Here is a 124,068-nt window from a genome sequence, read left to right on the forward strand (position 1 = left end):
TGCAACCTACACAACAGCAAAAAACACAAATTTTATTGCAGCAGCAGCAGCAGCAGCAGCAGCAGCAACAACAACAACAACAGCAGCAGCAGCAACAACAACAACAAAGGTTACAGCAGCCTTTACAAACAGGTCCCCAATGGAGGACACAGACAACATTACAACAGTCTCAAATGATACATCAACAACTTCAAGGCCATCAACAACAACAGCAACAGACCTTAGTTCAACAACACTCAGGTATTGGACAACAGTCTGTTCTAGTACAGCAGCAATCAATTTCACAGCCGACGATTGTTCAGCAACAGACTGTTTTAAGCCAGCAACAAGTTTTGACACAACAGACACTTGGGCAAGGACAGCCTGTTTTGACTCAGCAGACGACAATGCTGTTGTCACCACAAAATCAACATGAAACACAGCAGTTTATAACAAACCAAGGACAGTTGATCCAAGGTCGTCCTCAACAGATAGTACACCAACAGGCCAAGCCTGTAATTCAGCAACAGTTTATAGTTAGAGAGGGACCCCCGCCACAACTGGGTCAACAGCAATATACAGAAAATAAGCCTACCACACAATTTACCTGGCCACAACAGTACAGCCAAAACAGGCAAATCATTACCGGCCCTCAGGTTCAGCAAAGGATCACTTGGACCCAACAGCCTCAGGGCCAAGCTGGGGTGCGTCAATTCATTCACATGGATGCTCAAACTCATGCGCAACTTCAGCAAATGGAACCTCAACAAAGAGGCTTGTTTTTGCAAAGATTGCAGAAACACCGTCAATTGACACTACAAAGGCAAATGCAAGCGCAACAGCAGCAGCAACAACAACAGCGAGGTATTTTAGAGCAGGGGCAGGTTCAATTTGGAGTTGTTAGAACAAATGCACCACAACCTCAGCAGACTACTGTAATCAGGGGTCAGCTCCCACCAGGTATCAATCCGCAGCACCAGTTACAATGGCTGCAACAGCAAAGGCAGAGTCAAATCAGGCAACAGGTTTTAGTTCATCAACCAAATCAACAAGGGACTGTTGTTGGTGCCACTGCAGGGGCGATAAGAACTCAAGTGCCACAACAAGCAATACAACATCCGCGACTGCCGGTTAACGTTGTGTCACAGCCTGCCCCACAACAACAGCAGCAAGGATGGCAAGGAGAAACTGCAAATATTGCAGGAGTGCAACAGCCCGCAGTAGCTCCTACTCAGCAGCAACAGCAATTGATAAATATGCGACATCAACAGCTTCAGTTGCAAAGACTTCAGCATTTACAGTTACAAAAACAGCAACAGCAAGCTCAACAGCAGCAAGTTCAACAGCAGCAAGTTCAACAGCAACAAGTCCAACAACAGCAAGTTCAGCAACAACAACAACCACAGCAACAAGTTCAACAACAGCCCCAGCAGCCTCAAGTTCAACAAGTGCAGGTACAAGGCCCAACACCACAGAGAATGCCACATTATGTAAATGCAGCACAAGTAAATCTGGCAGCTGCTGGAAATCAACAGGTAATTTTGCAGCAACATCAGGTCGAACAAAATGATCCCGCTCATGATATTTTCGGTGTCGCTAATGGTGCACAAGGTCAACAACAGGGTTTAGTAGTGAACTCAAAAACCAAAACAGCACTAGCTAATATGTTAAGTATAAGATTGCAAAGTGGTGTCACAGCTAGTGGTGTAACTCCTGGCGATGGGAGTGCCGCTGGTCAGTTGAGAATGATGACCGCTCAGCACCAAGCTTTGCCTCCCCCTCCTCCACCACAACCATCTACACTACATTTTCAAAGGACAACTTTAGGAAATGTAAATAACAATTCTAGCATCGTTAGAAGTACAGAAAATGCAACCCCAGTAGTAGCAGGTGGTGTAAGCATGGCTAAGCCTGCTGCTTATGCACAAACTGCAGCTCGGGTGGCAGCTGTGTTACAAAAGAGTGCTTCAGGCGCTCCTGCCACCCAACCACACCGCCAGTTTTATGGCCATAATCCAAATTTAAAGCTTCCACCAGATATGTTTTTATTAGGGTGTGTTTTTCTGATAATGGAATATGATAGAAGCGGCCATGACGTTACTATGTGGAGAAGGATAATATTGGAAAACGGTGGCGAGACTGAATTGACTTATTCTCCTAGAGTTACTCATATTCTTTGTCAAACCCAGAAGCACCCGTTGGTTCAGCAAGGAGTGAGAGATGGTAAAAGATGTGTGACTGCTGAGTGGCTAAGTGACATTATGTTAAAACAACAAGTACTCCCGCCATGGTTGGCTTTACATTTCCCTACGCCTTTCAGTGATGAAAAACCATGTAGAAATTTAATTATAAGCCACTCAGGTTTTGAAGGGGAAGAACGAATTAAAATAAAAAAGATGATCGAAGCTGTCGGGGCAAAAATGACAAGCTATTACACGTCGCATAACAACATACTTGTTTGTAGAAGACCTGAGGGCGATAAATATAGGAAAGCCAGGGAATGTGGAAGGTCAGTTGTAAATGTCCAGTGGTTAAATGAAGTACTTTTTGGTCATTATTCTTGCCTTCAGCATCCAGAAAATCATAAATATCAACAATTTAACCTAGGGAATCCATTTCGAATTGATTACACTCTTGTACCTCATTTGATGGGAGCATGGAAAATTCCGATTCAAGTAACCCAGGAATGCTATGAAAGAGCCAAGGCGAGTGGTATTGTCGGACCAAAAAGAAAACGTCCTCGTCTTTCAAGTCCTACCAACAGCAATAATTTCGAACAAGAAAATATGTATCCAATCGATAATGCCTTCCCTCCAATTACACAACCGAAAGCAGTAATTATGTTTTCTGGCCTGGAAGGAAAAAATATGGAGCACGAGAACAAAGTGTACCATCTTGGTGGATCTGTGGCCAAAAATTGCCGTGAAGCTACCCACTTGGTTATGGGTAAAGTTCAAAGAACGCTAAAATTTATGTGCGCTTTATCAACATGTCGTTACATTGTAGATTTAAAATGGTTAACAGACAGTTTTGCAAGCAGTAAATTTTTAGATGAAAGCAATTATGTGGTTGACAATACCGAATTTGAGCAGAAATACAATTTTACTATTCAGAAAGTTCTATCTAACACAGATCGCTCCCGACTTTTTGTCGGTAGGATGTTCTACATAACACCAGGAGTTGTACCGTCGAGAGCCTCGCTCACGGAAATGGTGCAGTGTGCAGGTGGAGTCGTAGAAAAACAAAGAAAATCTCTGAAGCACATTCAGGAATTGGATATAAACAATTATTTTGTAATTACAATCGCAAACGATTTTCACCTCGTTAGCGATATAATTCGAGCTAATATACCGGTCTATGGGGCCGAGTTTGTTATGACTGCCATTTTAACACAAAAATTGCCATATGATATGGCATTTAGGAGAAATAATCAGAAAAATAAAGTTTAAAACTATTTTTGCGAAACTTATATTATTTAGATTTTTTTTTATTCATTGTGCATATTTGTCCAAAAGTGGCTGGAAAAGTTTTGCAATATTTCATTTTTCTCTCCTCCGCAATGTAACTTTGTGAATATCTATGTTAAATTTTCTGACTGAGGAATTCTGTTGAGAATTATCCTTGTTAGTATGTAAAAAGCATTTCTTTTTCTAATAGCCAATTTAAAATTTTTAGTTATAAACTTAAAAGAGTACAAAATCCTTATTTGTGGATTGGAAAAAAAAAGGAAACTATTTTTAAAAAATAATAATATTTTAATATTGTATTTGTGATATAGAAAATAAAATAAATAAAAATTATTATAATTTGTAAATATTTAAATGTAAAAAGTGTTTAATACAAGATTAAATGTTAATTGACTTTTATTTCTTTTTTTTCTTCCATTTTGATCTTTGGATGAATGAAGCTTTTTTGACAATGGCCTAATCTGCCTGTCAAGTTAATATTAGTTTGCTGATTGCTGATTTATATAAGGTCAAATTTGCTTCATGCCAGCGAGGTTGTGCTATCAACGGTTAGACCAATTCAGCGCCCAACGCATCCCTAATCCATTCACATACCCATTCACTCAATTAGGGCGGTGGAGTACTCTTTATTCCTCCAGCCCTTTTCACCTATTATATAACTAACCTAATAGAGGGTCGATGCGGTACTCAATATTACTGCGCATTCACACTAATAAATACATTCACTCTCAATACACGCTAGGGACACAAAACTATTGGAAGTCGCTACCGTGGTCAAGCACGATTCTCATATTGCGTGGTATTCCTCCCGTAGTTCTCTATATGTAGCCAAGAAATTGCACACTTCACTAATATTAGTTGTTTTAATATAAATTTAGTTATAAAATAAAATTAATAGCCATAAATTTGTGTTAAAAACTAGATAAGTGTCTGCGCAAGTATTAAAAAGTTAAAATATAATTAAATTGAATCATATTCTGTGATTTTATTTTTCATCTTGATTCAATCTGATAAGTTATTCAAACTCATCATTAGCGATTTCTCAACATCAGAATGAAACCGTGGATAACGAGAGTCTGCTGTGAAATTAATTCTTTAAAAGATGAGGTTAACTCAGATACAGTATGCCACTAATGAGTGGACTTAAGCATATTTTTTAATATTATTATATTTATTAACTAATGTAAAATTAACAAATGATCTCGTTTGACCAGTTTTAATAACTAATGTATTTAAAAAAATTACTCTGAATCTCAAGTGTCGATACTCTTGAAAAATTTTTGCTTGTAAATGTGTAAGGGTGAAAAAATCTCTTACCTTGTGTGTCCTCAAGTCCCAAATAATAATTTTAAAATAAATAATTAAAATAATAAAATAAAACTATAGAAAATAAGATGCGGAAAAACGAGCCTCGACAAGATGGAGTACTCTACCTTACTACTCCATTTACCCGCCAAAATACTTCTATACAAAAATTCTACAATAAATTATTTATAAATTATTTCAATGAAATTAGTAATTAATAAATTAATTAAAAATTTAAAAATGATTTTAGAAAAATGATTTTTCTAAATGAAAATCGGCAAACTTTCATACATCGATGAATAAAAACCAACTGCATTATTAAGAAAATATGTAAATATTATATGATACAAAGTTAAAATTAAAATAATAATAAAATAAATCATAAATTGCAATTAAGATTTAAAATAAACAATAAATTTTACTATTTTGCCGTTGCACACCAAATTTTTGAAGAAGGTTACACTTACTGTTATAATATTGTGTTCAAACAAATCATTCCAAATTGTTATTCAATCATGTTAAATAGTATTAAGTATTTAATTTAACTCCAGTCGGATTGCGATTGTATTTTTAAGGATGGAACCTTCAGAGGAACATTTGGCCGTTTTAAAAAACTATTTCGGCCATAAAGAATTCAGGCCGTTGCAGTGGAACATTATAAGGTCCATAATTAACGTAAGTTACTAAGCTGACAAGTATCTAGTATTCTTTATAATAGTTATGTAGTAGTACAGTTATAGTAAACTGGAGAAGTCATTGCTTGTAGATGCAGCAAAAGTCATGTCGTAACGACAAAGTGTATTGTATTCTTGTTTGCCTGTTAAATCTCTTCTGATGCAAACTAATATTTGAGAAATACCATGAACTGGAGAGTCTTGGCAAATTGGTGGTTGCTGTGTACCCGGACACACAGGTCTGTACGGGGATGAAAAGATGAGGCAACGAAGAGGGACAACTTGACATCCACTGCGATCTGGCAGGCTGATGCGCAATAAAAGCATGACCAAAAGTGTGGCAGCGTAATGAACTTGATCGGCAGAGAAGCTCACATATCAAGAGCACTGTTGATAGTGGCCCTCGGAGGATTTGACTCATAGAAGATGGGTCATTCTCACCCGATATGCTATGCGAGGTTGTCACACGGACATTTTTAAATCAAAGCCCATGTATTTGTCCACCATGTAGAGAAAAATTGCTCTTAGTCCCATTTACTTGAAGGGTGCAATTCCTTGGCTCCATTTAAAGAACGTGTAAGAATGCTGTGTGATACTGGGATCGTTTCTGGACAACATTAAGTATCTGGGTCCACTAATGCAAATTGATATTTGAGAAATACCATGAACTGAAGCATCTTGGTAAAACGGTGGTTGCTGGGTACCCGGATACATGTCTGTAGGGTGATGAAAAGGCGGAGGCAAAGAGGGATGTCACAACTCACAACCACGGTGATGCTCAATAAAAACATGACCAAAAGAACGTGGTAGTGTAATGGGCTTGATTGGTAAAGAAGCTCACATGTCGACAGGTGGCCCTTGGAGGATCTGACTCATAGACGGTGGTTCACCTGATAAGCCATGCGTGGATGACACACAGACATTTTGAGTCAAAGCTCAAGTATTTGTTCCCTATGTAGAGAAAAGTGTCCCACCTACTTGAAGGGTGCAATTCCTTGGCATCATTTTAAGAGTGTGTAGAAATGCCATGTGATAGAACCGTCTGTGCCTTTTGTGTTTTGCCGCTCCTAAGCCATATCTGGCTCTTTGCAGCTTCTTGGCTTGCGCTGCTATATAGCTTTTTCGATTATAGACGGAAGGTATTATTATGTCTTGTCTATTAGACGGTCGCATCTCTACTCCACCTGGCGAGCACTTTGTCACAGTTCTCATGTGATAGAACCATACTTGAGCACAGCAGTAAGTATCTGGATTACTGTACCGATATATCATACAGCATATCATACTGATATTGTTGCTCGATGTGCCCCACATATTGGAAGATGCAATTCCTTGGCTTCATTTAAAGAATGTGTAGGAATGCGATATTCCGAGGACAACAGTAAGTATCTGGGTCCACTAATGCAAACTAATATTTGAGAAATACCATGAATTTGAGCATCTTGGTAAAACAGGGGTTGCTAGGTGCCGAGACCCATAGGTCTGTAGGATAATGAAAAGGTAGATGAGGGGGCAAAGAGGGACGTTACAACTTCCTGACTTAATCACTGTGATCCGGCCCTCTGATGCGCAATAAAAACATGATTAGAAGAAAGTGGTTCAAGTTAATGAGTTGGATCAGCAGAGAAGCTCTCACATAGAAAAAGCACTGTCGATAAGTGGCTTTCAGAGGATATGACTCATAGAAGGTGGGTCACCTGATGAGCCATGCGAGGTTGGCACACAGACATTTTGAGTCAAAGCCCATGTATTTGTCCGCTATGTAGAGAAAGGTTGCTCTGTGTCCCCCCTACTTGAAGGGTGCCATTCCTTGGCTCCATTTAAAGAATGTGTAGGAAGGCCGTGTGATAGAATCATACTTGAGCACAGCAGTAAGTATCTGGGTTACTGTTCCAATTTTTGGAGGGTCGTTTTATTGTATATTATAATACTGTTATTGTTGCTTGAAGTGTCCATTTATTGAAAGAGTGCAATTCCTTGGCTCCATTTAAAGAATGTGTAGGAATGCGATATAGAGAACCTTTTTGAGGACAGCAGTAAGTATCTCGGTCCACTAATGCAAACTAATATTTGAGAAATACCATGAATTGGAGCATCTTGGTAAAATGGTCTTGCTGGATACTCAGACACATAGGTCTGTAGAGCAGTGAAAAGGCAGATGAGGTGGTGAAGTGGGACGTCACAACTTCCAGACTTAACCACTGCGATCCGGCCCTCCGATGCGCAATAAAAACATGATTAGAAGAAAGTGGCAGTGTTAATGGGCTCTCACATATAAAGAGCTCTGTTGATAGGTGGCCCTTGGAGAATCTGATTCATAGGTCATCCTCACCCAATAAAGACTAGGCCATGCCAGGTTGACACGGACACTTACTTTTGGGTCAAAGCTTGTGTAATTGTCCACCGTATAGAGAAAGGTACTGATTTTTGAAGAGTGGTTTTATTGTATGTACTGACAGCTGATATCCCACTTACTTGAAGGGTGCAATTCCCTAGCTCCAATGCCAATAAAACCACTGACAAGAGTGAAATGAAATGACCATTATTATAATTATAATAATAATTATTATTATTAATTTTTAACGGCGTTTTAACGGCTAAGGTCATTTCACGCCCTAACACCCAAACCTTCTCTCTTAGGTTAGCTATATCTCTTCTGAGTGCTATAAAGCTCTGACTCCAAACATTCACTTGTAATCTAATTTATCCTATTGCCATCCAAGCTTTAATTTTTCTTTTTAAAATTCTTTATTCGGAAGGCCAAATGTATACAAAATTCCCATTTTAAATTGCATAAAATTTAATAAAATTATAAAAATTATTTGTTTCTTTTTTTAATTAGAATTGTGAATTTTTGTTCCATAATTTAAAAATTCCCCGTTGGCTTGTATGGCTAATAATAATAATAATAATGGAGTCAGACTAGCAACAGTCTCGGCATGAGTATTGGCTCATCCTTATCCTTTTATTCTTCCATTCAAATATGATACATAAACTAATTCTACATAACAATAATAAGAAACAAAACACAATAANTATTATTATTATTATTGGTATTATTATTATTATATAATTGTTACATATTATTATTATTGACCAAATCCCTGGTGCACACTTAAAATATCAGTTGTCTATTCTAAAATAGCCTGGTTTTTATTTAAAAAATGAATTTTAGGTTGAACTCAATAGACAGGAATTGGAATTCTTTATTTTATTTTTTGTTGTAATTTTTAAACGTGCCACTTACAGATAACTAGGCGTTGGAGAGTTCAGATGTGTTCTGCACTAAAATATTTGGCAAAGAAAACCTGAGTTTAATGCTAATGTATTGCATTACCATTTTGAAGCATGCAAATTTTTTTTGTTTTATTAGCAGCAAAAATTGGTTTAAATTATAATTAATTATTGTTACAACAAAATCTTGCAGATATATGTATGCCAATATGACGGACTAAAGTAATTTGTGGAAGTCGTGAGGAGCAAGAATGAGGTAGTTTTTCATTTTTTTGCTGAAGTTTCAACCTTTATTTGGGTCATCTTCAGGGCGTAAATAATTTTTGACCGCTCCTCAGGACTTCAACAATGTATGAAAAAAAAAGCAGGTCACTAAGAAACAAAACCTGTTTTGTAACGAAAGTAAATAATTTATTTAGAATTATGTATAATTTTCAGGACCGGCGTGATAATTGCGTTGTGATGGCAACAGGTTCTGGTAAAAGCTTGTGCTTCCAGTATCCTCCAGTGTTTTGCAATGGGTTGGGTGTCGTTGTATCACCGTTAATTTCATTGATGGAAGACCAAGTTTTGGCTCTGAATGTAAAATTATCTCATTTAATATTTTCTTGTTCAAATCGAAGTTTTGTATATAAATATATTTCTTCGTATAGATGTGCAATATACCGGCGACGCTATTGGGCACTGCACAAATTTCAAAAAACATATATGCAAGAATAAACGATAACGAATTTAGAATTGTGTACGTTTCGCCCGAATGGCTTACTGGAGAATTTGGCTCAGAATTTTTCAGGAAATTGAAGAAAAAGGTTAAAATCACTCTTGTGGCAATTGACGAAGCACATTGTGTAAGCCAGTGGGGCATGGATTTTAGGTTTTCTTACAGGTATTATTATTATTTTTTATCCCTTTAATATTGTTTTCTTAATTATTGTGTTTTATTCAAGGAAGTTACGAGTAGTGAGAGAGATTGTAGGTGGCGATGTTCCAATACTCGCTGTGACAGCCACAGCAACTGAGCCTGTACAAAAAGATATTATTTCATCTCTAGGTTTGAAGTAAAAAAAGTTATATATTTTCTAAAGCTAAAATTTACACATTCTTATTTATTTTTTTATATTTAAGGAATCCTCTGATTACTCGAACAAGCTGTGACCGACCGAACCTTTACCTTTCAGCCTCCATTAAAGGAAGTGACCCGTTTATAGACATAAGAGATTTTCTATATAAAGAAAAGCTAAACTGTAGTTCCAACAGTTCGTGTATTATTTATTGTCCAACAAAGAAAAAAGCCAATAAAATTTCAGATCTTTTAAACTGTAATTTTTTTAATTATTAATTTTTTTTTCAATTGGTGTTTGATTATTTAATTTTATTTAGCTGGAGGAATCAAATGTTCCCTTTATCATGCTGATTTGAGTTTAAGCGTGAGGAAGAGGGTTCATAAAAGCTTTGCTTCAGACGAAATTCAAGTGATCGTTGCTACAATTGCTTTTGGAATGGGAATCGATAAACCAGGTACATTTCTGCTGTTTGTATTTATTTTTTATTTTTATTTTTATTTTTTTAATTTTAAATTTTTAGACGTAAGGCATATTATTCATTACGGAGCGCCCCTTGACATAGAATCTTATTATCAAGAGATTGGCAGGGCAGGAAGGGATGGGCTTCCAGCAGTCTGCCACGTCTTCTACAAGAATGCAGATTTCAGCAAAAAACAGTAAGATATTGTTACGAATATTAAAAAATAAGATGAAATTTTATTTATATTATTATATTATTTTTTAAAGATTAAAATTTTACTACAATTAATTAAGGTTTTTAGTTGAGATAAAAAAGTCAATGGCATGAGCGGGATTCGAACTCATGATCTTCGGCTGGATACGCCGCTGCTCTACCACTTGAGCTATCGTGACCTCGATCCACTCAGACACTAACTTCCCATCTCAACCCACTTTTCGAATTTTTCCTCCTTTTTGCCATTTTTCAAATGTCGTGTAATCAGATTGGATTCTTGATGACAAATGAAATGGCCACGGAGAGCTTTAGTGAAGTATACTTCATTTTAAATTATTAAATTCACTTATTTCGTGGTCCGCTTGACCAATTAATATGTTACAATTAATTAAGGTTTTTAGTTGAGATAAAAAAGTCAATGGCACTAGCAGGTTTCGACCCCATGATCTTCAGCCGTGGCCATTTCATTTGTCATCGAGAATCCAATCCGATTACACGACATTTGATAAATGGCAAAAAGGAGGGAAAATTCAAAAGGTGGGGTTGGATGGGAAGTTAGTGTCTGAGTGGATCGAGGTCACGATAGCTTAAGTGGTAGAGCAGAGGCGTATCTAGCCGAAGATCGTGGGTTCGAATCCCGCTCGTGCCATTGACTTTTTTATCTCAACTGAAAACCTTAATTAATTGTAATATATTAATTGGTCAAGCGGACCACAAAATTAGTGAATTTAAAATTTCACGTTTAATTTTTTTTTTTTTTTTTTTTTTTTTTTTTTTTTTTTTTTTTGTAGGTTTTTCTTTTCAAACCTCCAAGGGAAGTATAGAGAGCACAAGGAAAAAATGGCATTGTTAATAGAAGAATATCTTGTATCGACAGACTGTCGTAGGAAAATGTTGGTCAGCCACTTTGACGATGAGGCAAAACTGGAAAAACAAGAGAGATGCTGTGACAACTGTAGCAAGGAGTAATCATTTTATATAATTTTCATTAATTTGTTATAAAATTATTCTTTTACTAGAGGATTCTTCTTAGACTTTTTCAATTTAACTTTTAGAAAATTGAGATCTAATTTATACGAGTTACAATATGATCTAACTGAAGACGCTCTTTTGCTTTTAAACGCTGTTGAAACACTCGGAGGGAATTACGGCTTGCAGATGGCCGTGTTCTTATTAAGAGGCTCATCCTCAAAAAGATTTCCGGTCAAATATCAATCTTCGAAATTGTTCGGCACGGGCAACAATAAAAGTGACGAGTACTGGAAATTGTTAGGTGAGTTTTAATCGTCATCCGGCGATTTCTTCGGTTATAAATTGCTTTTTGAAACTTTTAGGAAATTTATTGATCAGGGTAGACCTTTTGGAAGAAATACACAAAACGAGCTGCGGATGGAATAAGAACAATTTCCCTTACAAAACACTTGCAGTTTCTGAAAATGGAAAAGCTTATCTCATAAAGTAAGAAAGACAATATTTACCAGCTTGTCTGTTAAGAAATCGTTTTAAAACAAAACTTATTTTTTAGCGAGAGGCATAGGAAAAAAGTTAAGCTTAAACCTACACTAGAAATGATTCCTTTTATTAAAAAATTTATTCCAAGGTATGCTATATCACAACTATTCAAAAGGAAAAAAAAATAGTTTCTTTATAGTTATAGGACAAAAGGAGAATGGCTCTATTCTTCAGCTGATGAGCCATCATCGTCTTTGGTGGATGACAAAAGTTTGCGGCAACCGTTACTCGAAGTTAGTAATTTTATAAATATTAACAATAAACTTAAGAAGTAAAATAAAAGTATTAATTAATCTGTGCTATTAAAAACTTGTGACAGTTTGATAAGCCATGTTGGGTTATTCTCGCTGTATTATAATTGGATTGGTCTAATCTAAATTTTATTTATTAGGATTTAGTTTATAAAGAAATAGAGAAGTTCCGTTGTAGAATGGCTACGAGCTTGGACTGCATACCTTACATGGTATTGAGCAGCAGGACAATGCAATTACTCGCTCAGAAGAGGCCGTGTACCATCGAAGAAATGTCCAAAGGTAGTTTTTCATTATTAATAAATAAAGACCAGATTTCCATCTTTTTATTGCTAACTCTGAATGCAATGAAACCAAGAAAGAAATTCAAATCATGAAAAGAACTTTTTTTTACACTACTTTTATTTTCCATGTTTTGGTACTATTGCATGAAATTGCATGTTTTTACAGATTTGGAAGATTACTTTTATTTTTTTAAATTAATTTAATTTAATTTTTTTTTAAAATATAAGTATTTGCTTCTTCTTAGCTTTATCCTTCAAGATCTTTAATAAGAAGCAACCTTTAAAAGAGAAACAACTAAAAACAAAGTTATTTTTTTGCAATTTTTTTAAATGTTCATTTTAATTTTATGCATGAAAACAATGTAAAAATGCAAAATTTTTATGGGTTAGAAGTATTGGGGGTGTTGGTGGCCAAAATAGTTAAGGCGTTGACATGGCGCTGGCTCTGGTTTTGAATCCAGCAGCCCTAAATACTTACAAATTTAAAAAAAAAATTATTTATTTTATTTTTTATTTTAAACACTAGCATGATGTTACAAACCCCCAAAGTTTTTAACTTCTGATTCCTAGAATTTTTTAAGATATTGTTTTATGTACGACTTCCCCTATTCTGCTCTGTTCATTTGCGTGTGTCTCACGTTTCATTTCTCATTCTTTTTTTTTGGCTTAGAAGCAAAGCAGAACCACTTAAAAAAAAAGTTCCAAGTACCTAAAGTTCAAAATTTTGTAGCTACAGGGTATCCAATATTATTTCAAAAGAAAAGAGCAGGTATTTTCTATTTTGAAACACATTCTTGATTAGAGGTTGGAGGTGTTGAATTAAAAAATTAATAAAATAAAATAATAATAATAATAATAATTTTTTTGGGGAACATTTTGAGATATTTATTGCTCATGTTGAAGTTTTTTGTTCATGAAAATTTGAAACGATGAATTATTTTTTCAGTTGAAGGCATAACGAAAAAGAATGTAGAAACATTTGGAAAAGAGCTGTTAGAATGTATAACAAAATGCCAAGAATCCTATAAACCAGATAGTTCAAAGTATGAAATAATAATAGTTGAATTTTAATTATCAATAATTTATTTAATTTAATAATTAATTTGCAGAGTACAAGATGTTCAAAAAAATTTGAAACGATTTGTTCCTAAAACCAAAAACATTCTTAGGTATTTAATTTTTGTTTGTTGAAAATATACTTTTATTTGTTCATTTTATGAATATTTTGAATTTAAATTTTAGTTACAAAAATGATAGTGATGACAGGATGTCTAGTACATTAGTAGATCCATCATCTCAATCGGCTGATGATATGTCTATAGGTTCAACTAGGCCTAATGAATTACCTGAAGAAGGTACAATTTTAGAGGAAGAAACCTTAAAAGAATCTCAGTCTCGTTCGAGCAGTCCATCAACAGTCGTCTCGTTTAAATCGGCAGCCGAATCGTTCCAGAGCGCGTCAAAAGAGTCGGTCAAATCTCCGGAAGGGAATTACCTTAGCGACGACGATGATTTTTTCTCGCTTGTCAGCGAGGATATGCTTTCTCAAAAAAATACCATACAACCTTCTCAAGGCGTTCAGAACAAAGTGTCGATACCGACAAAACGAAAAAGAATCTCTTATGAAGAAGAAACTCCTGTTCAACCCAAATGCCCAACGAATGATCCACGCACTTTAAACACCCGACCGACAAATCCCTTAATGGGGAAAAGTGAAAAAGAATTGATTGTACAAATAAACAAGGAAAAGAAAAATATTTTGAAAAAGAAAATTAAGTTGTAAAACAATTTGAATTATTTTAAGATTCATGAAAATAAAGGTGTAGATAATTTATAAATTTAATACTTACATTTGCATATAAATAAAATTAATGTATGAATCTGTTCTTACAAGGTATGGACTTTTTTTGTTTTATTTTTCCATACAATCTCATTTAATTTTTTTTTTTTTTTCAGATCTAACGGACATAAGCGTTTTTATTAGGTATTCATAAATCGAAAAGCCAATTAACATAATATTTTTATTATAAATTATTCAGTAGTAACAAAAGATCTTCATGGCACTTAAAACTAAAGAAAATTTGTCAACAATTTATACAAAAATAACAATGACGAAAGGGGATAATCGGTCATTATTTTGTGAAAAAATATACAAAGTATCCATTAAAATACCTAAATATCCATAATTTGAGCAATGTTGACTAAGGGAAAAATATTTTTCACCGACCTATTATATACCTATATATACATGGTAACAGAAAATATATAATTTTTTAAAAATTTATCACCATTATATACAATAATTGACAATATTGAAATAGGAACACATTGTTTACACTAAAATTACAAAATAAAATTATATATACAGTTATTTACGAATCACAATTATCTGAAACCCGCCCAAAATTTAATTTGAAAAAAAAAAGTCTTTCGTCTATATCACACTTTATTGTTTAAATTTGTCGTCAGTATGACCGTTTCGTTAACAGGTAACACCTCGACATCTCTTTTCGTTTCTCTTTGTACTTTTTTTATGTAATAAAAAAGGAATACAGCTGAAATAAGGGTAGCGAATAAGGTCCCCCACATCAGAGCGTACTGCATACGCTTCACTGTGAATGTCGCATGATAAATAATATTGAACAACTCTGGTGGCATTTTTTCCGCTGACTGAAATGTTTAAATTATAAAATTATTAAAAAAAATAATAAAAATAAAACTATGTATGTACAATTTATAAACTTACGACTTGAAGCCAGACGACTGGCAAGATAATTTCATTGGGAAAACCTTTAATCTCAGGCATCCAAGTTGATTGGTGTATTTGTATGTTTAGCTGCAACCTTGATACTGTACCAAGTGTGAAACCCAATAGCTAAAAATTATTATGATTAGTGTCGTCTTCCGAAGACTGGGTTTCAAATCCCACCCAATATTGTTTTTTTTTAAAATCTCAAATCTCTTGTTCAAAAATTAGTAAAAAAAAAAATGCTGAACTCACTCTTTGTATATCAATGTAGAATTCGTGTTTCTCAGGGTCAGGATGAAGTCCTTCAAACGGTTCGCTAAGAGAAGGATCACCGTATAGAAAATGGGGAAACGACATCATTATAGGTGCTCCTAGAATTTTTTTTTTCATTGTATAATTTTATCACAGACATTTGATCTCAATGATGGAGCTAAATTACCCATAGCACATGGCGAAAGATCAAATACACCGTCCGGTGCACATCCAGACTCCGGACAATAGCAAGTTCCATTTGTATTGTAAACATCAGGTGCCGCATGGAATCTCATTGCTACCACCCCATCTTGAAACTTAAAAAAACAATATTAAAATGATCTATCAGCTATAATGTAATGAAAAACTTACCTCTACTTCTTTTTCATAAACGAATGGCATCTTGCGACACATGTCTTTGTGGAATAAATAAATAGTTGCTGATTCGTTGAGAGTCCTCCTTGGGAAAAATGCTCCGTCGCTTCCATCGATCTTGTTACACTCTTCCTCCGGCCAAGCGTCCAAAGAGGTTTGACCGTTTATTTCTGTAACTACGCCGATTCTGTCTACATCGTTCGTTCCTGTCCTGACAGTTGTCGTTTCTTCAGTGATCGCAGCTCTCTTTGCATAAAATAATAAATAAAAATCAAACACTTTTTATCTAATTAGAAACTAAATTTTTTAAATTCAAATATACCTGTGCGAGAATCCCAAATTTGTCAAAAGGTACATCTTGCTGTAGAAGCCTCGCTATTTCAGAGCCGTATTTGACTATCCTATCATTATAGCCAAACAAAAAATCGTGAGCTGTCACACTGATGGTTGAATTTGTAAACCTGATGATATTTCTTAAAGTGAACGAAATCCCAACCTGCAGATAGGGGGATAAGTGCCTGCTCATTGCAACAGTACTCTGTAAATAAATAATACAATAATCACCATTTTAAATATTATAAAAAATTAATTAATTAAGACATTATTCAGAATATACTCACAATAAATGACAAATTTGGAACGATTACGGTATCGTTCTGAAAACCTTTTGAATAAGATGGTTCAAACTCGTGCTTCCTTGTGTCACCATAAGTTACAGTGCCGTCATTATTGAAAGTGATGTTCTTTTTCTCCAGAGTTTCCCTAATAGGAAAAATATTAGTATTTTTTGTGTGTGTATTGCTGGTGATATTGAAAAGTTTATTTTTTATTTTTTTTATTCCCACCCAGCAAATATTCCACTCTGTATAACTTTATTATTAATAATATTTATGAATAAAAAACTAATCTTGAGCTTGCTCTGGCCTCAATTCACTCTCAACTCTATAAAGATCTTGATCATACAGATCTCTATTTTATTTATTTATTTTTTAAATAGATTTATTTTAGTTTTAGGGCTAGTTAAACACTGGTCATATGACAATGACATCTGTATTTTTCACATATTCATCCTACTAATTAATTTTCCTGTTTTTCAAGCCAATCAGACCAATTAGGATGTTAACCGACACTTTTCATTATCCTATTGTTAGCCTCATTATCTATCTGTACCTAAGGTATCATAAATTGTGGATAATATAACCCAAATAAATAAAAATACACATAAAAATAGAAACAAGGCAAAGTACAAGATAATCTGGTTCATCACACAACTTCTGAGTATGCTACAGTTCACAATACACCGGGAACTTAGTATTCCTCGAGATAATTAAGGATAAACCATTCCATTCACAGTAATTACATTTGCACACCACAATTCATTTACACTATCAGAGTTCTGGACGTTCCCTGGGGTAATTGGGAATAAGTCCATTCATGCTAATAAATTAATTCATACACCAGACATTGTTCACACCATCCAGAATACTTGATATTCCTCAAGGTAGATGGGAATTAGCCTCTCCATTCACACTAATAAATTATATTCAAAGCAGACTTTGTCCACACTTCCCTAGAGTACTCGTTATTCCTTGGGGTAAATGAGGAGAAACCCTCAATTTTTACTAACAAATTACATTCGCACATCGCAATTCAGTCATACTATCTCAGAGTTCTGGACATTTCACAGGGTAATTGAAAATAAGTCCATTCGCGCTAATAAATTACATTCACACCACAATTCATTTTCATTAACCGAGATTATTAGACATTCCTAAAGGTAACTGGGAATAAGCCCCTCCATTCACGCTAATAAATTACTAACCCACACCACACTTTGTTCACACAACACCAGAGTATTCAATATTCTCAAGGTAATTGGGGGTAAGACCCTCCATTCACGCTAATAAATTACATCCACATTAACTCGAAGTACTGGATATTCCGCTGGGTAACTGGGGGATATTCCCTCCATTCACGCTAATAAATTACATCCACATCACAATTCATCCACATTAACTCGAAGTACTGGATATTCCTCGGGGTAATTAGGGGATAAACCCTCCATTCACGCTAATAAATTACATCCACATCACAATTCATCCACATTAACTCGAAGTACTGGTTATTCCTCGGGGTAATTGGGGGATAAACCCTCCATTCACGCTAATAAATTACATCCATACCACAATTTATTCATACCTACCCAGCAGAGTATTTTTTTTTTTTGAAATTCAATAAAATTATTTTTTCTTCAGTTTTCAATTAAAACCCACCGTCTATTATCATACTAACTTAAAAATGAAGTTTAGTTTATCAAATCATTCTGTTTGAGGACAAAATTCAGAAAAGCCTCAATCTTGTTAACACATAAGTTCATCTATCATCACACGAATACGGCGCAAATATGTATTGCTAGAAATACATAATAATTTAATAATTAAAAACCTATTAAGAATGTACCATACCTGGTTTACATTACAGTAAATAATTTAAAGTTTATACTTCTTATTTGGTTGCTTGTGTTTGTATTTGTGTTACATTAAAAAGTAAGAATCTCATTTGATGATCAATTTTCTGGATTTTAGTTGATCTATTATTAAAAATAAATATAAACAATATCAAACTATTTCAGGTTTGGGGGTTAAATATTTAAATTGAATTTATATCTGGGAATTGTACTATTTCTGCTATATTAATGCTTTTTTATTGTTCGTTATTTTAGCTTATTAAAACGATAATTTTGGTAGAAATCATTGTTTATTGTTTTAACAATTTTATTTGAGTAATAAACATTAAAGTGAGCAGGGATTTAAAGAAGAGCTTAAAAAAAGCTTCCTTCCCACAGTGATTTCTTAAAATACCTGGTAGGGTACTGTCCGACCTTTATAAATATAAACTTTCTCCCCTATTCTTTGCTCCAAATGAAGAGCGGAAACAGTAAAACTAAAAGATACTTAAGAATTATTTGGCTACCTGCTGAAAGGGGTCATCGACTGTTAAAAACCAGGCGTCTTCTGGGCGCGCCTCGACGTCTTCGTCGGTCAAGAATTACTCAAAAGCCTTTTAATGGACGAAGTTGTACGAATAAGGCAAAAGATGTAAAAGGCAGACCACCCTCTTGACTTGTCAAGTAGATTTTGATATGTCAGACCTATGGACCTTCGATTCTAAAAATGTCATCGGCAAATTCAGTCTAATTTCATATTCTTCTTCTTACAAAGGTTGGCGATTATGTCTAAAAAATTTTAAAACAATTGTTTGGCCGTTTATCTGGTTTTTATCAAGACCGATTTGATATGATCACCTTTTGACCTTTTCTCATCCCGCAGCACGTTCGTTCAGCTTTAATGATATTCCCCGGGTGTTGACTGATTCCGACCTATTATCTTTATTTTACAGGAGTCTTATAAATTAAAATAAAAGAAAGAAACCGAAACGTTAAAGAAAACAACGAGATTAGACTGCCACAAAGATAATAAGTCGAGTAGAAATCTTTGAAAGACCGTCTGAACAATCTCTAAGATGGCGAAATTCCGATAAAACCTCTGATCAAAACAAACAGCAATAACAGCCAACAATGATCAATAACGAAAAGACTGCGGACAAATATGATTATTTCCATCATCAGGTAATCCTGGATCATCGCGCCGTCTGCCTTTCAGAAAAACAAACTCTTGTCTGAAAAAGGGAAAAATCAGAGGATTAAGCTGGCATATAGATCAAACTACCGAAACTTAGTAACAAAGAACTAAAAAAAAGCTGCATGGTACGCACTATCTCGCTGTTTTACCAAAACCAAACGCAAGTTGTTAAAGTTTCTTTAAAGTCATGTATCTAAACTTAAGTTTCGACATATGTATTTTATGAGACAATAATTTCAAACATAAAAGTAGGAAAAAAAGCAAAATTCGTGCGAAGAAAGCAAAATAAAGAAATTAAACAACATACAGGAAAAGAAACCAAAATAACCAAATGTAACATCCATTTTAATTAACACCCACTTTTTCATGTTTTATGTAAATATTATTATGCTGTAGCCTTCCTTCGACTGCAGTATTTAGATTGAAGTTTCTTCAGGGTAAGAAATTTCTTCAAAATCAAGATTTCTTTTTTTAATCTATTTTTTTTCTCTCCAGAAGTATGCAATTTGCCCAGTACGAAATCCGAAACTTGCCTGAAGAAGGGCCAAATAAGAATATCCTTCAGGACAATAAACTATCCACTAGCAGACAAGCCAGGTTGGTTCGCCTAATCTCGCTGATTATCCTTTGACCAGTTTGAAAATTTTTGAAATATTACTTCAGTAATAAAACCAATTTTACTACTATCTACATTTTACGGGAGTAGGACAAAATAAGGAGATTAAACTGCGTTGTCTGGAATTTGTTTAGCCTGACACCAAAATGATCAGCGATCCATTTTGCTGGAGATGAACCTGTAGTTTCCGATCATTTTGGTCTGACTATCCTCGCTGTTTTTGGTTTCGCAAAAGTGTAATGTTTGACAGACCCAAAATTACTATAACAAACCAAAATGATCAACAACCAAACTAATATGTATTGAATGAACCAACGTAGTCCTCATAGTTGTCCGCATTATCGCAGTATGGGCATTTTCTCTGGACCTTCGTATCTAACGTCAAATGAATTTAGAATACTATCATTTATTTGTATTTTAAGAAATGACATGCAAAAACAAGGATAAGAAAAACGATGCTTAAAGGCAAAATAACCAATAACAAAATAATAAATAATAACCAAGGATTATAAAGTATAAGCCTTGGGTGATATGTCACTGTCTTTCTGGCTGAGACTTTGTCTATTGAATTGACATTACCAACAAAAGAATAGCCATCTATTTCATCGGTTGACAAAGATTTTAACGCCCTACAACAAAACTACCCTTGTTTGGGTTCAAGAACAACATGGAGACCAATAAATAGGCCAAGGAAAGTTCAATCCAAAAACACCTATAGGACATGAATCCTTTTGCGGCATACCAAATAGCTAAGAAGTCAGATCCATCAGACCATGAATTAATTAAGTCATTGTTTCAGTGGGGTTGTATTCCAGGACAGAGGCAAAAATTCATCAAAGGATACAGACAGCAGAACTACTAAGGGCGTACTATGACTAGCATGATTCTAAGACTACTGACAGAACACAGCTGACTGTAGAGGCATATAGACTCGGAACATCAGAAACAATGAAGGCATGAAAAAAGCAATCATCTTCTGTTAGTGCGCAGGTCTATGCATGCTGATATAGGAATATCAGAGAATATGGGAGAAAAAAAGCCAAGGCCTGAATGATACAAATGGGACCTCTTAAGCAATGGGGTAAAAAACTTTCAGTTGAAAGTTAAGCGTTCAAAGCTCCAGAAAATAATAGAGATTTGAACAATAGGCGGTCCGCAAGGTCGTGAAGAGGCCACCTCCTGTTAACCTTAACCTTAACATTAAGGCAAAATAGTAAAATTACGCTTTTACTTTTACAATGTAGCCAGAAGATATCGCTGTTTTCTATGGAACCGAAATCGTATGAAAGGAGTAAAGTAAGTAGATTAATTTCAACCAACTTCTTTTTTTATTAACTTTCAAACAAAAAATGGATCGTGTTTGGTTTTTTAAAATTATCGTTGTAACATCTGGGTCCGTTTGTTCTCGATGTTAAATAACAGAAATACTGAANTTTTTTTTTTTTTGGAGAAACGACATAGACACATTGAACATGGCGAAATGACAAAACGAGTCTGATTAACCAACCAATTAGCTAGAAATAAGCTATTATGATTATTTTTGGAGAGACGACGTAGACACATTGAACATGGCGAAATGCCAAAAGCGTCTGACCGATTAATTAGCTAGAAATAAGCTATTATGATTTTTTTTGAGAAACGACATAGACCCACTGAAGATGGCGAAATGCCAAAACGAGTCTGATTAACCAACCAATTAGCTAGAAATAAGCTATCATGATTTTTTTTTTTTTTTTTGGAGAAACGACATAGACACATTGAACATGGCGAAATGACAAAACGAGTCTGATTAACCAACCAATTAGCTAGAAATAAGCTATTTTTTTTTGAGAAACGACATAGACACATTGAACTTGGCGAAATGCCAAAACGCGTCTGATTGACCAATCAATTAGCTAGAAATAAGCTATCATGATTTTTTTTGGAGAAACGACAGACACATTGAACATGGAGAAATGACAAAACGAGTCTGATTAACCAACCAATTAGCTAGAAATAAGCTATCATGATTTTTTTTTTTTTTTTTGGAGAAACGACATAGACACATTGAACATGGCGAAATGACAAAACGAGTCTGATTAACCAACCAATTAGCTAGAAATAAGCTATCATGATTTTTTTGGAGAAACGACATAGACACATTGAAGATGGCGAAATGCCAAAACGAGTCTGATTAACCAACCAATTAGCTAGAAATAAGCTATCATGATTTTTTTGGAGAAACGACGTAGACACATTGAACATGGCGAAATGCCAAAAGCGTCTCATTTACCAATCAATTAGCTAGAAATAAGCTATCATGATTTTTTTTTTTTTTTTTTTTTTTTTGAGAAACGACAGGCACATTGAACATTGCGAAATGCCAAAACGCGTCTGATTGACCAACCAATTAGCTAGAAATAACCTATGCTGATTATTTAATTAATTACCCTTTTAAAAAGAAAAAAACAAGTTGATTGCACTTTTGACAATTTTCATTAAGTAAGTGTCAAATAGACAAAGCGATCGATCTCACTTGCATTTTCATTTACATAACGATAATAATTTATCTCTACAGAGGAAATTGCTCACCAATACAAAAACTTAAGTATAATTAATTATCGAAAGCCCACCTGTAGCAGTAAGGGCCGACTTCTTCCAATTTAATTTTCTCGTCAAGCCCTTGAGAGAACCTCGGGAGGTTCGTATAATTGAAAATGTGGACGCAAATCAGCGGCTTGACCGGCGGTTTCCTCCACGCCTCGTACACATCCGAACCTTCTCTTATGGTCATTTGCTGAAAAGATAAATTTATCATGAGACAAAAAGTTGTGAAATAATCTTAATTAATTGTTTATACTTAATGGGGTGAACAAAAACCACTATAAACCAAAAGGAAGTTTTATATATCTAATTGATTTTTTTTTCAGCAGAAGTCATGCCCGAGTGCTGCGAGTGTTAAAAAAAAAATTATGCAAAGTATGTCGGGTTCGAACGCAGGGGAACTGGATTCGAACCCGGGACCTTCACCTTACAGTGATGAACCTATTGGCTAAACAATTGCGGCCCCCTATTTATAGAAAATATTGCCCTTCAGACGGTTTGCCTTGTAATAAAGCCGATTTTTACTGTAAAAAAATTAATTAATTATTTTTTATGCAAAGTATAATGGAGTTAAAAAAATTAGTGTCTCGAGGAAAGAAGTCACGACAGCTCAAGAGACATCCGGAGTCGAGGGTTCGAGTCTTGTTCGTGACACTAATTTTTCAACTCAACCATACTTTGCATAAAAAATGATAAATCAATTATAATAATTACTTCGTTTAATAGGACCAAATAAAACATATATATGTTAAAATATATTTTGACTCATTTATTTTTACGTTCTTGGTTGATACAATCTTTAAATTTAACACAAACATCCTCTGTAATCTTATCAAATGCCGTGCAGTCTAAAGTTTCTTCCCCCTCTATTTTTTTTTTAAAGATACAACCTCAATTCCGCCTGTAATAAAAGGCTGGGCCGGCTTAAATTGATTTCTTTCATGTCTGGTCCACCTTTTCTCGCTTTTTGGCTGGACTTTTTGAGTATAACCTTCGTTGGTTTTGCGCGATTGACTAGAAAAATATGACAGTTATTAAATTTTTATTTTATTTTAAGAAAGGTCTTGGTTGAGATGAAAAAGTTGACACGAGCGGGATTGGAATCCACGACCTTCAAGTGGTTAGAGCAGCGGCGTATTAAGCCGAAGGTCGTGGGTTCGAATCCCGCCTGTGGCACTAACTTTTTCATCCCAACCAAGACCTTTCTTAAAATAAAATAAAAATTTAATAACTGTCATATTTTTCTAGTCAATCAGTAATCTTCGTGCAAAACCAACGAAGGTTATACTCAAAAAGTCCAGCCAAAAAGCGAGAAAAGGCGGACCAGACATGAAACAAATCAATTTAAGCCGGCCTAGCCTAATATTTTATTACAGGAGGAATTGAGGTTGTATCTTTTTATGTCTCGGTTGAGATGAAAAAGTTAGTGCCACGGGCGGGATTCGAACCCAAGACCTTCAAGTGGTTAGAGCAACGGCGTATTAAGCCGAAGGTCGTGGGTTCGAATCCCGCCCGTGGCACTAACTTTTTCATCTCAATGAAGACCTTATATAAAAAGAATAATTAATTGAAATAATTAATACGGTCAATTAGACTACTAAACATAAATGAGGTTATTTTAAGATTTTATCCCAGTGCTCAGTATTTTTTTTTTCCAACTAATTTAATGCTCAGTACAACGCATAATTCTTTAGTTCTTATAAAAATTCAATTTTTATTTAATGATATTTAAATGAATAAGGGTAATTAACAAAACATCTGTTTGTTCCGCATCCCTGAGGATTGTAAATACGTCGTTTCGTCCAAGGGCAAAAAAAGCGAAAACTTATGGACCCATATTGCGATTTAAAATCCGAATGTCGCCGTCGGGTTTAATCAGTTGAATGACGTGATTGCGTGTCAGGGATTTATATTAAATGAAAAATTGTTAAACCTGTTCACATTTCAAATTTGTCAGCTTAGGAGGAAAAATCTATGACTGATAGAGTAATATTTGACATTTTATTTGGTCTCATTAGATTAGAGATGATTATCGTGAAATTAAACGACCAATTGATACTGTCTGACACAATTTAAAAGCCAGTAGTGTATCGTAGGAAAAGGAAAAACAATCTCATAATTTAAATAATTATCATAACTTGTCAATAATTAGAAACACGTCGATGAAAAGTTCACGCGAGTTAAAAATGTACTTTGACTAATTTTAATTACAAATTTTCAACTCTGCCACGACCCTGATTGGTAGTTTTATTTTAAATTATTAAGTAACAATTTGTTTTGTTTGTTTTCCAGGCTGTGATAAACTCGTTACATATACATTTCCTGGATGGAAGGAACGGCTGTTTAATCTATAGACAGCAGTTTTCCGGTCGAAATTTTTGCTTGTAAACAGGCAAGATGAAAAATTTATAAAAAAAAGTTTTAAACAATTACTGTTTGATCTTTCCTTATCATCCGGCCCGCCTATTCTCTCTTATGTTTAGTTAGCTTAATATTCAAGTCTATCTTTACATTATAACCTGAAAAAATGACGAAAGAGATGAAAATAATTTGTAAAGGAAAGAATGTAAACGAGAAGTTTAACATTTATTCTTTGTGTTGCGATTAGAACAGGTTTTTTCGAGCGTTGGCACGAGAGAAACATGCGGACGTCCAATGGAAGGCCGGAACGCGTCATAACCGTAACAGTCAGGGACGATCAAATTGTAAAAAAAAAAAATTCACTGAAACAACACATGCATTTGTTTTTTGAGTACCGGACGTTTTTGAATTGTTTTTTTTTTTTTTTTTATCAAGGCGAACTGTATCCGTGGCATTGACAGTGGTTCGAAGGCCGAGGATAAAGCATATCTTTAAAAAGTGCCATAGCGTACAGTTTTATGCCGACGGTTACTTTCCTACGTAATAAACTTTTTCGACAAATAATAATTTTCGACCAGGCTTTCCCTAATTATATAATAGGCGGAGTACAACGACCGGCAGAAACTGATTTCCGTCGAAAACAACACCGAATCGCGGTTTGACCTTTGCCAAATGGCCAAAATAGGCGGACCGGGTCGTCGATCTATTTACAATTCGTTTACGCCTTAATTTTTTTTTATTATAAGTTTTACCCTAAAATAAAATATCCTATAAAAATCTTTAGCAAAATGTCAATAAAACTTACCATTACAAGTAATTTTAACTGATAATTATATTTGATTAGTTCAATTGACTTACATTTATTATTTCTTCGACGTAAATATCTGTGAACCACATAACACAACATCCAGCCAGACTAGTTAGAAACACACAGATTAATCCAAAGATACCTGCAATACAGATCAATTTTTTTAAAGAATAAAAATAAACGCTAAATATTTAAAATATAATATCAACAGTCCAGGCTTAAAACTGATGTTTGAAACTTAAAAACATTTAAAAACTTAAGAAGATATTTTTTTTCTCGAAATTTTAAAGAAAGATGGCAAAAGGCAGTAAACGTTGGCCATGAGTTATGAAACAGAGTTCAAAATAGTTTTGACTATAAATGACCTTTTGCTAATCGGGGTTATCATTAATGATCATTGATGTGAGGTTTTCCGATAAAGGTTGGCGGATCCTGTTCCTGTGAATGGCGTTTAGACAAACCGGTTATATTAGGAACAAGAAAAGAAAAAATCGAATTACAGTGCGCGTAAAATATGAAAATAAAAAAACCAAATTATCCTTGACCTGTGCCATACATGTAATTGACCGAAATATAATTTCCTATATGAATAGAAATCTAGATTTTGTCCTCATTAAATGAATTCAATTAAATGAAAACGAAAACCGTATTGAAATTCAAAAGCCAAAACATTTAAAAAAAAAAAAATCGGTTCTCTATCTCAGAAATGTGTAACCGTAGGAAGTTTTCATTGGATACACTTATCGAATTGATACTCGATAAACTGAAGACGCATTTAGAAAAGAACTAGAAAAAATTATGGAATTGAGACTACGCAAAAAGAAGACCTAAGAAGAAAAAAGAACTTTTATAGATATTTGAGCTTTTATGTCTCAGAAATGATTAAATGTAGGAAGTTTTCTTTGGATACACTTATAAAATTGACACTTGATAAAAAGAAGACCTGAGAAGGAAAAGTTGGATTTATATTTGAAGGATTGATATATGGTCAAAAGGATTGATATATGAAATTTTATATCTCAGAAATGAGTGAACCTAAGAAATTTTCTTTGGAAACACTTATGGAATCGACAATTGATAAAAGAAGACCTAAGAAGAAAAAAGATCTTTGGCATATTTGAGCATTTATGCCTTAGAAAATGAGTAAAACTAGGAAGTTTTCTTTGGAGACACTTATGGAATTGACACTCGATAAACAGAATACGCATTTAGAAAAAGAACTTTTATAGATATTTTGAGCTTTTTTGTCTCAGAAATATGTAAACGTAAGAAGCTTTCTTTGAAGACACTTATGGAATTGACACTCAATAAAAAGAAGAAACAAAAAGAAAAAGAACCTTCCTAGATATTTGAGCTTTTATGTCTCAGAAATGAGTAAATATAGGAAGTTTTCATTATAAAAAATAAGGAATTGACAATTGATAAAAAGAAGACTTAAGAAGAAAAAGAACTTTTTAAAAAATAGATATTTGAGCTTTTATGCCTTAGAAATTGAGTAAACCAAGTAAGTTTTATTTGGAAACACTTAACGAATTGACACTCGATGCAAAAAAGACCTGAGAAGAAAAAGAAATTTTATAGAAATTAAGCTTTTATGTCTCACAAATGAGTAAATATAGGAAGTTTTCTCTAGAAACAATTATGGAATTGACAATTGATAAAAAAAGACCTAAGAAGAAAAAAGAACTTTTATAGATATTTGAGAGTTTATGTCTCGAAAATGAGTAAACCTAGGAAGTTTGCTTTACAAGACTTATGGAATTGAGACTTGGTAAAAAGAAGATCTAAGAAGAAAAAAGAACTTTTATAGATATTTGAGCTTTTATGTCTCAGAAATGAGTAAATGTTGGAAGTTTTCTTTGGACGCACTTAACGAATTGACACTTGATAAAAAGAAAAAACAAGAAACAAAAGAACCTTTCTAGATATTTGAGCTTTTATGTTTCGGAAATGAGTAAATGTTGGATGTTTTCTTTAGAAACAATTGTGGAATTGACACTTGATAAAAAGAAGACACAAGAAGAAAAGGAATTTTCATAAACGTTTGAGTTTTATACCTCAGAAATGAGTAAACTTGGGAAGTTTTCTTTGGACGCACTTAACGAATTGACACTTGATAAAAAGAAAAAACAAGAAGAAAAAGAACCTTTCTAGATATTTGAGCTTTTATGTCTCAGAAATGAGTACACCTAGGAAATTTTGTTTGAAGGCACTTATCGAATTGTCATTCAATAAAAAAAAAACACACAGGAAGATAAATATCTCTTTTAGATATTTGAGCTTTTATGCGGAAAATAAATAAAAAATCAAACTTTTAACGACTTTTTTAATTTTGAGCATTAGAAATGAACGAAATACGACGTTTTCATTAAAAAATGATCCTAGATCTTAATTATGATTTATAGGATTTTTAAGTAAAGATAAAATAACTGAATTGAAACTGACCATTACGCTACTATTAGAAATGCTATTACCAGAAACACTCGATAAAAAGAAGGAACAATAAAACTCGACTTTGATCTTTTATATCTCAGAAATGAACCTAGATTTTCTTTCTTGAAATGACACTCGGCGGATAGGTACTACGTTAAGTATTAATAAAAATAAAGAACTTTAACAAAAACAATTTTTTTTCTTTCAATCGAAGGAAATATGGTGAATTTGTCTAAAGAAATACTAAGATTTTTGTACTTTTGAGTACCAGAAATGAACGAAATACGACGTTTCCATTAAAAAAACTGATCCTCGATCTTAATTATGATTTATAGGTTTTTTTTAGCAAAGATAAAATAAATGAATTGAAAGTGACCATTACGCTACTATAAAAACCTATGCAGCTCTTTGCCGGACGGTATCACATTCATTAAAATTCCCTCATCCGTTGAACAGATAAATCAAACGGTTTGTTTTACGTAATTCGAAACAATATTTTATGGGGTAACATCGTTTTTCAATTTTCCAGCCATTTAATATATTTTCTCTTCGGTTTGCTCAAAGAATTTATGGATGAATGGACGGAAAAATCGTTTTCTTATTTTCTTATTATTTTTCTATAAATAATTTCGAGAAGGCATTAGTTTATGATATAATCGAATATTTATAATTAATAATTTCTTCATATTATTTTTAGCTAATTCACTAGTTTTCGTGGTCTGCTTGACCAATTAATATCGTTCAATTAATTAAGGTTTTTAGTTGAGATAAAAAAGCTAGTGTCACGAGCGGGATTCGAACCCACGACCTTCGGCTAGATACGCCGCTACTCGAACCACTGGAGCTATCGTGACTTCGATTCACTCGGGCACTAACTTCCCGTCTCAGCCCCCATTATTTTCAGCATTAAATGATTTTTGCAATATATTTAAAAAAAATCTCTTTACCCTATGGTACCTCTTGATTTCTTGATTTATCAGTTGATATAACGAAATTGGGGGGACTGACTATCTTCTAAGCCGATTTAATCAGCATATAACAGTAATATGATATCTCTATTATTTAATGTAAACACCATAAATTAAACAATACACTCCTTGCCATGTCGGTTTTTAAACATTTAATTAAACAAAATTTCCATCTTTTTACAATAATTTCAAATCTTTACCGATCTCCGGATAAGCCATTTAATTATTGACTGAGTAGTTATCAGTCATGTAAAAAGAAAAAATATCAGTGAATGGAATGACGCGATTAAAATAAATTGGTTAAGCACGGATTAACGACCTAACATAACATATTTATGTTTTATGTAACGATAGCGTTTAAAGTGATTTTTTTCTCGATTTTTTAAAAACCAAAATAAATATTCTTTAATTAAATCCAGGAGATATCGAAAAATTTCAATTTTAATTAGAACCCAAAAAATTGTGTTTAATTGAATTTTAAGACGAAAATTCCAAAAAATGAACAGAAAAACATTATTTAAACAAGTTCTTCAAAAATAATCTTTACATTTTGAAACCTTAAGACTGTACAAACAGATTTTTACAGTCATTTGCTTTTATTGATATGAACTATAAATGACAATAGAAAGTCAGAATTTTTTGAAAATTCTGCCACCAATGAAAATTGGGAATGATAATTTTCTTCCTAGTTAAAAAAAAAAATCCATCATGTTGGCGATTTAACTAATGTGAATTTGGCCAAACAAATAACAAGGACTTTTTGAAAACATAATTTTTAGCAGTTGTTCGTCTCTTGTGTGGCCGCCGTTCAAAGGAACAGGATCAACCAAATTTTATTTCATATCAGTAGAATTTTAAAAATTTCTGATCAGGTTTCTTCCTATATTTACTTATTGTTAAAAGCCAAAATAAAAATTCTTTAATTGGAGATGTCGATGTATGTTTTTTAGAAACACTTTTGGAATTGCACTCGAGAGAAGGCACAAGAAGAAAAGGAATTTTCATAAACTTTCCATAAAAAGAAGGTACAAAAAGAAAAAGAATATTTCAGTCTTTATGTTTCAGAAATGAGTAAATCTAGGAAGAAACATGATCAGAAATTTTGAAAATTCTACTGAAATGAAATAAAAGTTGGTCATTCCTAATCCTGCATGAGGTGTCACAAGAAAATAAAAAAAATTCTTCCTAAAATATGAAAAGAAAAAAATCAGAATTATTCTTAACCTTTGGAATTGACCGAAATATACTTCCTGTATGAATAGAAATATTTCGTCCACATTAAATGAATTCAATTAAATGAAAACGGAAACTGTTAAAATTTAAAAGCCATAACTTTTTCCCAAAAAATCGTTTCATGACTCAAAAATGATAAAACCTAGGAAGTTTTCTGTAGAACACTTAAAGAATTGACACTTAAGGAAAAGAAGACCTAAGAAGAAAAAAAAAACTTTCATACATATTAGAGCTTTTATGTCTCAGAAATGAGAAAATGTAGAAAGTTTTCATTAGAAAAAAATATGGAATCGACAATTGATAAAAGAAGACCTAAGAAGAAAAAAGATCTTTTATTGATATTTGAGCTTTTATGCCTTAGAAAATGAGTAAACCTAGGAAGTTTTCTTTGGAAACACTTAACAAATTGACACTCGATAAAAAGAAAAACAAGAAGAAAAAGAAATTTTATAGATATTTGAGCTTTTATGTCTCAGAAATGAGTAAATATAGCAAGTTTTCATTAGAAAAGAATATGGAATTGACAATTGATAAAAAGAAGACCTAAAAAGAATACAGAACTTTTATTAATATTTGAGCTTTTATGCCTTAGAAATTGCGTAAATCTAGGCAGTTTTATTTGGAAACACTTAAAAAATTGATACTCGCAAAAAGAAGACACAAGAAGAAAAGGAAATTTCTTAAACTTTTGAAGAATAAACATTACGAAATGAATAAACCTAAGAAAATTTCTTGGGATTCACTTATGGAATTGTGTGACTTAAGAAGAAAAAAAGAACTTTTTTTTACAGATATTTGAGCTTTTATACCTTAAGAATTGAGTAAATCTAAGAAGTTTTCTTTAGAAACACTTAACGAATTGACACTCGATAAAAAGAAAAAACAAGAAGAAAAAGATTTTTTATTGATATTTGAGCTTTTATGTTTCAGATATGAGTAAATATAGGAAGTTTTCATTAAAAAAAAATATAGAATTGCCATTTGATAAAAAGAAGACCTAAGAAGAAAACAGAACTTTTATTAGAAGAAATGAAATTTTATAGATATTTGAGCTTTTATGTCTCAGAAATGATTAAATGTAGGAAGTTTTCTTTATAAACAATTATGGAATGGACACTTGATAAAAAGAAGACCTAAGAAAAAAAAGAACTTTTATAGATATTTGCGCTTTTAAGTTTTAGAAATGAGTACAGTTAGGAATTTTTTTTGGAAACACTTGTGGAATTGACACTCGATAAAAAGGAAAAACAAGAAGAAAAAGAAATTTTATAGATATTTGAGTTTTTATGCCACGGAAATGAGTAAACCTAGGAAGTGTTCTTTGGAGACACTGATGGAATTGACACTCAATAAAAGGAAGAGACAAGAAGAAAAATAATTTTTATATATATTCGATCTTTGGTGCTTCAGAAATTAGTGAATCTAGGAGGAACCTGATCAGAAATTTGGAAAATTCTACCCCACTGAAAATTGTGGATGATAATTTCTTCCTAGGTTAAATTTAAAAAAACAAAACACGTTTCCACCATGACGCCGATTTCACTAATGGGATCCATTATAAGCCTTATAAATAACAAACAAGCTGTCTTAACTGCAATATAATCAAGGAGAAAATGTCTTCCGTTTGAATTAATACAACCTTTGAATTTCTCAAATGTTAAACTATCTGATTTTAAATTGTTCACCGTTAATATTTTCCAAATTAACGGAACGGTCCGAGACTTTCAAAAATAAATATCGTCCTTGTGCGTACCAGTTCGACAGGTTTTATCTCGATGAAAAATTTTAATATTGAATCGTTTAAAGTTATTTTTTCTAATAATCCATCCACGTGTTTGTTATCTGCTCAATGTGAGTTTCTCTCGAGATAATATCGATATATGTACGATAAATTTTATAATTAATAGCTCTCGGCCCGCACTAGTTTTAATTTTCAAATGGGTCAAGTATAATTTTTAAAATTTTTGAAATTACTAAAAAAAGATCCGACCAAGTTAGATTGGATCATTTGAGTCAAAATTGACAATTATTGGAATAATTTTTTTTTTTAAATTGCCCTATTTCAAAGCGAACATTCTTGTATATAAACACTAACAGACCATGATTCATTGATGTATAATAATTGTATAATAATTTGTGGACAAAGCATGCTGAGTCGATGTTGAGGATGTTGTTTTTGTCTCGGCTTCTGCTTAATGGATCTACCAGAGTGGGTTTTGCCATCTTCAGGAGCAGCTTCGCTTTTTTGCTAACTTTCATTTTAATAAAAGACGATCGCATAAATTTAAACTTGATACGACTTAGATATCAGTTCCTGCTGGTGAAACTAAAAAATCTAAACTCCTAATCCAAATGTATAAAAACAATTATGGAAAAGATACTTTGCTAAAAAGATACAAGAAAAAAAGAAGAGCTTTCATCGAGTTTTATGTCACAGAAATATTAAACTATTGAGGTTTTTTTTTATTTTTATAAAGGTCTTCCAGGTTGATGTAGATAAAAATCCTTGCGAGAAATTTGTAGTACCTTAAGAAAAATATAACAAAAATATATCGGTTGTAATAGTCCAAATAAAATTTTAGAAAATGATACTGAAAAAAAAGGTAACTTTTTGGTTCTTTTTGAGCAATTACTAGTCCCCATATGTAGATTGTTGCCAAAAATGAAAGATTCAATATTTTGAAAAAATCCTAGCAATTTTCGTAGTACAGTAAGAAAAATTAAATGAAAAATATTATCTGTAATAAACCAAAAAATGTTTTTCAAGATTATAGCAAAAAAGGTAAATTCTGCCTCATTTTGAATAATTAAAGTCCTTGAAAAATTGGTGAAATATGTTAAAATTTAAGAGACGTGATACTTAAACAGAATGTTTAGGTTCTCTTGAAAAAAATAAATGCTTATCAAAATTAAGTTCCATAGAGAAGAAATCTCTTCACCATACACAGTAAGAAAAAATTAAATAAAAAATATTATTTGTAATAAACCAATGAGAAAAAAACGAAAAAGATAAGTTTTAAGTATTTGAAAAATTGCTGAAATACGGAAAAATGTAAAAGACTTTATGCTTAAACAGAATGTTTAGACTCTCTTAAAAAAAAAATACTTATCAAAATTAAGTTCCATAAAGAAAAAATCTCTTCACCATACACTATAAGAAAAATTAAATAAAAAATATTATTTATATTAAACCAACTAAATTTTGAGAAAAAAACGAAAAAAGATAAGTTTTCAGTACTTGAAAAATTGTTGAAATACGGAAAAATTTAAAAGACTTTATGCTTAAACAGAATGTTTAGACTTTCTTGAAAAAGAAATGCTTATCAAAATTAAGTTCCATAGAGAAGAAATCTCTTCAGCATGGACAGAAAGAAAAATTAAATAAAAAATATTATTTGTAATAAACCAACTAAATTTCGAGAAAAAAACACGGTAAGTTTTAAGTACTTGAAAAATTGCTGTAATAGGGTAAAATTTAAGAGACTTTATGCTTAAACAGAATGTTTAGACTCTCTTGAAAAAGAAATGCTTGTCAAAATTAAGTTCCATAAAGAAGAAATCTCTTCACCATACACAGTAAGAAAAATTAAATAAAAAATATTATTTGTAATAAACCAACTAAATTTCGAGAAAAAAACACGGTATGTTTTAAGTACTTGAAAAATTGCTAAAATACGGAAAAATTTAAAAGACTTTATGCTTAAACAGAATGTTTAGACTCTCTTGAAAAAGAAATGCTTATCAAAATTAAGTTCCATAGAGAAGAAATCTCTTCACCATGGACAGAAAGAAAACATAAAGAAAAAATATAACGTAAGTTTTAAGTACTTGAAAAATTGCTGTAATAGGGTAAAATTTAAGAGACTTGATGCTTAAATGAACACTACACACTTTTGAAAAAGAAATGCTTATGAAAATTAAGTTCCATAGAGAAAAAACCTATTCATCATATTGAAACAAAGTAAGAAAAACATTATTTTGATTTGACCAAATAAATGTTGATAAAATTATAGCCAAAAAAGTAACTTTTGCCTTTTTTGAAAAACTAAAAATCCTTAAAAAATTGCTATTGATTATTGATTCAATATTTTTAAAAACATCGTAGAAATTTTCTTAGAACAAAGAAATAAAACGAAAAAATGTTACCTGTAAAAACAAAATACATTTTAAGATTATAGCGAAAAAGGTAACATTTGACTTTTTTGGAACAGCTAAAAGCCCTTGAAAAATTGCTGTAATAGGGAAAATTTAAGATGACTTGTTTAAACAGAATGTACAGACACTCTTGACAACGAAATGCTTATCAAAATTAAGACCCATCGAGTGAGAAACCTCTTCATCACATTGAAACGACTTGTTTTTTTTTTTTTTTTCATTTTGTAATACAAGTAAGCAAACAATCCAAGTCAGCAATTTATTAAACAAACACCAGTAACGGAGAATTATTTTTTGTAGAAAAAAACAGTAGTAAGAAAAAAAAATTAAATGTATTAAATCAAATAAATTTTGAAAAAATTATAGCAAAAAGGTAAATTTTGATTCTTTTTGAACAGCTAGAACTCCAGAGACGTCTTCATCATATTCAAACTGTTTATTTTTTCACTTTGTTGAACAAACCAGAGAACAATCCTCTTTCGAAATTTATTAAACAAACACACATGAGAAGAGAAATATTTTATTTTTTAGAAAAAAAAGGCTTAAAATTTTTTCTCGACCCTGGGTTATTGACGAAATTAAAGATTCACTCTTTAGAAACAACCCTAGTAAGAAATTTGTATTATAGTAAGAAAAATATGACAAAAATATATTGGTTGTAATAGATTAAATTTAAAAAAAAAATGATATTGAAAAAAGATAACTTTTTGCTTCTTTTTGAACAACTAAAAGTCCATAGATCTAGGTTACTAAAAATTGAAAAAAACCCTAGCAAGAAATTCGTTGTACAGAAAGAAAAATAAAATAAAAAAAATATCATTTGTAATAAACCAAATAAATTTTGAGAAAATTATAGCGAAAAAGGTAAGAACAATCCTCGTTAGAAATTTATTAAACAAAAACACATGAGAAGAGAAATATTTTTTTTAGAAAAAAAAGGCGTAAAATTTTGTCTCGACCCTGGGTTATTGACGAAATTAAAGATTCACTCTTTAAAAAAAAAACCCTAGTAAGAAATTTGTATTATAGTAAGAAAAATATGACAAAAATATATTGGTTGTAATAGANAGTGGTAGAGCAGCGGCGTATCTAGCCGAAGATCGTGGGTTCGAATCCCGCTCGTGCCATTGACTTTTTTATCTCAACTAAAAACCTTAATTAATTTTTAAATAATGATACTGAAAAAAATCTTTTTGCTTCTTTTTGAGCACCTAAAAGTCCATAGATCTAGGTTATTGTTAAAAATGAAAAATTCACTGTTTTGAAAAAATCCTATCGAAAAATTCGTAGTACAGTAAGAAAAATTAAATTAAAAAATATTATTTGTAATAGACCAAATAAATTTTTTGAAAAGGAGAAAATGGGTAGCTTTTGCCTTTTTTTTGAACAACTAAAAGTCTTAGAAAGTTGTTGAAATACAGTAAAATTTAAAGGCTTGGTGCTGAAACATATAGTCTAGACTCTCTTGCAAAAATAAATGCTTATAATTAAGTTCCATCAAGAAGAAATCACTTCATCATATTGAAACATAGTAAGAAAAACTAAATAAATTTTTTTTTTGTAATACACTGTTTTGAGAAAAAAAGTAAAAAAAGGTAACGCCTTTTTTTCACAACAAAAAGTTTTGGAAAGTTGCTGAAATACAGTAAAATTTAAGACTTGAAGCTTAAACAGAAAGTCTGGACTACAGAACATTTAGACTCTCTTGAGAAAAAAATGTTTATCAAAATTAACTTCCATGGAGAAGAAAATTCTTGATCATATTGAAACAAGTAAGAAAAATTAACTAAAAAAAATGTTTTTAGTAGAACAAATAAATTTTAATAAAATTATAGTGAGAAATGGTAAATTTTTTCCTTTTTCAATAAAAGCCCTTGAAAAATTGCTGTATATTTTGAAAAAAGGCGAAACATTTTGTCATAACTCTAAGTTGTTGCCAAAAATAAAGATTCACTATTTTGAAAAAAAATCTTAACAAGGAATTCGTAGTACAGCCAGAAAAATTAAATAAAAATATATTAGGTGTATTGTAATAAATCAAATATATTTTAAGAAAATCGTATTGAAAAAGGCTTTTTTGAACAACTAAAACTAATTGAACTTGCTGAAATTACCGTAAAATTTAAGAGACTTGTTGACTTTGACTTCCAGGTTTTCCTGATAACGAAAGCCGATCCAGATCCATCGAATAGTGAAGTTTAAACAAACAACATTGGTCCAAAAATTCATTACCACCTTAATAATTCGAAGATGATTATGACTTTCATACGATTCCGTTCTGGCGGCTGGCACGGTAAAAAGGTAAACATCCTTATTGTTTGCCAAATGATTCACGAAGCTGTTCTTGTACACAACCTCTTTTCGAAATAAAAGATAAACAGCGTCTAGAATTGCGCGTTTACCAGGGGGCATAGCTAAAGTTGGCATATCAACGCAATGAAAGTACAGAATCCATCGGAAATGATAAAAAAAATATAAGATGTAATTGATAGAGGATTAATATTTAATTGCTTTATAAGTATAGATACTCTGAATAACAGGATGTATTATTTCACAAATTACATTGAACAGAATCCATTAGAGTTCGTGGTCCGATTGACCAAATAACTAGATAAAAAAGTCAATGTCACGGTCGGGATTCGAACCCACGACCTTCGGCTGAATTCGCCGATGCTCTACGAGTTGAGCTATCCACTCGGACACTAACTTCCCATCTCAACCCACTTTTCGAATTTTCCCTCTTTTTTGTCATTTTTCGTGACACTGGCTTTTTTATCTCAACCAATACCTTACATAAAAGTTTAATTAATCGAAAGAAGTTATTTGGTCAATCTGACCACGAACTCTAACTGATTTAATAAGTAAAAATGAAGTATATCATCACTAAAGCTCTCCGTGGCCATTTCATTTCTCGCCGAGAATCGAATAGATTACAGGACATTTGAAAAAATGGCAAAAAGGAGGGAAAATTCAAAAGGTGGGGTTGAGATGGGAAGTTAGTGTCCGAGTCTTCACGATAGCGCAAGTGGTAGAGCAGTGGCGTATTCACCCGAAGATCGTCGGTTCGAATCCCGCTCGTGACACTGACTTTTTTACCTCAACCAATACCTTACATAAAAATAGAACAGAATATCAACCCTCTATCTCGGTATCATTAAACAACTATTATTCTTAAGACCTTACATAAAAAGAATAATTATTGTTAAGGGTAAGATAGGATTTTTTAAAAAGAAATTATCAATTAGTTTTATCTCAAATATAATAAAAACTGAACACTTAAGATTTATAAATTGCAATAATTTATTTTTATAAAATATTCCTGATATTTATACGAGAGATCGTTGAAACGGAGCAAACAACATTCCGAGATAAGTGAAAATGTTTGGGTGTCGCTTGTATTTTTTTTTTTTTTTAAGTGTATAATTAAGTTCTAAGCATTAAAGTTCATAAATTAAACTACAACCAAATCTCTTTTTCCCCAGCAAGAAGATAGGACGAGCAGAAAACTGGAAATCAACATAAACGAAATTAATGGAATTAATGACGCTATTGACCTGTAGTTTAAAAATAGTGGGCTATCACCCTACTCTGAACTTACCAAGGTCTGGTTTATATAACAGACAAGGTTGAATATGGCAGTATTATTGTTAAATAATAGGTTATAATAGTAGAACGAAAAAATCTAATGTTTTTAATTAATGGGAGGTAAATTTTTTTTCGGTCATGAAGAGAAGGGTTAATGAACCAAATAAAGCCGACCTAATCTAACGTTTTGTCTAGATAACAAAAGCGACGTGTAGTCAAGATTTAAAGCATTTTTTTCTTTTGAAGTTTTCAATTATAGATTAAAAAAACCGATTTATAAATGATCCCTGTGATAAAACCTAATGATTTATTCAATTAAGGCTTTTAGTTGAGATAAAAAGTCAGTGACGAGCGGGATTCGAACCCACGATCTTCGGCTAGATTCGCCGCTGCTCTACCACTTGAGCTACCGTGAGTTCGATCCACTCGGACACTAACTTCCCATCTCAACCCCACCTTTTGAATTGAATGGACTAGTGAATCTAATGGTTTAACTTGGTTTGTACAACCAAAGAAAGGACTTTTATTATCCAGTATATAAAATAATTCAAAAATTAATAGAAGAAACACAGAAGATATTGTTAAAATATAGGTTTTTTTTTAGATGGCCCGGCTGAATTTCTCTTAAACCAATGACGCTATCAAAATAATAATAATAGTAAAATAAATTTAAAAAATACGTTTTTAATATTTTTTAGTTTAGTTTCAAATTTTTAACTTTTTTGTAGAAAAATTATAGTTATATGGTACCTAAGGTCCAGATCAACTTCAAAATTTCAAATACGACCTTGTACATCATGACACATCATTGTAAAGAATTATTCGAGATTGTGAGATGCGATCTGGTGCGAAGTAGGTTTTAGAAAAATATTTTCTTTATCGTGCCAACGTTTCGACCTTTATTGAGATCATCTTCAGGGCTCAAAGTGATTATTTTCCGTATTGATTGAGGATCTCAACACGACGGGCAAGATTCAAAGATCAAAAATTCACTAATTTCGTGGTCCGCGTGACCAATTAATACATTACAATTAATTAAGGTTTTTAACTGAGATAAAAAAGTCAGTGGCACGAGCGGGATTCGAACCCACGATCTTCGGCTTGATACGCCGCTGCTCTACCACTTGAGCGATCGTGACCTCGATCCACTCGGACACCAACTTCCCATTTCAACCGCACCTTTTGAATTTGCCCTCCTTTTTGCCATTTTTCAAAATTCAAAAGGTGGGGTTGAGATGGGAAGTTAGTGTCCGAGTGGATCGAAGTAACGGTAACTCAAGTGGTAGAGCAGCGGCGTATCTAGCCGATGATCGTGGGTTCGAATCCCGCTCGTCACTGACTTTTTCCTTTCAACCAAAATCTTACATAAAAAAAATTAATACAGTAAAATATCCAGCTCCTCGCCGAAATTACGCTGCCGGTTTCTTTTTGCCGTAACTTTGTCATTTTTTGACCAATTTAAAATCCGATTGCACCATTGTTTTCAGCGTTAAAATTCCTTTAGAATTATCTGTCAGGATGTATAGGGCCTTATTTGAAATTTGGAAGTTGAGTTTGGCCTAGGGTACCCTGTATAATTTTTCTCCAAAAAAGGTAAAATTTTAAATTAAGATAAAAAAAAAACACTTTTTTTAATAGCGTCATTCTTTCAAGAGAAATTCAGCCGGGTCATCAAAAAAAACACCCTGTATATAAGGAAATTACGCCACCTTTCAAAATACTTTTTTGTTTAAAGTCGGTTAAATTTGGATAGATAGCTAAAATGAAACACTTTTTGGCGCGTTACCAAAAAAATCAACCTAGTGTTGTGATATGATAAAATTGACTTTTTTGAATATTTTTTTTCCCTAGAAAAACTAGGTACGACAAGAACTTACCAATCCCAAGTTCATTCTTTGGGTAAACTCTGCGCTTATCTCCTTTCTCCCCTTATCTCTCCCGTATACTATCTAATAATCTTTATTTTATGGCATTTCTAAGTAATCTGGGCGATTTGAAAGAAAAAACAAACAGAAATCTCATCTTCATAATGTCCGCTTTTAAAAAATAATTTCTGTTTGCGGTTTGCCTTATTGAGGATGATCTTAGTTTTAAACTTCACGAACCCCATTCAAAAATAATGCTTTTAAAATATGTCACCTTTTGCCCATTTTTCTACAAGAAAATAAAAACAAAACTGCAAGCATAAATGAACTATGAAATGGCAAAAAGGAGGGAAAATTAAAAAAAGTGGGGTTGAGATTGGAAGTTAGTGTTTGAGTGGATCGAGGTCACGAAAGCTCAAGTGGTAGAGCAGCGGCGTATGAAGCCGAAGGTCGTGGGTTCGAATCCCGCTCGTAACACTGACTTTTTTATCTCAGCTAAAACCCTTAGTTAATTTGAAAGATATTAATTGGTCAAGAGGACCAAGAAAACAATGTGTTGCCTGTTTATCGGTGAAAGTGCTGAAGTATTAACAAATGTCGGGTGGCCAAAAGACGGTTTTTTTCTTGTATAAATAATGCTGCTGTTGCCTTCCTGCAGAAGGCGAATCCCTTTCATAAACTTAGGTCTGGTTTGCTTTTATTTTTATGAGTTCCTCAGAGCTGAATGTGGCTAGGTATCTGTTCAATTCTGGTATCCATTGAAGTTGGTTGTGTTTTACCACTTTCCCCCTGAGCACTGCAGCTGTTCAGCTTATTATACTTTATCCCTGGCTCCATTTTTGGGGGCTCGCAACACAAGTGTGCATTTCCAAAGTTAGCCATTTTTTCGTGCATAAACCAGGTGGTCGGTTTTTTTAGGGACAGTGCATTTTTCATTGTTTGTCAGATTGTACATGTAAGTCCAATAAAGTTACGCATATTAAAAAAATTGGCGGATAATTTTAGACCGAATTGTTTGGTGACGTTGGGAATTTGAATCCTTGGTTGAGCCCCACACTTCACAAACCTACGCACACGTCTTATCATTGTTTTGTAAATTAAAAGTTTGTTTTTGATGTCTAATATTGATCGTGAGTCAAGTAGTCTTTTTAATAATTTACAACATCGGTTTGTTTCTTGTGTGGGGATTCCGATACTTTTAACTACGTAACTTTTCGTTAGGTTTATTTTAATTCTCCACTTCGTGGACCATACTATTAATTTTCAGGTTGTAGTTGTAAGTCTTGAGTGTTTTTTTTTATGTGGAGAAGGGTCTGAGTTACATGTAATAATTGCTATATTATCAGCTGAAATGTTAACATGCTTAGGAATTACCTGTAGTGTATATTGAAAATAGAAATGGGCCAATGTTTGCTTCCCTGATTTAAAACGCAAAAATGTCCCTTTGGCACCTGCGTCCTAAGACCAGTGTTGACATATGGGTCGGTGGTGTGGTGGACCGAGAATGTTCAGGCCAAAACAATAAGGCTATTAATTGGCACCCAAGACAAGCCTGTCTCAGTGTCACTGGAGCCATGACGCCAACTGCGGCCCTAGAAGTGTTGTTAAACCACTTCATACTTTAATCCAAGGAAAAGCCAGAACAGCAGCCCACAGGCTCATGATTGGACAACCATCTGCAAGGATAGGCCATCTAAATAAACAATGGAAACTGAGGTAGGAGATCCAAGCAGATGCCATTCTAGGCATGCCAATTGATGCCACTACCCCCAAGTACAATTTTATTAAACAGCACAACGGGATACTAGAACGGGAAGAATTGGGAGAAGGAACAACACTAAAGGCAAACTGGTATACTGACGGCTCCAAAACCGACAAGGGTACTGGAGCTGGAGTCTAAGAGATGAACCCTAAGACCGAACTGACGGTAAACCTAGGTAAATATGCTACAGTTTTCCAGTCTGAAATCATTGGACAAAGCACCAGAGAATTAAAAAGGACCCGGAATATATCCATTTTCTCGGACAGTAAGGCGGCACTAAGGGTGCTCATGCGTGGCGAAGGCAAAGAGTGGAACTGCATGGAGGCCCTGAAGTCAGCGACTCTAATGACCTGACCATGGATCCCTGGGCATTCGGGGCCTAGAGGCAACGAAAAGGTTGACATGTTTTCCGAAAAGTAGGCCTATGGACTCTATGGGCCCAGAACCCTACCGCTCCCAAAGCCAATGCTGCCCAACACCATTTCCAACCTTGGTCAATATGGGCCAAACCCAACCCTGCACACTGTTATGCCAGAGTGAAGAAGAGCCATAATGATGATTCCTCAACTACGCAAACCTACTACCTAATTCCTACAGGCCTTCCCCATCCTTGGAAAAATCCTAGAAAAGCTTCTTTTAATAAGTTTGCAAAAAGAATAACAGCAGGAATCAATAATATTTCTTAACATCAGTCCAGTTTCAAAAGTTCCCATTTAACTTTCACGTAGGGATCGCCGGGAACGTAGAAGCAGACAGGCGGCCAAAGGAGCCGCTGGAAGGCCCCACAACGCTTCCTAACCTATACGCCCAGCGGACCTAAAACTACTAATTTCAAACTCAGTAAAAAAAGAATGGGAAAACCGCTGGGCTCGAAGAAATAGAAATAACCCTGCCAAACTGTGGCAGGTTAAGAAAGAAATCGGTCCCTGATCCACGGAGAACGGTTCGAAAAGGGAAAAGGCCATACTGACAAGACTGCGCATAGGTCATACAAGAATAACGCCCGGGCACCTTTTGGCCGGAAAGCGACCGTGTAGGTGCCCGTTATGTAAGGATAGAATAATAGTCGAGCACCTCTTCAAGTGCAGAAGGCTTGATGTTTATAGACAATATTTTGGCATATCATCGGACTTTGCGTAGTCTTGAGGTACGGAAGCGGGAACAGATCGCTGTTCCGGTACCTTAGGGCTATAGGGATTTTTAAATGTATATAGTTGTGTATATGTGTTTGTGTTGTGTCTGTGTTGACTTTATGTTAATGTATTGTAATGAATGTAATTTATTAGCGTGAAAGGAAGGGGTTGCTTATAACCCCGCCCCGAGGAATATCAAGTACTCTGGGGTGAGTGTATGACGTCTGGAGAGTAAAAGTAATTTATTAGCGTGAAAGGAAGCGGTTGCTTATAACCCCGCCCCAAGGAATATCAAGTACTCTGGGTGAGTGAATGTGACCAGACAGCTATGTATCTGGTGATGTGTATATACGTATTGTATGTTTTGTTTTTATCCTGTATTTGACAACCTGAGGTACAATCGAGAGCATTCTAGAATATCAACGTAGTATATATCTGAAATCAGAGAGTCAGTAACCAGATCGAGACGCCCAAATGGCTGCAGTTTAAAACAAAATATGCGCGAAAGAAAAGAAAAAGAAGGAAAACACGCAGAGGGCCGGCGATGACCTCAGCTGTTTGTCGGTTCATAAACTTCTATATACTTATATATACCAAGCACATCGATTTGTTGGCGCCATGGCTACATCCTTAGAGCTGAAATAGTATTGGTCTGGTGCATTCTTGATTATAGTCAAGCTTTTGGCAGGGTATGGCACTCGGTGCTGCTGTGTAAGTTAAAGGGCTACCTATTATCTCATCCTTAAAGGGAACCAACATGGACTGGGCCCAGAACCCTACTGCCGCAGGCTGCCACAAAAGAGTATACATCTTAAAATGGATCCTTAATGTGTCCAAAACCTGGTGGTACAATACCAAATATATGAGACAAGCGAAGAAATTCATAAAGCAGCTTACAAAAGAATTGCTGGAAGGCAACAGCACCCGAACCAGGATTCTGGCTGGTCTAGGGCACTCCCACTTAAGAAAGAACAGGCACAGGAAGGAGTACAGACAGAAGAAACACTGTGCAGATACTGCCACGAACTGGAGGAGACCGCAGAACACATTTTATGTTTCTGTGAAGGTCTATGTAGGTGCAGGTTCTTCCAACTAGGACAAGAAAAACCACAAGCAAGATCCTTACCTAAGAAGCAAGGCAAAGCTATAGAGGCTGATTAATAACCTAAAGCTGGCCAGTGAGTTATAAAAAACAAGGGAGCACAATGGATCAATTCAAGTCGAGGTGCAGTAGGCCTTGTGGCCGCCTCTTTTATCCCTATCCCTGTTTTAAAAAAATTGATACTCATAAACGTGTGGATTTTTTATATAATTTGCAAATAAATTTTCAGTTTGTTTTCTGTGAACTAAATTGTTACTTGATATCGTTTTTTGACCGATAAAAGAATTCAATTTGTTAGTGTTTACAAATCGGATGTTCCACATTGATCTACTATTTCCGTGTTTGATCTTTTCTTCTTTCCTTGGCATCATTTCGACCCGAGAAGGAAGTATCGGCCGAGTTTTACATAAAATTGCATAATTTATATAAAAATTGGCTAGCAGTTTGTCTAAAAAGTTAAGATTGCAAAAAAAATTTTTATGGGATTTATTCACAGGTCCTTGTTTCAGAACTATTCTGGATCAGGATGGAAAGGAACTTTTAAATTTATATTGCTTTTTTTTTTAAATGTCTTGTTTCATGAAAACACCAACCCCGGACAATTTCGGCCCGGCAGAAACGTTTATCCAATTGTGGCTCATATTCGGCCTGACAAGAGATTTCGATTGCTTTTAATACCGACCACAAATGGTTTCAAACGACCTGTGGATCAACGGCCTCATATCTGAGACTCCAAGATCATTATTGACGTGTAAGACCGAAAAAAAACCCGTCAATTTATTTAGAATTTATGTATTCAGTAAGATATTTAAATTCAATAAAAAACCTAAATTTGATTTTTAATTATACTCATTGGAAAGTGCCAATTGCTCAAGAACAAAATTTAAAGGACAACAGGTCCTTTTTGACTTTTTCTTTTTTTGTTTGTTTCTGAGAAATAAATTTTATCAAGAGATTTTGTTTCTTTTAAATATTTATTTAGCCTTTTCAATTATTTATTACAGTTTAATGCACTTTTGATAATTGTTCAGTTGAGTTCTGGACAAACAGCGAGAACAGGCGGACCTCGGAGTGTTTCAAACTGATAATTAATAAACAAATTAGTTTGACAAGATAAGAACCTGGTTTTGATCATCTTGTTTAAAAGCATTTCTCAAAACAATCAAGAACTTTTGATACGTCACGAGGTAGGATGTTTGGACCTTTGTTTACAAAAATGGCCTCGATACTCAAATATGGCATTCAAGTGCTGGATAAACCTTTGTTTTCAAGTGGTATTCAACAATAATGGATGTTGTTTAAAAAAAACAAAAATCAGTTGGTTATCATAACGCCATCAGTGCACGTGTACACTTCTGAACTTATAATTTTCCGTTATTGATTAGAAAAATTATTCATATCCTGAAAAGGGTGAAATTTTAATGATTTTACCCCCGGGATAAATATTTATGATTGCCTACGTTTTTTTTCTCCGAAAAATAAGTTTATAGGTGTCGAAATATACAGGTCAGAAAAATAAGAAGTTCAGAAAAAATCTGGACTTGATCTGATGCTGTGTCTTTAACAAAACACCAAATATTTTCAAAATTTCAAAATCGCCCGAAGGAACGTCCATTCTTTAAAGAATTATCGCAGTTTCAACGAAACTCAATTCACTTTTATCTTCTGTATCCGATTTTTTATCTGTTGATATTACGTTTAAAAAAATCAGAATTTCAACATTGCTTCCATATGATATAAGTTATCCAATGATTAATCAAATATTCCAATCTGTAACGTGGAACGAAGAATCTTATAAAAAATTATAAATTAATTAATTGAGATAAAACTGATTGATTAAGGATGTGGAAAGCGTGCCAATGGGCTTCAGGAAAAGCGAGAAACAAATATTTAAGTAATTTTCATAACTTTTTTAAATATGGGTTCGTTATGCAAGTATTTGAAGGTTATAAAATACAGGTTATTTTAATAAAGAATCATAATGATCATATTTCCTTGGGAAGGCTACAGATTTAGTCATTTTAGTCTTGGTGTTTTAGGGGTGAAAAAACCTAGTTTCTTGCTAAAAAAATATTTTAACCCACTTCACGTGTGTTGATTGAGAGACGTTTTGCACCCCTGAGGTTTTAGCGGTGTATTAAGAGTGCAAAAAAATCATCTTAGTTTCTTGATTAAAAAAAAATAATTTTAATTCACTTCACTACGTCGGGCATTAACTGTGTTGTTCAATAGCTACGTTACCCATAATTTAATTAGATGTTAAATATAAATTTGTGTGATGACTGAGAGACGTTTTGCACCCGCGAGGCTTCAGGGGTGTATTAAGACTGCAAAAAAATCATCTTAGTTTCTTGATAAAAGAAATATTTTAATTCACTTCACTACGTCGGGCATAAACTGTGTTGTTCAATAGCTACGTTACCCATAATTTAATTAGATGTTAAATATAAATTTGTGTGATGTCGTTTTGCACCCCTGAGGCTTTCGGGGTGTATTAAGGGGTGCAAAAAAATCAACCTAGTTTCTTCCTAAAAAATATTTTAACACACTTCACTACATCGGGCATTAACTGTGTTGTTCAATAGCTACGTTACCCATAATTTAATTAGAGGTTAAATATAAATTTGTGTGATGACGGAGAGAGGTTTTGCACCTCCGAGGCTTTAGGGGTATATTCCGAGTGCAAAAAAATCAACTTGGCTTCTTGCTAAAAAAATATTTTAACCCACTTCACTACATCGGGCATTAACTGTGTAGATCAATAGCTACATTATCCAAACTTTAACAAATGTTAAATAAAAATTTGTTTGATGACCGAGAGACGTTTTGCACCCCCAAAAAACCCTGAACACAACTTGGTAAAAAAAATTATCTTCTTAATTTTTTCGCCTTTCGATTTCAATTTATAAAAATGTTAACTTTGAAACAATCCTACTGCTGTACAACTTTACAAAGGTTGAAAACCTTATAAACTACACCTGATGGCATAAACGTGGCCTCCGTAAATAATTTATATTTGGAGGTATAAAATAAACCGTTTGAGGAGTTTTCGTAGATTTCATTCTTATTTCTTTCACTTATAATGGCACAAAATCTAAACATTGAAACAAGAAATATTCATTTTTCTAACGGTAATGACCTTTGAATCATAAAATCACAAAATAAAAAAAAATAAAATCCAGAGGAGTCATAAGTTTTTAAGTGGAGAAACAAAACGTCGGAGACAAAAATTGCCTAAGGCTATTTGGCCCAAAATGTAATTATTTTATTTTATTATTAAGTGTTAAAGGATAGTTAAAACGAACTGAAATAGTTCTTTAGAAAAAAAAAAAAAATTGGGGTTACTTTACTGGAAACATTTTTTAGTGGAACACCGGATATCAGGGGAAAATAGATATAGGCTATCCAGCACAAAAAAAATTTTATTTCTAAGGAAATTCGTATTTAAGGGTGTGAAAGGGTGGTTAAAAAAAATCGGAATAGTATTTTATACAAAAACCTTTTTTACTTACTTTACTGAAAACGTATTTTGGTTTTTGTAGCTTTTTATTGATGTTGATTTTCCCATTCTCATTCTTGCTTATAATGGACTAAAATCGAAACATTGTCGACCTGACTGAAAGAAGAGAAATTCAGCTGTTCAAATTTTTTAATAACGTTAAATTTTGATAAAATCCTAAGGATTTATGAATTTTTTATTGGAACACCGGACATCAGGGAAAAATATGCCCCAGGCTAATGTATAATTTTTGATTGCAATAAAAACTCGGATTTAAGGGATTTAAAGAGTGGTTAAAACATCCGAATAGTATTTTACGCAAAAAAATTTTTTGACTTACTTTACTGAAAACGTATTTTGGTTTTTGTAGCTTTTTATATACTTAGCCTTATTTACCACACTTTTTCATATTATTTTTTGAGTTTTATTGATTTTCCCATTCTTATTCTTGCTTATAATGGACTAAAATCAAAACATTGTCGACCTGACTGAAAGAAGAGAAATTCAGCTGTCTATATTTTTTAGTAACGTTAAATTTTGATAAAACCCAAATGATTTATGAATTTTTTAGTGGATCTCCGGACTTAAGGGGAAAAAGGCCCAGGCTAATGAATATTTTTGATTACAATAAAAAAACTCGGATTAAAAGGATTTAAAGAGTGGTTAAAAAATCCGAATAGTATTATACACAAAAAAATTTTTTTGACTACTTTACTGAAAGCGTATTTTGGTTATTGTCGCTTTTTATATAGTTAGTGTTATTTAATACAATTTTGCATATTATTTTTTGAGTTTTGTTGATTTTATCTTTCTTGCTGATAATGGACTAAAATCGAAACGTTGTCGACCTGACTGAAAGAAGAGAAATTCAGCTGTTCAAATTTTTTAGTAACGTTAAATTTTGATAAAACCCAAATGATTTATGAATTTTTTAGTGGAACACCGAACTTCAGGGAAAAATTTTGATTCCAGGCTAATATAGCCAAAAAAATTATATTTTTATAGCAATAAAAGTCTAGCATTTAATGACTTTAAAGGATACTTAAATAATTTTTTCAAAATTAAACTTTTGGCCTACTTCACTTAAAGCGCCTTTTGATTTTTGTGACTTTTTATATATCTAATCTCATTTAATACGATCATGTACAGTATTTTATCATCCCACGTAAATAAACAAAACGATTGATATAATAATTTTGAAATAAGCGACAAAGTCAGAAAACAACATTCAATTGTTGAGATACGCTTTTTTTAAATTCCTCACCCCTGTGCATTGGCAGGAACTTTCGGACATAAAGTTTCAGTAAAATCAATGATCTTATGATTTTCCTTTTTTTCAAAAAATCGAAAAAGTCGAAAGAAAATCCAAAACTGGCACTTAGAGAGCAACAAAGTGAAAAAAGGCAGATCAAAATTATCGATAACAACCAAATTCCATGAACATTACCTCAAAGGTAAAACCTAAATATCAAATATTTTTCGGACAGATTCTTGATCATAGATAAAAATTAGTTTATCTCCGATTTTTTTAGCCTTAACAAGGAGAATTTTTCACGATTTAATTTTCTTGTTATTTCTTTTAAAACTAAGGTATTTAAGTTAAATGTACGATATTTATGTCGTCAAAAATATTAATAACTCTAATTCAATAAGAATTTGGAAGAAAAAAACAAAAGTATAATTTATCTAATACGTACTCAATTTACAAAAAAAAAAAAAAATTCATGGTGACAGAATAACTCTATCAGTGGAAACACAGGGTAATTATTTTTCGGATCAGTAAAATCAACGATCCCATGATTTTCTTCTTTTTTTTCAAAAAATCGAAAAAGCCAAGCAAATCGCCAAAACTGGCACATAGAGAGCAACAAAGTGAAAAAAGGCAGATCAAAATTATCGATAACGACCAAATTTCATGGACATTACCTCAAGGTAAAACCTAAATATCAAATATTTTTCGACCAGATTCTTGATCATGGATAAAAATTAGTTCATCTCAATTTTTTTCGGCATAACAAGGAGAGCTTTTCATGATTTAATTTTGTAATAACGTTAAATTTGGATAAAACCCAGAGGAATTGTGACTTCGTATTTTGTTTTTGTTTTTTAAACTTTTTATATAAATAATTTTTTATGTGTGGTGATTATTTACCGTTAATCGATGATTATTGAGCAATCGTGAGATGCTTTCTGGTGTGATGTAGGTTTCAGAAAAACATTTTCTTTATCGTGCTAACGTTTCGATCTTTATTGAGATCATCTTCAGGCTCAAAGTGTTTGTCTTCTGTGTAATGTGCCATTCTTGCGTGTCGTGTCGAGAGTGCCCACGAGAGTGTGAGACACGACACGCAAGAATGGCACAATTACACAGAAGACAAACACTTTGAGCCCTGATGATGATCTCAATAAAGATCGAAACGCACTCCCATTTTTTTAGCCATAACAAGGAGAATTTTTCATGATTTAATTTTCTTGTTATTTCTTTTAAAACTAAGGTATTTAACGTAAATGTACGATATTTATGTCGTCAAAAATATTAATAACTATGATTTAATAAGAATTTGGAAGAAAAAACAAAAAGTCTAATTTATCTAATACGTACTCAATTTACAAAAAAAAAAAAAAAATCATGGTGGCAGAATAACTCCATCAGTGGAAACACAGGGTAATTATTTTTCTTTTCGAAAAAAAAGGAAGGAATAACATATAATTTATAATAATTAGATCTATATTTTCGACAGACCTTGTCATGGAATGCTGTAAATTTTTAAATTATCGGTTACTATTTCAAATCCACATGCAAAATCCTTCTAATCTGATTGTATACACAAAACATTGGCATTTAAGCCAATTATAAAATTTGTCCAATTTTTTCTTAGAAATCATGTAGTTCAAAACTTCTGAGGATGACGACCGGCCTTGAACGAGCATATTCGACGACAATATTTGCCCTATTTCTTTGGGAATTTATTGCGATTGTGTATAACCATTTTCATATAACATGATTTTATCCGCGTTTCTCGCTTACGTATATCTCAAATTCCCATGGTCAAAAAAGAAAACCGGTTCGGCATAAATTAAAAACCGCTCCTACCGCCGAAAATAAAACCGATGAATCTTTACAACGGTGTTAAAATTCTTTTTTCTACGCATTATCGAATAACAATATCGAAATTATTCATTAATTTTCATTAATTCAACAATTATTTTTAGCTTTTCCGAAACGACGCTGTTTTCAAAAATTTCAATATTTCAAGTTTTTAGGATTTTTTATAAAATTAATTCGAAATTGAATTAATCAGCAGAAAACGGAAAGCCATAAGAATAAAACACGTCCGATAAATATAAATCTTTTTCTTCTGACTCCATGTTTACAAATATAACTCAGTCTTAAGTACTTTCTTTTGTGACTAGAACGTGTTTTTAAACTAGTACAGCCTGAATGATCTATTACGTCAAGTCTAAACTTAACACTGTCTTTTAACCATTCTTGTCGCTTTGTAAAAAACCACAGTGATAAAAAAACCCAGCGAGAACAGGCGGACCAGAATACACGTTTATCATCTCACAGACAACATGCTAGAAATCTAAAAACGTACAATTAAATGATAAGGCGACTTTACTAAGTCCCACGAGAATAATCTTTTGCGATTTCTTTCTTTTAGCTCAGCATAAAAGTTTCGAGCAGTTTTTTTTTTCCGAAAATGTATTCTGCCCCGTAGATAAGTAGATAATAACCACATCTTAGAGGGGACAACGGACTGATTGGATTGACAGGGCGAAAAACATTCGGCATTCTGGCTCATGGATCGTATAAGGAAAAAATTAAGTAATTTATTCAATTATTTTAAATGATTAATTTGGTTTTATGCTTTTTTATAGATTTATTTCCAGGCATTAAAGTATCAAGGTATCATCAATCGATTTGTATTTTTGTTACGTATGATAAAATTTAAAAAATGATTTATTTTTAGTAGGTTTCGTGGTCCGCTTGACCAATTAATTCTTTTCAATTAATTAAGGTTTTGGTTGAGATAAAAAAGTCAGTGTCACGAGCGGGATTCGAACCCACGACCTTCGGCTTGATACGCAGCTACTCGACCACGAGCTATCGTGACTTCGATCCACTCCGACACTAATTTCCCATCTCAACCCCATCTTTTGAATTATCCCTCCTTTTCGCCATTTTTCATATGTCGTGTAATCTGTTTGATTCTCGGCGACAAATGGGGTTGAGATGGGAAGTTGAAATGAAAATCTGTTCACCTGTTTAGGAATTTGGACAACTTCGTCAAAGGAAAAATGTTTGAAAATGGTGCTCAAGTTCAAAAAGCGTTTTCAGATTGTTTTCTGAAATAAACAATGATAACTCAAAAACGAAAAAAAATTAGACAAATCCGTATATACCATTGAAAACTACGTTAAATTTCCAATAAGACGTGATTAATACTAAACTGTTAAACGTTGATGAAATAAGCGTTTTAGTAGCCAGAACAGTGAAAAATAATTTTTTGTTCAAAGTTGAAAAACTTACTACGGTGATTTTAAACTACAATTTTCAAACCTAGAGACCAGCAAATTTCAGAAAACGTACTCCATTTAATATCCTTTTTAGTGGTTTAATTGCTTTTTTCGAAGATAAAGAAATTGAAGGAAAGGTAAAAACCGTGATTGACGGATTGGTAAGCCGGAAAAAAAAGAATGTAAAAACTTAAGGAAATTTTGAATGAATGAACAAAAAACGTTTTGAATCTTAAAACTCTTTTTTTCCGAAGAATAATAATGCAATAGTCCTTTAATCAAAGATGCAGTCGTGTAAATACGTAAACAATGACACTATTTCCGTTTCGAACCCAAATTAAAAAACGCTTAATAAATTCATTCGAAATTTCCTTAAGTTTTTACATTCTTTTTTTCCACCTTATCAATCCGTCAACCACGGTTTTTACCTTTCCTTCAATTTCTTCATCTTCGAAAAAAGAAATTATAAAAGCAATTACACCACTAGAAAGGCTATTAAATGGAGTACGTTTTCTGAAATTTGCTGGTCGCTAGGTTTAGAAATAGTAGTTTAGCACGTGTTTCAATTTTGAATAAAAAATTATTTCTCAATTTTCTGGCTACTAAAACGCTTATTTCATCAACGTTTACAATTTTATTATTAATCACAACTTATTGGACATTTAACGTAGTTTTCAGTGGTATATACGGATTTTTTCAATTTTTTTTTTTAGATTTTGAGTTATCATTGTTTATTTGAAGCAAGGTCGTGAAATCTTAAAAAATCAGAAAAAGTGTAATAACATTGAAACTGTTAAGATTCGGACCATAGTTGGAACTTTTTGGTTCCATTTTGAATGTAGAATCTACGGGCAAAGTAACACGAGTACACCCTGTATAAAAACAAAATCATTTTATTCGAAGTATTTACCTTCATTTTCTACACATTTTTTCCAATTTTGACCAACTTTTTTATGCCGGAACTGAAGGATTCTGAGCTTTGAAATGAAACAAAATCTGAAAACGCTTTTTGGACTTGAGCATCTTTTTTCAAGCACATTTTTCCTTTGACGAAGTTGTCCAAATTCCTAAAGGTGAAAATCTGTTCGAGACAAGTCTGGAGAATAAGGTGGATGCTTAGAACTTTGTAGTCAAGCTCTTTCCGTTTACAGTATGTTTAGAAACATAAACATAAAAATCATATAAACTGTAGTAGTAGAGGATTATAGGACCTTTCCGATTTACCAATGCAGGTTTTTTTTTGAGTAATTCTTTATGCATTTCGTCAATTACCTTGCAATATGGTGTAGAGGTAATGGTCTCATCTCTAGGAGAAAGGAGTGGTGAATAATTCCAGCCATCGATTACCGTTAATGTTTTTGGGTGTAAATTTGGTTTTGGGGTATGTCTTGGTCTTTCGTCGATGCTTAACCACTGCCCTGACCGAAGCTGATTGTCATAATATGATATGACTCCATTTTGAATGTACAATCTACTGGAAAAGTTTGTAACACGAGTTGCCGAACACCCTGTTGTCGTACACACTTTTTTGTCAAATTGTTTAATATTAATTTATACTATTTGGAAATGTAAAGGATTAATTTGATCTTATGATCCCATTTGTATGTTAAGCATATTATGGGTTGTATTTCCATTTGATTTTAAATGTATAAATATGTTGAGCCTGTCTGTTTGTACGGGGTTTGTCTCCTGAAGTAAAAATAAATAAATATAAAAAGTTATGATTATTCAGAAATTGTGAGATGCGGTCTGGTGTGATGTAGGTTTAAGAAAAACATTTTCTTTGTCGTGCCAACGTTTCGACCTTTATTGAGATCATCTTCAGGGCTCAAAGTGTTTGTTTTCCGTGCAGATGTGTCATTCTTGTCTGTCGTGTTGAGATTCTCAATCAATACGGAAAACAAACACTTTGAGCCCTGAAGATGATCCCAATAATGGTCGAAACGTTGGCACGACAAAGAAAATTGATTGAGATCATCTTCAGGGCTCAAAGTGTTTGTTTTCCGTGTAGATTGAGAGTCTCAACACGACAGACAAGAATGACACATCTACACGGAAAACAAACACTTTGAGCCCTGAAGATGATCTCCATGAAGGTCGAAACGTTGGCACGATAAAGAAAATTGATTGAGATCACCTTCAGGGCTCAAAGTTTGGCTCTCTAAGTGCCAGTTTTGGAGATTGGCTTGGCTTTTTCGATTTTTTGAAAAAAAGGAAAATCATGGGATCATTGATTTTACTGAAACTTTATGTCCGAAAGTTCCTGACAATGCATAGGGGTGAGGTATTTTAAAAAAAGTAATTCAACAATTGAATCTGACGTTGTCGTTTGTTTCAAAATTATTATATCAATCGTTTTGTTAATTTACGTGGGATAATAAAATACTATACATGATCGAATTAAATGAGATTTTAATTATATATAAAAAATCACAAAAATCAAAACACGCTTCAAGTGAACTAGGCCAAAAGTTTCGTTTTGAAAAAATTATTTAAGTATCGTTTAAAGTTATTAAATGCTAGAATTTTATTGCCATAAAAATATACATTTTTCGGATACATTAGCCTGGGATCAAAATTTTTCCCTGAAGTTCGGTGTTCCACTAAAAAATTCATAAATAGTTTGGGTTTTATTCAAATTTAACGTTACTACAAAATTTGGAAAGTTGAATTTCTCTTCTTTCAGTCAGGTCGACTACGTTCGATTTTAGTCCATTATAAGCAAGAAAGATAAAGTCAACAAAACTCAAAAAATAATATGCAAGATTGTATTAAATAACACTAAGTATATAAAAAGCGACAAAAACCAAAATACGTTTTCAGTGAAGTAAGTCAAAAAAGTTTTTTTTTTGCGTAAAATACTGTTCGGATGTTTTAATCACTCTTTAAATCCCTCAAATCCGAGTTTTTTATTGCAATCAAAAATTATACATTAGGCTGGGCATATTTTTCCCTGATGTTTGGTGTTCCACTAAAAAATTCATAAATCCTTAGGATTTTATCAAAATTTAATTTTACTACAAAATTTGGAAAGCTGAATTTCTCTTCTTTCAGTCAAGTCGACAACGTTTCGATTTTAGTTGATTATAAGCAAAAATGAGATTAGTAAAATCAACAAAACTCAAATAAACAATATGCAAGATTGAAATAAATGACACTAAGTATATAAAAAGCTACCAAAACCAAAATATGTTTTCAAGAAAGTAAATCAAAAAAGTTTTTTTTAAAAATACTATTCGGCTTTGTTTTAACCACCCTTTAAATCCATTAAATCCGAGTTTTTTTATTGCAATCAAAAGTATATATTATAATGATAAACTCAACAAAACCCATAAAGTAGTACGCATGTTTGTATTAACAGAAAATATATAAAAAGTTACAAAAACCAAAATACGTTTTCAGTAAATATTTATTTAGAAATCGTGAGATGCGGCCTGGTGTGATGTAGGTTTAAGAAAAACATTTTCTTTATCGTTCCAACGTTTCGATCTTTATTGAGATCATCTTCAGGGCCTGGGATCACTAATCACCACACATTTTTCGGTAAAGTAAGCCAAAAAAAGCTTTAATGTAAAAAAAACTATTTGGATTCGTTTAACCACCCTTTAACATTCTTAAATACGAATTTTCGTTTCAATAAAAAATTTAAAATTTTGAGCTGGATCTGAGGCTATTTTCCCCTGATCGACTAGACAGTGCATAACACCTTGACTTGTATCTAAATTTAACGTTATTACGAAATTTGGAAAGCTGAATTTCTCTTCTTTGAAGCTAGGACGATAACGATTAAATTTTAGCCATTATGAGTGAGATAGATAACGAAAAAATCAACAAAACCAAAAAATAATATGCAGAATTGTATTACGTACATCAAGCATATAAAAAGCTACAAAAACCAAAAATAAATTTAGTTAAAGGCAAGTGCAATATTGGAAGGGGAAAATTTTAATTTTTTGATGACAATTTGTATTCAGGGGATTTATAGAGTACAAAAAATTAATATCATCTTCGTTTCTTGCCAAAAATATATTTTCAACTAGTTTTCTTGGTCAATAATTTTAATATCAACGATACCATTGGCTAGAATGTATTTAAATTGCTTAATTTATTCTCGTTTCCTGGAGGTGGTTAACAAACACGCTCGGACAAATGTAGAATAGTTTATTTAAAAAAAAGTTCTAATGCTATTTTGATTCTTAATTCGTTGAATATATTTGTTAGATTATAGGTTTTTTCTTTCTTATGTTTATGGATGTAGTCAAGTATGTTTTTGTTTTGTTCTCTGTGGTGCTGTTTTGTTATTGTTTGTGCGTTTTTTTCTCGAAAGATCTTGCGTAGTAACCCTTGTTGCGTGCAATTGTTTTTAGTACGTTTTTGTATCTAAATTTGACTGCGGTACTGTTTTTATTCTATCTGCCATTAAAATTATATTTTGTGTCCATGTGGCATGTATATTTTTGTAATTGCTAGGCCTAGAAAATTTATACTATTAGTTTTCTATTGCTGTATGTTTTTAAAGTTAGGGGTTAAATGCCAAAGTTCTTTTTGCTCTCTGCCAAAGAAAATTGACTTAAATTGAAAAAAAAAAAAAAAAAAAAAATCCATTTACATTTAGCGGTCTGACCAAATTACTTCTTTCAATTAATTAATCTTTTTTATGTAAGTTCTTGGTTGAAATGAAAAAGTTAGTGTCACGAGCGGGATTCGAACCGACGACCTTCGGTCAACACGCCGCTGCTCTAAACTTGAGCTATCGTAACCAAAAAAGCGACGTATTTAGCCGAATGTCGTCGGTTCGAATCCCGCTCGTGACACACTTTTTCATTTCAGCCAAGACCTTACATAAAAAGATTAATTAATTGAAAGAAAGAATAATGTTGAACAAAACAACTGGGTAAAAAATCAATCAAGTGTGAAACATTAAAATCGAATTTTTACGCTTTAATTTTTTTATTTATTGAAACACAATCCGTATAATTATTATAGTTAAAAATTAATTTAACCTAATGAATTTAGTCACGCTATTTGACTTCCATTCCTTTTTACTTGTTCCTAGACAATTTATTTCTAAAGAAAGCGCTAAATAAAATTTCAAAGCGCAATAAATTTTAAATTTTACATTACAATTAATTAAGGTTTTTAGTTGAGCGGGATTCGAACCCACGATCTTCGGCTACATACGCCGCCGCTGCTCTACCACTTGAGCTATCGTGAACTCGATCCACTGGGACACTAACTTCCCATCTCAACCCCACCTTTTGAATTTTCCCTCCTTTTTGATACTTCATTTTGCTTATTACATTTTATTAGGTTTCGTGGTCCGCTTGACCAAATAAATTCTTGTCAATTAATTAAGGTTTTGGTTGAGATAAAAAAGTCAGTGTCATGAGCGGGATTCGAACCACAACCTTCGGCTTGATACGCCGCTGCTCTACCACTTGAGCTATAGTGACTTTGAGCCACACGGACACCAACTTCCCATCTCAACCCCTCCTTTTGAATTTTCCTTCCTTTATGGCGTTTTTCTCCGTGGCCATTTCGTTTGTCGCCGAGAATCAAATAGATTACACGACATTTGAAAAATGGCAAGAAGGAGGGAAAATTTAAAAAAAGTGGGGTTGAGATGGGAAGTTAGTGTCCGAGTGGATCAAGATCAGGATATCTCAAGTGGTAGATCAGCGACGTATTTAGCCGAAGGTCGTGGGTTCGAATCCCGCTTGTAACACTGACTTTTTTATCTCAACCAAAGATCATCTGCTACTAGCTCTATTTTAATTTGTATTTAACTAGAGCATGTCCTGGACTATTTAGGGTTTTTAATACCTTTCTGTTAATGATTCTATTTTTCTATAATTGGGTTGCTTTTGCTTGTCTCATACTTTGCATACGTTCCACGTCTTTGTTGTGTTCTTTAGCAATCCAAAATTACGCTTCTTTTTATCGCTCTTGTTTATGCCAGAAGTCTCCTTTTCAGCTTCGTTATCTGAAATTCCCCCATGACCTGGAACCTGCTGTTTAGACTATTGAATCCAAAAATTTAGGTAAATTCGGATTAGTTTTGAATTGATATCGAAGGCTTAAAAAACCTAAAGAGCAGCCTGGCTACTTGATAATTTTTATTATAGTTCTAAGCAGTTATTTTATGACTAGCAATTCCGTTTGAAATATTGTTATGGTGGATTCCAGGACCATGTAAATGTGGCTTATTGTAGAAAACTTGAATGTAATTAAAAAATGAACTAATAACTATGAAATAAACCAAACTGAATTATTTTTCTTTGGACAGATTTTTTTGTCAGATCTGTTATAAATGGCTCTATTCTGTTTGACGTTTTTCAAATTGAATTTGAATGTAGATTTTATAGGGTTTTTTATAAACTTAAGACCAACAGGTCAAAAATACAAATATGTGTATCTACATGTATAAATTTAACAACTGACCTATCACCTAATGAGGAAGGCATAATAAATTATCATTCTTGGACCACATCCCTGACCCCAAACATCAATATTTCACAGCTGGTCGATCCGTAACTAATTTTTATTTTTAATGTGCCTTACATGCAATTTTGTTTGATAATTGAGATCTAAAACGAAAGGTTATCTTTTTTAGTTCTTCTATCTTTTTTATATTTTTCAGGTTTGCTGACGTTTCATAAATTTTACCTACAGGAACTATAGATAAATAGAGATTCCTTGAATAAAAAGAGAATCAAACATACTGCAATGTAAAAAATTGTAATATTCATGACTTGATTTTTAAAAACATTTCTACTGTTTTCTCTATAGAGTCATGGTATTTGACTTGCACGCTCGTTTCTTAAAAATATACAGTTTGTTGTTGCATTGTTTTTTTTAGGCTTAAATTTTCTCCCTCCAGCCTTGTTTAAACAAATCTGTAATTTTCTCGTCCATTTTCATTGAGAGGCGGTTAATTATAGTGAGATTCTTACATAAACAAATCTTTTAATTTCACAAGTCACGCACTTCGACATGTTGCTTATCTGCACCTAGGGGAATCCGAAGGAAACGAAAAATATTTAATATTGACATTCGCAAAAGCAAATTTCTTTATCTCAGCCGACATTATTTCGAACGCATTCCTTTTTCTTGAATTTCACCGAAGAAAGAATCTCGCGTTTTAACTTCGGCTAAAGAGAAGTAGAAGTAACATAAACAAACTAATTAAAATTAAAATAAGAAGAAAAGAAATATTTCATTTGAAAAAATTGATTATGCTATAATATGCGTTTAGAACTAATTGAAACAATAAAAAAAATCATTCGTCGGAAGTAGTCTGCTTAAAAAGCCAAACAGCAGTGCATTTTGTTTGTGTTCATTTAAGGTGAGAAATGCCAAAAAAAATTATTTTCCTGGCTCATGAGTCAATGCCAAAACAGACAATACAAAAGCAATTAGATTAAATTATTAAAGGAATATCAATTAATAAAAATAATCTTAAAAGTATCCATAACAAAGCCAGAATATTTAAAAAAAATTACTTAAAAAAGTTATTTTCCTGGCTCATGAGTCAATGCCAAAAGAGACAAAACAAAAGCAATTAGATTAAATTATTGAAGAAATATCAATTAATAAAAATAAATTTAAAAGTATCCAGAACAAAGGCAGAATATTTTAAAAAAAATTACTTAAAAAAATTATTTTCCTGGCTCATGAGTCAAAGGCAAAACAGACAATACAAAAACAATTAGATTAAATTATTAAAGGAATGTCAATTAATAAAAAAATCGTAAAGTATCCATAACAAAGGCAGAATATTTAAAAAAAAATTACTTAAAAAAGTTATTTTCCTGGCTCATGAGTCAATGCCAAAAGAGACAAAACAAAAGCAATTAGATTAAATTATTGAAGAAATATCAATTAATAAAAATAAATTTTAAAGTATCCAGAACAAAGGCAGAATATTTAAAAAAAATTACTTAAAAAAATTATTTTCCTGGCTCATGAGTCAAAGGCAAAACACACAAACCAACAGCAATTAGATTTAACTATTAAAGAAAAATTAATAAAAATAAACTTAAAAGCATCGAGAATGAAGGCAGAATATTTAAAAAAATATTTTTCTAGGCTCCTAGGTCCCATTGGCAAGAATGTTCGGACAGAGTTGTTTTATTTTTTTATTTCATCCATATTTTTCTCACCCATAACGACATAAAATCTAAACGTTTGATATATCTAATAAAAATGTATTAATAAATTTAAAAGTATCCAGAACAAAGGCAGAATATTTAAAAAAATTACTTTAAAAAATTATTTTGCTGGCTCAGGAGTCAAAGGCAAAACAGACAAAACAACAGCACTTAGATTTAACTATTAAAGAAATATTAATTAATAAAAATAAACTTAAAAGTATCCTGAACAAAGGCAGAATATTAAAAAAAATTAATTATTTAAAAAAAAATTTCTAGGCTCATGAGTCAATGCCAAAACAGAGACAAAACAAATGCAACTAGATTTAATTATTAAAGAAATATTAATAAATAAAAATAAACTAAAAAGTATCGAGAACAAAGGCAGAATAATAAAAAAATATTTTCTAGGCTCCTAGGCCTAGGTCCCATTGGCAAGAATGTTCGAACAGAGGTTTTTTTTCATCCATATTTTTCTCACCCATAACGACATAAAATCGAAACATTTTATATATATAAAAATAAACATAAAAGTATCTAGAACAAAGGGAGAATATTTAAAAAAATTAATTTCTTAAAAACTATTTTCTAGGCTCACGAGTCAATGCCAAAACAGAGACAAAACAAAAGCAACTATATTTAATTATTAAAGTAGTATTAATTGATAAAAACAAGCTTAAAAGTATCTATAAGAATGGCAGAATATTTAAAAAATTAATTACTCAAAAAATTATTTTCTACGTCCCATTGGCAAGAATGTTCGGACAGAGTGTTTTCTATTTTTTTTTTTTTTAATTTCATCCACACTTTTCTCACCTATAAGGACATAAAATCTAAACATTTGATATATCTAAATATAAACTTAAAAGTATCTGAACAAAGGCAGAATATTTACAAAAATTAATTACTCAAAAAATTATTTTCTAGGCACACGAGTCAATGCCAAAACAGAGGCAAAACAAAAGCAACTAGATTTAATTATTAAAGAAATACTAATTGATAAAAATAAACTTTAAAGTGTCCAGAAGAAAGGGAGAATATTAAAAAAATTAATTACTTAAAAAATATATTTTCTATGTTCGGACAGAGTTGTTTTCTATTTTTTTTTTTTTGTATTTCATCCACATTTTTCTCACCCATAAGGACATAAAATCTAAACATTTGATAAATCTATCTATATGTATAATACAGATATCTATATATATATTGATAATCTAAATATAAACTTAAAAGTATCTGAACAAAGACAGAATATTTACAAAAATTAATTACTCAAAAAATTATTTTCTAGGTTCACGAGTCAATGCCAAAACAGAGACAAAACAAAAGCAACTAGATTTAATAATTCTCTTAAGAAGAAGAAGAATACATTTATTATTAAAAATAATTAACAGAGCCGGAGTTGGAATTCTTTTGATTATAGCATAATTTAATTTATTTTGCAGCGGTAATATTAAAGAAATTTTAATTAATATAAAAAATACCTCTAAGGTAAAAAATACTCTAAGGTAAAAGTCGTATTTTTATACCCAGTAATAAAAATTAATCTTAGAAGTGGAAATAATATTTAAAGGAAAAAGTGGTATACTATTAACACCGAGCTACTTCCCATATAGAGCTGTCGAAATTCGGCTAGCAAAGGACATTAAAAAAAAATATTATCCTTAGAGGATCCTTTCTCAATCAGGACAAATAATTGAAGTAATAATTCTCCTTCTCATTTTGAACAACAACCTCAATTGACAAAGATTCATTCCAGACCGCAGTCTACAATTGTCTATTTAACGATTGGTTACCTCTTTTTCTAAAATGGATTTTAAGTTTGATGAGCTTTTTGTAAATTTTCCAAAGCGAAAAAACAAATCACTCGTCAGTCACTGATAACCCTAGTTGTTCTTTTTAAAACGGAAATTATCATATTATAAAACTTTGCAGACATACTCAATCATCAGATAAGATAAGATTAATTATCGAAATAAGCAAAAGCTTAAAAATTATTTATGAGCGCAGACAAATAGATTAATTTTGTTTAAAAGCGTTGTTTAAGCATTTAATTACTATAAACAAATAGCTACTACACAAGATCCTGAATTTTCCTTATTTTTTTTATTATGTTTAATATTTATTTTGTTTGTATTATTTTTTAAACCCTCAAGACTTCGTGCGTTTTAATTTTTTATATTTAATTTAATTTTTTATATTTATATTTATAAAGAATGTGTGGTAATTAGTGACCGTTAGTCGATAATTATTCAGAAATCGTGAGATGCGGTCTGGTGTGATGTAGGTTTCAGAAAAAAATTTTCTTTATCGTGCCAACGTTTCGATCTTTATTGTGATCATCTTCAGGGGTCAAAGTGTTTCAACGTCGTGTTGAGAGTGCACGACACGCAAGAATGGCACAATTACACAGAAGACAAACACTGAAGATGATCTCATTAAAGATCGAAACGTTGGCACGATAAAGAAAATGTTTTTCTGAAACCTACATCACCCCAGACCGCATCTCACGATTTCTGAATATTTATAAAGAATAAATTAAAAAAACACCCTGCATGACTTTGTGACAAAATATGATTAAAAGGTAAGTGTTTATATTTATTACTGTAAACGTAAACCTGAACTGACCTAACTCAACATATAATTTAGAAAAGGAGCGAGGTTTGTTATTAATTAATTATTGTTTAGAGGTTCTTATAGAATAATTGATTGACGTCAATTAATAATAGATAAGCATGAATTGATTCAGTTTAATTTTATTAGTGATTAAAGTTTTAAAAAATTAAAGATTTTTTTAGGAGGTGTTTGTATAGAATTATGTTATGTTTAGTATGGTTTTTAATATAAAATTTATTTTATTGAAGTATTTCATAATAAAAAAATTACTTACATAAACCTCTTTTGAAAAATAAACACATCTCTTGTCTGTTTTGCTTCGGTTTCTTTTTGCTCTTGTCTGGCATGCAGTTGAAAAAGTCCCTGATTTTCATTATAAGTGTGCTCTGTCCTGAGTGCCCGCCTTCAACATTAGGGCATGTAGTGTAGCCGCTGTCCTTCGACATCTTCTCACTACAAATTCCAAATAGACACTGAAATACGATCGAGCGTGTTATCTCCCGTTTCCGTCGGGGTCAGGGCTCTCGAGCCGAAGATAAGCGGCTATCGCGAAGAAAGAAAGGGAGGAATGCCGAAACTCAGATTAGCAATAGACGTTCTGATGATGAGCGGCCGGGCCGTGAGCATTTGTTCCGAGGGCACATGGTCACTGGGGAACGTTGGTACCTTGCGATGCGAAGAAGTAGGAGGAGGACGACGAACCGTTTGGGGATGGGTAAGACCAATTCTCAGCCTTATCCCCACTCGACTATTTAAGCCGCAGTTTATTTTTCATTGTAAATATTCAATACCTCATTTAACATATGCTTCCGTGGTAATTACATGAATATGTAAACCCATTATCATTTCTTTTTTTACGTTTTTGCTTCATCTATTCGATTTATAACTATTTATCTATCTTACACAAAACTATATTTACTGTAATAACAATAATAAATTTATTATAATAGGGCGAATCATAAAAACCGATTTCAATTTCTTGGGGATTGTAAGGTTAAAGCCATTGTTTGGCTTCAAACAAATTAGATTTCATACCACTTTAATCCATAGACTATGCGAAATGAACGTGTAAAAAAAATTGATTTCTTCTTGCCTTCAGATTTGTCTTATAGTTTGGTTAAATATGTCGGTAAAATTAGGAATTTTGATAATATTACACCTTTACTGGAAATGTAAGTTTGTCTGAATGGACAGTGTGCAGATGGTTCTAGAAAATTTGAAACCAGTGACATCAGCTTGGACGAAAATCATCATACCATTACTGAAAATGTAAGTTTGTCTGAATGGGCAGTGTGTAGATGGTTCTGGAAAGTTTGAAGCCGATGACAACAGCTTGGACAAAAATCATCATACCATTATTGAAAATGTAAGTTTGTCTGAATGGACAGTTTGCAGATGGTAAAATTTGAAGCCGGTGACATCAGCTTGGACGAAAATCATCATACCATTGTTGGAAATATAAGTTTGTCTGAACGGACAGTGTGCAGATGGTTCCAGAAAATTTCAAGCCGGTGACATCAGCTTGGAGTGGAAAGAGGGTTCTGGATGATAATCATCATACCATTATTGAAAATGTAAGTTTGTCTGAAAGGACAGTGTGCAGATGGTAAAATTTGAAGCCGGTGACATCAGGTTGGAGTGGAAAGAGGATTCTGGACGAAAATCATCATACCATTATTGGAAATGTAGGTTTTTCTGAATGGACAGTGTGCAGATGGTTTCAGAAAATTTCAAACTGGTGACATCAGCCTGGAGAGGAAAAACGGTTCTGGACGGTAATCATCATACCATTATTGAAATGGTAAGTTTGTCTGAATGGACAGTGTGCAGATGGTTCTAGAAAATTTGAAACCGGTGACATGCGTTGAAAGAGGGTTCTGGACGAAAATCATCATACCATTGTTGGAAATGTAAGTTTGTCTGAATGGATAGTGTGCAGACGGTTTCAGAAAATTTGAAGCCGGTGACATCAGCCTGGAGTGGAAAGAATGTTCTGAACGGTAATCTTCATTCGATGAGGAAGCTCTGCGGGATTCTGTTGAGGCAGACCCAACGAAAAGTACTCGGAAATTGGCAAGAGAGTTTTCCACATAAATCGTGGAATGCATAACGTGGGGAAAGTGAATCGCTCATTAAGATTGGTTCCTTATGAGTTGACCATTGAGCTGGCCCAACCCTGAGTAGAAATTTGTCAACAACTTTTGAAAAACCCAAATGACCTTCGTCAAAAGAATAGTTGCGATGAAAAGTAGATATACTGCAGGACCAAGAAACAAAGGGTAGACTGTAATCAGCCTGCTTCCCCAATCGGTAAACAAGAACAAGACAAAAGAGACAATGCTCTTAACAATGTATTTTGAAATTACGAAGGCATAATTTCATAATAAGTTCATTCTACATGGCCGAACCGTTGATTCAAAACTTCATTATGACTTGAGCTTCTCCCTCACCCTGCGATCATTGGTTTGCAAGGTGGTGGTTTGGAATCAGACCTTGTTACGTACACAATACTGAAAGTAGCGAAATTACACATTTATTTTAAACTGTTTATTTAACAAATCTACCTAATCTTCTATCCACCTATCTAATATGTACTTATGGAACCTATCTATGTACCATGTTACGTATTATTATTATCTATAGTTGAACGATCTGCCCTATCTTTAAAATATGAAGGATCGACCTCTCCTCGTATTCTCTGTGTATCAACCCATCTAACTTTTCTAATATCTCATAAGTTTCTATCTAACTATTTATTATCTAACTATTATTCGATGTATTGTCAGAAGTAAGAATCGGTCTGCGAAACCATATTTCAATTTAATCCCTCCATTCATCTAACTCGCTTTTTATCTATTTGTTTTAATTAATTTATCTGTTTACATGTTTGTCCTTTGCCTGCTTATCTAGTTAATCTCTTATTATATTTTCTATCCATAAAATCTGTTTGTCTGTCCAAGAATTCTACTTTTATCTGTCTGTCTGATTCTCTTTCCCTCACTCTCGCTTTTCTCATTCTTTCCTTATGTCTTTTACTGTTTGTATCACAGTGTATATGTCTATTTTTCTTCTCTCTCTCTCTCTCTCTCTCTCTCTCTCTCTCTCTCTCTCTCTCTTTCTTTCTTTTCGTTCTGACTTTCTCGCTTTATTTGTCTGAATATCTGCCTTTTTGTCTTTCTCTATTGCCTGTCTGTGGCTTGATGTCTATTTCTCTCTCTCTCTCTTTCTTTCTCTACTTAATTTTTCTATCTATCTGTATCTATGTCTCTTTATGTCCTTTATATATTTTTCCATCTGTCTCTGTCTCAATTTTTCACCCTCTCTTTCTACCTGTCTTTCACTTATTCTGTATGTCTTTCTCGCTCTATCTGCCCTTCTGTATCCTTCCCTCCTCTCACTCCCTCTCTGTCCCTGTCTTCTTTATATTTCATTCTGAATATCTTTTCCGCTTTATCTGTCCGTCTTTATCTCTGACTCTTTATGTGTTCCTTTANTCTCTCTCTCTCTCTCTCTCTCTCTCTCTCTCTCTCTCTCTCTCTCTCTCTCTCGTCATCGATTTAATATTCAATTTTAGCACAACATTTGTATTTGCAAGAAAAGATCTTGGCCTGATTCCTTTATAATTCTTGCTTCACAATTATTTTGAATTCACTGATTTCGTGGCCCGCTTGACCAATTAATATATTACAATTAATTAAGGCTTTTAGTTGAGATAAAAAGTCAATGGCACGAGCGGGATTCGAACCCAGGATCTTCGGCTAGATACGCCGCTGCTCTACCACTTGCTCAAGTCGGACACTAACTTCCCATCTCAACCCCACCTTTTGAATTTTCCCTCCCGGTTAGTGTCCGAGTGGATCGACGTCACGATAGCTCAAGTGTTAGAGCAGCGGCGTATCTAGCCGAAGATCGTGGGTTCGAATCCCGCTCGTGCCATTGACTTTTTTATCTCATCTAAAAACCTTAATTAATTGTAATTATTTTGAATGTTTAAACAGTGAGAAAAGCTTAAAAATCCAACTTCTAACTTTTCCTGGAAGTCCCTATAATTAAATTAAACTATTTGAGAGACGATTTGACCAATTTTCAGTCTAAAAACCGGTTCTAAATATAAAAATTATAAATATAAAATTTAAATAAAAATTTCAATTTTTAAGGTCGATATTTGTAATGTTGTTACACACTGTTCGTTTTCTTTATTCTGGGAGAAGTTAAATGTTGAATTTTTAATCTTCCAGGTTCTTTATGTTTTTATTGGAATAAAAATGTTTTGTAGACAAGGTCGAAGAATTTATTAAACCAATCATCGAAAATATGTTATTAATCGTGTATTTTTCACCTTCAGTATTAAGTAGATGATGATGCTAGAGCAAGATTAAAGAAGAAAGAGCCACAGGGAAAAGTTTTATTTTTTACATTTATTTCGATGGATTATGTATGAATTGATACTTTTACCAGATCGCGAAGCTTTTTTATTATTTCCTCATCGTTTCATTGTCCTTGATGGCCGAGGGGGTCCGTAGTGCACAATGACGTTTCCTGCGTCGGCCGGGGAGTGAGTCCGGGACTTGCTGACCTTCTGAACGCATTATAAAAACACAACAACAAAAAGTTGAAGCACGAGACAAACAGGTGTTCCATACAAAAGCAAACGAGACAATTTTATATTTAAAATTGTACAAAAATTACTTTTGAAGCTTAGAGATAAGGGTACAGAACGAAGAGGAAAATTTAAAAAAAACCTTTTGAAAAAAGCCATCCAAAGATATATTTAAAAAAGGAAATCGTTTAACGATATGAGCATAAAGTATTTCATGGATTGTTAAAAATTTGTATTTTTGTCTTCCAAGGCTTTCCTTTTGACGCAAATAATAATAAAACGTGCGAGGAAAATGCCACTTCCGATCTGATTTTTTATGTGAAAAAGTCTAAATATTTAAAGAATAATTCTAAACGATTAAACCTTCGAAAATCGTTCATCTTCTGGCCCCTCAAAGAATCCTGACCCTTCATAGTCAGTAAAGCCCGGAATGATTGGGTGTGTTGGGAAAATTTTTCGGATCAATTCTTTTATTCGAAAAATAATTGCTATGGGAACTTTACGCTTGTTATATGAGAAACATTTGGTTAGTCGAACAAAAAAACGACAGCTACAAACCTACTGGCTGTTACTAAAGTCCTTGGACTTGAAAACGTCAAATCCCTCTTGGATTTTTAACCATATTACATATCATGACTTACAAAGATTACTGCTTCGTTTTAAGATTTATTTTTCGGCAAAAATATACTACGTTGTCTTGTGAAAACTTAGAAATCCGGGATAACTAAGACGAACAAAATGCCTGGTACAAATCACTTCCAGAAGACATGTGTCGATTTAGAAAAAAAGCTCCATCTTCCAAGCAACTTTAGTAGTATTAGTCCAGTTCATGATTCTTTTGGATCCTTGTTTTTTCTTCCGATTGGGGAACCTCCATTCTTTTTCCTTAAGTTTTGTTTGTTTAACAAACCGAAATAAGAGCCAATTGGAGGTAGGAGACTCCCAGGTTGAGAAGGAAAAGGAGGAAGATGAGGTCGAGGTCTAGGTCTTTAAAGTTGGAATGATCAAGACAGGTTTAATGAGTTTGTTTTGACACACATAAATAAAAACTGATAGATAGTGAAATAGGAAGGAAAATGATAAAAAAGCAGATGCAGAAGCAATTAACCTCATCCGAGTGATGCCCATTAAATAGCTGGTAATTTCTATAATAAAAACTCGTTTATTTATTCATCAGAATGTAACAAGGTCGTTGTTTTAAAATGTTAGTGCCTTAGTGTAATATTTAATCAACAATTTTTTTCAGCGCAGTTGTTAATTCTTTTTCTTGGTTACGCTTTGACTTTTACCAGAACGCAACGATTTGTTAAGGACATCTCAGTGTATCCTGAAGACCTTGGCGGTTCCTCTACTAGGCAGCTTGCAAAGGTCAGACAAGTCCATGTTCAACTGTGTCTTTTTCTTCCTGGCAAAGTTAGGAAGGCATGCCTTGTTTCCGCAGTTTCCAGTTTCTGTACCTCCGGTGACTGTAGACCAGTCAGCAGACCTACTATCATTTTAATCCTGACAAACTACAAACGTTCCTGACGTTGCTGTGATGGTCCTTTGATCAATCATTTCGCATGCTTTTATCCTGACACTGAAGACTTTATTCATTGTCTGTTCTTTTTTTGGCAATTTGGTACGCTGTAAGATGGTTCACGGCTTCTTCACATTCATCTAATTTTCCTTGGTTGGTTTTTCGGCCTCTTCGTTTGGATAACAGGGTCTTCACTAATGAGGTTAGCGCGGCCTGGTACTGTACTCTGTACTCTCATAGTTCAATAGTCACAATTTTCGCATGACAGAGGCTTATATGAATTCTAGTTGTTGATTTATTTTCGTAGATAAACATAGATGTTATACTCGTCTATATACCAGATGTGAGCATTAATCCTATAGACACCCACGAACCTCATCCTCCTGAAGCATTAATTGAGCATGTCCCTGCATTAGCCTGTGAATGTGTGAAGCACCCTGTATGAAGGTTTGCAGTGATGGTATTCAGGAGGACTTCCAGGGCAGCAGTGGCTGTCGTTCTCCAATAATTCCTAGACATGTTTCTCTCTGAGTGTAAAACTACATGATCATCAATTTAGTCCCAAGCTTTTTCCACAAAGGGTTTGGGTGATTCTATTTAGCTGCTTATTGTAAGAAAGTCTTTGGTCAAAGATATTTAATTTCTTTAGAAAAGGGTATTACAATTTCATTTAACGTAAGTGGCTTATGCCCTCCAAGCGCCATTTTTGTTCGTCAGGTAGACTGGGGTGGTTATAGAAATGGGATGACGCAATAAAACCTTTTGGGTGATGCAAGGTCGAAAAATTTTAGACTCCAAGCTTTCTTGCCATTTGGCTTTAAGAGCAGACAAAACAATTATTTTTAATTAATTAAGGTTTTTAGTTGAGATAAAAAAGTCAGTGTCAAGAGCGGGATTCGAACCCACGATCTTCGGCTAAATACGCCGCTACTGTACCACTTGAGCTGTCGTGACCTCGATCCACTCGGACACTAACTTCCCATCTCAACCCCACCTTTTCAATTTTCCCTCCTTTTTGACATTTGAAAAATGGCCGAGGTCACGATAGCTCAAGTGGTAGAGCAGCGGCGAATCTAGCCGAAGATCGTGGGTTCGAATCCCGCTCGTGACACTGACTTTTTTATCTCAAAGAAAAACCTTAATTAATTGAAAGATATTAATTGGTCAAACGGACCACGAAACTTGGGAATTATTTTTAATAATTTAATTACTTTTCAAAATTGTCCCTCCTTTTTGCCATTTTAATAAAATTTAATAAAATATAATTTAATCAAATTAAAAAAAAAAAAATGGCAAGAAGGAGGGAAAATTCAAAAGGTGGGGTTGAGATGGGAAAGTGTCGAGTGGTAGAGCAGCGGCTTATCTAGCCGAAGGTCGTGGGTTCGCATCCCGCTCGTAACACTGACTTTTTTATCTCAACTAAAAAACCTTAATTAATTGAAAGATATTAATTGGTCAAGCGGACCACGAAAATTAGTGAATTTTATCCAATATCCATCTTATTACAACATTTGGAAAGCTGGATTTTTATTTCTCCTTAGTGAGAAAAATAACGATGAAATCAACGAAAACTTATCAAAATGTTTTATTTTATATGTACAATTATGATATCTGTACCGAGACCACGTTTATGCCAGCACGTGTAGTTTATTGTCTTTATAAACGTCTTTTAACGTCTCTTTTCGAAATACTAACAATTTTGCGATTTTTGAACATATATCAGAAGTATCCGGAAGGCGAAAAATTAAAAAAATATATTTTTTTGATTTTTTTTTCAAAAATTTGTATTTAACCTTTTTTGGGTTTAAGAGAACGAATATCAGCTATTTCTTGCCAATAAAATGATATTTTAATATCATATAAATAATTTTTTTTAGCCAGAAACTAAGTCTGTATTTGTTTTTTGCACCCTTAAACAGCCCTTGAAATCTAAAATTCCTAGTTCTAACTTCCCCTTGGCACTGTTATAATAACCAAGGTGTAAAACTTATTGCATCTAAATTAATTAAAAGGCTATAAAGCTATATAATTATGACATTTATTGACCATCTAAACATAGATAATAATGTCATAGTTATTGCCTCTAGTAATTTTGTTATTTGATTTATGATGCACACTATTTCATTTAAAAGACGGTTTTTTATTTTATCAAAATTTATAACATTACTATTACATAAAAAATAAGAGTGGTGATAATTTTTTTTTTATTACCCTCAAGTAATGGCCTGGATTTAACTTTGATATAAAGTTTCTAGGTATTACAAATATCAATTGCATTAAATGCACATTCGGTTGATCAAATTACATAGATAATTATAAAACAAAACGTTTTCGAGGTTTTACAAAATAAAATTAGTTTTTAAAATTTCAAGAATTTAATTTTAAGTTAAAATTGGCTATCAAATCAAATGGCATGTTTCAAGAGAAAATAAATATTCTAATTATATTTGTTGCCAAATAACAGTTTGTAGTTCATTTTTAGAAAACTGGGACTAAATTTTGGATGAAATTTTATAAAACCGTTTGCATTAGTAAGAGAAATATTAACGGAATTTTTTAAATACATTTACATACATGGATAGATTGAGGATAGATATAAAATTTAATAGATCAGATGACAATATGGATAGATAAGTAATCGATGAATGGATGATTGGATAGAAAGGTCGAAAGGAAGAGAAATAAACGAAGAAAGAAAGAGACTGTGTGTGGGCAAGAAGGCGAAAGAGAAATAGAAGAGATTTGAGAGGGAGAAAGGGGGGAGAGAGAGAAAGAGAGAGATGGCAAGAGAAATAGAACGAAATTACTGAAAGAGAGAGAGAGAGAGAGAGAGAGAGAGAGAGAGAGGGAGAGAGAGGGTGAGAGAGAGAGAGAGAAGGAGATAGAGAGTGAGAGCAAGAGAAATAAAAAGAAAATGATAAAAAGAGACTATGAGGGAGAAACGGATAGAAAGAGACACACACACTGAGATAAAGGGGGAGAGAGATGGCAAGAGAAATAGAACGAAATTAATAAAAAGAGAGTGTGACACACACTCAGAGAGAGAGAGACAGAGAGAGAGAGAGAGAGAGAGACGGATAGAAAGAGACACACACACTGAGATAAAGGGGGAGAGAGATGGCAAGAGAAATAGAACGAAATTAATAAAAAGAGAGTGTGACACACACTCAGAGAGAGAGAGACAGAGAGAGAGAGAGAGAGAGAGAGGGAGAGAGAGAGAGAGGGAGGGAGAGAGAGATGGCAAGAGAAATAGAACGAAATTAATAAAAAGAGAGTATGAGGGCGAGAGAGAGAGAGAGATGTCAAGAGAAATAGAACGAAAATGATAAAAAGAGAGTGTGACATACACTGAGAGAGAGAGAGAGAGAGAGAGAAGGAGATAGAAAGTGAGAGCAAGAGAAATAGAAAGAAAATGATAAAAAGAGACTATGAGGGAGAGACGGATAGAAAGAGACACACACACTGAGATAAAGGGGGAGAGAGAGAGAGAGATGGGGCAAGAGAAATACAAAGAAATTAGTAAAGAGAAAGAGAGAGACAAAAGGGAGGTAGAAAATGAGAGCAAGAGAAATAGAAAGAAAGTGATAAAAAAAGAGTCCGGGAGAGAGGGAAAGAGAGAGAGACACACACATAAATAGATAGATGGATAGATTGAGAGAGAGGGGGTGAAAGAGAGGGCAAGAGAAATATAAAGAAAGTAATAAAAAGAGGGAGATAGAGTGAGATAGACGAAAGGAGCGATACAAAGTGAAAGCAAAAGAAATAGAAAGAAAGTGATGAAAGAGAATGTGAGACAGAGGATGAGAGAGAGATAGGGCAAGAAAAATAGAAAGAAAGTAATAAAAAGAATGAGTTAAAGAAATGGAGCGATAGAAAGTGAGAGCAAGAGAAATAAAAGGAAAGTGATGAAAAGAGAGTATGTGAAAGAAACGGAGAGAAACTGTCGCACACAGAGATAAAGAAAGATAGAAATATGGCAAGAGAAATAGAAAGAAAGTAATAAAGAGAGACTGAGAGTGAGTGAGATAGACAAAAGGAGAGATAGAAAGTGAAAGTAAGAGAAATAGAAAGAAAGTGATGAAAAAGGGTGTGAGAATGAGAGGAAGAGAGAAAGAGAGAGAGATTTGATAATTAGACGTGCACAGGGAATTTTGTAATTTTATTTGCCTTCTCAAATGCTTATTTTTAATTTGCTCTAGTTTGAATTTCCAACGGCTAATACTGTTAGCAATTTTGACACAATGATCATTGTTTCCACAAACAACCTTGACCGATTTTTCTCTGAACTGATCGCTTAACATCCTGATATCTTAAAATTAATAAGACGATATCTACAATTCTTTCTTTGGGAGTCGTATCTCGGTTTTATCGGTACGCAAAATTAAAACAATGAGTTCCCCCTCAGCCGTCATTGTTTTTTCTATGTCTGATTAGTCTTAATCATCAGTATAAGGATTAATTTAAACTCGACGATAGGTCGAAATTTATATGGGTGTTTTTTATTAGTTATAAACGAATTTTAATCACTCCTTTGGTTCCACGAAGTCTACTTTTTAAATCTGTAATTTCGACAGTTGCAATAAAGTAGTAATATTTCACGTGCACTCCTAATATTTTGAACTCTTCACGTGGTTCGTGTAGGTTTTGGTGATAGATCAAGGTTGAAACGTGCTACCGAGGTTAATAAAATGTTTTGTTATTTAATTGGTGAGATATTAAAAAAGTGATTTGAGGCAGATGCATGAAAACATGTTTATGTCGATTAGTCTGATTTCAACAACATTTCGGCTACAATTTTTAATAATCCAAGCTTTTCTTATCGACGTATCGACTTTAATCTAATATAGTTTATTTGAAAGTCGTCATTGATTGTTGATTGATAGGGAGATGATTGATATGAATTTTCTTTCAGTCGTGCACTGCACAAAGAAGGAGAAATGTAAACTGGAGGATCTGATAACGTGCTAAAATTATCAACTCGTTTTAACAAGATAACACTATTGTTCTATTTTGCCAGGCTATTTGAAGTTGAATAGTAAGTGGAATGCTGGAAAAATCAGATTTTACATGACACACAGGGCACAATAAAGAAATACGCGCTTAAATATATGAGCCAATTTTCAGTAGAGAATTTTAGCGGAGTTTTAACCATAAAGCATAGCTTCTCATAATTCCGCCAAGTTGCATAAATAAATCAATTTTTTTAAAATTATTGTAGTTGTTTCACGTCAGAAGATGGAAGGTAAAACATATATAAATTATTTGAGTAAGTAAATATATTTTGAATTTTTGAAGAATAGTTTGATTCGTATGCGCCATTACAAAAGAACAGAGAAGAAGAAGCAAAGGAAGAAAGAGATAGGCAGACGGAGTGAGCCAAAAAGAGAGAGGAAGAGAGCGAAATACTGACAGATAGACAGGTAGAAAGAGACAGACAGAAAATAGAAAATTTGATTAAAAGTTTGTAAGTGAGAGAAATATTAAGTGCAGGTAAACATAAATTACATTAAGTGGAATATTAAAGAAAATTATCATGCAAGCCCCATTACAATGGAACATAAAATTCAAATCCGGAAATGGGAGTGAAAAAGAGCGAGAGAGAGTGAGAACGAGATAGATTTATATAGATAAATAAATAGAGAGAGACGGATAGAAAAAATGAAATATATAAAAAGTGAAATGAGAGAAAGAGAGAAACAAAAACTTCGATGAAACAAAGTTTTCATTACTGAGAGAAATATTACGTGTAAGTAAACTTAAAGTAAGTAATTAAATGAAATGGTAAAAAAAATTAGCGTGGAAGCCACATCACGAAGACACACACGTTCAAACTCCTGCAACGGGAGTGAGATTAATAGAATGATAGATAGATAGATAGATAGATAGATAGATAGATAGGTAGATAGATAGATAGATAGATAGATAGATAGATAGATAGATAGATAGATAGAGAGAGAGAGAGAGAGAGAGAGAGAGAGAGAAACAGACAGAGCAGAGAGAGATAGATAGATAGATAGATAGATAGATAGATAGATAGGTAGATAGATAGATAGATAGATAGATAGATAGATAGATAGATAGATAGATAGAGAGAGAGAGAGAGAGAGAGAGAGAGAGAGAAACAGACAGAGCAGAGAGAGAAGATAGATAGATAAATAGATACATAGAGAGAGAAAGAGAGGATAGATAGATAGATACATAGATAGATAGATAGATAGATAGAGAGAGAGAGAGAGAGAGAGAAAGAAAGAGAGAGAGAGAGAGAGAGAGAGAGAGTGAGAGGGAGAGAGGGAGAGAGAGAGAAAACCAGAATCTAAATTACATTTTGTTTAAATAATGAAATAATCGCAGAATTAGAGAGAAAGAGACAAAGGCAGCGATAATTAAATAGATATATAAATAGACAGATAGATAGAGATAGAGAGAGAAAAAGAGAGACAGAGAGTGAGAGGATACAGCTAAGATGAAAAAAGAGAAAAAAAGAGGCTGAGAGGGAAAGGATGAAGAGAAATTACATTTAAAAAATATATTAAAATCAGACTATGTTGCGGGGTAATTATGAATTTTAGCTGTTCCTTCTTCTTGAAAAATATTTAAGTGTTATATTTAAAAAATCCTGAAAAAACAGAACAGTTTCAATAATGAATGTAGGATGAAATCTCCGAACTTTGATTAATTCAGTCAATTTTCATAGATTATTGACATTGATTTGTTCACCGATTTACCGATTTGTGACGTCACATCGAGACATCTCGCTTTAAATAAATTACGCACAATTGAATCAGCTGACTGTCAAGTTTCGGAAGCAGAGCGTAACCTCGCGATCTTGTTCGGTTAGTGATAATAATGATTAGTCATAGAATATTCCTTTTTTCTCCTTTTTCATAGATTGACACCTGCGGATCCTTCGTCACCTCGGTTATTTCCTTCGTTGTCGAAATGGAAATGGACGAAGACAACGTTACAGACAAGACTATAGTTTTGGACCCGATTTCCAGGCTGAAAATCGTGACAAAACAAGCCAGCGAAGTAGAGATCGACAACAACATACCTCCTATAAGGTGGATACTATAGCTTTCCAAGTCTGTTTACACTTGTAATAACGTCTCATCGCGTTTTACAGATATTACAAATCAGGCTTGCAAATGGTCCGCATGGCCAATGTCTATCTGGAAGAAGGTGCCTTAGAAAACGCCTTTACACTCTACATAAAATTCATGACGTGAGTACTACAACATAAATATTTTGCTAGTCATTTTTCAATTGTTGGTTGACGTATTGTGGTATCGACGTTTGCCTCCGACATAAGGGCTGGTATGATACACCATACCAGGTTGATGTCTAAAAAAATATTGGGTTTTCTGGAAAGTAATATGTATATAATAAATTTACATTTGATGGATTATTCTTTTGTACGAATGTCAGCAATTTTTAATCCCCTTCCAAACAAAAATGTTTGTTTACATCAATAGCATTTCATAACTTGAAATAATTCAATGTCAACGCTTGATTGTCGTGCAATTTCATTTTACGAGTTTCAACTCGGAACGGTGCCCAAATGGCCAGAAAGTCTGGGGCTAGTGTGACCGAGAGCACCGTTCGGAGATTATTTAAAAAATTTTGAGATGGAGACGCCTTTCAAACAAAGGATGATGGTGTTCTGTGAGCTTTGGAAGAAAATCCCAGAATAGCAGAGGATTTTCCAGTTAGCAAATCAACCATCACTGACCACCTTAATGCAAAAGGTGAAAAAGCTCGGAAGTTAGGTCTCTCTTGACTCTTCCCCCCCCAAAAAAAAAATCGTTATAAGATTCACACAACCCTTGTTTGCCAAAACAGAAACGAATCTTTTCTGGATAGAATTGTATGAAAAGTGGATTGTCTATTATAAAAGCGGACGTTGTGGACAGTGTCTCGACAAAGGAGAAGCAGCAACACATTCTCTCATAAAAAAGGTGATGGTGATTCTTTGGTGGGCTTCATTTGGGCTGATTTACAACCTCATCTTGAATCAATGCCGAAATGTATTATTTTCGAATTGAAACACTAGAAATTGGCATTATTGAAGCCATCTTTGGTCAATAATGCTACACACACTTGGCCCACATGTGACAACAAGAAAACTTTTGGATCTTTGTTGTGATGTTCTGCCTCACCCTCCTTGTTCTCCAGACCTTTCGCCTACCAACTTCCATTTTTTTCAGACAGATTTTTTTCCAGATAAAATTTTTTTGAGTGAATGCATTTACAGAATTTGTCAATAATAAAGACACATAATTCTATTAAAATGATGTAGAGAATTTACCATCACGTTGGGAGAATTGTATTGAGAGTGATGATGGTATTTTAAATAATAAAAAAATGTTTAAAATAATTTATTTAATTGTTTTTATTTTATAACCATAAACCTGCATTATTTTCCTGACAGCCCAATAACAAAATTAGCTTGTATTTTGCTATATTTCACAATATGTGCAACCATCATGTACTTTGTATCTTTAGTCCAATGTGCAATCAAAGATTAATTCTAAATTGATTTCCCCTAGCGAAAAGGCCTATAAATATTACTGGTTAGAAAGTATATAAAACCTTAATTTTAGAAATTAGTTCAGTTTCCTTTCGCTTAAAATGTCTCTTTATAAATAAGTGTATGTACAGAAATGTAGAGAAAGTTAGCTTGATGTTTAATTGAACAGTGTTTCAGTGGCTCCATATAGAGAGCGTGTAGGGATGCCACATGAATAAGCCATCACTACCAGGTCAAATCCAAGTTTTGCCAGTTCTTTATATATTTTTAAAAAAAAAATTTTTTAATCACAGATAGCCAAAACATGCCACTTAGTTTTTTGGTATCCACAAGCCCCGCAACTTTTTCAACTTGAATATTAATCCCCAGGATCAGATAGATGGATTTGTTGATCTCTGTGCTGTAATTCTAGCTTTTTACACAAAATTAATACACAAAGAAGAAAAAAAAGTTGGCCACTTTTTTAAAAAAAGTAAATACTTGCAATTGTTATAATTTTTGTTGTTTACTGGATTTTTTTAAAAATAATTATAAGTTCAATTAATTACAGTTTTAAGTTGAGATAAAAAAAGTCAGTGTCATGAGCGGAATTCGAACCCACGACCTTCGGCTTGACGCCACGAAAAATAGCGAATTTAATGAATTAAAATGAAGTATACTTCACTAAAGCTCTCCGTGGCCATTTCACTTGTCACTGAGAATCAAATAGAAGTATCAAGCTGAAGGTCATGTGTTCAAATCCCGCTCGTGACACTGACTTTTTTATCTCAACTAAAAACCTTAATTAATTGTAATATATTAATTGGTCAAGTGGACCACGAAATTAGTGAATTTAATGATTTAAAATGAAGTACACTTCACTAAAGCTCTCCGTGGCCATTTCACTTGTCACTGAGAATCAAATAGATTACAGACATTTGAAAAATGGCAAAAAGGAGGGAAAATTCAAAAGGTGTGGTTGAGATGGGAAGTCAGTGCCCGAGAGGATCGAAGTCACGAATAGCTCAAGTGGTAGAGCAGCGGCGTATCAAGCCAAAGGTCATGGGTTCAAATCCCGCTCGTGACACTGACTTTTTTATCTCAACTTAAAACCGTAATTAATTGAATGATATTAATTGGTCAAGCAGACCACGAAAAATAGTGAATTAAATTATAAGATTTAGACAAATAAAAAAATATCTTCATACATAGAAGCAATGCTTTAAACTTAAACGATAAGCCATGATGAGGGGGGCGTCAGTGGCCGCAAGGTTTAGTCTTTGACACGGCGCTGTAAGGTAAAGGTCCCGGGTTCGAATCCAGAGGCCCTGCATTCGAACCCGACATACTTACAAATGGGCTTTTTTTCAAAAACACTGGCACCCTGAGGGTTTATATGACTGCTGTTGCGAACCCTCGTAAAAAAAATAAAAAAATAAAACCACATCGCACATGTAATCAAAAGTTTTGTTTTGAACCTCTTTTGGGCAGTGCGGACACATATTTTTTCATCATCAAACGATGAAATCAGTGCAAATTTTGCAAACCTCGGCCTCCCTAGTACCAAAATACGTTTGTACAATAGGCATGGATTATGGGTTTTGAAACCAAGAGAAAGAAAATATTTTAAAATTTATAGCGAATTATTGGCGGTATTAAAGTTATAAGAAATGAAAAAGAAAGATTGAAGGTGAGTGTAATTATTAGCGTGAGTGTGCAGAACAGAGAGTTGATAGAGGAATATTGAATACTCTATGACCTTTAATTAGATTAGTTATGAAATATGTGTAAAGGGTGAGAGAGAAAAAAACTGTTAAAAACATTCCTGAAAAGTCACCATGTTAATATTCATTATATTTATGTATATGTGTCATATTTAATAACATAATAAACAAAAAACAAAAAAAAAAAATATTTCACCACATTACTTTGTTTTTATTCATTTTTATGATTTTAAACAGCTATATTTTTTGAGAATTCGTCATTTGCTTTGTATAACAAAATATTGGATTTTTTTCTTAAAACTTTTTCACGTACATTTTTAAGTTTTTAAAGCTGTTAACATAAGAATGTATGTTTTTAGATTATTTCTGGAGAAAATCAGGAACCACCCAGAGTTTGAAAAAGTTCCAAAATCCGACAAACAAGTGAACTCACAAAAATTGAAAGAAGTCCTTCCGAAGGCCGAACAGTTGAAGAAACAGTTGCTAGCACAGTACGAGGAGGAGTACGATAGATATTTGAAAGATGTGGTACACTTTTTCTTTTATTATTTAAAGTTAGCTTATTTTTATTTTATAATTTCTGCTCGATACGGAAAAAAGTGTAAAACTTAATTGAACTCTTTATTAAGAGGAATTTTCTTTCCATAGAAGAGGCGGGAGAAGTTTATGAGGAATAAAATGGTCATTGACGAGAAATCTAAACCTAGTGTACAATCAGCCCCAGCGAAGAATTCCGTAAACAATAGTCAACCTCTCAAATTGAATATAAATCCCGTACCTCCGTTGCTCGAAAACCTGAGTTATCCAAATAGCGACACTTTTCTTCCTCCGGCTCCATTTAAAAACTCGAGCGCCGATAAAAGTGATTTGAAATCAAGGTTTTCTTTTGCCTATTTCATGATTTTTTTTTTATTTGATTTGAAACCATATGACTAATAATAAATTTTGTTTATTTAGCAAACCTATTATCAACAGAAGTTCAAAGCCTTCATTCCTCGTCTGTCCCAATGTACCACCGAGCAAGCTGAGGATAGTCATCGTACCTGGAAATTTGGTGTCGCAGTTTCTCCTTCTCGCGAGGAAGAATACGGATTTAAATATAGAAACCGGTGGGATTTTAGCGGGAAAATTGGTAAAAAATATTAACATGTTATAAAGATTAATAAATTAAATATATATAATGGAATAAAATGACTGATTTTTCAGAAAAGAGAGCAACTTCTCATCACGCATTTATTGGTGCCTGAACAAGTTGGTACGTGTGACAGTTGTACCACTCAGAGGGAAGAAGACTTGTTTGATTATCAGGAACAGCACGATTTGATTACTCTGGGCTGGATACACGTAATTATTAAACTGCAATGAAATATCAATTATGTTTAAAAAAAAAAAAATTTCAGACCCACCCAACACAGACGGCATTTATGTCAAGTGTGGATCTTCATACCCATTATGCCTATCAAAGGATGATTCCTGAAGCAATCGCTATTGTGTGCGCTGTGAATGACAAGTAAATTTTTTAAATAAATTAATCAAATATGGATATTTTATTTAGATTGGTATAATTTTTTTTTTTAGCAATGTATTCTACTGTTTAACAGATTACGGATTATATTTTATCAGTAATTGCACACAGACGGGATTTCATCCTCATCCGACCGATAACAACATATACACAGTAAAAATTAATTTATATATAAATCAATGTTGTACAATATAACATTGTGTTTTTTTAGGAGGCGAAGCATATTAAACCAGATCCAAGAGCTTCGCTTGAAATCGTCGATTTAAGACGGACAAAACGTTAATTTAATAAATATAAAAATAAATAAAAAATAATAAACAGGCATTAGTGTTGTTAAGATATATGCATTTGTATATCATGATGGAGGGTATCACTAAAACACGTATTTTAGTATGCACTGCGAGGGAACAAAATGACATATAAGCAGTTCCAGCTGGCTCGTCACCGAAGTAAAAGTATTAATAAATTTTATAAAATCTCCCTTTTTTTCCCCCAGTTTTTGTCACTCTCGCTTTCTCATCTTTAACCGAAGGTTTTTTTAAAAGATATTCATCAAAACTTGTTTAACAGATGATTCTGTAGAATATTTAAAGATGATCATACTTAATATCGTTATAACAATCAATTTTTTACATAATTCAAATTAAAAAAAAAAGAAAATCGTTAGATTTTTGTATTATTTACAATTTTTTAAAATTATCCATTACTTTAATAGTTTTTTTTCCCCCATTTAGTACAATAATTGTAGAAAATGAGGACTCTAATCAGACCTAGACTATTTATTATTAAGTTTATTTATTTGATATTAGATTTTAAGTAATATATTTTTTTTAATGTAACGTTTAATACATTAAAAAAAAAAAAAACATAACATTTCCTCCTTTTGTTATGCTCAATAGATAAAACTATTTTGTGTTCCTAATTTAATTTGAAATATGTTTTATTAATTATAATGTTAATGTTTACAATAACCCTGCTATCTTTTCGTAGTTCACTAGGTACAATGGATATTTAACATAGGGACTTCAAAACAGAAATGTAACTAATATATAAAATAAAAAGGGACAGATGAGAAAGCTTTGAGGTATAATTATTTAGAAATCAGCTTGGGATTAAAATATTTTTATTGAAAAAGTATTGTGATTGCACATTCTGCTTTAAGCTTTTTTAAAATTATTATTTTGGAAGTTGTTATTATTATTTTTTTTTTTGTATTACATACTTATATATTTCAAGAAAAAAAAGGTTTTTTAATTTTCTAGTCAATTAGTTTTTTATGCTAATAAAATGGAGGTTATTTATAAATTTATTTTATTCGTTTTGACTCTTTTTTTTAAACCGTAATTCCTTTTATACAATTTTTCATTAAGATATTTGGGCAAAGAAAAGCCCTGTTGAACATGACGGTTTTACGCCCTTCCACCACAAGTTATAGATCTTGCTCATTTGAACAAAGTCGAAATTTGGTCATATTAAACCTTTATTTTGGTTTCTTCTTAATTTGGTCATGCCTGATATTCGACCAGACCAGCTAAGATCACGGATTATCAGAGACAACCGAACTAAATGCCCATTAGCCTGCAGATTTCAACAGAAAATTTCAATTTAAAATTGTAATTTGATCGCAGTTTTCTTTTGAATTTCATACTTGTTCTGGCATCCCAAAGCTCTCTTTTGGCCCACTATTGTTTCTTTTATTTATTAACGATATGGATTTTTCCTATTCAGATGAAATGATAATTTATTGTGAAATTTTGATATAATTATCTTACAAAAGTCTGTACAAACTTTTAAAAAAAAGTTAAAATAAAGAAATATACAATATGAAAAATATAACAATATACAAGCAAGCTAAGAAAACAAATGAAAAAATTATTTAAGTATTAAACAACATGTAAAGTAAGAAAATAGCTTAAAGAGTGTTTCATATAAATATACCTAAAAAAATCACATCATTGTTATTTTAAATTGTCATAGCAAAATAATATATTTTGAAACACAATATAAAAAAATATTAGAAAATAGTTACATAGAAATATGTTAAATAAGTAAAAATAAGAGTATTTTAGGCATATTTAGTTGAATTATATTCAGTAAAATTTTTAATTCGAAATAATAAAAAGTTGAACATGGAAATATATACATATATAATTAACATAAATATAATATATTGTTGGTTTTATAAAAATTGTTAGATTTTTTTTGTCTCAGAAATGAATAAACCTAGGAAGTTTGCTTGGGAGACATGGAATTGACACATGACGTGAAGAAGAAAATAACTTTCATAGAAATTTGAGCTGTTATGTCATAGAAATGAGTAATCCTAAGAAGTTATTTTTGGAAACACTTATGTAATTTAGGGGCTGTGAAGTTTTGATATTTAGGTTGATAGCTGACAAAAAAAAAAAAGGAAAAAAACTTTTACTGATTTTGAGCTTTTATGTCTCAGAAATGAGTGAGCATAAGAAATTTGCTTTCAAAACGTTCATGGAATTGAAATTCATCCAAAAGAAGATGCATGAGTAAAAGAAACTTTCATTGAATTTTGAGCATTGTACTTCGGAAATGAGTAAACGAAATTTTCTTTGAAACATTTATGGAATTGACACATTAATAAAAGAAGATAATTTTTTTTACAGATATTTGAGCTGTTGTCTCAGAAATGAGTAAACTTAGGGGGTTTTCTTTGGAAACACTTATTCAACTGACACTCAATAAAAAGAAGACACAAAAAAAAAGGACTTTTACAGATACTTGAGCTTTTATATCTCAGAAATGAGTAAAATTAGTTATCTTTGGAAACAGTTATGGAATTGACATTTGTCTAAAAGGTGGTACAAGGAGATAAAGAACTTTTATAGATATTTGAGCTTTCATGTCCCAAAAATGAGTAAGACTAGGATTTTTTTGGAATTGACACGACTAAAAGAAGAAAGTATAAAAAAAAACTTTCATAGATATTGAGCGTTTATGTCTCAGAAATGAGTAAACCTAGGAAGTTGTCTTTGGAAACAGTTATGGAATTGACACTCAATAAAAAAAAGACAAAAAGAAAAATAACTTTTACAGACATTTGAGCTGTTATGTCTCAGAAATGAGTAAACCTTGGAAGAATTATAGAATTGTCCATTTACTAAAAGAATATAAAAAAACTTTTTTAGATATTTGAGCATTTAAGTCTTACGAATCACTTATTCAACTGACACTCAATAAAAAGAAGACACAAAAAAAAGGACTTTTACAGATACTTGAGCTTTTATATCTCAGAAATGAGTAAAATTAGTTTTCTTTGGAAACATTTATGGAATTGACATTCATCTAAAAGATGGTACAAGAAAATTAAAAACTCACAGATATTTGAGCTTTTATATCTCAGAAATGAGTAAACCTAGTAAGTTTTCTTTAGATACACTTATGGAATTGAAAAAAAGGAAGTTTCTTAAATTTTTGAATTTTATTTCTCACACATGAGTAAACCTAAGAAATTTTCTTTGGAGACACTTATGGAATTGACACTCGATAAGCAGAAACGCATTAAAAAAAAGAACTTTTATAGATATTTGAACTTTTTTGTCTCAGAAATGAGTAAGCCTTGGAAGAATTATAGAATTGTCCATTTACTAAAAGAATATAAAAAAACTTTTTTAGATATTTGAGCATTTAAGTCTTACGAATGGAAGCAAGAAATTATTTTTAAAAAATTGAACAAAATATCCTTATAAACCATTCCTGAATGCCAAATCATATTATTCACATGCAGGGTTTTATACATCATCAAATATAAATAAAATTTGAGCCAGAGTTTCCTTTTCCTCTTGCTATCTGTATTATTACGTCTTAAATTTTAAAATTTAAATTTGGCGAATTTAGTTTAAAGCAGATCGAGCTGCCCTCTACAACTTGTTGAGAGATCTGTACTCTGTAGATGTGTGTTGAGCCCTAGGCATTGAGTCACAGACAGTTGCTTGTTGCAGACACGATTAAGGTTGAGGTCAATTCTCGAAGTGCCTTGTTTTGATATGATTAGAAGAGTTTTTTCTAAATTCTAAGTTATCTCTTTATCATAATTTTATTATTCGTCTGTAATGACGAGTGTGATTATAGCTAAATCGTTTATGATCATCACCAGCCATGAATAAAGATGGAAGTTTTTATACGCGTTTACTTCTAAGTTTATTTTTAATCATTAATATAGGTGAGTTTAAATTTTCTTTTTTTTCTTGTTATGAATTAGGGCAGAATTATTCTGTAAGTTTGTCACTGTAGGAATTGCTGAATGCAACAGTCAATCTGGTAAAAGTGATGGCGCTGTTAAAATGTGCAACAAGTTGTCTTTCGACGGTACACCGGTCGACCGACCCTGTGAGATCGAACCTGCTCACGAAAGTGAAAAAACTTCCAAGGAAGAAATAATAAAACCAAACGTCAACATGACAGTTACATCGAATAACGGCACTGTGACAGAAAAGCCTGGTAACAGTAGCGTGACAGAGAAGCCAAAAAACAGCACTGTGACAGCTGAGCCGAACAGCACTGTGACAACTAAGCCGAACAGCGCTGTGACAGACAAGCCAAAAAACAGCACTGTGACAGCTAAGCCGAACAACGCTGTGACAGACAAGCCAAAAAACAACACTGCAGCAGCTAAGCCGAACAACAGTACTGCGACAGACAAGCCTAGTAATGGCACTGTGACAGCTAAGCCGAACAACACAGTTACGGAAAAACCGATGTCGTCCAGCACGAGTCTTCCGACAGCGACCAGCACTGCAAAACCCGCTGAGTATGTCACCCCTATACCGCACACCCAAGACCGTCACAGGCTCACCACAGAAGATGCGAGTAACGGATTGCAACCTCAAAAGGCTGAAATGGCCTTGCCGGGCAACAGCAAATTCGGCACTACCTCATCGGCGGCTTTGGCAGCTGGAATCTGCGTGTCGATCGCCCTCACCGGCTACATTTCGCTTATGGTCTGGAGAAGAGTCATGATGTAAGTTCTTACAATTAATTTTTTTAACAGTGACATCTAGCAGATAAGCATTTTTTATGGTTTTAAATAATTTATTACTGTCGGATTGGAAATTAAAAAATTAAGGTGCCTTTTCTACCTTTCAACATGACAAAAAACATGATTTTTGCTTTAAAACTCAGTTCTTTGAATATTTTGTAGAAATTTTATTAGCTTATAAGCAAAAATTGCTCTACCTTTAATATTATTTATTCAATTTATAAATATCATATTCCATTAATCAAATATTTCAACTTTCACGCCTTGACAATAATATTTTTGGTCCAATTATATTTTTGCCCAATACAAAACAAATCTATTCTTTTATTGGATAAATACCCAAGCTGGTGTTAACTTTTTTTAATTATTTATTTTGAATAATTAAAAAGCACAATTCTAAAATTTATTTTTTAATGAAAATTAAAATTTGATAAGCCAGGCCTTTCTTGACTTGCCATTTGAAAATATACTCTTGCTTAGGTATAATTGATTATTTGAGTTACCTTATTTTTTCTATTATTTTAAAAATAACAATTATATCAGATTTTGGATGGCATTGTTTTTTTCTTATTTTGTCGGTAAAAAGTCACTTTGTTTGGATCGGACCTGAAGGTGTTTTCCATTTTACACCTTTATTTCAATTAATCTCTGATGTTATCAACCATTCAATTGTGCTAAATTTTAGGGAGGAAGCACTTAATTTAGTAAAAAGTAAATTTAATCGAATTAACTGGTGGTGAGTAATTGTAGCTGTCAAAGTTCGCATTTAATTTAATACACTTGAAGTTGCTGTTCTTTATAAAAAGCTCAATTGGATAATTGAATATCTAACCTCGTCTTCTATTTGATGGGGAAAAAAAGTCTGACGAGAGATCCTGGATATATTCGCATTGACGAGTGTCAACAAGAGTCAACAACATCAGATTGTCCTTATCAAATTTGTCCAAAACCTTTTATTACACTTTAAAACTTTAAGTCTTCAGCAAATTGTTTAAAGAAAGATTTTCTAATGCAAAGATTAATTTTTTGTATTCAGATTTTTATCTGAAATTAGAATGTTTGGGTGAAAAATGATCGTTATCTTTATTACCACTAGACTTTATAATTTTGTACAAATTAATTTTTCATAGTATGACTGTCAATAACAATGAACACATTCAGAGAAATTTCATTAAAACCATGAATCAATTCCTACAACACTGATTGGAAAAATTTGTCAATATGATATTAAAAAACTTTTATTTTCTATTTTAAATATCAATTTATAATCAGTTTTTTTTATTAGGATGGTTCAGAATCATTCCAACTGGGTTTTTCAATCTCTCTCAGAAAACATAATTTTCAGATAACTAGATTTCAAAATAAATTAAAGATAATTGAAGTGTTAAAATTGATTACTATTCGTATAATTGCTTAAAATAGACTTCAAGCTTTTACCTGTTTAAAATGTTTTAAAGTGGAAAAGTTGATTTTTTTTTTTTTTGTAAGATCCTTCCGAATCTCCAACAAGCAATTTGCCCTCAGCAAACACGGTAAAAATTGTATCGATTATATTTGTGAATATTGTTTTACTCAAAAATTACTACACTTTAAAATTTTATTGGACTGAATCATGTGACTACAATTTTTTTATTTTTTTGATCTGGTACATTTTTGTCCTAATAACTTGTAAACTTCATGCCATCCTTGATTATGCCTTTTATAGAACATTAAAAAAAATAATAACAAGTTTCAGGATATTGATTGTACAGAGAGATTAACTTTTGTCCTCCTTTTTTATTGTTTTCAATAGTTTTTGGGAAAAACCCTGATACACTTTTATATTTTGTCAAGTTTTTCATCAGCCAAAAAGTTTTTGTCTAACTCCACTGTTTTATTAGTTTTACATTTTTTTCAAAACTTCGCAACAATTAGCTCAAACGGCATCAATTAACAGAACGATATGGATGTAGCTCATTAAAACGAGATTCGCCCTGGTGCAAATTTCAGTTAAAATGATAAAATTGTCATCAGTTGAAGTTGGAAATGATTTCTTTTTACTGAAAAACAATATTTTCTGAAATAGTTTATGTGAATTGAGAATTGTTAATAAAAACACAATAAAAACTGTTGACAGCATTGAAATCAGCGATAAAAAAAGCTTTAAAAAATGTACATTCAAGAAACTCTAGCCATTTGAAATAGTTAAGTTTCTATTTGTATCTCGCTCTCCTAGAGAGTTAATTTAAAAACTTAATAGTTGGCGAGAAACTAAACAAAAAATAAAAGCTCGTGTCTTAGGGTCCATAAAAGTCCCAATAAAAAATAAAATAAAAATATTGGAGAGAACAGAAATTAAATTTACGCTGTATAACCTCTGATGTAAACTTGTTATTACTTGTAAAATAAAGCAATTTTAAAATTTAGGGAGAAAAAATATAACAAAAGCCCTTAACTAAAATATTTCAGTTAGTCGTAACTGAACTCGTAACTAAAAATAAAACAGGATATACTTCATCCTCTTATATTGTACTTTTTATAATGAAGTGAACTCAGGTTAATTTTTCAATGTCATTTATATGAAGACGAGGGTTGTTCTCAACACTTAACCAATTTTTTTGGACCTAGTATGTTTAAATATTTATTCGTTTAATTTGGAGTTTCTGATGGAAATCTAGAAAGTGAGGGTTTTATGTCTCCCTAGCGTTGCAGCCTTTTGGCTTATTGTACTTTTCCTAGTGTCTTAGTTCAGTTCAGTTGAATCTCTTTCTCTTAGGTAGTCTCTTAGTATTAGGTCATTGACTATCATTTTCTTTTCTGTAGATGTTTTCTGATGCCTTTGACCAGTATTACTCCTCCGAGTTTAGCCTTCTCTAGCTTAACAGTTTGCCTTTTGTCTTTTTTGGATTCATTCTGAGATGGAGAATTTATGTGGGTTTTTATGTATGTATATGTTCATAACCTGTATATGGTCTGGCAGATCTCCTCGAGCCAGTTGTCTGCCTTTTCATTTTACCCAAAATTCTTTTATTTTCTGGCATCTACGATATCAGGTTTTGTTTTCTCAGGTTTTTGAGATTTTAGATGCATTCACTGATTAATTTTTACATGTTAGTGCTTTAACCATGGCTATCTGATCTTATGAGGATTTTTTTTTTCAGTGTCTTTTAAGATTTTCTAAGGCCCAAAATTTGAAAGACTGAGTTGTACTTCCATAATGAATTCAATTGCTCATATTTTGAGCTTATACAGAAAATGCCTGATCCGGTTCCTTGCTTTTCATTCAAATTTTTGGGAGTGGTTGTTTATAGAAATTTATTATGGAAATCACAAATTGAATATGCAGAGAAAAAATGTGAACAAGCCCTGAATGTCCTCAAATGTGTATCCGTGCATCTGTTTATCAATTTATAAATCGTTAGTGTTATCTAGAATTGTTTACGGAAGCATCTATGGGAATGCGGCCAAGACCCATCTTAAACGATTAGACAGAATCCAGCATAAAGCTGCAAGATGTTTCCTAGGTGCTATGGCTTCCACCCCCACAAATGCCCTAACAGTAGAAGCTGTTCTTATGCCACTACATTTGAGGAGAGAAAAACTAGCTGGCATATCAACAAGATTAGCCGACAGCGAACACCAAGCTGTTCAAACCGTGCATCACTCTGTCCATACAGACTGCAACAAGTCATCAAATTGATTGATCAAATTCGTTGATGGAGTTTAGGTCTTTTTGGATCTTGAGAATGGCCGAGTGAAGATCGGAAGGGTAGAAGGATATGTATATTTGGGAGTCATCGACATATAGGTGATAGTTACAGGACTGGATGAGGTCGGGCAGGTCATTGATATAAATGGAAAAAAGGATAGGAGAGATGCTAGAGCCTTGGGGCACCCCAGATTTTAGAGGGGGGAAGGAGAAGGTAAGGCCATTGGGAAGGGAGACAGCTTGGTGGCGATTGGTAAGGTAGGAGTGGAACCAACGGATGGTGCTGGTGGAGAAGGAAAAAGATTCGTGTTTAGAGAGGAGAGAAGAGTGAGAGACAGAATCGAAGGCTTTGGAAAAATCAAGGACAAGTATAGTAACTTTACGTTGGTCCATTGCTAAGTGGAGGTCACTGGTAATTTTTATTAGTGCTGATTGGGTGGAATAACCTTGGCAGAAGCCAGATTGGAGGGGGTTGAGAAGACGGGACTGTTTAAGGTGCCTGGAGACTTATGCTTGGACTAATCTTTCTAGGGGTTTGGACAGTTTTGAAAGGATGGAAATGGGATGGTAGTCTGTAGGGGAGGATGGGTTGGGGGTTTTATTGACAGGGTGGACAAGGGCTTTTTGCCAAGCTGTCGGAAAAAGAGAGTTTTGGAGTGAGTAGTTACAGATGTGAAGTAGAACAGGTAGAAATATTGGGAGGCAGAGTTTAAGAAAATGGATAGGGATGCCATCAACTCCAATGGCCTTGGAGTGAGATTTGGTTATGGTTAGATGGTTTATGATGACAGATTCCAGCATAAAGCTGCAAGATGTTCCCTAGGTGCTATGGCTTCCGCCCCCACAAGTCATCAAAATCTCTTTTTGGTACCATTCTTTATGCAGTTAAAAGAGCTCGGTCTAGGAAAAATGATTTTTTCGCCCAAGGACATCATCCCATGGAAGCTACAAAGTAGTTCTCCTAAAGTAATAAAGGAATGCCAGAGTCAATCATTTATTGCCTTGAAACAGGAGGATGTCCCTAGTGACAATATCGTATACCAACGGATCGAAATCCCCCAGAGGAACTGGAGCCGCAGTTCTAAACATTGCAGACAATTCCACAATTCAAATTAAACTCCCCCAGATTCTACCTATACAGCCAAAGCTGTGGGTATACTGGAAGCTGTCAAATATATAGCGAAAAACCCTAGTCAAACATCCATAATTCTATCGGACAGCGTATTATCAGTGGTTAGAAGCGGTCATATGAAGGACCCATTGATCACATCAATCAAACAGGGATTGATGGAATTAGACAAGAGTATGAACGTATTTTTAATATGGGTAAAAGGCCATAGCAATAATAAATACAACAAATAACTTTTCTGGCAAAAGAAGCTGCCCACTCAGGAATAGTAAAATCAGGGGTAATATCTTCCCACGTAGTAGCATACGTCAATAATTATATTAAAAAGAAATGGCAAAAGGAGTACAATTCATCCAAGACAGTAAAAGAACAAGTATATGTGAGAATCCAGTCATTAATCCCACACAAACCATGGTTCAGTATATTCAATGGGCCAAAAAAACTTTTTACCTCCATTTGCAGGCTTCACCTGAACCATAACAGTCTACTATATCATTTATATAAGATTGGTATTAAAGATAGCCCTTTGGCGGATGTGATAATGGCTCTTTGGCGGACCAGGACCACATCTTTTTATCCTGCCCTCTAACCACAAAATACAGGGATCAGTTGTATTCTGCGATTTTACAATGCGGCTTGTTCTTACCTACTAAAGCGGCCCATAGACGATCAATATTATTGCACAATATTTTGGGTTGTGCAATTTAATTAATCGTGTGTAGACGACATTGAAAGTTCGTGCAATACATTGCTTGATTGACGAAAAGTTGAAAATATATTGTACAACCTGGAAAATATTGCACCATCGGTTGGCATTATTGTGCAATATCAGTCAGTTTGTGAAGTACAACAAGTAGTAACAAAATATTGCACAAACTTCAATATCACCTTCAAACTATTCAAGTTCATTGCACAAACAAAATTTTGTACAATATTATTGAATGTTAAGGGGTAAGCGTCAAATTATTGTGCAATCTATATTGTACAATAATATTGACCATCTAAGGGTCGCTTAAAAGCTGTAAATTTTGAGTAACACACACCACCACCTTATCAGAAATGGTGTGTACAATTTCATTGCGGCTAAAGCGGCCCATAGACGATCAATATTATTGCACAATATTTTGGGTTGTGCAATTTAATTGATCATGTGTAGACGACATTGAAAGTTTGTGCAATACATTGCATGATTGATGAAAAGTCGAAAACATATTGGACAACCGGAAAATATTGCACCGTCTGTTGGCATTATTGCGCAATATCAGTCAGTTTGTGAAGTAACAAGTGGCACACAAACAAGTGGTATTGCACATACTTCAATATCACCTTCAAACTATTCAAGTTCATTGCACAAACAAAATTTTGTACAATATTATTGAACGTTAAGGGGCAACAGTCAAATTATTGTGCAATCTATATTGTACAATAATATTGACCGTCTATGGGCCGCTTAATGGTTTAGTTATTTAATCACGGAAATTGGAGTGTAGTATGGGTCTCTCCCACACTATTCACCATTGATATGGCAGATATGAAAACAAGGCAAAAAAAAAACAGTACCAGAATTGGTCTTGTAGAATCTAACCCCATCCCTAAATATTTAATTACGCTTTTCTCGGGTTAATAGCATCTCTCCTCTCCTTTTTTCCATTTATATCAATGACCTGCCCGACTCCATCCAGTCTTGTAACTATCACCTATATGCTGATGACTCCCAAATATACATATCCTTCCAATCTTCACTCGGCCATTCTCAAGATCCAAAAAGACCTAAATTCCTTCAACAAATGGGCACATAAAAATTCCCTAGTCCTCAATCCGTCCAAATCCACCGCCGTAATTATCGGGTCCAGGCAACTCTTCAATTCCCTCCCCAGCATCCTATCTCACATGCTAAATAACCATCCCATTCCCTTGTGCTCCTCGGTTAAAAATGTAGGAGTAGTCTTTGACCAAAACCTTTCCTGGCATTCTCACATTTCCCGCCATTGCCTCCCTCAGCCTGTTTCGTCGGTCCTGGCTTCTCTTACCTTTCTCCACCTCCTTGTATCTTCCCTTATACTTCCCTTCTTCGATTACAGCTGTGTGGCATACGGTGGTCTCTCAGAGGGGGGGAACGCGCGATTGAAGCGTATTATGAATTGTTGCATAAGATTTGTGGGGATCCGTGCAAGGGGATCCCGGGTGTCGGGATTGTATTCCCAACTTTCCTGGCTATTCCTCTCCTTCCGTGCACAGTATTTCCTAGGTTGCTTTCTTTTCCAGTCCATTCACACTCATCCTTACATCTTCCAATCCCTCCAATTCAACTCCTCACATCACACTCGTAACACCCGCTCATCTCCAATCGACCTTATCCTTCCGCAACATAGAACCCATACCTTCGTAAGATCCTTTCTGATCCGAACCCCTAAACTCTGGTCTCCCCCTTTCTATTTGTCACGCTGCTTCCTTTTCCTCCTTTAAATCCCACCGTATAATCACCTCCTCTCCCTCCAAGCAGAGACCTCACATTAACATTTGTTATTTTTGTTTAATATTCTTGTAATTTTCTCTTCAGGCCTGCCTTACTGGCATACATTGTGCGAAGATTTCTATCTTTTTTTTAACTTTTAATTTCATAGAAGGAACTTCCTTTATTTATATCATGTAAATTATTCTTGGGGACACTAGTCCCACAATAAAGTTATTTTTCTTCTTCTTTCTTCTTCTTCTTCTTAATTATCGACATTTTGGTCGAAAATGGTATAGGAGCTTATTTTAGTAAATAAGATAGCTTGGGCTTTGCCAGGGTTAGGCTTGATTTTCCATTTATTCCTAAATGATTTAAACATTTTTGTAAGGCTTCTGAAGATATGTTTAATAATATTCATCTGAAAACTGAACCTTGGGCCACTCTGTATGTTGCATTGCTTGCTGGAGGCAGATTGGGAAATATTAACGAAAATTTTTATTTTATTCCTAAGTTAAAATCTTGGTGGTGAGCTGTTACATCACACGACTGAGACATAGTGGAATGACATAATCTGAAGCCAATTTTTTTTTTAAAATATTGTTTTCATTTAAATGTAAACTTATTGTTATGAGAATGAGAACATCTGTCTGTATTAAAATAGATATATCTTTTCCTTTTGTGATTTATCTGAGATGATATAGATAAAATGTATCAATAGAATGCTAATAATATTAATTATAGAAAATCGCTTAAGGAATAACTTTACTTTAAAATAAAAACCCTTTAAGTTTGTATTTATTTAGGTTAAAAGTTATTAAATTAAATATTAACAACAAAAATATTGAACAAGTTGCGACTAGTTCAGTATAAAAGTATTTCGGTTAAAATGAAGAAGATAATTCTTTGAGAACGATATGTTAAGAGTTATCGAGTTGACCTTTTATTTTTATACACAAAGATTTAATGGCGTGTCAGTCAGAATGAAAATACAAAACAATTTGACAAAAATATTAGTCGACATTTTTGACTATTGACTGAAGTTTGATGTTTTGATATCATTTATTTATAAATATATTTAATTAAAAATTACACGCTTGGTTAGAATAAGTATTGATTTGTAATTTATTTATTAAAATGATAATACTTGAAAAGTTTCCTGATGAATAGAAAAGAACGACTTTTAATCAAAATAATTTTAAGAGGGCTCAATCTTGTGAATGTGTAATAATGACATAAGCCAGAGAAGTAGGTTGGAGAAAGATTTTCAGGAAGTTAAGTTTCCAGTTTTAAGTCTTGTTACATCACATTTTTCCTTTAAAAAGACACGTGCTAGGGGAAAACATTCGCGATAATTAATTAATAGTTTTGATTTAGATCGTGAATTCTTTGAAATCACACTGGCCTTGGGAACAGTTTATTTATGCATGATTCAGTTATTTTTATCCTTGGGCACTCTTGTTTCCCGTCGTTTTGCAAAATGTTTTTTCAATTTTAACAAAACATTTAAAAGAAGGAAAAAAGCTTGTCAATATTGAGTCTTACCGCTCATATTTATGTTCCTTTTTGTTTCAAATTCTTCAATTTGTTGACATTTGAAGGACTTAGCGATGTATTTGCTGATAATTCCTTCATAAATTTTACGTATGCTTTTAATTTTACACATCTTCTGAAACTATTTTCCTTAAGTGTTATTTATTATAAAGGTCAAAGATAATTGAAATATAAACTAAAAAAAATTTTTTTTTAATGTAATGAAAAACGCTCTTAAAATAACAAGCGTACTTTTTTGTCAAACGTGTTTTTTAAATTTATGTTAGGATTTGATATTTATATTTCCCAGGGGGTAGTGCAACTGACTTGTCATTCGTCACTGTAAGGTAAAGGTCCCAGGTTCAAATCTGCGGCCAATCTGATTTACAAATGGGCTTTTTTTTTCAAAAACATGTAAGGGGGTTCATGTAACCTCATAGTTGAAATACCCTCATATTAAAAATATAAACGATATCTATATCTTTTAAGGAAATGCCAATTTCATCGTCTGGACTACTCAAAAGCAGAATTTCATTGTGGATGAGATCGTGTTTTATAGAATAGTTTTTCATTTTAATCATTGTGGAATGTTCAGTGTGAATTTTTATCTTTTCATCACATCACAGACTCAGCAGAAAAACAAGAAAATCGATTAAGCAGTATCTTTTTAACGCCAAGAATGTTCTGTTATGATTATTTTACAGGAAAGATTATTTTATAGGAAACAAGGATGAGATATCTGCACTTTTTCAAACAAAAATTTATTTTAACAACAATATAATTTAACAGTTATCCACGCAGACAAATTTAAATTTAATAGCAAAATATTCGCGTATAAAAATTATTCTTAATATTTTGACTGATATTTTCAAAACTTTTTATGTATTGGGGTATCAGAATATGGAAACTCATTCAAGTTTTTCTTTTATAACATTATATAAACAGGGAAAAAGAAGTTGTCTGATATGGCTGTCATGAAAATTAGTGTAAGAATTTATTCGTTGTCAATATTTGATGTACGGACGTTTTTTTTCTTTTGATAAGATAAAATTTATCAAGGGAATCTATATTTAATTCTGATTAAAAACCGTTAGAAAGGCATCTCTTTGGTTTCGTTGTTTGCAACTAGTTTTGATAAATTTAATAAATTAATCTGTAAATATTGATCTTTGAGACATAGGTTAAATTTTAAAGTATATTTTAAGACAGTACAATTTTATAAATTTCTGTCCGTGGAAATTATTGAAAAAATGTTAAATAACTGAAAAATCAATTTTTTTTTTCAGAAGGCGATATGGTAATAGTGAAATGCTATTGAATGAAGATGATGTTGCAGATATTCAAGATGAAGATATGAAACATTTTGAGGTATATTATTTTCATATATTTTCTTGGAAAAAAAAAATTAGAACTAGTTTATCCTGGCCAATTAAATTCAGCAGTCTGACAGCACATTAACGATGTGATTTGCTAACTTATATTTAATTAACATCTAATTTTCATTTCTCCAACAGCCTGTTTATTAATAAAGATTGCCATAAACATAATTTGAAAACAAAGGAATGCTGGAAAATAAAAACGTACTATTTTCATGCACAGAGGTTTTCATTATAACAAAAAAAACACTATTAACAAAGCATGAAATTTAAAAAAAAACTAAACAATATACAGTCGAATTTCTTTTAAGTGGACTCAGGAATAGGATTTCGCATAGTTACAGCTTATAAGAGGTCCACATATAGAAAAATTATTAGGTGAATTAAGTGAAAGCAAAAAATGAATTGACAAAGAAGGAAACAACCAACACCTATCTTCAACAATTTAGAAAAGTAAATCGGCAACACAAAGATGAAGAACGAAAAATAATTAAGTATAAACAAGAACTAGCAAATTGAATAAACACGGCTTATAAAAGTTATTCTGTTGGGGCGAGAGATCAAAACCTCCCAGGAAAAAAAAAGATGACAACAAAAATAATTACGTGAATATCACAGGTAGCAATTAAACACAATGATGTAAGGACATTATTATTTGAAGATTGTGAAAAAACATGAAAAACTTTCTAAAATTATCAAATAACTTGTAATAGAATTAGTTGAATTGAGAAAACCTAAGTTATTTTTTTTCTGCTTCTACCTATAAAAAAATTATATTGAAAAATTTATAAATTTTGTGTTTGTGTCTGTTTATTAAAAGACTTTTTTAGAGTAAAGTAATTTTCCATTTATGAGGGATGTCCAGTTATTAATGTCCATTTAGGGAAGTTTGACTGTTTTTACTTATAACTTATTGACATTATTAGCATGTTTAGCATGTATTAACTAATTCAGAGGTTCAAATTGATCATGGTACAAGAAAATTGTACGACTAGAAATGTATAAGCGTATTAAACTTGTCTTTGGAAAGATGAAAATTAAACAATTTTTTGGGCTTGCTTATCAGATTTTTTAAAATTAAAACCAGGAAATTTTTTCTGTTGACAAATACTACAAAATTTTAAGAAGAATAGTGTATCAGGATTAAAAGGAATAAATTCGTTTTCTTTATTCAGACGGTTTTTACGTGGTGTGCTACTTGTCACAAATCTACAAAGGTTATCAAGGAGTCAGCGCGTATTTTTTCAACCGGATAAATTTAATGCATTGATAAAAAATCAAAAAGCAGTTTAGATTACTTTACGAATTTGTCGTCGTCGGTGTACAAATTTTGTCTTTTACACTACACCTACACTCTTTGGTGTGGCTTCCATTATTTTGGTTTTTTTTAAATCTTTGTGTGAATGTCTACTGTCTATCTTTTACAAAAATATCTTTGGTCCTTCTTAAAAAAATGAAGGCATGAGGAAAATAGATTGTTTTAAAAGTTTACACACCATAGATGGAATAAAACGTAATTTAAACGTATTTTTTCCCTATAAAATAAAAAAAATATATCACACATTAAACTTTAACATTTATTAACAATTCTTTTTTTTCTGTATAAACTGTAAATATGGTGATTGGATTTTCAGTATGATTTCAGTGTTTTTCTTTCAGCGATACGCTTGAAATTAATATGTAAACGAATGTCTTTAATCAATGGCTGTTAATGTGTTCATTTGTTCTCTGGAGCTGTAAGGTATGTTGGTATAACAAAACCTTGCTTTTAGTTTAACATTGATAATTGTATCTTGAATTAATTATTAGAGATTGACATGGTTTTCATCATAAAGGGTTGACTGTAGAAAAACACGACTTGTTTTAAATTGATTTCTTGTATAAATCCAAATTAGAACAAGTTTCGATCAATATTGAACATCCCATTCTGAAAGGACACCACCATATTGTTACAACGCTCCTTAAAAAAACCTTGTGTATCTGATTAACATTCATTAAATTTAGCAATAGAGCATTTCTAATTTTATTACTTTGACTAATTCATTCTCGGCTCCAGTTAAAGCTGATGGACAAACATGGGAACATAATTGAGCATTGAGTTTGCTCAAGGCCGCTTTGTAAACACAAGATGCCGTTTCATCTTTTCTTTCTCTGGTAAAATTTTCGTTTTAGCATGGGCTTAGGGTGTTTTGTTTAGTGGTTACGAGGAATTTCTGTCACACCGCCTTGCATGATTCGCTTCCTTCTGTTGGAATTTTTATTAATGCTGTTTTTCTATTTGCACTTTTTTTATATAAATTTTGTATTATAATTTCGTAAATTGTATTTGTCTGATGTCGATGTGAATCTACGATATTGAGCAATTCTTTTATGACAAAAATTGCATATTCAAATATCGACTATGATTTGACTGTTAAAATCACAACTTAGACCTTAATATAAAACAATACATTTTATTGGTATATTATTAATCCAACATCCATTGAATGTTGGTACATATAAACTTTTTCATTTTTAAACTTTTCACCCTTGATGAGAATTTCCTGTCGTTTTAATTGTCCCAACTGTTTTTCTTGTTCAATTACCTTGCACCCATTCCAAGCATCAATTAACTCTTTTTAAAGTTATATGTGTTCACTATTTTTCATGGTCTGCTTGACCAATTAATAACATTCAATTAATTAAGGTTTTTAGTTGAGATAAAAAAGTCAACGGCACGAGCGGGATTCGAACCCACGACCTTCAGCTCGATATGCTGCTGCTCTACCACTTGAGCTATCGTGACTTCGATCACCTCGGGCACTAACTTCCCATCTTAACCCCACCTTTTGAATTTCCCTCCTTTTTACCATTTTTCAAATGTCGTGTAATTGGATTGGATTCTTGGCGACAAATGAAATGACCACGGAGAGCTTTAGTGAAGTATACTTCATTTTAAATAATTAAATTCACTAATTTCATGGTCCACTTGACCAATTAATATATTACGATTAATTAAGGTTTTTAGTTGAGATAAAAAAGTCAGTGTCACTAGCAGGATTCGAACCCACAACCTTCGGCTTGATACGCCGCTACTCTACCACTTGAGCTACCGTGGGAGATGGGAAGTTAGTGCCCGAGGTGATAGAAGTCATGATAGCTCAAGTGGTAGAGTAGCGGCGTATCAAGCCGAAGGTTGTGGGTTCGAATCCCGCTCGTGACACTGACTTTTTTATCACAACTTAAAACCTTAATTAACTGAAATATATTAATTGGTCAGGCGGACCACGAAAAATAGTGAATTTAATGAATTGAAATGAAGTTCACTTCATTAAAGCTCTGTGGCCATTTCATTTGTCGCCGAGAATCCAATCCGATTACACGACATTTGAAAAATGGCAAAAAGGAGGGAAATTCAAAAGGTGGGGTTGAGATGGGAAGTTAGTGCCCAAGGTGATCGAAGTCATGATAGCTCAAGTGGTAGAGCAGCGCCATATCAAGCCGAAGGTCGTGGGTTCGAATCCCGCTCGTGACACTGATTTTTTTATCTCAACTTAAAACCTTTATTAATTGATTGTTATATATGTTGATAAACGTGATAAAATATTAGTAATTTTGAAAATTACTAAAAATATAAAGGATATTCGGATTCAGCAAGGGTAAATAAAATATAAACAAGGCTTAATTTTAAAAAAAACTTATGAAATAACAAAGCATTTTAAACATTTTTTAAAATAATATAACCTACTGTTTTGTAAATACATTTTTTCTATCTGATTGGGAGGTTGTAAATAATTAAAATAATTAAAGGCCACCATCCTTGCATCGTCTCAAATCACTGTCCTTTTTTTTAAATCCCAAAGAGGTGAAAATCACAAGGTTAATTAGGTTGGTAAAAGCATACCAGAAGCACCTATACCTTTATTCTGCCGCCAAAAGGCGACCAATTTGACACACACTTTACGGTTTTCTTAGATCCTTTGTCATAATGTTTTAACGGATCACACAGCTTATTCCTACTCGTTCTACCGTTTTGATTACTCGGCGGATTTCAAAAGCTTCCGTCAACCTGATATCGTAGCTCTAAATTTTGGTTGTTTTTTGTTCTCAAAGTTCCTACCCTAAAGCTGGGTTTTCAATGCACAAAAATCACTCGCGTTTGTGTATATCTATCCAGGACTGTGAAACTTTCGGCATTAAGATGTTTTGGGCTGAGCCGACCAGCTGTCAGCTTTTTTAGTGCGCATCCAAGTGTTGCGCATTCGACTTATTTGAATGTATCCCAGCTACTGATTTTTGTGGGATGCTAAAGGTAAAACTCATAACAAGAACAAGATACAGGAAGGAAATGAGCGTCAAAGTTGGACAAAGATAACACAACAAAAAGTATCCCCATGATAGTAAACATTGATGCTTGTCTTGCGCAAACTTATGGCTCACCTTGTTTTGCTTCTAGGTTGTGAATGTTTTGCGTCGTGGAAATGGTTAACCCCCGAGTTGGTGTTTTCACAAGTGATTCTCACGTTTAGTTAAGTGTGTGATTTTTCTTTTTCTTTTATGCAATGGAAACCCAGCTTAAGGTTTGGTTCATCTTCGGAACCTCCTGCCTTGGCTCATTAAGCCCCAAGAACTTTAAACTTTAATTTTACTTACTGTCTGTCTCTGAAGCTCCTTTCTTAATTTATCTTCATATATAGCTCCAAATTTGGGCTGTTATAATAGTTGCTCCTTGGAGTACAGAGCTTCCTTCCTGGTAGATTCCAGATAGAGAAGCATCAAACTTTTCTGCGTTCAACTAGGCATTCATCATGGTAGCTCCAAATTTTGTCTGTTTTGCATAACTGTCTTCTCAGAGCTCCTGCCTAAGGTTCATTTTGATACAGAGCTTCAAATGTTAACATTTGACAGTTTCCAAACCTCCTGCCTCAGCAAGTCCCTAACAGAAGTTTCAAACTTTAGTTGTTATTCAAAGACTGACTTCAACCAGGCCATAATGCCTTAGTAAGGTCACTTGCACTGGAACTGTCAAACTGGAAACTGAAGTTTGTACTGCTCAAAAAGATCAGAACCACACGACTACCTAACCCCTTACGTCCCAATTAATTTACTCTAAAAATGGCCGCCTGATCACTGAAAACACACAGAAAAAAGTCTCGTTTATATTTGATTTATATTTATATTACAAAATTGTAAAAAATTGATGGATGTCAAAGATTAATATGAAAAAAATTGACTTATTACAATACCATAAGGGCCTTTTTAGAGAAAAAAATGTAAAAATCATTAAATTCACTAATTTCGTGGTCCGCTTGACCAATTAATATATTACAATTAATTAAGGTTTTTAGTTGAGATAAAAATCCGATTACACGCCAAACATCGTAGGTTCGAATCCCGCTCGTGCCATTGAATTTTTTATCTCAACTAAAAACCTTAATTAATGGTAAAAATAAAGTTGCAATTTTGAAAAATTATAAAAATCAGAGTTGCAAAACTTAAAAAAAGTACATATCAGAAAAGTCAAATAAAAAAATACACAAACATGCGAAAAATAGAAAGATCTTTGTAAAGAGAATGAGATGAAATGAAACTAAATTCCATAGGAAAATTGTAAAAACACATTACGGACCACAGTAGCCGAGTGGTCAGCGAGATAAACTCTTGGCTTGAATAAAATTGGCAGCCTTAATTTTAACAAAATTTAGGATAATAATAAGTAATCAAAACATAAAATTTTTTCATTAATAGTTGTGTTTTGTGTGTAAATAGAAACTTAAGTTTTTATGAAAAAATGTTGAATTAAAATCGTAACTGTTTCAGTGATATTTGAAGTAGTACTAAATAAATTTTTCATGTGCTTTGTCTGACTAATAAGATATTGCACTTAACGGTTTTTTTAAAGTTGATTTTACAATAATTTCCTTTGAGAAAAACAAAAGACAATTTTATATTTGAAGACATCTTTTCTTTTAAATTTTTAGGAATTTGCCTCCGCAATCTTTACTCCTTTGCCAAATTTGAAAAATAAATGTGTGCGTTCAGTAGACTCTGATAACAAGAACCGTGGATAATCGGAAATACCCCGAATTTCAAGCTTCAAAGCATTTTTCTTCTATCTGCATACCATTCAGACACTGCCTGCTGTCAATGTTGTATATGACCTTATTTACACATATTTTTCAGGTTTTATCAATAAGAAAATACAATGTACGGTAAAATATGTAAAGTTTATTCCACACAGGTAAACAATATGTACATACATTGATAGGGGTATGCATGCACCTATGCATGGTATCAAAACAGATTTAAAAAAATTTAAGGCCTAAAAAAGAGAAAATTGATAAAAAAGATAAATTTAGGATTAAAAAAAAAACAGTTGTGGGCAACTGCGAACGAGTGAAAACTCAGATAATGAGAGTCTACTGTATTTCAGCTTTCTTTTTAAATTATTCTAACAATACATCGCAACACTGATGGGGATGACACTAAAATTCTCTTTTCTCGACTGAATCCTATCCAAGAGCCTCCAACATCCAAGAACATCTTAAGTTAATCAAACAGGCACACCAAATGGAGAACATGACCTGAACTTAGTAAAAGTTCACGTTTAAAAAATAGCCTTTTGGTTTCCATTCAAATCAAATATTTAAGACTATACCTAGATAGTAGACTGACGTGGAATCAGCACAGAAGACTTAAGAGACAACTTAAATGAAGATTCAAACAAGTACAAGATCTCTAGGATTGAAATCTTGACCATAACCTAACCTAAGCTTAGAACTAACTTTATGTACAGTGGGTTCTGCCCAGCCACCTACCTCCAGCGCAATGAAAAGTGACAAGTCGTCAAAACTTCTTATTACATTACTCACTAACCATACTATCCACAACGACCTCCACATTCCTTTTATCAACGAACTGATCTTTTTCTGATCTCAAAGGTTTTACACCAACCTCTTCATCCATCCTAACCCTACTGCTCGAGCCCTGGCTGCACAGAAACTGTCCTATTGCTTAAATCGACAATGGCCTTGAGACCTCCTTTTGCTCACACTGAGTGCCACCAGCCTTGGCTGGTTTCTCACGGTATGTCCTCTGGGTGCACGTAAGACTTAAGAGACAACTACAACACTTCTAGGGCTGAAATCCATCTTGACCGTCACCACTAAACTAACCTTATACAAGGCTTTAGAAACAGTGGGGTTCTGCCCAGCCACCGACATCCAGCACATCCAATTGTTCCACTGAAAAGTGACAAATTGTCCAAGCTTCTTACTACATCACTAACCAAACTAACCACATTGACCTCCACATTCCTTTTGACAACGAACTGATCTGTTTCTGATTTCAAAGATTTTACACCAACCTCTTCATCCATCCTAACCCTACTGCTCGAGCCCTGGCTACACAGAAACTGTCCCGTCGCTTAAATTGAAAATGGCCTTTTGCTCACACTGAGACCATCCCTAAGCGTTGGCTGGTTTCTCACGGTATGTCTTCTGGGTGCACGGAAGATTTAAGAGACAACTACAAGACTTCTAGGGCTGAAATCCATCTTGACCATCACCACTAAACTAACCTTATACAAGGCTTTAGGAACAATGGGGTTCTGCCCAGCCACCCACATCCAGCACATCTAATTGTCCAATGAAAATCGTCCAAGCTTCTTACTACCTCACTAACCATACTGTCCACAACGACCTCCACATTCCTTTTGTCAATGAACTGATCTGTTCCTGATTTCAAAGGTTTTACACCAACCTCTTCATCCATCCTACTGCTTGAGCCCTGGCTTCATAGAAACTGCCCCGTTGCTTAAATCAACAATGGCCTTGAGACCTCCTTGGACCTTGTACAACAGCATTGGCCAGTTTCTCATGGTATGTCCTCTAGTTGCAGTGCTGGCGTGTTAGTACTGTGACCGTGTAAAAAAAGTTTTGTGTTTTCATTCATAAAATTTACATTGAAAACAGCCCTCCACTGTATCAACTTCCACATGAGTCAGATATTTTGGACTATTCTTATACAGCACACATGGAATCCATACACAAGATGACGATAACTTAATACGTTCAGTGCGGCCTTCTAAATCAATTTTCTTTCAAATTTCTTATTCCTAGAAACATTACGCATCATGACCTATTCAAGTGTCATCCATCGAGCATACTAGGCCACTTTGGCCCTCATTTAGGACACCATTATCAAACTATAACTATGAAGACTTTTAGGACCAAAGCTCATCTATTTACAAAATTGCGACCAATTTGGACTACAAACTGTGCGGTTCTGACCAATCTATTCAGCACATCCAATCCTCCCAGTCAAAAAGACAAGTCAAATCTCCATACTACGCCACTATCCAAAAAACTCAACATTCCTTTTGCCAATGAACTGATCCAAACTTGGTTCCAAATAATTAAGTTTTTTTTTTAGTTGAGATGAAAGAAAGCTAATGGCACGAGCGGGATTCGAACCCACGATCTTCGTCTAGATACGCCGCTGTTCTACCACTTGAGTATCGTGACCTCGATCCACTCGGACATCAACTTCCTATCTCAACCCCACCTTATGAGTTTTCCCTCCTTTTTGCCATTTTTCAAATGTCGTGTAATCAGATTGGATAGCTTTTTTTCATCTCAACTAAATAAAAAAATTAAAAAAACCTTAATAATTTGTAATGTATTAATTGGTCAAGCGGACAACGAAATTAGTGAATTTAATGAATTAAATGAAGCACACTTCACTAAAGCTCTCCGAGGCCATTTCATTTGTCGTCGAGAATCCAATCCGATTACACGACATTTGAAAAATGGCAAAAAGGAGGGAAAAACTCATAAGGTGGGGTTGAGATAGGAAGTTGATGTCCGAGTGGATCGAGGTCACGATAGCTCAAGTGGTAGAGCAGCAGTGTATCTAGCCGAAGATCGTGGGTTCGAATCCCGCTCGTGCCATTAGCTTTTTTTCATCTCAACTAAAAAAATAAAAAATAAAAAAAAAACTTAATTAATTGTAATGTATTAATTGGTCAAGCGGACCACGAAATTAGTGAATTGGTTCCAAATGTTCCACACCAAGTTTTCAATCCATGCTAACCTTGCCGTGCAATTTCTAACTTTCTCCATCCCTAGAATCCTCCATGTCGCCTTAAAAGTTAAATGATGATGGCCTCGAGACCTCTTTACCCCTTAATTTCTCATGTTGAGTGCCGCAGTTTCTCATGTGTCATTGCCTGATAAATTATTATATTATTTTTTATCATAAATATTAATTTACTACCGATTAGTACAATAAATGATAAAATGTACTTCTGGATAAACCTTTCTGGATTAATGAAAAAAAAATTAATATCAAGGAAGCTATGGTGGCCGAGTCGTTAAAACGTTTGATTCTTGTTTAGCCATGCCTAGCGGTTCTGGGTTTAGATCCCAGCATTACATTTGAAATTTTATATGAATTTTGGAGGGAAAAAAAAATCAAAAACAGTATTGTGAAGTGGTCTGACCAAAACAGGTAGTTGATGTTTTTACCTTTATATAACTGTTATTCTTTAAATATCGATTTTTTTTTCTTTGTTCATGAGAAGAGAACCTGCTATGCATACAATAATTGCTTCATTATAGTTTCAAGCCCTTTCTTTAAACATTTTTTTAAAATTTATATACATGGATTTTGTGATAAAAAGGTCATATGATAAAATGTAAATGCACAAAATAAGCTCTGCTGAGTTAGAAATATCGGTGTTTTGGGGATTAAAGTTACATCGGTTCAGGCTTAGAACATCATGGTTGCAGGTTCTGAAGTTAATGTGCTCGAACCCTTTTTATCTCAAATTTTGTGTAAATAAAATATTTATTTATTATTTTGTCACATGTAAGCTTAATCGTAGCACACTTAAAAAAATTAAATTTACTTTTTCAAACCATCACATCAATCATTCAGATTGTACGTTTTATAATAGGTAATTTTTTTTTTACTGTTAATATATTTTTAATAATTATTATTTGTTCTGTTTCTAGGCTGCTTGCATTCAAATTGAAGTTTAAGTCATTGTGGATGTGTTTGACTGATTATATTCTAATCTTGTACTTATGTGAAATTATATATACACATATCTTTTTATTATATATATATTTTTATTGTATTAATGTAAATAACCACTTTTTTTCTTGTGAAAGTGCAATATGAAATTATGTACTATAATATGGTAACTAATCAAAAGTTGATATAATGTGCCTTTAAAAATTGTTGTATTTTAAAATTGCTATTAATAAAGTTTATTTATGCATTTACGCTTGTTTTTGGCTCCTGTTTTGTATTTGAGGTAATTGAAATAAAAATTACAACAAAGTCCAAAATATATTTTTATTAATATTTTAACAACCAATCACAACTAATTATTAAGGCAAGAAAATTGATATTTTAAAAAATAAAAAATAAATTCTACGTATCACTTTATTTATTGTACTTGTCATCAATTTATTGAAAGGACCTATAAAAAATGTTAAAAAAGAAAAACAAACCGACATTTCATACTGTCGAATGGTACGGACTCAAAATAGCTTTTCCTCCGGTAAACAGAATATTTAACAGAATAAATCGTAATAATGAATTATCCGACACTACTTGTTAGAATATCAAACAATCACTTTTTCTTGACGACGACAGGGCCGACGTTGTCACCGGTTTCAGCGTTGTGAGCACCGTGCGAGCCATCGCAGTATGGGAATTTTTTACTTCTCCAACACCGGCAGTAAGCAGTCGAATCGCCGAGATCCTCTATGTTCGCTATATGTACAACTTTGGCTTCGTGCTTTTGTACTGAAGGATTAACAACCTGATAAAAAGAGGAAAAAAAATGATTATAAGTTGATTGGAATAGAAGTTATAAAAATATAATTTTTACTTACTAATCGAGGTTTTACCGCCCTATAAGCAGTGTAAGACAATCCTCCTACTACTGCAAAAAAAGGGACGAGCGATGCCCAATCCTTCACTAAAAAATAAATTTGTTAACAATTTTAGTTTTTAAGGGTAAATTTCATAACAATATGGTTTTTTTATTCTCTGTGGAATGTTATATAATCTTCAATGTTTTGTTTTGGATAGAGATAACATTGATTTAAAAATTCACTAATTTCGTGGTCCGCTTGACCAATTTTATTACATTACAATTAATTAAGGTTTTTAGTTGAGATGAAAAAAAGTTAATGGCACGAGCGGGATTCGAACCCACGATCTTCGGCTAGATACGCCGCTGCTCTACCACTTGAGCTATCGTGACCTCGATCCACTCGGACACCAACTTCCCATCTCAACCGCACCTTTTGAATTTTCCCTCCTTTTTGCCATTTTTCAATTCATAATTATTCATAAATTTCAATTCATATTAATTGGTCAAGTGAACCACGAAATTAGTGAATTTTTATGTTAAATTGAAGTTTATTTTTACTGCAACGACTTTACTGCTACATTGACGACATTTGAAAAATGGCAAAAAGGAGGGAAAATTCAAAAGGTGGGGTTGAGATAGGAAGTTGATGTCTGAGTGGATCGAGGTCACGATAGCTCAAGTGGTAGAGCAGCGGCGTATCTAGCTGAAGATCGTGGGTTCAAATCCCGCTCGTGCCATTAACTTTTTTTCATCTCAACTAAAAACGTTAATTAATTGTAATGTATTAATTGGTTAAGCGGACCACGATATTAGTGAATTTAATGAATTAAAGTGAAGTACACTTCACTAAAGCTCTCCGTGGCCATTTCATTTGTCGTTGAGAATCCAATACTCATAAGGTGGGGTTGAGATAGGAAGTTGATGTCCGAGTGGATCGAGGTCACGATAGCTCAACCGAAGATCTTGGGTTCGAATCCCGCTCGTGCCATTAACTTTTTTCATCTCAACTAAAAACCTTAATTAATTTTAATTGATTTAAAAATTAATTGTTAAAACAGCGCTAACAAAATGAAAATTACATAGACATCGGGTCGTTGTATGTTTGCTAATTGATCAATAATTAAAACTATCCAAATTCAAAGTTTACAAATAAACTGTATTTAAAATTGGGCAAAGAATTTATAAATTGAGCATGATCATACTGGGGGATATGACTGACTTTGATCTCGGATGCAACCTTTTGTGATCTGTCCTGGGTCTTTTGTGCAAAAATAGTCACAACAGACCAAAAGCAAGGTCAAAGTATGCCAGTTTTGCCTTGTTTTCACAGACTGACTGGTGATGGTGGTATGGAATCTACTCCTGCGTTGCAGTCATGCGACTCGTGTGCACTGATTCTCATGCTTATGTTCAACAGATATGCTGAGGAGCTGGAGTATCTTGGAAAAAAATTAGTAGTAATCTCCGGACATATCAGGCTGGAGAGAAAGCGCAGGCCAGGCAAGAGCAATTTACTCCAGACCTGTCACATTCAGACCCACTGACATTCAATGAGCAATAAAGAATGTGGTAAAAAAAAGGAGGACCAGGTCGTCCAAGAAGTTCATGCTCGAGAGCTCCCAGTGACTAAATTGCAGAAGAAAATTTTTCTAATCCGACTCAGAATTGGCCGTACATGGTTTGACACACAAGCACTGTTGGGCCAAAAACCTCTTTTCCCTTATATAATTATATGATGTCATTCCTTGGCTCCTTATAGGGACAGAAAATGCTACCTGAAAAGTGAATTATGCTTGAACACCGCAGGGAATCTTTGGGTCTCCTGTTCCAATTTTTTTGAGAAAACAGTCCTGCTTTATTATATAGTACTTGTTAGATATCCCATTTCGTATACATTGATAGTAAATGTATTTATTAGTGCGAATCAAAAACTCCAGAATGAAAGATTCTTGTGGTGTACCGGGATGTCATAGGATCGACTCTGAACATAAGTGTGCTGAATTGAGCTTGTAAAAATCAATCAACAATCAGTGAGAACACCTATTGACCCTGAACCCTTTTGCGGCATACCAAATTGACAAAATCGTAGCTCTACTAAACAATGGGTTAAAAATAATTCCTCTGTTTCTTTGTGATTATATTCCAGGACAGACCCATGGGTGCCCTTTAAAAAAGTTTTGGGATCTGATAAGCCAACACTAAACAGTGCAATTGCACGGTGGACCGTGTGGTTGATACAACCTTAAACTTAGTACATGGAAAATAGATTGAAAGATGTCATAGATGCCGAACATCCTGGTGGAAAATCTCATGTAATGTGTCATGAGCCAACAGGATTATTAAATGGTCAAGACTCTAAATAAACTAAGATGCACAATAAACTCCATGAGTGACGGAATAATGAAGACAAGTTGATAAAAAACTTTCAAGTTATCTGATATTAAGTGCAAATAATTTAATCCCACTTTTATTTGCGTTTAGATAACAAAATGCCAACTATGCATAAGAAACGTCTCGTGAGCGTTTTGTCATTCGCTACTTTGCAGTTAAAAATGAATGGGAAAATTATAATGGGAATTAAAACTCATAAATTGATCCCAAATAATGTGAAAATCCTGGAATTAACAGATTATACAATTTTTTATATTGAGCGTTATTTATATATATCAATAAATAATGAGCCAGGAATAAACTTTAGTTATTGGAACATATACATAAATGAGAGAATATTTTTGAGTGACATTGCAAAAATGTAACTTGGAACATTTTCTCACTCCTGTTTGTTATTCACTAATTAATAGAAAAAATGAATGGGAAAATACAGTTAGAATGGAAACTGAAGCGAGTTGGATTTTATCAATGTGAACATAAAAGCCTAGTTAGTAGTTTATTATATAAAAAAAAGGCTAATATGGTATACTAGTCACTCCAATATTATACAAAATGGTACCCAGAAAATACAGTTAGAAATTAAAACTTAAAAATGGCTCCAGAATAATGTGAAAATCTTGGAATTCATTGATTAGATAGACAGATGTTAATTTAATTGTAGCATACAGTTTTACCCAATGACCTCTTTAGGTGGTCTCTAAAGAGGTGTTCTCTCTTGATTCTAAATCTATTGAACTTGTCTCTTGAGTTTAGGATTAGGCTACTCACTGACCTTGAGTACATTTATTCACTGTTATACTGTTTATAGTTTGTACTGGCACTTCTTCATTATGCTTTGGATTCTTACGCTATGTAAGATTTTACATAAAAGTTTTTTGTTGAGTTATATTAACATCTTTAGAGGGTACAACGCCGGTTAAAAATATTTTTTGAAATGTCCGTCTCAAGTTTAGTATGAATTATGTGGATCTCGGTATGGTTTGGATGAAAAACAAATTCATTTTTTACCTATCAAGTTTTGACATATTTTTACATATGGTATATTTGATTATGAAAGTATATATTGAAGTATATACTCCTATATATATAAGTATACCACCATATCTCTCTCTCCCTCTCACTCTCTCTCTCTTTCTCTCTCTCTCTCTCTCTCTCTCTCTCTCTCTCTCTTTTTCTCGACTTTACTTTTTATTAATATAAAAATCAAATATCAATATATCAATAAAAAGTCAAATAGAATCGACATAAAAGCCGGAGAAATAGATTGGGATTGGTTTTTTCCAAAGAACTACTTTCAATCAAACAGAAATATTTGAAAAAATTAAAAAGTAAATAAATCAAAAACAGGGAAAACATGCCTGAGATTATTTTTATATTTTACTTCTCCCGCAATATCTGGAAATTATCTTTTGATATTTGAAGCACTGCGTAATATAAAGAGAAAACCTTTATGAGAATTTTGCAAAGAAACATGATTCTATTTTTTTTAATATGTAATTCTTTTTGCCCTTATTAAGTTTGCTTGTCTTTAATATTTTATTATCAAACAGCTCATACTAGGAAAAGTAAAGAAATTTTTAATTTAAATTTTCATAAGCCGCACTGATGTTGACACCTCTCACGTTTCTTACTGGCAAATCTGAAGGATTGAATCTTAGGACGAAAGATCCAAGTATGTAAGTAATTTTTTTTTAATTTGGGGTTTCTGATAGACAGGGTCATCCACTTCTTTTAATAAACCCAATTCAGATTTTTTCGAAAATCACACTATGTAGTGGCATAAAAATGAGCTTCAAAAATAAATGAAAAGTGGAGACAAAATATAAAATGTTTAAAAGATTTTTTTCATTTCAAATATATTTTTCCTGATATATAATGAAACTAAGGATTAAGTTACTCCATAATCCAGTTTTTCAATGGTGGTTATAACCATTTATGTTTTAGTCATCAATTGACTAAGTTCCTCCTTTCAATTAATTATTCTTTTTATGTAAGGTCTAGGTTGAGATAAAAAAAGTCAGTGCCATGAGCGGGATTCGAACCCACGATCTTCGGCTAGATATGCCGCTACTCTACCACTTGAGCTATCATGACTTTGATCCACTCAGACACCAACTTCCCATCTCAACCTACAACCGTTCCAATTTTCCCTCTTTTTGCCATTTTTCGAATGCCGTAAAATCAGGATTCAATTTTCAGTGACTTATGAAGTGGCCACAGGAAGCAATTAGTGAAGTAATTACATCTTTTAATTATTAAATTAATCCATATTTGGTTAGTGGCCATAATTATTCCTTTTCATCTAAGATTTTTGGTTGAGATGAAAAATTAGAGTCACGAGTGAGATTCGAACCGACCTTTGGCTCAATATACCGCTGCTCGCTGCTATAACTACTTGAGCTATAGTGACTTCAATACCCTCAGACACCAACTTCCCATCTCAACCTAAACCAATTTTAAAAAATGGCAATTGGCTTTCTTCATGTGACTTTCAAATATAACGTCCGGTTTCTGAAATTCTTCTCTTCTTCAGCTCACTTCGGTCTATACATGGTAAAAAATGTCCATATGATCCCCTTAGGGATGGAATTAAAAAAAATAATAATAATAATTCTATCTTAGCCGGCTATCCATGTCATTATAGTTATGCACTGATGAAATTTCAGTCATCGGTTTGGTCTATGCATGATCTGTCAGTCATGGAACTATGTTGAATCTACAGAATATACGGGTGGATTTGAAAAAAAATCATTTCTTAGCAGCTACGCACTGACAAAATTTCAACCATTGGTTTGGACTGTGCGTCTGTCAGTCAGAGATGGAACTGCTTTACATATATAGGGATGGAATTTGAAAAAAAAAAATCCTTTCTTAGTCCATGTCATTATAGGAATGCACTGATGAAATTTCAGCCCTTTAGATCCAGTGGTTTGGTCCGTGCGTTGTCTCTCAGTCATGGAACTGTTTTAATTCTACAGAAGATAAGGGTGGATTTCAAAAAATACTTTGTTAGTCCAAGTCATTATAGGAATGCACTGATGAAATTTCAGCCCTTTAGATCCAGTGGTTTGGTTTGTAAGTTGTCTGTCAGTCTTTTAACTGTTTTAAATCTACAGAAGATAGGGATGAATTTTAAAAAATTCTTTCTTAGAATATGTCATTATAGGAATGTGCTGACTAAATGTGAACCCTTTAGATCCAGCGGTTTGGTCAGTCAGTCATGGAACTGTTTTATATAAAGAGAAGATAGGAATGGATTTCAAAAACTAATTTCTTAGTCCAAGTCATTATAGGAATACACTGATGAAATTTCAGCCATTTAGATCCAGAGGTTTGGTCTGTAAGTTGTCTAGCAGTCATGGAACTGTTTTAAATCTACAGAAGATAGGGATGGATTTCAAAAAATCCTTTCTGAGTCCATGTCATTATAGGAATGCATAGTCAAAACTTCAACCCTACAGACCCAGTGGTTTGGTCTGTGCATTGTCTCTCAGTCATGGAACCCCAATTCTACAGAAGATAAGGGTGGATTTAAAAAAATTCTTTCTTAGAATATGTCATTATAGGAATGCGCTAACTAAATGTCAACCCTTTAGATCCAGCGGTTTGGTCTGTACATTGTCTGTCAGTCAGTAACAAAACTGTTTTATATACATCTCCTCAACTGTTTTATATACATCTCCTCAACTGTTTTATATACATCAATAAATAATGAGCTAGAAATGTACTTTCGTTATTGGAAAATGTGTAGAAATTAGTGACCGTTAATCGATATCTGAATAGTTATTGGAAAACATAAATGAGAAATTCACTAGTTTTCGTGGTCTGCTTGACCAGACCAATTAATATCTTTCAAATGGCAAAAATGAGGGAAAATTCAAAAGGTGGAGTTGAGATGGGAAGTTAGTGTCCAAGTGGATCGAGGTCACGATAGTTCAAGTGGTTATAGCAGCGGCGTATCTACCCGAAGATCGTGGGTTCGAATCCCGCTCATGACATTGACTTCTTTATCTCAACTAAAAACCTTAATTGAAATAAATGAGAAAACCTCCTTGAGTGACTTTGCATAAATTTTATCATTGACTAATTTATAGCTAAAAATTAACGAGAAAGTTGAAATTAGGAATGGAAATTGAACCTTCTTGGATTTTATTCATTGTGAACATGTTCCTAGTTAGTAGTTTATTATATAAAAAAAAGGCTAATATTGTAGTCTAGCCAAGAAGTTATGTAACAAATTAATCAGGAAAATATTTTCTGAACAGGATTTATAAATGAAGAAAACTTGAACGACCTTGCAGTAAAGGAAGGAAAATTGGTCTTAATTTCTGAAAGGATTTTTTTTCTTTTGTAGTTCAAGAATAAAAGGAAATGTCAAGCATTGAATGGCCTAATTTAGTTTTAAGAATTTTTTTTTTTAAAGAAAATTGAGAGCATTGATTTTTTTAAAATCATGAAGTCAGATCTTAATAAATAAAAAGGCAGGTTTATGTTGAAATTAAACATCGCGTTTGACTTGTGACTGATTTAAAATAGAATCTTTTTCACAGATAATCCAATGGAACGAGGTTACGCCCTGTGTCCGAATCTAAATAAATTAGAAAAAGAATCTTTTATAAAAAAAAAATCGTTTTTATGCGTACCACCCAGTCTGAACCATCCTCCAACGCTCTTCGGCAGTGGAAGCCCTTGCAGGTAATGTGGCAAGTGGACTGTGACCAAATTGGACAGGGGTTCCATTTTTGTTCTCTTCCACAAAACTTCCACAAGCACAGAACAGAAAGATGCCGCACACTGCACAGACACAGAGTTGGACGTTGACCGAGGATCGAACGGCCGGTTGACCGTCCCTGTCCCTTCAACCGTCACCGTCTGAGTCGACGAAATTGAATTCCTCTCTTTTATTTATATTTATATAAAAATTAATCTCTTTTTTACTGTTTTATTTAGCAACATGAACGATTTTTCTATGCTAAATGTAAGAATTGGGCGGAAAAGAGCAAAATTTGAATATTTATTCAGCGACTGGTTCAATCTTTAGCCAGGGTGCAGCACTGAAATTTACACCTTACAAACAAACATAATAATTATCAATAATTAATTTCCATAATTAACTGGTTCTCTCGTCCCGATTTTACATAATCTGTAATTATTTAAGTGTCTCACCCAAAAATACTCTTTACCCACCAGTAAATAATTTTGAGTCTAAGAAAAGATTGTCTTTAGTATGTCACTCATTTTGCTACAGAACTACATAATTATTAAGACAGTGAAATAAGCCTTTATTTCCAGCATTATTATGTAAAATAATAATATCAATATTTATACACTGCTGGACAAAATAAGTGCACCGCCCTTAAATTTTAATATATTACATTTATTCCTATTTTGCATACTAAATATAGGGTTGGTTGTAAAAATAAAACATTTAAAAAAATATTGATTACCTAATTTAAAAAAAAGAGATTGATTGAATAAAGAAAAAAACAGAAAATTCAAAAGGAATCGCAAGGAATTTGTAATACCATTATTTGCTCTGATTCAAAAAGTGGTCTTGAAGCAATCAAAAATAATTTATTATTAAATTTAATTATTATAAAATAATAATTTAAAAATAATTTTTGACCCATACATCTTAGAAATTCACAAATATCTCTATGAAATTAGAACTGGAAATTTGTTAGGAGGTTCTTGGATTTGAGTTCTTGAATCCATTGTTCCCTCATTTTCTTTTTATCCTTCTGTCTGAGGTACTGATTAATAGTGGGTTCCTATGCCACAGAAGGGTTCAGGTCCTGTCAGCGTTATAACAGCCCCTTTTCTTGCAAGGGTGTCCGCTTTCTTGTTGCCTTTTACTCCTATGTGTCCTGGGACCCAGCGGAGGCTGACTTTGTTCTGCGTATCTAATAAGTTTAATTTGGTTTTGCAGTTCATCATCATCTTTGAACTAATGATATTTGAGCTTAGTGATTTTATGACTGCTTCGCTATCTGACATGATAGCTAGGTTCTTGTTTTTGTACCCTTTAGTCAACTTGAATTGAGTACATCTCTCGATTGCGTGAACCTCAGCTTGGAAGATGGTGTATTTTCCAAGGGGTTCTGAGTATTTGGTTCCAGGACCGAATACTCCTACCCCCGTAATTTCCTGTGTTCAAAATTCATCAGTGTACTAAAAGATGATGCCATTCTTAAAGGAGTGTTTTCATATCATTACCATTCTTTTTTGGTACTTAGGGGGAGGGAAAAGGAGGGAAAACTCATAAGGTGGGGTTGAGATGGGGAGTTGATGTCCGAGTGGATCGAGGTCACGATAGCTCAGGTGGTAGAGCAGCAGCGTATCTAGCCAAAGGTCGTGGGTTCGAATCCCTCTCGTGCCATTAGCTTTTTTTCATCTCAACTAAAAACCTTAATTAATTGTTTGGTACTTAGGTTTATTTGGAAGTTTTGATTGAATTCAAACATCCTGGTCATGTCATCTCTTGGAGCCATGAGTATCGGATGGTCCATGTTATACTGTTTATAGTTTGTACTGGCAGTATCTTCTTTATTACGCTTTGGATTCTTATGCTATGTAAGATTTTCTTTTTGAATAAATATGCAACAAATGTTGCAGTATGTGTAGAATTTTAATCTATATTTGAATAAGTCTGGTGTTCTCATGGGTTCTGAGTATTTAGTTCCAGGAGCGAATTCTCCTATCCCTGTATCTTCTTGTGTTCTAGATCCATCTGTGCACCAAAAGATGGTGCTATTTTTAAAGGAGGTGTTTTTCTTTTGTTCCCATTCTTACTACTTCTCCATTACTCTTGGAGCCAGGAGTATTGGATGGTCCTTCATTATTTTGTTGCAGTCTCTCCATTTTAATTTTATTACTGTTGAAGGTTTCACTTTAATGATACTAATAATAGTTTTCTGTGCTGTCCTCATTACCATGTGGGGTAGAGGGATTAATCCCATTAATTTTTCCATACCAACTGTGCGACATGTTCTCACAAATCTCTGTATTTTAAGTTAGCAAAAATAATATGCAATCACATACAAATCGAGATTCTAGATATAATTAATCAAATTACTACTGGCGCAAATTGAAATAAGCTCTTTGTTAATTTTTGTATATGATGATTTGAGAAAATATATGGAGAATATGAAACAATAAAGATGTTAGGTCATAATATGTATTTTAATATTATTTAATTGAGAAATGACTTTAAAAAAAATATTTGGGAGAATTTTAGGAAGCAGTTTTACCCAACGACCTTTTCAGGTGGTCTCTAAAGAGCTGTTCTCTCTTGATTCTAACTCTATTGAATTTGTCTCTTGAGTTTAGGATTAGGTTACTCACTGACCTTGAGTAAGTTTATTCACTGTTATACTGTTAATAGTTTGTACTGGCCGCATCAACTTTATTATGCTTTGGATTCATATGCTATGTAAGATTTTCTTTTTGAATAAATATACAACGAACGTTGCAGTATGTGTAGAATTTTAATCAAAATTCGAATAAGCCTTCCAGTTGTCAAAACATTGAGATAAAACGTGTATGTATGTGGATTATTTTTATTATTGTAAGTTCTCATTTTAAAGTATGCAGCAGATCATGCTACATACAGTTAAAAAAGTCTTTATAGATCACAATTTAATGTAACTTAAAAATGAATTTATACTATATGTGTACTTATTAAAATTTTTAGTTGAGTTATATTAAGCTCTTTAGATGGTAAAATCACGCTTAAAAATATTTTTTGAATCAAAGAGGAATGTAAAGTTATATCCTAAATGTCAGTCTCAACTTTGTTATAAATTATGTGGATCTCGGTATGGTTTGGATGAAAAACAAATTAATTTTTTTACCTATCAATGTTTTCATTACAGTTCGTGGTCCGATTGACCAATTAATTTTTTTCCATTAATTAATATTTATGAAAGGTATTGGTTAAGATAAAAAGTCAGTGTCACGAGCGGAATTCGAACCCACGATCTTCGGCTCAATACATCGCCGCTCTACCACTTGAGCTATCGTGACTTCGATCCGCCCCGACACTAACTTCCCATCTCAACTCACCTCTCGAATTTTCCCTCCTTTTTGCCATTTTTCAAATGTGTAATCCATTTGATTCTCAGCGACAAATGAAAAATGGCAAAAAGGAGGGAAAATTTGGGAGGTGAGGTTAAGATGGGAAGTTAGTGTCGGGGCGAATCGAAGTCACGATAGCTCAAGTGGTACAGCAGCGGCCTATCTAGCCAAAGATCGTGGGTTCGAATCTCGCTCGTGACACTGACTTTTTTATCCTAACCAATACCTTTCATAAATATTTGTTTTGACGTATTTTAAGGTCATCATCAGGACAAAACCTTCTTAAAGATGTCTACGCATCGGCATAATTATAAATTTTTAATAGTTACTGAGTCAGTCTATTGAAAACTTAATTACGACAATTTGTTGACATATTTAAGATGGTTTTATCTTGATGATGACCTTAGAATAAAGCAAAAGTTTGACAGGTAATGATTACATTTTTTTTTTATCCCTACAAGTTAAAAAAGTTGTCGACAAGCTAATACTAAACAGAATCTTGTTTGGGTCGGACTGGGCGAATGGCTAGAAAAAGCGTATGGAAGTTATGATGAGCCTTGAGTACGATGAGTAGGTGTGTCAGGGGTACATTCGGATTGGAAAAGATTGAGAACCACCGGTCAAAAGGAACTTGGACGTCGTTTATTATTATATAATTTACTTAATAACATGTCCCTTATTTTGTTACGATTTTCTGTGCCAAATCAATTTTTTTAAATCCTATAAAGGAATGCTGCATTAATTATCTCCCATTTTTAGGGTTGGGATATTGATGTTTAAAAAGTCGTACCAAAGGAAAAATGTCCAGACGGCGAAGCCCTAGGTTGCACGATAAAAAAGGTAATTTGATAAAATCAATTCGCTTATGTTTTTAACATTTTTTTTATTAAACAAGTTTGAATAATTTAATAGCGCATAAAAATACATTATAAATTGTTCATCTTTTATTTTATTCGTAGATTTACAGGGTGATTCAACAGATGAAAGTGAATCATTATCCGAACGTGAAGGTTTGTAAATTTAATTTATTTAATGTTTGTTATTTATGCTGATTAATAAATAATATTTGCTCTTTTGTTTGTTTAGAATCTCCCTTTAGAGTGCCTGAAAATAAATCACTTCCAGAACAGAGAAGAATTTTACATCCAGTTGGTATGAAATTATATGTGTATGGAGTATATACAGGGTGACTATGTACAGACATCGACACCAGAAAGTGATCCTACAACTAAAAAGTCAATATTGACCAAAGTTTAATTCTCAATTGTATTCTAAATGTTACTTTTAAGGTTTGCATAAACCCTCGAATATAGACAAGCTGTTTGCCTTCTTACTTGGATTATTGTCTATTAGTATGGGGTGGATTGAGCTTCTTGGTGGTTGCCACACACCTCTCTGGGAGCCTTGGGTCACTGCAGGGCTTTCAGATCTGGGGGGTATGGACGTTGGCAATGGCACGCCCCTCAGATATCTGTCCAACAACAAGAAAATACAAATAAGATAAATTTTTGGGTAAAGGGGATTGCCTGTGAGAGAGGGCAATGCTGTTGTCGTAAATGTTGGGTTGTCTGGGCTTGCCTCCTTGTCTGATCCCGGGGCTGTTTGGAACCCCTTGAGGTGGATCACCTTTCTGTTAAAAAATGTTTGCTTAAGCACTTGTTAATTTTCCAAGCTCATTTATTACCGACAAAACCATAAAATTTAAGTTTAATTGTTAAAAAATTGATAAAAAATGTTGAATTTTCTATTAAAAAATAATGAAAGTAATACAAAGTAAAAAAACTCTATGGTTCAAAATTGAACATAAAAAAACTTTTAAAAATTAAATTAAATGTTCAAAATGACACCTTCTTGAAGATGTAAGCCGAGGAAAGCGAACATTTTGAACATTTAATTTAATTTTTTAAGCTTTGCAGATTGTTTCAATTTTGTACCAAAGAGTCTGTTTAGTTTATTTTATTTTTGTTTTCATTATTTTTTAATAAAGTTTAAAAAATTAATGATATTTAATGAATAATTTTTTAAAATTGATTGTAACCAAAGTCAATTTTTTTTAGCAGTTAAACATTATTTTTACATAACAGATCTTTGAGCAGTTAATTTTAATTCTCGGTAGTACCATATCTGTCCGAATTTATAAAACGAAGAAAATTTTATTTAAATTTTGGACAAGAACTTTTAAAAGTTATAAAAGTCTTCTTAGTAATTTTATTTTATTTTATTTTTTTGCTTAAGGTTATAACATAAAACAAATCTCTAAGGGTTCTCGAGCTCTTTTCATTGTTAAAATCTGATTTACAGTATGATTAACATTTTATGAGATTCCAGGGTCTTTATGGTATAAAATTGTGCGAAGTTGAAGTAGCATGAGAAATAAAATATCTTCGATACAATTGAGAATGAGACTTTGGGCTATAAAAAAATTTTTTTTTAGTCCAGTTTGACATGTAGGATAACTTCACTATTTTTTTTCGTGGTCCGCTTGACCAATGGCAAAAAGGAGGGAAAATTCAAAGTTCTCAAGGTTGAGATGGGAAGTGTCCGAGTGGATCGAAGTTACGCTAGCTCAAGAGGTAGAGTGGCATATCAAGCCGAAGGTCGTGGGTTCGAATCCCGCTCGTGACACTGACTTTTTTATCTCAACTAAAAACCTTAATTAATTGATTGTAGGATAACCTGAAGTATCGATGTCAGTTCATGGGGACACCCGGTATATACTTTATAAACTTCTTTATTTCTAAAAAATATAAATATTTTAATGTTGTATAACATTTCCAGAAAATAAAAGTAAAAATCGTCTAGAACAGCATACTGCTTATAAAGATGGTATGAATGTTATATAATATTAACTAAACTTATAAACTTATTACTTCCAATTTTTATGTAAAGACTTTGATAAGAAAAATTAATGTCACAAGTGGGATTTGAACCCTCGATCTTTTGCCCTTACATATATGTTGTATTGAGGTCACGGGTTTGAGTCCTGCTCGGGACACTAATTTTTCTTCTCAACTGTATAAAAATTGGAAATAATAATAATAATAAAGAGATAATTAATTTAATAATTATTTATTACTCATTTTTAATGTTTTTAATTCTAGATTATGAAGCATCGCAGGAAAGCTCAAAGAAATACCTTTTCCATGGTAATTAATGAATGGACACTTTTTACAAATTGATTTTAATAATTTTTGTTTTAATGTATATTCTTGGGTGTATAATTTTTTAAAAATATTTCAAAAGTGTTGGCAGGTCTTTTGGTCAGCAGTATATTGACTACAATAGGTGCTGTGATTTTTGTCAACTTCTCGTCATACTCTACACTCAATAAGCCAGATTTGAATTATCCCAGAACCAAAGTCATATTAGCAGTGGATGAAATAAGAAAAATTTATAAAAATCAGAACAAAGGTACATTTGAACACATAACAGTGGGTCTTAATTCGACGCCATCTGTTTTCATGTTGATTTACAACGGCAATAAAGAAGAAGCCGAGTGCATTCCTTCAACGATAAAGAAATATTTCAAAGAACATTTTCATTTCGAGAAAGAACCAATAGAATTGAAAGGACCGGAGATTAAAGAAGAAGAACAATTTGACTTTCTTGAAGAGTACACAAGCAAATTAAATATTAGCAAGCTTATGATTGTTTACAATCTGGACGGCATGAGCGCAGATGTGGCGGAAAACTTTCATTCGTTTTGCGATGTTGAAAATCCTCTGATACCAGATGCTGTTATAATATTTACATTGAAAATTGGCGATAAACTTTATTTACAAAATAAAAATCCTCTGAAGAAAGCACGTACATTTTTAGAGGAAAAATGGAAGAATCTAAGTGCCTATGCTCGAGACACATTGATAACAAGGCTGATCACTAATGCCATTGAAATTAATAAAGAAGATCATTTCTCCTGCCCGTATAAGTGATGTGATATAATTTAATTTGAAATTGTTAAACACAACATAAATTGTACAAAACAAAATTACAAATTTATTAAACCATCTTTTTTGTTAATTATTATAATTTGATATTTTTTCATATCGATTCTAATAATTCTTTGGAATAAAATATATCCTTGGATTTTTTAAAATTATTGGGTGATATATAGGGAAAAAAAAATTCAGTCAAATTTTAGGATTGTAATGATAATAAAATGAGCAATAAAGCAATAATAACATAATGATAATTAAGTGCGGGAAGTGGCAGAGCAAGTTTACTTCTTACTCAATTCACTAGTTTCGTGGTCCGCTTGACCAATTAATATATTCCAAGTAATAAGGTTTTCAGTTGAGATAAAAAAGTCAATGGCACGAGTGGGATTTGAACCCACGATCTTTTGATACGCTGCTGCTCTACCACTTGAGCTATCGTGACCTCGATCCACTCGGACATCAACCTCCCATCTCAACCACACCTTTTGAATTTTCCCTCCTTTTTGTCATATTTCAAATGTGTAATCAATTTGATTGAAAACCTTAATTAATCGGAATATATTAATTGGTCAAGAGGACCACGAAACTAGTGAATTGAATAAGTTTAAAATGAAGAATACCTTCTCTAAAGCTCTCTGTGGCGATTTCATTTGTTACCGAGAATCAAATTGATTGCACGACATTTGAAAAACGGCAAAAAGGAGGGAAAATTCAAAAGGTGGGGTTGAGATGGGAAGTTAGTGTCGGAGTTGATCGAAGTCACGATAGCTCAAGTGGTAGAGCAGCGGCGTATCAAGCCGAAGATCGTGGGTTCGAATCCCGCTCGTGCCATTACTTTTTTATCTCAACTGAAAACCTTAATTAATTTACTTGTTACTTCAAATTTTCTTTACATTTAATAACAAGAAAAAAACAAACAAACTATATATAGCAATATACAATATGAAAAATATTCATTTTTTTAAATGTGGGTTTGCAACAACAGAGGTCATATCAACCCCTGGTGTGTTTTTTTTGGGGAGGGGAAGCCCATTATCCAGTTCCCCTAAATTCGTACCTGATACCTTTACATTGCAGTGATAAGTGCTGTGTCAACGCCTTAACAGTTGGAACTATTGATACCACTTATTTTTTTTACAAGAAGGGACACTCAAGAAAAAGAATTTCAGCATAATTTTTAATTTGAGCTTTCATTTTAGTCGTCCCAATTTCCTCATCTAGGAATTCAACTTGTCCAGTATGACCTATTGGTGACAAACCTAAGAAATTTGTTGTGCACAAATTTTTTGCAAATTCAAATTGCATGTATAACTTCAAATTTGGGCATCGACAAGGGATATCAAGGGGGACAGAACTGTAATAACAACTTTTCCATTTTTTATGTCTGGAGAAATTCAATTTCGGTACAAGGTTAACCCTTAGTATTTAATTTTATCTGCCCATTCATTATCGAGACTAACAAGGGATGTATTTTGGTGAAGAATAAGGCCTCTGATTCTTAGACATTTAATCTGTTACCAAAAATGACAATTCCGAATAATTCTGATCATGGCTTCATTTAGCCTCCTGTGCTCTCCAGGAAAAGATTTAAATTGCTATATCAACAAAGCTAGTGAGTAGTCTTTTAAGTAGGTGGGGAGTATTGATGTACAGTCCTATTAGGCATGGTCCTAATATTGATCCTTGAGGGACATCCGCAACAATAGAAAATGCCAAAGTAAGAGATCCTTTTAGATAAGTGTGTAAAAAATGAAAATAGAGATCACAATCCAATCTTCTGCAAGATTTCAAGAATACAACGTAATATGTTAATTCTAATAACTTGACTATAGACAATAACTTCAATAGCAAGGTATTGGTGCTAGCAGCGAGAAAAATTAAATGTAACTTAAATCTGCGAATAAACTATGAGTGAAGTGACGAGTAAATGTAAAATAATTGAGTCTTCAGAGAATAATGGCACCCAATGTATCATTATAATCTGATGTCGCTCGTTATCAGGATGACATCACGGGGTCACTGTCGCGCCGGCTGGGGAAAGCAGGCTTAATAAGGGGTTGGGAGGACGTGGGTAACGTAAGGGATGTTGAGGTCGGAGGGTAAGTTAGGGCAGGATCCGTAAAAGGAACTTTTGCAATAGAGAGAAGGGTTTTGAATTGGAAAAATTGGATTATATTAGGAGTTTGATGCTTTGGCAGTACTCCATGCATCCATGCAGTCTGTTTTAGCAGTGTGTACTAGATTAGTTTTTGTTATTGAGGTTTTAAGCGTTTGTATGAACTTAGAAGTTTGAATCGTATATTTTGTTCTTTTCGTTCTAGTCAAGTATGAAGCCCATGTGAGACGTTTGTTGATGTACCCGTCGTCTTAAGTAGCGAATACAGTCGTGAGTAGAGGAATAGTGTATTGGCACGAATCGCGTTAGACGGCTCTGCATTTCTTGGAAAATATTGCTGATAAAATCCTGAGGAATTCTTTCCCATTCATCAAGAACAGCCGTTTCCAACTCTTGTTGGGTGTTAGGACCTGAGTTTCGCCGTTGTACTCGTCGCTTAGGTTAGTCTCAAATGTATTGGATTGGGTTCAAATCTGGACTTTGAAAGTTTGAACTGGCCACACCAGGTACTCAATTCCAACCTCATTTAGGTCGTTTTTGTGACTGGGAGTTTTGTGGCCCTGAAAAGGGCCGGTGTTGTGTTGGGAGAAGCCGTGACGAAGGTATGACGCCGAGACCGCCGTTGGTTGTGGTATGTGACAGAGTAAACCGTCGGCTGAGGTCCGGGGGGTCGCGAGTCGGTTGACACCACAGAGGCCGAAGGTACTGGAGTGCAGCAATTAGCCGAGGGGGAGCAGTTGGCGTTTATAGCCAAGTCGGCTGTT

At 33.2% G+C, this 124,068-nt stretch overlaps 7 protein-coding genes across 14 annotated transcripts in view; 5 read left to right on the forward strand and 2 right to left on the reverse strand.

The window, feature by feature from the left end:
* LOC106663994 (PAX-interacting protein 1-like) overlaps nt 1-3,728 on the forward strand; it is a 4,805-nt gene extending 1,077 nt beyond the window's left edge. Inside the window, exon 1 of the mRNA XM_014389291.2 lies at nt 1-3,728. This exon is cut by the window's left edge and continues 1,077 nt beyond it. Within this exon, the coding sequence (XP_014244777.1) occupies nt 1-3,428 (3,428 nt within the window). The 3' untranslated portion in view covers nt 3,429-3,728.
* Nucleotides 3,729-5,213: 1,485 nt separating this feature from the next.
* On the forward strand, nt 5,214-14,340 carry LOC106663997 (Werner syndrome ATP-dependent helicase-like). The gene is made up of 16 exons (XM_014389295.1): nt 5,214-5,426; nt 9,098-9,241; nt 9,313-9,545; nt 9,607-9,717; nt 9,785-9,978; nt 10,040-10,177; nt 10,244-10,379; nt 11,188-11,361; nt 11,452-11,669; nt 11,731-11,854; nt 11,922-11,996; nt 12,048-12,141; nt 12,300-12,441; nt 13,390-13,486; nt 13,553-13,612; nt 13,686-14,340. The coding sequence occupies exons 1-16, from the start codon at nt 5,328-5,330 to the stop codon at nt 14,224-14,226; spliced, it is 2,580 nt and encodes an 859-aa protein (XP_014244781.1). The 5' UTR covers nt 5,214-5,327; the 3' UTR covers nt 14,227-14,340.
* A 109-nt stretch (nt 14,341-14,449) lies between these two features.
* LOC106663998 (scavenger receptor class B member 1-like) lies at nt 14,450-63,316 on the reverse strand. 2 transcript variants are annotated; one of them, XM_014389297.2, is made up of 10 exons: nt 36,732-37,059; nt 25,879-25,970; nt 22,689-22,852; nt 16,440-16,581; nt 16,142-16,357; nt 15,817-16,065; nt 15,632-15,761; nt 15,445-15,563; nt 15,190-15,318; nt 14,450-15,113 (listed from the first exon to the last, which is right to left on the reverse strand). In XM_014389297.2, the coding sequence occupies exons 1-10, from the start codon at nt 37,042-37,044 to the stop codon at nt 14,883-14,885; spliced, it is 1,785 nt and encodes a 594-aa protein (XP_014244783.2). In that variant the 5' UTR covers nt 37,045-37,059; the 3' UTR covers nt 14,450-14,882. The 2 variants fall into 2 exon arrangements, with proteins under 2 accessions (XP_014244783.2, XP_014244782.1); XM_014389296.2 differs by lacking the exon at nt 36,732-37,059 and adding an exon at nt 63,125-63,316 and having other exon boundaries at nt 14,452-15,113.
* An 80-nt stretch (nt 63,317-63,396) lies between these two features.
* Nucleotides 63,397-81,363, forward strand: LOC106663999 (STAM-binding protein). 3 transcript variants are annotated; one of them, XR_001340122.2, is made up of 10 exons: nt 63,397-63,565; nt 75,858-76,030; nt 76,093-76,191; nt 79,559-79,727; nt 79,848-80,077; nt 80,157-80,331; nt 80,406-80,543; nt 80,600-80,709; nt 80,801-80,877; nt 80,936-81,363. XR_001340122.2 is itself a non-coding variant. In XM_014389299.2 (10 exons), exons 1-10 carry the CDS (start codon nt 63,419-63,421, stop codon nt 81,005-81,007), a joined length of 1,413 nt encoding a protein of 470 aa, XP_014244785.1. In that variant the 5' UTR covers nt 63,397-63,418; the 3' UTR covers nt 81,008-81,363. The 3 variants fall into 3 exon arrangements, 2 of the variants coding, with proteins under 2 accessions (XP_014244785.1, XP_014244786.1); XM_014389299.2 differs by having other exon boundaries at nt 80,778-80,877; XM_014389300.2 differs by lacking the exon at nt 63,397-63,565 and adding an exon at nt 75,695-75,802 and having other exon boundaries at nt 80,778-80,877.
* Nucleotides 81,364-84,639: 3,276 nt separating this feature from the next.
* On the forward strand, nt 84,640-106,181 carry LOC106664016 (serine-rich 25 kDa antigen protein-like). 2 transcript variants are annotated; one of them, XR_001340127.2, is made up of 5 exons: nt 84,640-84,919; nt 84,991-85,717; nt 95,824-95,905; nt 97,970-98,067; nt 105,909-106,181. XR_001340127.2 is itself a non-coding variant. In XM_014389361.2 (4 exons), the coding sequence occupies exons 1-4, from the start codon at nt 84,856-84,858 to the stop codon at nt 105,933-105,935; spliced, it is 900 nt and encodes a 299-aa protein (XP_014244847.1). In that variant the 5' UTR covers nt 84,640-84,855; the 3' UTR covers nt 105,936-106,014. The 2 variants fall into 2 exon arrangements, 1 of the variants encoding a protein (XP_014244847.1); XM_014389361.2 differs by lacking the exon at nt 97,970-98,067 and having other exon boundaries at nt 105,909-106,014.
* Nucleotides 106,182-106,326: 145 nt separating this feature from the next.
* On the reverse strand, nt 106,327-114,026 carry LOC106664027 (CDGSH iron-sulfur domain-containing protein 2 homolog). The gene is made up of 3 exons (XM_014389386.2): nt 113,818-114,026; nt 106,800-106,885; nt 106,327-106,726 (listed from the first exon to the last, which is right to left on the reverse strand). Exons 1-3 carry the CDS (start codon nt 113,912-113,914, stop codon nt 106,535-106,537), a joined length of 375 nt encoding a protein of 124 aa, XP_014244872.1. The 5' UTR covers nt 113,915-114,026; the 3' UTR covers nt 106,327-106,534.
* Nucleotides 114,027-116,504: 2,478 nt separating this feature from the next.
* On the forward strand, nt 116,505-121,259 carry LOC106664034. Of its 4 annotated transcripts, none has more exons than XM_014389395.1 (7): nt 116,505-116,606; nt 118,010-118,090; nt 118,210-118,260; nt 118,337-118,402; nt 120,029-120,076; nt 120,352-120,396; nt 120,494-121,259. In XM_014389395.1, exons 2-7 carry the CDS (start codon nt 118,051-118,053, stop codon nt 121,180-121,182), a joined length of 939 nt encoding a protein of 312 aa, XP_014244881.1. In that variant the 5' UTR covers nt 116,505-116,606; nt 118,010-118,050; the 3' UTR covers nt 121,183-121,259. The 4 variants fall into 4 exon arrangements, with proteins under 4 accessions (XP_014244881.1, XP_014244885.1, XP_014244882.1 ...); XM_014389396.1 differs by lacking the exon at nt 116,505-116,606 and adding an exon at nt 116,607-116,714; XM_014389399.1 differs by lacking the exon at nt 120,029-120,076.
* The last annotated feature ends 2,809 nt before the right edge of the window (nt 121,260-124,068 follow it).

The sequence above is a fragment of the Cimex lectularius genome, unplaced genomic scaffold (genome assembly GCF_000648675.2).
Source record: "Cimex lectularius strain Harlan isolate CLEC.00 unplaced genomic scaffold, Clec_2.1 scaffold26, whole genome shotgun sequence".
Taxonomy (NCBI): Eukaryota; Metazoa; Arthropoda; class Insecta; order Hemiptera; family Cimicidae; genus Cimex; species Cimex lectularius.

What these genes read in the sequence shown, in the direction of transcription:
- LOC106663997 (XM_014389295.1), top strand. Translation starts at nt 5,328, where the DNA reads ATGGAACCTTCAGAGGAACATTTGGCCGTTTTAAAAAACTATTTCGGC. An exon ending in CGAGTACTGGAAATTGTTAG is followed by an intron (nt 11,670 to 11,730) that starts GTGAGTTTTAAT and finishes TGAAACTTTTAG; the next exon opens with GAAATTTATTGATCAGGGTA. An exon ending in AAAACCAAAAACATTCTTAG is followed by an intron (nt 13,613 to 13,685) that starts GTATTTAATTTT and finishes TTTAAATTTTAG; the next exon opens with TTACAAAAATGATAGTGATG.
- LOC106663998 (XM_014389297.2), bottom strand. Translation starts at nt 37,044, where the DNA reads ATGCCAACTTTAGCTATGCCCCCTGGTAAACGCGCAATTCTAGACGCT. An exon ending in GTCGGCCCTTACTGCTACAG is followed by an intron (nt 16,582 to 22,688) that starts GTGGGCTTTCGA and finishes TTTTCCTATTAG; the next exon opens with GGAAACTCTGGAGAAAAAGA. An exon ending in TCTTTCGCCATGTGCTATGG is followed by an intron (nt 15,564 to 15,631) that starts GTAATTTAGCTC and finishes AAAAAATTCTAG; the next exon opens with GAGCACCTATAATGATGTCG.
- LOC106663999 (XM_014389299.2), top strand. Translation starts at nt 63,419, where the DNA reads ATGCCGAAACTCAGATTAGCAATAGACGTTCTGATGATGAGCGGCCGG. An exon ending in CTCTACATAAAATTCATGAC is followed by an intron (nt 76,192 to 79,558) that starts GTGAGTACTACA and finishes GTATGTTTTTAG; the next exon opens with ATTATTTCTGGAGAAAATCA. An exon ending in GGATTTTAGCGGGAAAATTG is followed by an intron (nt 80,332 to 80,405) that starts GTAAAAAATATT and finishes CTGATTTTTCAG; the next exon opens with AAAAGAGAGCAACTTCTCAT.
- LOC106664016 (XM_014389361.2), top strand. Translation starts at nt 84,856, where the DNA reads ATGAATAAAGATGGAAGTTTTTATACGCGTTTACTTCTAAGTTTATTT. An exon ending in ATTTTTAATCATTAATATAG is followed by an intron (nt 84,920 to 84,990) that starts GTGAGTTTAAAT and finishes TTGTCACTGTAG; the next exon opens with GAATTGCTGAATGCAACAGT. An exon ending in GTCTGGAGAAGAGTCATGAT is followed by an intron (nt 85,718 to 95,823) that starts GTAAGTTCTTAC and finishes TTTTTTTTTCAG; the next exon opens with AAGGCGATATGGTAATAGTG.
- LOC106664027 (XM_014389386.2), bottom strand. Translation starts at nt 113,914, where the DNA reads ATGGAACCCCTGTCCAATTTGGTCACAGTCCACTTGCCACATTACCTG. An exon ending in AGGATGGTTCAGACTGGGTG is followed by an intron (nt 106,886 to 113,817) that starts GTACGCATAAAA and finishes TTTATTTTTTAG; the next exon opens with TGAAGGATTGGGCATCGCTC. An exon ending in GGGCGGTAAAACCTCGATTA is followed by an intron (nt 106,727 to 106,799) that starts GTAAGTAAAAAT and finishes TCTTTTTATCAG; the next exon opens with GTTGTTAATCCTTCAGTACA.
- LOC106664034 (XM_014389395.1), top strand. Translation starts at nt 118,051, where the DNA reads ATGTCCAGACGGCGAAGCCCTAGGTTGCACGATAAAAAAG. An exon ending in TAGGTTGCACGATAAAAAAG is followed by an intron (nt 118,091 to 118,209) that starts GTAATTTGATAA and finishes TTTTATTCGTAG; the next exon opens with ATTTACAGGGTGATTCAACA. An exon ending in GCATACTGCTTATAAAGATG is followed by an intron (nt 120,077 to 120,351) that starts GTATGAATGTTA and finishes TTTTAATTCTAG; the next exon opens with ATTATGAAGCATCGCAGGAA.